The 139266-nt window shown below is 43.4% G+C and overlaps 1 protein-coding gene and 1 long non-coding RNA gene across 5 annotated transcripts; both read left to right on the forward strand.

The window, feature by feature from the left end:
• The first annotated feature begins 42510 nt into the window (after positions 1 to 42510).
• Positions 42511 to 116269, forward strand: Ddhd1 (DDHD domain containing 1). 4 transcript variants are annotated; one of them, XM_059273761.1, is made up of 14 exons: positions 42511 to 43438; positions 77854 to 78027; positions 84808 to 84909; positions 86100 to 86228; positions 88211 to 88358; positions 90959 to 91065; positions 94105 to 94211; positions 98786 to 99048; positions 101718 to 101793; positions 106016 to 106165; positions 108203 to 108455; positions 109341 to 109532; positions 111793 to 111876; positions 115942 to 116269. In XM_059273761.1, exons 1-14 carry the CDS (start codon positions 42649 to 42651, stop codon positions 116118 to 116120), a joined length of 2754 nt encoding a protein of 917 aa, XP_059129744.1. In that variant the 5' UTR covers positions 42511 to 42648; the 3' UTR covers positions 116121 to 116269. The 4 variants fall into 4 exon arrangements, with proteins under 4 accessions (XP_059129744.1, XP_059129745.1, XP_059129746.1 ...); XM_059273762.1 differs by lacking the exon at positions 111793 to 111876; XM_059273763.1 differs by lacking the exon at positions 84808 to 84909 and having other exon boundaries at positions 42513 to 43438.
• A 535-nt stretch (positions 116270 to 116804) lies between these two features.
• On the forward strand, positions 116805 to 118357 carry LOC131920094 (uncharacterized). Its single transcript, XR_009381501.1, has 2 exons — positions 116805 to 117210; positions 117617 to 118357. It is a non-coding gene; the product is annotated as an uncharacterized LOC131920094 (long non-coding RNA).
• Positions 118358 to 139266: the final 20909 nt, after the last annotated feature.

The following is a 139266-nucleotide window of genomic DNA, read 5'->3' on the forward strand; positions in this document are numbered from 1 at the left end:
TATTCCCACCACTGTAGTGGCTAGCTGTTCTGTCTATGACCTTGAAGCACTGCCCCTAGAGATGCAGCAGGTAACTGCCCTAAGGACCTGTCCCTGGGGCATGGCTCAGGGCTACCCTTAAGACCTGAGACTCATGTAGGCCGGCTCTCTTCACTCCCTCATGGGACTTGGATGCTAGGACAGTCTCCAGGTGGAAGAACAGCCTTTTCCAGGACCCTGTGACAATTCCTCTGTTCTGTCTTGTGACAGCCACTTATAAAATAATCACTCAGAGGCTTACATTAATTACAAACTGTATGGCCTATGACTTCAGCTTCTGGCTAGCTAACTCTTTCATCTTAGATTAACCCATTCCTATTAATCTATATGTTGCCACATGGCCGTGGCATTACCAGTCTGCTGGCATCTTGTTGCTCCTTCAGCGGCGGCTGGCATCTATCTCGACTCTGCCCGTCTTCTCTCTGTATCTCTGCTTGGATTTCCCACCTGGCTGTAAGCTTTCTTGCCATAGGCCAAAGAACAGCTTTATTTGTTATCCAATGGTAGCCACACATGTTCACAACATACAGAAAAACGTTCCACAGCACACTACTCAACTCACAACCTAACCAGCCTCTGACATTCAAATATAGCTATAAAACAGTGGCTATATGGGCCCCCAGATTCCTCACCTCGGGATACTCAATAATAGAGAAATAAAGCAAGAGGGGAAAGAAGGATGAGAGAGAGACCCGGGCAGGAAACACAGTACATCCACCTGACAGGCATTGCTTTCACTGACCTCCAAAATCTGCTCGGCATTCTTCCTGAACAAGAGGTTCTAGCCTGAACTCTGGTTGAAATTGCTATGTTCCTGTATTGTGACAGACAGTTCACTCTCTTTAACCACCTCCAAGATTTCCTCCTAGCCCTCGCTTTATTGCTCTGAGACCTATCATGTGGGTCTCCATCCACACATCTCAACAATTTCCTAGGGATAGTACTTTGATAATACAGAGACTAGAAAAGCCCCAGGAACAACGTGACGCCCACTGCAGCGGTTCTCTGGACTCTCAGGGCCTTAGACCTTCTCACTGCTAGTGAAAGAAGCACCTGCCTTCACTAGAAGGAATAGGGTGACTTTGAAACGACTACGGTAATGTCATCCTGTTCTGGTTCGATTTTGTGTTTGCTTAGACAGTTCTCAGCCCCTCTACCACCTTCCCCACAACAGTCACGTCTGCTTTGGCAACACATGTGACATTTCCATGGCCCAGACATATTAACCAAAATAACTGGCAAGTTGTGTTGAAAATAATGACTATGCTCTGCCAGATGTGAACGTCTCAAGGTCACTCTGACCTTCACCTAACTCTGATATATCTTAGCAATTTTTGCTTTCAAATCTGTATTCCTGAATTTAGACACCAAGAGACTTTTCAAAGGCTCAAGCCCCTCTTGGTCTGGCCATCAATAAAAACGACTTGAAACTTTTTAAATTGTCTTAATCAGTGTGGTTGTCAGACACCATCTTGAGTGAGTCATTGCATTGGAGTCCCCAATGAGATCTCTATGCTCTGTGAGACCCAGCCTCATTCCTATCCTGCCAGGGAGAGGTTATAGGGGAGATGCCTCCCGACAAATGTTCCAGGGCCCAACTCCTCTCATTGAGTCCGGAAAGGTCTGGGGTGACTGTTGTGTTCCCAGCACCAAAACAGAGTCCTTCCAACACTCCTAGGAGATGGGTCTGTATGCTGAATTCAGTTACGGTTCTGGTTGTAGAGGGTGAGCCCCATGGGAGCCTTCTGGATAAGTGGGCTAGGCCCCAAAGGAAAGTCTCTTCTCCTTCTTCTTCTGGATAAAAGGGGTCAATAGTCAAATCCCTTTTCCTGGTTTAGGAAGAAAATTTCTGATGAGAACTTCTCCCCAGTCCTCCACACTAAGTTAGGATGCCGATAGTGGGGGACCCTGTGTCCTCTTCTTGGCTCTCATGAAAGATGTTTCCGTTTTGCTTGAACGAATGGCCCGCAATTATTCGTGTGTGAGTGGTTGAGTGTGTGTCAGGCAAGTTTGGTCCAGGGAGTTGTTTAATTGATTTCTTGCTTTTGCTGATGGTGTTTCTGTTTTGTTTGTCCCCCCAAAAGGGAGCTGACTCTTGACTGATGGATAGATTGAAATTCTGCTGGTTTTTCCGGATTCTGCCAGTAGGTGGCAACCTCTGCCGGTTTTAGCTGTTTGTATTTTTTGTTTGCAAAGAATGTCTCCTTTTCTCTCCAGAACGGGAAATACCTAGTCAAACCCATCTGGTCCTGGAGCCACACACCCCTGGCCCAGGGCTCCGCAGCGGGGAGTCGTTCCCGGCCTTTGACAAACCCCAGTCCAGGCCTGCTTCGCCTGGCAAGGACTGGGTAGGCTGTGCCAGCCATGGGCGCTGGCCCGGCCCCATCCTGGGTGCTGCAACTCCAGTTCGTGCTGGGAGGACAGAGGACCTGTGGAAGCTAGGGAGCTGGGGGCGGGGGGGGGGCCGCGGGGGTGCTCCTCTCAGATCTGAGAAGGTCCTGGACCAGGTGGCGGTGGCACAACCAGGTGCCCGAAGGCGGAGGCGGGCAGCTGGCGACTGTATCACCAACAGGGAGTCCAGGGCGGGTAGGCTGCCTGTGTCACCAGCCTCCAGCCACCCGTCCTGCTGCCTTTAGAGTTCAAGGTTCTCTACTAGGCTTCCGTCTACACTTGTCTTCCCCCATCCCCACCTCCCCTACCTCTTCCAGATTCATCCCCACCCCCAGCCCCACCCCACCCCCTCACCTCAGGCACCTCTATCCCGTCCTGCCCCATTCTATCCACCTCTGCGCTCTATCACCACCAGCTTTCGCTACCAGATGTCACTAAACCGTTCCACTTTTTGTTTCAGATCCTAGCCAGGGCCTGTAACATATCTGTCCACGAGTCTGGACATGGTGGCTGCTGCTTGGCCATCCCGTTTGCGTGTCACAGCTGCAACCGCTGTACAGGTAGGGGAAGCTCACCCCGGGGCCAGAACCTGACTTTCTCGGCTCCCCATGTTGTGGAAGCTCTCCTAAGAGGGACAAATAGTCTTCATCACTATTCTATTACTGTGAAGAGACACCATGACCAAGGCGACTCTTATAAAAGGAAGCATTTAACTGGGGACGCTTATAGTTTCAGAGGGTTAGTGTATGACCATCATGGGAGGAGCATGTGGCAAAGGCCAGCACAGAGCTGGAGCAGTAGCTGAATTCTACGTCCTAATCCACAGGCAGACGGGGGGGGGGGGGGGGGGGGGGGGGGGGGGGGGGGGGGGGGGGGGGGACGGGGGACTGGTAGAGACTGGTCCTAGTGCAGACTTTAAAATCTCAAAGCCCACTCTCAGTAACACACCTCCCCCAACAAGGCCACACCTCCTAACAACTGATGATTAAGCATTCAAATATCCGAGCCCTTGGGGGTCATTCTAATTCAAACAGTCACAGCTGGAGGATGTCAAATGCTTACATCACGGCTTCACTTCATCAACCCCATCTTTTGTTGCTGTACAGTCTCAACCCTGCAACATTAATGCCTGATGATAACCCTGAGGTGGCCCTCCATGACTGCGGGGACTTGCTGGACATATCTCAGGCCAGCTGGCCAGATCTCCAGGACACTCCCGTGCTTAAGGCCTGTTGATTGCTGAGAAAAAAGGAACGTGTTTAAAAAAAAAATGAAAATGAAAAGGGGACCCTGTCATTGAGATTACCAATTGGTCTCTGAATAAAATTAAAAAGAATTAAAAAGGAAAGGAAAGAACATGGCTGCTCCTAGGTATGGTGGGGGAGAAAGTTTATTGTAGATATGTGGAGGAACGTAGTCAAGAGACAGAGACAGGGGCATCTGGGAGAGTACAGAGTGGACATGAGCAGACTGAGCTGGACCATGTGGGGGGAGGGGAAGGGAGAGGCGAGAGAGGGGAACCAGGTGCAGCAGCCCAGGAGGACAAAGGTACCAGAGAGGGCAAGTAGCCAAAATTATGTAGGGAAGAGCCTCTGGAGGAAGGGCAGCCCCAGCCCTGGACTGGAGAGTTCAGGGTAAGGGGCCAGGCATACCAACCCTCTGTAACAGGTAGGGACTGGGGAATGCTGGGAGAACCTGGCGACCAGGTCCTCTTTGATATGTTAAGTAGGCACCTCAGTGGTTTGTCCCAGGCTTGACACTTCACAGTCTTCTAAAGTCTGTGGTCTCTCCAACAGGTCCAGACTGCAGTCCGTTCTAGGGTTTCAGATGCCCTTCCGGTTCCCTCCGCAGTGCCTTGTCACTCATTCTGACCCAGGGACCCAGGTACATCAAGAAGTTTCAGAAGAAAGGACTGATACCTGCCTGGAAGGGACCTCCCACTGTTACCCTGACTACTCCAGCTGCTGCAATCAAGGTTGCCTGGGTTCACCACGCCCTTGCCAAGCCTGTTCCAAATCAGGACCAGAAATGGACCATTTCACCTGGACCAGATCCACCCAGGCTAAGACTCTCTCACAACAGGACTCCTGTTTGATTACGCGTCCCCCTTTCTGTGTCTTATAATACTAGTCTCACAGTTACAATAACTCAAACTTATTTCGCTTCCACAGGAACTTGGCTTGCGTGTGTACCATCGGTCTCACTCAGAACATCTGTGTAACAATCCAGTTTTATGCATGACTGTTCACCTACTGCCCCCCAAGTGTATGCTTATTAAGGACCAGAGAGGACCTACCTCTTATTCCCCTTTGTGCTGCCTCACCAGCTCTACGGGAGAGCTGCCCCACTCCTCATTCCAATGAAGTAAATTGCCTTTTAAAGTTCATCAGATAAAGAATTGCCTCTATTTGGCTAATGATTCTCAGGACCTAGTATTTATTTACCCCTGACGAGCCAAGATCCAAGATTTGAAAATAACTATAGAAATGGAGAATGAAATGACTAAGGTAGTTCCAGCTTGTTCTGAATCCATTTTGTGTTTGCTTAGACCAGTGATTCTCAACCTGTGGGTCGTGCCGTCAACTAAGACCACCAGAAAACACAGATTTTTACATTACTCATAATTACAAATTTTGTCATTAGCAAAATTACAGTTATGAAGTAGCAACAAAAATGATTGTATGGTTGGGGGTCACCACAACATGAGGAACTATATTAAAGGGTCACAGCATTAGGAAGGTTGAGAACCACTGGCTTAGACAGTTCTCAGCCCCTCTACAGTCATGTCTGTTTTGGCAACACATTTGATTAAGACTTCCATGACCATGGACCAGATGTGTTAACCAAAATAATTGACAAGTTATGTGTGAGATAGCTACTATGCTCTGTCAGGAGTGAACATTTCAAAGTTATCCTGACCTTCATCTAACTGATGTATCTTTGTGGGGTTTGCATTTTTAAAATGTTGTATCCCTGAATTTAGGCTCCAGCCTGCTCTTGGTCTGGCCATCAATAAAAATTACTTAAAACATTTCATTGGCTTAATCAGAACGGTTGTCAGAAACTATCTCATGTTGATCATTACAGCTTTTATGTAAATAAATCAGAAAATGTCCAACAGAACAGAAAGGACTTGTTGGATTAGGCCACAATTACCAAATGCATGACCACTACAGTCAATGGATGGATGTCTTGGTTGTTGACAATCTTCCACTAGGGGTGCCTCTAATAGTTCTCATTAATATCTGGACTCCCTCTAATTTATTTATCCATCTTATATGATTTAGCATCTCTAATTGAGTCCAATCTATTCTTCTTCTCTAGAAATATCTAACAATATGGCTAACTGGACACAGCACCCACCAGCTCCTCCTTCTCCTTCATTCTCTGTCCAAGTGCACTCCTGATAAGAGCCACTAGTAAAGACTAAGGTAGCAGAGAATAGCGGACCTTTTGATGCATGTGGTGGTTTGAAGAAAATGACACCCGAAGGGAGTGGCACTGTTAGGAGGTGTGGCCTTGTTAGAGAAAGTGTGTCACTGTGGGGGCAGACTTTGAGGTCTCTTTTGCTCAAGCTTCCCTCAGTGTGGCAGTTAGTCGATTTCCTGTTGACTGAAAGAGGTAGCACTCTCAACTCCAGAACCACATCTACCTGCACACTGCCATGCTCCCCACCGTGATGATAATGGACTGAACCTCTGAAACTGTAAGCCACCCCAATTAAATGTTTCCTTTATAAGAGTTGCTGTGGTCACGGTGTCTCTTCACAGCAATAGACACCCTAACTAAGACAATGCATATGCACTTTTTTGGCTGTAAACATTACCAAAGAAGAGCTCTCCCTCCCTTTTCTTCATAAGGCAATAAGGCCCTGTTCCTTGAGCAGTTATCATAAGAGGTCATTGGGCAGGAAGACAGAGGAAATGACCAAGGTATGGTTATGTTCTCCCTTCCCTATTTTTTATTGAAAGAGACAAACTGTCTATCCTTCTCATTCAATCAGAATGAAAATGGACTATGGCCTCCTGTAGGTATTTCTGGATCTTTAAAATCATTGTCTTCACCACAGAGGCCACTTTAACAGTGAAGTCACCAACAAGCATGAAAGCATTGTGACCCTCTTAAATAGACTGGAAGAGCACCTGAATGAGTGATGGAAGGGGGCAGCACATCATCTTGTCTGCCTGTGCAGTGACTCCAATTGCCATGGCTCCTCGTGTGTCAGTGAGTGACCAAGAACAGGCTGTGTGTACTGAGTCGGGCCTTGCAAGTGAGTTCTATAATGTATTTGAAAGCAGTTCTGAAGACAGAAGAATTTTATTTCCTTAGTGAACTTCGTGATATGTGAATTGGAGGGTTGTATCTCAAAAAAAAAAAAAAAATCAAAGCTACTGGTTGTTGTTTTTTTTTTTAACTAAAAAAAGAGACTAATATTTCAGTGGACATTTCTGCACTTGATATATACTGTGGCTTTTTTTGTTTTTTGAGAACCATGCTTCCTGTGAAATAGAAAAATTCCTGTGTCCATTACCTTTCTATTGCTGTGATAAAACACCGTGAGCAAGGCAACGTGTAAAAGCTAATTTGGGGCTTATGGTTCCAGAGGGATAAGTGTCCATCACCAAAGGGCAGGAGGACTAGCAAGCACCAGACATGGAGGCAGGAACAGCTGAGAGCTCACATCTCAAACTGAAAGAGGGAGAGCGCTGGGGGAACTCAAAATGCCCTTAATCTTCAGAAACCTCAAAGCCCTCTCTAGTGACATCCATCAAGGTCACTCCTCCTAAGCCTCTCCAAACAGCCACCAAGTGGGGAAAAAGCATTCAAATACCAGAGACAATGAGGGACAATTGCTGCTCCCTGAAAGAAGAAAAGACTGGAGAGAAACAAAGGATATCCTCTGTTGCCCACATCCCCAGGAAGGAGCTGGGAGAAGGGAAGAGGTTGGGATGGAAGTCCTCTGCTGCCCACATCCCCAGGGAGGAGCTGGGAGAAGGGAAGGGGTTGGGATGGAGGTCCTCTGCTGCCCACATTCCCAGGGAGGAGCTGGGAGAAGGGAAGGGGTTGGGATGGAAGTCCTCTGCTACCCACATTCCCAGGGAGGAGCTGGGAGAAGGGAAGGGGTTGGGATGTAGGTCCCCTGCTACCCACATCCCCAGGGAGGAGCTGGGAGAAGGGAAGGGGTTGGGATGGAAGTCCTGTGCTGCCCACATCCCCAGGGAGGAGCTGGGAGAAGGGAAGGGGTTGGGATGGAGGTCCTCTGCTACCCACATTCCCAGGGAGGAGCTGGGAGAAGGGAAGGGGCTTCAGTTGTGTCCAAACCCTGGGAGAGAAAAGAGCTTCTTCTGCCTTGCCTGCAACAGAGTTTCTATTTCTAAAACCAGCAAAGAATCTACAGCTGTGAGATACGCTCCAGCCCTTGCTGTCAAGGCTGTAGGCTGTTCTCTCCACCAACGTGGGATTTCCTGGAGAAGTTTTTCTTCTTTGGGGTTCTAATTACACTCTTAAAGGGGAAACTCGGAAATGACTTCTCAGGCTCTTTTTTATCTATAACTTCTTTGAGATTTAATTACATCATCTCCCCCTTTCCCTTTCCTCTCTCCAACTTATCTGTGTAACCCTACCCCTTTCAAATGCATGGCCTTTTCTTTCTTTAAGTGTGTGTGTGTGTGTGTGTGTGTGTGTGTGTGTTTCTTTTTTTTTTTTTTTTTTTTTTTAAGATTATTTATTAAGTATACAGTGTTCTGTCTGCATGTATGACTGCAGGCCAGAAGAGGGCACCAGATCTCACTACAGATGGTTGTGAGCCACCATGTGGTTGCTGGGAATTGAACTCAGGACCTCTGGAAGAGCAGTCAGTGCTCTTAACCTCTGAGCCATCTCTCCAGCCCCCGTGTGTGTGTTTCTAAACATATAAATACAACCTGCTCGGTCAGTATTATGTTACTTGTATGAATATGTTTTCAGAACTGACCATTGGTACTAGATAACCACTTGGACTCTTTACAATGTTCCATACTCAAGTTCCTGCTGATGAGACAATAGATTTTTTTAAATTTTTTCTTAAAATCTTAAATTTATCTATACAAGTGTTTTGCTTCCACACATTTCTGTGCATTACGTGAGTTCCTGGTGCTCTTAGAGGCCAGAAGGGGGCATTTGCTCTCCTAGAACTGGGGTAACAGATGGTTGTAAGCTGATGTGGGTACTGGGAATTGAACCCAGATCCTCTGGAAAAGCAACCAGTGCTCTTAATTGCTGACCCATCTCTCTAAACCCAACACAATAGTTTTTGTTTGTTTGTTTTGTTTTGTTTACAGACTTTTCTGGGATCATTTAACAAAACAATAGATGGGTATAGTTAGATTTCCAATTGGAACTTGCATGAATATGAAGATGATTGTGAACCCTCAGCCTGATTCCTGACGGTAGGATGTCATCTTGATCTTTTTTTTTTTTTTTTCACCAGAATTTATACTCACCACCGATTTTGTTAAAGAAAATGTGAATATCAAGAGATGGAATTTCTCAGGGTTACACGAATCTCCAGGAAAGACAGACCTTTGTGAATGGTGACATCTGGGTTCGGGATCTGATCATTATCATTAACAAGCTATGAGGCCTGTGTAAAATGAGATCAGAAAAACCACACAGGTCCAAAGGCCTCTTGCAATGTATATTTTTCTCTTACTTAAAGTTTCTAAAATCACTTATACACTATTGATTATCTTCCTAAACTCCTTGTTCATGGCCATAAGAGAAGATAGACATCAAGGGGAGCTGTCTCAGACCAATGCATCCCAGATCAAGTTACAGTGTCCATCTAATGGTCTTGCAGTTCTCAGCTGAGCCAGCAAATACCTGTGAAGGTACATATTGATAATGAGGATAATTTTTAGTGGAGACCTTTGGGACATTTAATGTTTTAATAAGAAGAAGAAAATGAGTTTCATTACCTTCCCACAAACATTCATTTTCTCCACTGTCCAAGAGCCCAAGAGCCAAGGGAATATTCCTAGGTGAGCTGAGCCACTTACACACGGCAGAGAGAAGGGGATAACTCTGGTTTTTACTCTAGCCTGCAGCAGACACATGAGAGCTTGTCAAAATCGAGTTGCTAAGGGCATCTTGACTGATGTGGGGACAGAGTCAAGTGTTTCTGTATTTCTGACTAGCACCCACAGTACAGGAGCCGCACTCATGCAGTCAGGCCCTACTTAGAGAACCATGGAACTAGGGAATGTTGGGTTGACACTTAGAGCCAGGGTATATCATCTCTGAGTGCCGTCAGAGTGGAACAGGACCGTGTCAGAGACTGCAGGCAATGAGAGCACCTGTGTGTCTGCAGCAGTCTCTGCTTTTTGCAGCTCCAGCTTCCCTAGAGAGAGGTTGGGAGGTGTTCTTACAAACTCCCCAAGTCATGAGGTGGCTCCCATTGCATGATGTGTGAAGTACAAGAGAGCTTTCTCCTCCTGAAGCTCATTCGACTGCTGTGTGCCCCCGAGCAGGGCACTTCAACAAGCGGGTACTTTCAGCCCTTACATAATACATAGTGCACCATCTCCATCAAGAGCGACCCCCCACTGGGTTAATCTTAGAAGTGTGGTCTCCGGCACTCCTTGAGTACCTATGGCATATGGAACTGCCACAGTAGGGGCCACAGGAAGTGCAGCCATCTAAATGAACTGTGTAATTCACAGCAGAAGGTGGCATGTGGCGCTCTGAGGACATGAATTTAGTTCTCTGAGATCCAGACAGGATGATGTTTTCAAGAAGGAATCATGGAGAGTTTTGTGTTATGGGTTTTCTCCCCTCGAGGGCTTGCATTTTAATAGCTGGTAGTTAATACTTTTCATGGTGCTGTGAATCATTCACTTAGCATCAATGGTATGACGTTGTCTCTCTACAAATAAAAAGAGAGAGAACTGTGTAAGACAGAAGAAAGTACAGCACTAATGGAGTGGAAACCTGAAAGGGATAGATGCACGACTGTGTGCTCAAAGGAGTTCAGCAGAGCTCCCTCCTAACTTGGTCTCTCCTCCTCTTCCTCCTTGTGGTTGGCATTGAACTGTATAGAGATGTGTTGCTGATCCCCTGAGCCTTTTGTAATAGATGGAAGAATGTGTGTGTGACATTCAAACGGTGACACAACTTTGTATTTTGATATGTATTTATTTTCCTTAGTTAAGCAGTTTTCATCATTCTTAAAATTAAGGTGGAAGGAAAAGTATCTTAAAGCCTTAAAAGGAGATAGAGAAAAAGATCCCTATGTTTGGGGCCTAGAGAGAGAGCTCAGTGGTTAAGAGCACTTGCTGCTCTTCCAAAGGACCCAGGTTTGATTCCCAGCACCCAAGAGCACAGCTCACAACCCTATAACTCTAATTCCAGACGATCCAATACCCCCTTCTGGTCTCCCAGGGCACCAGCATACACATGGTGCACAGATATACACGCAGGCAAAACACTCATATACATCAATAAAATAAGCTTTAAAAGGTACCTATACTATATTATTATATTACAAAGAAAATTTTTAAAAGTTAAAAGTGGTCTCCATGAATTATAATAGTACAGCTTTAACTCAACTATCGTAAGTGTATTTCTTTCTAAAGTCATAATAGAACAAAGAAGATTACACTGTGATTTTTTTAATAAAGTAAATGATCATTCAATTTGCTTTAAATTCCAAACTCTAGGATACCACATCAATACACTCCTTAAAAATAATTAAACAATTGTTTGAGGCATTTACAATCATAACTCCTAACTCAGCTGTTGATCAGGCCTACATATCTACTCTGAGCTAAGCCTCTCACTCTCATACCCATCATCCAAAACAAAATGCACTTTAAGTATTTCTAAAGCCTAGGCTGACTCAATGGGATTGGGACTGCAGTAATGTTGGAAGAAAGTTGGAGGTCTGTGTAGTATCATGGAGAACACATTACATTTTGGTATTAACTAGCCACAAAACTCTGAAAAGTTCCCTTCAGATCCTTGGGTCAGAGTGTCTTCCTCCACAAACTGGAACTTCTGTGTTGCCCAACACTGCATGTCTTGACATTTAAACTCCTTTGCAAAGTTAAAAGGGTAAAAACTCAGTCCAACTGTAGCCTTTGGGAAATGACTAGATTAGATGAGGCCATCAGGGTAGGGCCCCACCACCATCACTACTGTGATTTCCTCAGAAAAGGTTAAAAGACAGAACACACATGTATACATGCACACACACACACACCACCACCACCACCACCACCACCACCACCACCACCACCACCACCACCACCTGTCTCTTGTCTCTGTGACACTTCTGCCACTTTGTACCAAGAAGGACATCATCACCCAGTCGGGCCCTCAACCCTGCAGGACTGTGAGCTGAACAGTCCACTTCAATATTAGGCTTCAGGAATTTCATTACAGCAACACGAAATGGGATATTGTAGACTTGATAATTAGTCTGGACTAGAGTAGGCATCAGGCTCCTAGGAAGCGTTTATTTATGAAAGTAGTCATAGGAGCCAATCCCACTTGCCCATGCTGCATTGCAGACTGCCCCATCAGAGGCCTGGCAGTGCATTTCTTCTCTTTTCTTTTTCTTAACCTTTCTTTATAACCCATCACTGTTTCCCCTCTTTCCTCTCCACCCAGTCCCCTCCCACCTCCCCTCTGCCTGCCACCCCCCAGCCACTCCTCTTCCATTTCTATTCAGAGGACGGCAGGCCTCCCATGGATATCAACCAAACATGGCATATCGTGTTGAAGGCTGGACGAGGCAACCCAGTATGAGGAAAAGGATCCCAAAAGCCGGCAAAGAGTCAGAGACATCTCTGTGCTCCCACTGTTAGGAGTCCCACAAGAAGACTAAGCTACACAGCTGTAACACATACAGAGTGCCTAGGTCAGTCCCAAGCAGGTTCCCTGGTTGTTGGTTCAGTCTCTGTGAGCCCCTGTGAGCCCAGGTTAGTTGATTCTGTGGGTGTTCTGGTGGTGTCCTTGACCCCTGTGGCTCCTACAATCCCTCATCCCTCTCTTCAGCAGGATTCCCCAAGCTCAGCCTAACGTTTGGCTGTGGGTCTCTGCATCTGTTTCCTTCAGTTGTTGGGTGAAGGCTCTGATGACCACTGGGCTAGGCACCAATCTATGAGTGTAGCAGAATATCATTAGGAATCATTTCATCGACTTTTTTTTTTTTTTTTTTTTTTTTTTTGCCAGTTGTGTTTGGTTTTAACCTAAGTCTCTGGGTTCTCCAGCCTCTGGACCCTGGCCCTCCAGGCAGTGTCAGGGTGGGCTCCCTCTCATGGCATAGGTCTCAAGCTGGACCAGTCATTGGTTGGCCACTCCCACAATTTCTATTCCACCTATACTCCAGCACATCTTGTAGGCAGGACAAATTGTAGGTTGAAGGTTACGTGGCTGGATTGGTGTCCCAATCCCTCCAGTGAAAGTCCTGTCTGGTTATGGGAGATGGTCAGTTAGGGCTCTATATCTCCCATTGCTAGGGTCTTAGCTAGGGTCACTCTCATAGATTCCTGGGAATTTCCATTGCTCTAGGTTTCTAGATCATCCTCAAGATGCCCCCTAGTTTCAGTTGTTTCTCCCTCCATCCTCCCCCAACATGATCCCTCCTGTTCCTGCTTCCCCCATCCCCTCATCCACCTTCTATGTTTATTCTGTTTCCCCTTCCCAGGGAGATTCATACACACACACACCCTTGAACCCTCCTTGTTACTTAGCCTCTGTGGGTCTGTGGATTGTAGCATGGTTCTCCTTTACAGCTAACAGCCACTTAGGAGTACGTACCATGTTTGTCTTTCTGGGTCTGGGTTATCTCACTCAGGATAATTTTTTTTTCTGGTTCCATCCATTTGCCTGCAAATTTCTTGATGTCATTGTTTTTAACAGCTGAGTAATACTCCATGGTAAATGTTCCACAATTTCTTCATCCGTTCTTTGGTTAAAGGATGTCTAGGTTGTTTCCAGTTTCTGGCTATTATGAATAAAGCTGCTATGCTCATAGTTGAGTAAGTGTTCTGTGGTATGGTGGAGCATCCTTTGGATATATGCCCAGGAGTGGTATAGCTGGGTCTGGAAGTAGATCGATTCCCAATTTTCTGAGAAACCACCATATTGATTTCCTAAATGGCTGTACAAGTTTGCATTCCCACCAGCAATGGAGGAGTGTCTCCTTGCTCCACATCCTCACCTGCATGAGCTGTCACTTGTGTTTTTGATCTTAGCCATTCTGACAAGTGTAAGATATACTCTCAGAGTCATTTTGATTTGTATTTCCCTGACAGCTAAAGATGTTGAAAATTTCTTAAGTGTTTCTCGGCCATTTGAGATTCCTTGATTGAGAATTTTCTATCTGTATCCCATTTTCTTAATTGGATTATTTGGTTTGTTGATGTCTGGTTTCTTGAGTTCTTTATATATTTTGAATATTAGCCCTCTGTCAGATGTGGTGTTGGTTATTGTTCAAATTTCTAAAGGTCTTATAATAAAAACCCAGAACCAGATATTGGTGTAAATGCTGAAAGATTAGAGAGACAAAGGAACAAGCCACCTCTTACCTCTAGGACTCCTCAGCCTGAAAAGCCTCAGCCAACAGGCGTCTAGCCAAATGAGCTTCCTCGGCTGAAAAGGCTTTAGTTCCTATCTCCTCATGCCTTATATACCTTTCTCCACCCACCCATATCATTTCCTGTCTCAACTTTCCTAGTGCTGGGATTAAAGGTGCATGACTCCCAAGTATTGGGATTAAAGGTGAGTGCCACCACTGCCTGGCTCTGTTTCTGTCCTAGACTGAGTCAATCCCAAGTAGTCTACGGTGCCTTTGAACTCATAGAGATCCAGGCAGATCTCTGCCTCATGAGTGCTAGGATTAAAGGTGTGTGCCACCACTGTCTGGCCTTTATGTTTAATCTAGTGGCTTGTTCTGTTCTCTGATCTTCAGGTAAATTTTATTAGAGTACACCGTATATCACCACAGTTTCTGAAGATCTTTTCCTGTTCTGAGGGTTACCATCTTGTCCTATTGATGGTGTCCTTTGCCTTACAGAAGTTTTCAGTTTCATGAAGTCTCATTTATTAATTGTTCATCTTAGTGCCTGTGCTATTGGTGTCCTGTTCAGGAAGCTGTCTCCTGTGCCAATGTGTTCTAGGATATTCCCCACCTTCTCTTCTATCAGGTTCAGTGTTTCTGGATTTATGTTGAGGTCTTTGATCCACTAGGATTGAGTTTTGTGCAGGGTGATAGATATGCATCTATTTGCATTCTTCTACGTGCCATCATCCAGTCAGACCAGCACCATTTGTTGAAGAGACGAGACTTCCTTTTTTTCACTGTATAATTTTGGTTTGTTTGTCAAAAATCAGGTATCCATAGATGTGTGGATTCATGTCTGGGTCTTTGATTTGGCAGGTGCATTTCTAACAACTTCTGCACATCACACCAGATGGTCTTCCAGATTTCTTTTCTCTTTACCACTTAAGATTCTCTGCACTAACAGCTTTATTCTTTCCCTAGTTCCTTGTACCACCAAGTAGAAGTACTTAAGCACTTAGATGGAAATATGGGTATTTATTGATCATGGATGACTATTTCTCACATTCTGGTTGAAATCTTAGAATTTCAAGCACCCGGGGTTGCCACAAACTTAGATCACCTCCAAAAGCTTTCAAAATGAAGCTTCATTCTATAGTCTTTTAAATCTTGCAAAATAGTAAAATGTCTTCTTACGAGAACAAGACATCCTTTCTAGCTCTGATAATCAACTTAATCATAATCAGTAGCACTTGTTGAGTGTACTTTTGTGTCTAGCAAAATAACAGAGGACACGCAGAACAATCGAGAACAAGCATTGCTGTTCATGACAGCGAAGCTCGGAGGGCAGGTGGATGACAGAGCCACATGGGCACAATTGTCACTTCTTTATTAAACCCCTCAGTGATGACAACGCTCCTAAGACAAGATCTAAAATCTCCATGCCTTTAGCACAGCACAGCCTGGCTCTCCATCCTCAGCTAACACTGTCCCCTCCCCACCTTCCTGCAGACTGCCTGTTGTTCTTCTTCACTCCCAGCCCTCCCACCCTCTTTCTGGAATGTGGCTGTTCCTAATCCTTCCTCTCACTCACGCCACCCATCCCTTCCTCCCCCTTGCCAACTCCCACATTTTGTGGGACTCCAGGGTGCTACATCACTTCACTGTGGAAGAATGCTTGCCTTGACCCTTAAAACTCAGACTGGCCTGGCAGTGGTGGCGCACACCTTTAATCCCAGCACTTGGGAGGCAGAGCCAGGCAGATCTCTGAGTTCGAGGCCAGCCTGGGCTACAGAGTGAGTTCTAGAGAAACCCTGTCTTGAAAAACAAAACAAAACAAACAAACAAAAACCCTTTGCGCATCTTCTTTGCGCTGATCAGAGCACTCTTCACAGCCCCCATCAATTATTTATTTGGTTGCTTAATGTCCTTCCTCTCCATCCAGGAATGAGATGGGATCTGTCTGGCTCACTCCTCAGTGGAGCTACCAAATCATTCCACATCTTCAAGCATATTATTTAACCTCTCCAAGCTGCAAGTTTCTAATTAATAAGCACACACCTTTAATCTCCGAATTTAGGAGGCAGAAGCCCAGAGACAAGGTTAATCTAAGTTAAGAAAAGCTGGCAAGAAACAAGCCAAGCTAAGGCCAGGCATTTATAAGTAATAACAAGCTTCTGTGTGTGATTTATTTGGGAGTTGGGTGGCAGGCCCCCCAAATGAGCAAAGACAAACAAAAATGAACACTGAAGATATGTATCCAAATTCTTATATTTCTTTGTAACTTTGAACATATTATCTCTTTGTACCTTAATGTCCTCACCTGTAAAATGGGAGCAATCATACCTACCAAGGTAGTAATTTATAGTCCATTCAAACTTAGAACAATTTCTTGATTATAGTGAGTTCTGTAAAGAGTGTGAAGACCACTATTTATTCTGGAACTGAATCTACCCTTATTACTCAAATGTCCTCAGAAGATAATGTCACGAGTTTATGATATATTTAACTAGTTAAATACATTTAAAATTCGTTTACATTTATTATTTATTTCTGTATGTATGAATGCATGGGCCCACACATGTAGAGATCAGAGGACAACTTGCATGAGTTCTTTCTTTCCTGTCATTCTGTGAGTCCTCCAGGGTAGAACTGAGGCAGTCAGGCCTGGCAGCCGCATCTTTCCCCTTTGAGCCATCTCAACGGCTCAATAGATACATATTTTTAAATTCATCTACTCGATGGAATTAAAACCTAGCCACCTAACATCAGTCACTCGAGTTTTAGTTTTCTAATTTAACTGACTCATAAATACAAATAGCTAGTAACCATTGTGCTCTCCCACCATTCTATGAGAGTTGATATGAAGAAGTGGCGATGAATTAATTTCAGAATATCAATGTAGCTAGAGTTTTTCTCTCCGAGTTCCGCCAAGCCCTGGCAGTCCTGTAGCCCACTTATAAAATAAACATACAGACACATATTATTTAAACTGCTTGGCCATTAGCTCAGACCTACTATTGTCTAGCTCTTACTCTTATACTAAGTCCATTTCTTTTAATCTATATGTTGCCACGTGTTCCGTGGCTTTACCTGCTGCCTCTACATGATGCTCCCTGGACGGCAGGCTGTTATCTCCTCCTCTGCCTTCCTGTTCTCTCAATTCTCCTCTCTGCTAGTCCTGCCTATACTTCCTGCCTGGCTACTGGCCAATCAGTGTTTTATTTATCAATCAATCATCCACAGCATATCAACAACTCTCCAACCCCTTTATCTATATAATGTTCCTTCTACCAACATTCCACCAATGTTTCATGAGGGCATTTGCATAAGGGTCTGCAAGTCTCTGCAAACTTGTCCATATTTCTAGTCTTTGTCAATGAATAATTAATTATTTGTTTATTTTCCTTCACTTAGTGTCATACATTGGTGAATTTATAATAAAGATTATTTGATGATGATCATGTACAGATTGCAGTGATTCTAATATTCTTTGTCATCAATTGAGACCTAACCGAGCAAGCCATTCATACATGACTGACTAAAAGATGATGGAAGATATTACATGAAACCGAACATCATTCTGGTCACTAATGATATGAAAACTCTTATTCTGAAGTGATTTGGACTTTAAGGAAATGGGAACTCAGGAAGTAAGGAGGTGAAGATCCATCTCAGCAATAACACCAGGAAGTTTTACAAATCCCACAGAGATGATCTTAAGTGTCCAGAACACTGTTTCAGAACCCCCATCCATGTATGCTGCAGTATTGCACATTAAAACTGTGGTCAATTCTGAGCCTGACCCCACTGAAGCAGTAGGTAATGCCTACTGCACAAACAATAAAGCCTTTTGTTTCAAACAGATGCATGAAGGAATTTTTGTATCTTTAAACTGACTGAGCTCATCCAGTACGATCCTGCAAGCCAGCTCTGAGTGTTCAGCTCCTGGGAGTGAGCAGAGGAAGGATGCCAAGGCTGCAGTCCCTTGTCTGACTCTTGATCAGCCTTGCCTGACAGCGCCACTTGAAGACATTAGACAGAGAGATAAGAAGATGCCTGGCTGCTGGAAATGACAAGTGACAGTTTCAATCAGCACTCACCTCTACTTGGCCAAAATGATGCTAATCTAAAAACAGGTTCTGTAGGAGATGTTGACAATCACAATCCTGAACTGTTCGACTGTTCAAATCGAGATAGGCAACTGTTTTTTACTTAACATCACCAGGAAAGCAGCAGCCAATTAGAGTTCGCTAGAATTTGATCTCTTCCAATGACGAATATTCATTATCTGTGTGTGTGTGTGTGTGTGTGTGTGCATTCATGTGTGTCTGTACAGGCATGGACAGGCCTATGGACAACTTCTAATTTTATTCCTTGGAAGCCACACTGTAGCTAGAGTTTTTCTGGTCCTGCCTGGCCCACAGTCAGGACAAATCTCTCTAACCTGCCAGTCCCGCAGTGGTTCAGACCCAACCAAGTAAACACACAGAGACTTATATTGCTTACAAACTGTATGGTCATGGCAGGCTTCTTGTTATCTACTTCTTCTATCTTAAATTAACCCATTTCTATTAATCTATACTTTGCCATGTGGCTCGTGGCTTACCTGGTACCTTACATCTTCCTTGTCCTGGCGGCGGCTGGCAGTGTCTCCCTCTGCCTTCCTGTTCTCTCAGTTCTCCTCTCTCTTAGTCCCGCCTATACTTCCTGCCCGGCTACTGGCCAATCAGTGTTTTATTTATCAATCAATCATCCACAACACCACATACATTTTTAAGTTTTTATTTTATTTTATTTTATTTTATATGTATAGGTGTTTTGTTTACATTTATGTCTGTGCACCACCCGTCCATAGAGTCCAGAAGAAGGTATCATATCCCCTGGATCTGGAATTACAGACTGTCATGAGCCATGGGCTGGGGATCGAGTCTGGGATCCTTGGAAGAGCAGCAAGTACTCTTAACCACTTAGCCAGCTCCCCCAATGTTTTTTAAAGAAAGAATTTCCTTGTGATCTGGGGTTACTGTCTAGGGTAGGCCTCCTGTCCAGCTCCTCAGGGATCCACCTCCTCAGGCCTGGGATTACAAACATGTGCCACCACATCTGGCATTTTTTAAAAATGAGATCTCGGAGTCCAATTCAGACCTGCATGCTCACACAGCAAGCGCTTTACAAACAGAGCTGTGTCCCCAACCCACAGATGCATTACCTTTAACCATAATACTAACCTCCTACGGTAATCTCCGTTCTATAGAGAAAGAAACCAACACTGGAAAGGCCTTGGCTATCTGTGCAAGAACACACAGCCTATCCATCCACCCGGCAGCCAGGATTCCAGCTCAGGTCCAGCTGGCTCTCCAGCATAGGCACTGGCAGCTGGTGGTCAGTGTGCCAGTCTGTCCCTTCCTGCCTCTCGCTGCAAGACAGAGGGTGTTTGTGAGGCAAATCTTTCTAATTAAACTTAATTACGGGTATTACCCAAAAAGGCCCACCCTATCAGAATTTTTAAGTTCTTTGACTGGTTTGTCATTTTCTGCCATTCTTCCAAAACCCTGGCCCTGTGTGCATCTATTTCAGAGCATCCGTTTTCCTCTTGTCTGAAACTGGCCCATCTCCACGTTCATTTCCCCTCAGAAGAATCTCTCCCACGAGCTTTGACAGCCACCAGCCGACAGTCCCTCTGGCTAATAACAACTGTCTGATCCTGAAGGTGTGTTCCATCAGTCTACCACCAAAACTGGAGAAATGGATTCTTTCCTTTAGCTAGCCATCAGTGACAGGAGGACTACAGGCACATTTAAAAGAAGTTTTTGTACAGTTACATTTAGTGACCAAAATAATAGGATTGGTATCTTTTGTCAAATATTAAAATATAGCTTTAGCATTTTTGTTGGATTCTCTTGACCGCCATCACCCTCGTTAATCCTAACCACGGTTCTACAGCTGCATAATCCAAGAGGAATTCTAAAGCTTGGTACTCACATCTAAATATCTAGCTGAGACCAAAAACACCAAGAATCTATAAGATTAGTGTCAAAGTCCAGGCTTACCAAGTTCTCCAACCTGTGATACAAATATAATGAGACTCTCTAAAGCCTAGTGTGGAAACACTGACTGAGGTCTTATATGTAGGCCAGGCAGGACAGTGGGAACTGAGATAATCTCACAGTCCAAGAACCTGCCTGCTGGGGCTGGAGAGACGGTGCAGTGGCTAAGAGCTTATCCTGCTCTTGCTGGGGTTCAGTTCCCAGCACACCCATATCAAGTAGTTCACAACTGCCTCTAACTCAAGTTCCAAGGGACCTGACACCCTCTGGCCTCCTTGAGCACATATACATGTGTGTGCAGCTTCACACACATACATACAAATATAAATAGTAATTAAATCTTTAAAAGTGAAAGAAAAAGAAATTGCTCACCTGTATGAGAAGGAGTTTGCAAGAACGACACAGAAACCTCTTTCTTCATATCTCCAGGAACTTCTAACCATTCTGGCTTTGGCTCTCTCTCTCTCTCTCTCTCTCTCTCTCTCTCTCTCTCTCTCTCTCTCTCTCTCTCTCTCTCTCTGTGTGTGTGTGTGTGTGTGTCTGTCTGTCTCTCTCTGTGTGTGTATTTGTGTGTGTATGTGTGTGTGTGCTTATGTGTGTGTCTCTCTGTCTCTGTCTCTCTGTGTGTGTGTGTGTGTATGTGTGTGTGTCTGTGTGTCTGTGTGTCTGTGTGCCTTTTGTCTGTCTTACATCTGCCACATACCTAAAACTCACCAAGTAAGCTAGGCTGGCTGGCCAGCCAGTGAGCCCCTGGGATCTGCCTGTCTGCCTCCCCTATGGTGGGATTACAAGCATGGACCAACACACTGGGTTTTGTTTTGTTTTGTTTTTGTTTTTTCTTTATGGGTTCTGAAGCTCCAACTTAGGTCCTGATGCAAGCAAGAACACTTTACCAATGAGCCCCATCTCTCCAGCATCTTTCAGCCCGTGGTGCATCCCAAGCGCACACATGAACTGGAAATGTCCTTTTCCATTCCTCAGTTTCAATCCTAGCCACAGGAAACCCTCAGTCCCTTCTTAGTTCTGTCTGAACACTCAGGTGTACCGACGGAAGTGTCCTTCTCAATGGGATCTTACTACTTAGCTTCTGGTGGCCTTGTGGAGCCCACCGTACATCCCAACCTGATTTCTAACCTCAGGGCTGCCTCCTCTTGAAAATTATTCTTCTCTTAACTGATTTGATCAACACTTTAAGAAAACGAAAGCATGCCTATGTGATGGTCACTCCAATAGAAAGATAAAAATCTCTCCACTCCAGTTATCATAAATTCCATCCATAGTGACCCATTCCTGGTCATTTTAAATGCAGACTTCTCAATAGTGTTTTTTTAATATCTTATAAGACAGTAAAATCTATCATGATTGGATTTATCTGAATTTCTTCCCCATGACAAAAGAGAACAAGATAATGAAGTATTGCTGAAGGAAAAATAAAAGAAAAAGAGAGACAAGAAGGGAATACAGAAGCCTAAGACAGCATTACTGTTTCCTGATTTTGATATTAACTTGCACAGCATCAAACTTTTGGAAACAATATCCTACCATAACTACATCTTCAGAATGGCAGAGCCAAAGTTGGTTAGTTTGTTTGTCTTATGCCCAAATAGGGGACTCGATGGTTCACTAATATTGGTATTAGGGGACCGTATTTTTGAGACATTACTCCAGGGTTTCTCCCCGTTTCCTCTCGTCCCCCCTTCATTAGTCATAATCTGATCGTTCCTAGTACCACTTGGCCCTGCTCTAAGCCTTCCAGCCAGGGCACTCTCTCTTCACTGTCCAAGGGTAAAGCTTAGGGAACCCACTAGGTGCTTTAGTCAGTCTATGTCACCACCCTGCTGCCCCCAGCTCAGCCGGGTGCAGGAGAAGCAGAAACAGCTCCAGGGTGCTTCCCATTGCTTAGAAGGCCCAAGTTTACCTCACAGAGTTTTCCCTGCGCTTCTGCGGCACCCAGACAAGACTCCAAATCTGCCTGAGTTGGGGCTAGCAGACTTGGAGAGACTCTGAAATTAGAACAGCAAGATCACCCACAGCAAGTCAGATGGGGTGCTGATCATCATGTCAGGTGCTCCAGGATGGAGAGATGATGATGGTGTAAACAGATGCTCCCAAATTCTCACCTCCATCCTGATCCCTCCACACAGGACCCTGAGGTGAATTTTTAACCAATGACCATGGCCACTGGAGGAGGAGGCATGTTTTCCTCGTATAACTGAATGTATCACTTAAAATATATACCCACTACATTGATTAACAAAACGCATTGCAAGTTCACCAGATAGAAACATACTTTTAAGAAACAAGAAGTCAGGGCGCGAGGCATGCATAGCAGCCAAGTGCGGGCGCCTCACACAGTCAGCCGGGTGGAGCTTGTGCTTGGGTGGCTGTGTAAGAATCATGCCCCGGGGACTCCACAGCCTGAGCAGAGCCACCCACCCCCAGTTCCAGAGGCGTTGCCCAACGTATGCTAATTAGCTGGGATTTTATTCCAGTGAGCCAGAACTACAATACATTTCTTTCAGACGCAAATTCTGAAAATTCCTTGGCAGGAACACTGCAGTCTGAACATTGTAAGAGAGAAAAAAAAAAGGGCTCGGGACTGGAAAGGGGTTCAGTCAGATAATAGGAAACACTAACGAGAACAGTGGGAAAATTAGAGAAACACCAAGCAGAAAGCTGATACATGAACTCGTGCAGACAGGTTTTCCGCGACAGCCACCCACTCTCTGCCTCCTCCAGGACCTTTCCCTGATAGTTCAAGGGCCCTCCTCCAGTGATCTACATAACTGGCTGGTGTTAAGAGCAGCGTGCAGGACGCCCCCGTTTTGCAAAAAACGCCAAAAAGCTTCCATGGTCATGGATGTTGAAATCGGGAATGGGAAAAACAACCATTAAAAAGTCAGAGTTAAAATGACATTAGCTCGATTTCCTCAGATTACAGATGAGAAAAATCACTCTGTAAGCCAGTTAGTGGCAACGTCACTAAAAAGCTCCGTCTAGAAATCAGGCTTCTCGACTTCCTCCCTCCTGCTTATTCCGCGTCAGTTCTTGGCGTGCTGTTGCTAGCTACACATTTTGAAGCACATACTTTCCCAGGTCGCCTTCCTCGATACCAACGTTCTTCCTTCCCCTTTCGGTAAAAACGAAAGTCACTGCGAAGGACAGGGCACTCAGTGAGGCTCAAAGAAACTCTCCACAGCAAGAAAGACTAAATTACTGCCACCCAAATACCTGTTGCCTGTACCCGGTACCCTGCTCTACACTTGCATACAAAAGCAAGAAGAGGTGTCCGGTTTTAAACTGGGACAAACGGCAGCGGAGGCGCCTATTTAACATATTAAAGCGGACTTGGCTGCCAGCTTCTCCCAGCATCCCTCAGTCCCTAGCTGTTACCGGGTCCTCCTGCCTGGCATTCCCTGTCCCTTACCCTGAACTTCTCCAGTCCAGGGGCTGGGCTGCCCTTCCCCCAGCGGCCCGCCCTTTCCTGTATAATCCAGCCATTTCGGTTACCTGGTCTCCTTGGTCTGCTCTTCAGGCCTCCTGGCTGCTGCACCTGGTTCCCCTTTCTCCCCTCTCCCTTCTCCTCCTCCCTCTCCTCACAAGGCCTGGCTCAGGGTCATGTCCATTCTCCCAGATGTCCCTGCCCCTGACTTCACTCTTCCTTTTATCGACAGTGAACTTTCTCCTCCACCACACCTAGGAACAGTCATGTCCTTTCCTTTTTATTTCTTCTTCTTCTTTTTTCTTTAATTCACATGTGTTTAATTATTACTTTTAAGTAACTAACTTGTCACTGGAGGGCAGCTGACAGCATGGACTGACCGTGAACCTTAGCTGGGGAAAGGGGTCCTCGTCACTGTGTCCTGAGTGACCGGTAGGAGCATGGGTGAAACACAGACACAGAAGAAATGTGTGCAGGGAAAATGGAATTTTGCTTAAGTCCTTGGCAATTAAACAGAATTATTGTCTAGTAATTTCTTTGAAAGAAGGAAACATTATTGTTCACTTAGGGAAAGGCATCTTCTGGGAAAGATGCTGTATTTGTAAGTTGATAGATCAGAAAACGCTTTGTCCTTGGAGTAAAGCCAAACTCCAAACTTAAGAAAGCCTCATTTTTTTTCCGACAAGAAGAAAAACAAAGCACACACACATACACACACACACACACAACCCCACATTTTTAAAAAGTGATGTGGCCATTCTAAAGAGGCTGGTAAAATTATTCCTTATTTCATGGGCAATGAAAAGGGAGAAATATCACTACTTCTTGATGCTGATGTCTTTGAGTATTTGTGTGCGAAGGTGAATTTCTTTTTTTTTTTTTTTAACTTTTATTCTTCTTTATGTCTATGTGTTTGTCTCTGTGTGAGTGCCCACAGAGGCTGGAAGAAGACATAGGATTCCTGGGAGCTGGAGTGACAGGAGCTTGTGAGGCATCTGACCTGAGTGATGGGACCCGAACTGGGGTCCTCTGAAAGAGCAGCAAGTGCTCTTGGCCACTGGGCCACCTCTCCAGATGAGCTCCTTTAAGAAGGCATTTCTATTCAGTGTAAAACCTGAGTGATTGATGCTCTTGTGTGACACCATCTTCTATACAGTAGCAGGAGACATTGGCATCTCTTGGCAGGCAGTAAGCTCTAGTAACAGGCAGGACAATGGATGGAAGGGGTCATTAACAGCACATCTACACTGGCCATTTCTGGAAAGTTTCTTCACCTTCATGATTACGCTCAGCAATGTCATCTGCTTTAATCCATTCTGTATCCTACTAACTGATTTTCCTTTAAAAACAAAGATAAAGGCTAGGGAGATGGCGAGGTGGTAAAGGGTAGCTGACTGGAATTCAGTTCCCCAGAACCCATCTAAAACATGAGGGGATCGTAAGAATTGGCCTGCCTTTAATTCCAGCCTCAGAGGTGGAGATAATGGGTCCCCCACAGCAGGTTGTCTAGGGAGACTAGATACATCTTGGAGTTTGGGGGTTGGTTGAGAGACCCTGCCTCACTGAATCAGATAAATAGAAGACAATTCCAGCAGTCAGTCACTGTCATCCACGTGCGTGCCCATCCACACATGTGCAAACACACCCACACACACAACGGAAAAAGAAAAAATGGGCAATTGTTGAGTTAATGTTACTTTTCTTCTAAAAAACATTTCTATGTCTTCATATTCTATGAGTAAATTATCTTCTCTTGAATATGGCATTCCAGGTTCTCTGTAATTGAGTTGACTGTGGCATTCCAGGTTCTCTGTGATTCAGTTGACAATGGCATTCCTGGTTGCCTGTGATTAAACTGAATATGGGATGTCAGGTTCTCTGTGACTGAGCAAATTTTGTTTCATTAATTTTGTTATTGGCTAAAGTACCAAATGAACTTTTCTGATCCACTCTTTCAATAATTTTCTAGCTTTCATTTCCTCTCTTGCTAATTTTCTGCTCCTAACTTTTGTCTAGTTTTCTAAGGAAAATTATTACTTGCTGAGGTTTGTAACCTTGTAACAGCCATTTTAAGGGTTTGTTGGTAACATTATTTTATGAGAGATTTTAGGAAGTCAAAAGTACGCAGTGAAAGTTTTTCCACACAGCTCAGCTCAAGACTCTCTTGAGGAACTAGAGAGATGTCTCGTGGACACAGGCACTTGCCGCAGACCTGATGACCTTAGTTCAACCCTTAGAACCCATGCGGTAAAAGGGGAGAACTGGCTCCCTAAAATTGTCCTCTGACGTCCAAATGCGTGCTGCGATATGTATGTGCGCACATGCAGCACAAACACACACACAGCACAAACACACACACACATGCACACACACACACACATACACACACACACAATAAACAAGTGAATAAATGTAAAAATCATTTTTAAAGAGGAATTCAGGGAAGGACTGAGTCAGAGGGTAAAGCACTTGCCACAAAAGCCTGAGTGTGATTGCCAGAGGCCCCAGAAATCAACTCCTGGAGGTCATCCTCTGACCTTCACACTCGCCTACCTGCCCTTTATCCATCCCCCCTCTCAGTAATTATAAAGTTTGAAAAACTCTTCAAAAACTCTCGCTTTCTGTCTTTTCTATCTCCTCTCTGATTCACACGAACCTACCCAGCATTTTCTGTTTCGGGGGCAGTCCGTCCACCCCTCTGTGTCCACAAGAAGTTTGTTCTAGAACTTCTCAAGGATACCCAAATCCATGGATGCTCAAGGCCCTTATATGAAATGGCAAAGCATAGATGACCCTCCATATCTGTGGATTCAACCAACCTTGGATCCAAATAATTGGAAAAACAAAATCGTGTCTGTGCTGAACATGTATAGTCTTTTCCCATCATTATTATCTAAATATTACAGCTATCAGTGTTGTGTTTACATTATAATAGGAATAACAGGGAGCTATGGTTAAGCTATATGCAAATACTATACCCTATTATATTGGGGTCTTGAGTTTTGTAATGCAAAGTGGGGAAACCTTGGAACCAATCCTCCATATATACTAAGGGATGTCTTTGCTTATAGCCTAGATCCATCAATATGTATTAATTTACCACTGGATTATTCACAGTACTCACAGTGCTCAATACAATATAAATTTATGTAAATTGTTGCTGCACCATGCTGTTTAATGAATAGGGAACAAGGAAAATAGTCTTTACTTAGTAGCAAGCCATTGTTTTTTTCATTTACTGTTAATGGTTGGTTGGATGCAAACCTCACAGACATCGAGAGCTGACTGGGGCATTATACATGGACACTGACTAGTCAATCGTGGTCAGGCATTTCGTGCCTTTTTAAACCTGATGACAGGTGTCAGCTGTGCTGATGTGATCATATATTGGGGAGGATTGGGAAAGGACTTTGGGCCAGAAAAGCCATTGAGTGTTCAGTGCTTGAAGAGCTATTCTCTGTGTACTCGGAAGACAAGACTACGAAGAAAAATGCAAGCCGAGCGGTAGCAACGCACACCTTTAATCCCAGCACTTGGGAGGCAGAGGCAGGAGGATCTCTGTGAGTTTGAGGCCAGCCTGGTCTACAGAGTGAGTTCCAGGACAGCCAAGGCTACCCAGAGAAACCCTGTCTAGAAAAAAAAAAATGCCAAAAGGAGGGAGGCCTGGTTTGTGAAGTTCCAGGGGGAGGTTTGAGAGTGACTCGGGGACTCTTGGGGCCCATTGCATATTTTGAGTTAAGAATCTGGGGTTTATGGTTCTGGTTAGCTGGGGCTGAAGAGTTGGCTGTGATTTGAGATACAAGAACTACCAAAGTGAAACCTTTGTTTTGCTGGGAGAATGCTGGTTAGTTGGAACTGAGAAATTAGCTGTGATTAAGAAGAGACCAGCATTGTTGAGGTAAAATCTTCTGGGAAGTGTTTCCTGAGAGCACAGAGAAGCTGTGTTCCAGAAGCCACCAAAATTATACCTCATGCTGACAGCTGAACTTGGTAGTGTAAGAGTCACCCAGAGGGTACCGGTTTTGAAGACATGACGGGATCATGGAGAGCAGCTGAGGCTTGGCACTGTGAAGAGAGACCAGGAGAGGCTATTGGTGAAAGTGCAGCCCATTAATAAGAGAGCCCAGGATTTTGGAAATGCTAGTACCGTGGGATGATCACCAAGAACAGCAGCAGCTATGGAATGGAGCCAGCCTGAACTTAGGAAACAAGCTGTGTGTGCTGCAGAGGGTGGAGCTGGAGAAGTGACCCAAGCCCCTTGGAGAAGCCTAGAACATTGTGAGTGAACCCTAGACATTGGACACTGAGTTAGTTACACTTTGGGAGCTTGGCTTTGCTCTGTTCAGATTGTGATTGTGCCCTGGCTCCTCCCTCTTGAAGCTAGGAAACATTTAATTTTTTTATTTTATTTTACAGGAGCCCACAGTTGAAACAATTTGAACTTTTAAAGAGATTTTGGATTTTTAAAGAGATTGAATTTTAAAGCATTGGAATTTGTAAAGACAGTGGGACTTTTTGTAAAATGTTTTATATTGTGATGTTTATATTAATGTGCGATCTTCAGGATGAACAAGAAGGGAAAAGTTGTAGCTGAACAGTGTTGTGTTTGTGTGCCAAGTCAACAAGGGGTCAGTTGTGCTGGCTACTTTCAAGTCAACTTGAAACAAGCTAATGTAAGTCCCATAAACCCTTTCTTCCCCAAGCTGCTTTTGGTCATGGTGTTTCATCACAGCAACTGTGACCCTGACTGGGACATTCTATTCGTATACTTATCCTTCCTAAGAATTATAATGAGTTCTATAATTTCATCTCTGACTTAGACTAAGTTGTCAAATAAAAAAAGAAACCCAAGAAATTTTGATTTACCTTATTAACATTCCAAAGAATCTCTTAGGTCCCCTAAGGAATATTCCTAAGCACACTGAAGAGTGTGCCGAAGTTTAGCTCAAAGAACCCCATGGACCGGGATACCCGCACTAAGACACTGCACAGTAGTAAATAGGGGAGAGTGCAGAGTTGCAATTTCCCATGACCAGAAATTCATGTCTGGGGACTCTCCAAAAAGCAGAAACCAAAAAGAGTTTGTGAGCAGCTCTAGAAAAGGGGATATGGGCATTTGCAGGCCCTTTCTGAGTGGAGAGGTCGGGTTCCTTCCCCTGACCTCCGTGTGAATTGGCCAAGAGTTCTAAGAAGAAGGTTATGCAACTGAGGAATCACAAGGCTGGAGTGGAACGCAAACAAAACAAGCTCCTTCAGATGCTGAGGACCGCGGGATCTATTTTGTAGATCTTACAAAGGAAAATCAAGGGTGAAAAGGGAAACGTTTTGCAATATAGGAAAGTCTTCCTTTGCATTATGTGCCTGCTACCAACTATGGCAGGTGACAGTCACAGGAGTCACCACCAAAGCTTTCGTGTACGCTATCTCATTTTGCAAAATTAAATAATATCCACCTCTACAGAAAAAGGCAAGCATTGTTATTCCGGTGCACTGGATGATGAATCCAAGTTCGCAGGTTGTATAGCCACTCTCTGAAGGACTCAAGAACTGAACTCAGGTCCATCTGCAAGGCACATGTGATTTCTATGACATCTGTTGATAATTTTATTTAAATATGCATGTTTCCTGTGTTGGCATGGTCATACAAGAAGACTTCAAGAAAAGAAACCTTTAGAGCAGACAGGTTTAAGTCGTATTTTAAAATCTAATTGTTTTCTATTCAGTTTTACTTATTTTAAAAGCTATATTAATGATACAAATACCATATAAGTGTATGTTTAAAATGAAATAATTGTTTATTCACAGTAGTTTTTAATGTGTTAGCAAAGAAATACAGCATTATCTGACAAAGAGAATTACTACTTACGTTTTCTTTGAAATTTCAGGTAACTGTTTTCATACTTTGTTTTGGATATTCTTATCTGTAATTTCTCAGAGTAATCACACATTTTCTGTCAAACACTGGGGAGGGAAGAGGGGTGGGAGAGAGATGGGAGAGAGACTCCTTCCTAAGCCACAGTGATATAGGCATTGGTACTAGACAATATTATTCAAAGTGGCCCATCTCTGTTTTGAAAGCATAACCAAAAGAAATAGAAAAACATATTGTAGTGAGAATATAGTAAAAATACAATGTAAATATTCAAATCATATGAAACCTGAAGTCTACCTTTACTTAACCCCCAATATCCAGAATAAGAATGTGGGTACTTTGAGAGATTATTCTTTCAGAATTTTACCCGGTGATCTACGATCTACATGTAAATGATCTACATCTATGAAAATGTAGTAGACAGGTAGTAGAAGCTTTCAGAGGTAATTGGGTCAGGGAGGCTCCACCCTCAGGAAGCAGCTGACTTAGTTTCCAGCTTACATTTAACCCAGAGTGAGAGAGTGAGCCAGGTCCCTCCTCTCGGCCTCTCCTAGACATGTGGTCCTTCCTGAAGCGCTTGCCTCCCTTTCTGTGATCTGAGGCGCCAGAAGCCAAGTAGATGCTGGTAGCATGCTGTTATACATCTCCCTTTTAGAAGTCTGAGTCAAAATAAACTTCTTTCGTTGTAAATCATTTGGTCTTCGATACTTTGTTATGCAAACAGAAAATGATGAAGATGGTTGAGTAGAGGTATGAGTGATCCAAGTCTATAATTCCTAAGCTGGGGAGAGTGACATTCCTAATCAAGGACTGTAAGCGCCTGATGATTAAGAATTAGTTTGAGGCATCAGACCGTGCCAAAAGCAAGCGAGTATGTGGTGGAGAGGTGGGAGAGAAAGACAAATGGAGCAGTTTGTGCTCTGAAGAGAGGCGGAACTGGGGACATCAGTGAGGAACAGCCTGATGGGAGAGGCTTGCACTGCCATGTGAGGTCATGGTCAGGGCTGTGCTACTGCCCAGGGCCATGTCTGGGTCCAAGGTCCTACTCCCAGGGTCTGTCTTGTTATGTCCATGGCCCATGTTACCACCGAAGGCTGTGATAATGTGCATGGTCTGTATTGCAGCCTGAAGCCATGTTAATGTCTAAGCTGAGCTGGCTCCATCCCTCACTGGCCACCACATGGTAGGGTCAGAGAGAGTGCAGGAGAGTTGGCCCTATCTGGCACCTCCTGGCCAGCGGGAGAGCTGGCTCCAATGGCATGGAGGCTGGAGAGCCAGATATGGAACAAGCATGACATGTAGGAGATGAGTTAACAAGCCATGAGCCATGTGGCAGCATGTAAATGAATAAAAATGGGTTAATTTAAGTTATAAAAGCTAGTTAGAAACAAGCCTAAGCTATTGGCCAAACTTTTATAATTAATAAGTCTCTGTGTGGTTATTTGGCTGGTTTGCAGGACAGAGAAAGATTTGCTACAATCTATGATCTGCTGAAGCTCCTGAGGGGGCTGGTCCTGTGGATCCTTAGCCACAGGTACTCCATGACAGAAGGCTATCCAAGAGGTGTCTCTATGAGGCTCCAGTATTGATGGTGCAGCAGAAGCCAGAGACCTTGAACTAGACCGAGAACATTCACAAATAACGCTGTTTGGGCAAAAGGGTATACTGCATGACACACTGCAAATTCCAATGCCACTATGACAAACGAATATGTGATGGAGGGGTAGGAAAGATGCAGGAGTAGAAAGGCACATGCACAGACGTCTGCAGCTGATAGAGGAGCAGGTTGTTGCCCAGAGGATCAGACAGATTTTTTTATTTTTGTTTTGGGTTTTTTGTTTTGTTTTGTTTTTGTTGTTTGGTTTTTTTTCTAAATTTTATTTTTTGTTTTCTTTCAGGGGGAGGTTACAAGGGTGGATGGTGGACATGGAAGAACTGGGAAATGAATGGGATTGGGGTGCATGATATGAAATTCACAAAGATTCAATAAAAAAATTAAAAAGAAAAGAATTAGTTTAAATCTGAAATTCTAACGCTAAAACATGAAGATGGTGTGTGTTTCAAACGTAGGGCCACTATTTCCCATTTCCTATATTTAAAATACAGGTTGTTGAACCTTTAAACTTTTAAAGAACTTGGCATTCCTACCCTCTCTTACAATTTCTTCTATAACTTCTCTACTTGTGTCTATATAGTACTGTTCAGAAACCAATAGGAGAAATACAGGTTTGTGAGCATAGACTATTTTGGTAGGGAAACCTTAAGATTTTAAATGTTGATCCCTAGCGACCATTGGAGCCATATGGCCCCCATGCACCCATTGGGAAGAGGTAAGACCCTGATCTCCCTACTAGAGAGGCCAGTTCTCCAGCCCCCTAGGCCCCAGGGGCCCATTCCGTACACACACACACACACACACACACACACACATAGACACACACCACCACCAGCCATTGCAGCCCTAGAGACAGGGCAGCAACCTGTTCCCTGGCTCCCTCGCCAACCATCCCCTGTGGCACCAGCGACCACCAGAGCCATACGGGAAGAACACCGATTGGGAAGAGTGACCACTGGAGCCATACAGGAAGAACACCGATTAGGAAGAGTGACCACAGGAGCTTTACGCCCCTCTTGAACATCCTTCACCAATTGGGAAGAAGAGTGACCACTGGAGCCACAGGCCCTACCTTCACCGATCAGAAGAAGAGTGACCCAGGGCTCCTTCTGTACGCATTAAAGGAAGAAATGGGTAGATGGCAGTGTAAGAACACATTCAACATCATGAAGAACAACACGGCATCACCAGAACTTAGTGATCCTACAACAGCAAGACCTGAACATCCCAACACAGATGACCCAGAAGAAAATGATCTTCAAAACAACTTCATGAAGATGATAGAGGCCCTACAAGAGGAAATGAAAAATTCCCTTAAAGAAATTGAGGAAGAGAGAAACAAAAAATTGGAGGGAATCAGTAAATCCCTTAAAGAAAGCCAAGAAACCCAAGAAAAAAAAATCAAATAAGTGAAGAAAGCAGTTCAAGACTTGAAAATTGAAATAGAAGCTATAAAGAAAACACTAATTGAGGGAATTCAGGAAAAGGAAATCTGAATAAACAAACAGGAGCTACAGATGCAAGCATACCCAAAAGAATACAAGGGTTGGAAGGGAGAATCTCAGACATTGAGGATATGATAGAGGAAACAGATTCATCAATCAAAGAAAATGTGAAATCCAGCAAATATTTTAACACAAAACATCCAGAAAATCTGGGACACTATGAAAAGACCAAACCTAAGAATAATGGGGATAGAAGGAGAATAATTTCATTTCAATGACACAGAAAATATATTCAACAAAATCATAGAAGAAAACTTTCCCAACCTAAAGAAAGACATGTATATGAAGGTACAAGAAGCATACAGAACACCAAATGGATTGGACTACAAAAAAAAGTCCCCTTGCCACATAATAGTCAAAACACTAAACATACAGAGTAAAGAAAGAATATTAAGAGCATCAAAGGAAAAAGGTCAAGTAATATATAAAGGCAGATCCATCAGAATAACACCTGACTTCTCAATAGAAACTCTGAAAGCCAGAAGGTCCTTGACAGGGGTTCTGCAGATACTAAGAGACCACGGATGACAGCCCAGACTACTATACCCAGAAAACCTTTCAATCACCACAGAGTGAACAAAATACATAAAATACATTCCACTAAAATAAGGAACAAGATAAGGATGTTCACTCTCTCCTATTGTTCACATACCTATTCAACATAGTACTCAAAGTTCTAGCTAGAGCAATAAGACAACAAAAGGAGATCAAGGGGATACAAATTGGAAAGGAAGAAGTCAAACTTTCACTATTTGCAGATAGTATACATAAGTGACCCCAAAAATTCTGCCAGAGAACTCCTACAGCTGATAAACACCTTTAGTAATGTGGCAGGATACAAGATTAGCTCAAAAAAATCAGTAGTCCTCCTATATATGAATGATAAATGGGCTGAGAAAGAAATTAGAGAAACATCACCCTTTACAATAGCCACATATAATATAAAATATCTTGGGGTAACTCTAACCAAACAAGTGAAAGACCTATATGACAACAATTTTAAGTCTTTGAAGAAAGAAATTGAAGAAGATATCAGAAAATGGAAAAATCTCCCATGCTCTTGGATAAGTAGGATCAACACAGTAGAAATGGTAATCTTACCAAAAGCAATCTACAGATTCAATGCAATCCCCATCAAAATCTCAATGCAATTCTTCACAGACCTTGAAAGAACAATATTCAACTTCATATGAAAAAACAAAAAACTCAGTATAGCTAAAACAATCCTTTATAATAAAGGAACTTCCAGAGGCATCACCATCCTGACTTCAAGCTCTACTATAGAACTACAGTAATAAAAGCAGCTTGGTATTGCCCTAAAAACAGACACATTGATCAATGAAATCAAATTGAAGACCCTGACATTAATCCATACAGCTACGAACACCTGATTTTTGACAAAGAAGCCAAAATTATACAATGGAAAAAAGAAAGCATCTTCAACAAATGGTGCTGGAATAACTGGATGCTAACATGTAGAAGATTGCAAATAGACCCTTATGTGTCACCGTGCACAAAACTTAAGTCCAAGTGGATCAAAGACCTCAACATAAATCCAGATACACTGAACCTGATGGAAGAGAAAGTGGGAAGTAGTCTTGAACATATTGGCACCAGAGATCACTTCCTAAATATAACACCAGTAACACAGACACTGAGAGCAACAATCAATAAATGGGACCTCCTGAAATTGAGAAGCTTCTATAAGGCGAAGAACACTGTCAATAAGACAAAACGACAGCCTACAGAATGGGAAAAGATTTTTACCAACCCCATATCTGACAGAGGGCTGATCTCCAAAATATATAAAGAACTCAAGAAGCTAGACATCAAAATATCAAATAATCAATTAAAAACTGGGCTACAGATCTAAACAGAATTCTCAACAGAAGAATCTCAAATGGCTGAAAGACATTTAAGGAATTACTCAACATCTTTAGTCATCAGGGAAATGCAAATCAAAACAGATCTGAGATACCATCTTACACCTGTCAGAATGGCTATGATCAAAAACACTGATGACAGCTTATGTTGGAGAGGAAGTGGAAAAAGGAGAACACTCCTCCACTGTTGGTGGGAATGCAAACTTGTACAGCCACTTTGGAAATCAGTATGGCGCTTTCTCAGAAAATTGGGGATCAATCTACCTCAAGACCCAGCTATACCACTCTTGGGCATATACCCAAAAGATGCTCAACCACGCCATAAGGACATAGGCTCAACTATGTTCATAGCAGCATTATTCATAATAGCCAGAACCTGGAAAGGGCCTAGATGCACCTCAGCCGAAGAACGGATAAAGAAAATGTGGTGCATATACACAGTGGAGTATTACTCAGCAGTAAAAACAATGTCATCATGGAATTTGTAGGCAAATGGATAGAACTAGAAAAAATCCTCCTGGTGAGGTAATGTTATGCCCAGATCGTGGGGACCCCCAAAAGACCACAACAGAGACTGAATCCTGTATGTAAAAGCAAACAGCCTTTATTTTCAAGCTTGGAGCTTGGGCTCTCTGTCCAATGCAGCAGCGACAGCAGAGAGAGCCCAGAGCACAGGCAGGGGGGAGTTCTTATCATAGCAGAGGTTGGGGTGAGGGGATTTCCAGGGTTCAGGACCCTGATTGGCTGACATTTGTATGGGGTATTGTAGATGAACAGTCTTATTAAATAAGAAACACAGAGCCAATTGCAGCGTTCAAAGCTCAAGAGGTTAGAGCAATAGCTGAGAGCTGAGCTTACCCTTCACTGCCGATGCTGTCCTTCCTCTCAGCAAGAGTGCTACTTCCTGTGTGTCTGTCTTTTTATAGACGTTCTGTTCTGCCTTCTCATTGGTTCTAAACCCAACCACATGACCGCCTCGTCACTGCCCATCTATACAGACCTCCAGGTCTTCTATGGTTGGTATGGAGATTAAAGGCATGTGTCTCCATGCTGGCTGTATCCTTGAACACACAGAGATCTGCCTAGCTCTGCCTCCCAAGTGCTGGGAATAAAGACATGCACCACCACTGCCCAGCTTCTGCTATGGCTTGCTATGAGCTCTGACCCCCAGGCAACTTGATTTATTAACATACAAATAAAATCACATTTCAGTACAAATAAAATATCACCACAGGGTATATTTGAAATGTCAGGTATTTCCCCTTAGATGCAGGCCCCACTGGGTGGGGTCAGCTTATGGCTTTTCCTGGGTTCAGGTGGTGCCTGCTAGAAGCTGTGTCTGGGCCTCTAAGCCTGTCATGTCAGCTGTGTGGTCAAGATGTTTCAACCTCCACCCCAACAGTAACCCAGACCCAGAAAGACAAACACAGTATATACTCACTCATAAGTGAATATTAGACACAAAGCAAAGGATAACCAGGCTACAGTCCACAATCCCAGAGAAGCTAGGTAAAGAGGAGAACCCTAAGAGAGACCTGCATGGATTGCCCAGGGAAGGGGAAAAGGTTAAGATCTCCTAGATAAACTGGAAGGTGAGAACATGAGAGTTCAAGAGGGCCGAGTTGGGGGAGGGATGGAGAAGAAGAGCAATGAAAGAGATATCTTGATAGAGTGAACCATTAAGAGGTTAGGAAGAAATCTGGAACTAGGGAAATCCCCAGGAACTCTTAAGGATGTCCCCAGCTAAGACTCATGGCAATAGTGGAAAGGGTGCTTGAACTAGCCTTTCTCTGCACTTGGATTGGTGTCTACCCTAATTGTCACCACAGAACCTACACCCGGTGACTGATGGAAGCAGATGCAGAGACCCACAGTGAAGCACTTGGCCAAGATCCTGGAGTTCAGTTGAAGAGAGAGAGGAGGGAATATAGGAGCAAGAAGGGCCAGGACCATGATGGGAAAAACCAGAGAGACAGCTGACCCAAAGTATTGGGAGCTCATGGACTCTGGATTGACACTGGGGAGCCTGCATGGGACCACACTAGGCCCTCTGAATATGGGTGACAGTTTCGTGGCTTGATGTGTTTGTGGGTCCACTGGCAATGAGACCAGGACTTATCCCAGGTACACAAAGTGGCTTTTTAGAGCCCATTCCCTATGATGTAATGCCTTACTCAGCTGTGATGCAGGGCGGAGGGGCTTGTTCCTGCCCCAACTTGATATGTCAGCCTGTGTTGACTACCCAGGGGAGGCCTTACCCTCTATGAGGAGGGAATGGGGGTGGGATGCCGGGAAGGTGGGGAGGAGTAAGAGAAGGGCACTCAGGAGAGTATGTAAAATGAAAAAAAAAAATAAAAAAATAAAGATTTTAAATGTTGCCATACAGATAAACTTACTTCCTCAAGTAGTAGTTGTAAAAACAGGAACTGTGTCCTGCCATATAAAAAAAATCTCAGCAAATAACTCAGGGTGTCCCTGCTAGACATCCCATCAGAGCATAGGACTCGTGGTTTATTGAAAAATCAGAATAAAATACATAGGTACAATCTCTCTCAGCACAATATGATAATTGTCAATGGTTTTTGACATGAACCACATACTATATACTTTATTAATCATTTACCTCTGGGGTGAGACAGAAAGAAGAAAAAAAAACCCAAAGCACAGAAGTTATGAAGTAGCACAGCTAAGCCTCACAGCAAACCACAGCTGTGGTCGAAATCATGTTTTAATACTGAAATCTCCCTTTTCTGTATTAAAAAAAAAAGTCAAGGAGTATTTTGTGGGCGTCCCATTATATATATATATATATATATATATATATATATATATATATATATATATATATAGAGAGAGAGAGAGAGAGAGAGAGAGAGATAATATTGTATTGATTTTTTATTTCTATAATTAAACTACATTTACTTCAATAGAATCAGCCTTTATTTGCAGAAAGAACACTTCTGTTTTACGGGGTTTGAAGTATTTTTGTGGGGTTTATAGTTTTGTGGCTAGCCCTTTAACAAATTTGTAAGCAAATGCATTTCAGAATCCTACACTTATTTCAGTTGTATATATTTAAAAAAATAAAAACAACATATTTAATACTGCTAGACAAATACTTGTTGAATGACTAGATGGAAGAATGAAAGACTTTATTCATTATGTATTTCCAGGTCACTTCAGCTGCAGTTTGGTTTCCTCTATTGATCTGTCTTTAGAGAGAATGGCTCTGTGTAGTCATACCACCGTCCCCACCTTACAGTCACATTCCTCTTAGGAATTAAAAAGTTGTCACTGTATTTTGTTTGTTTAACTTGAGCATTTTTAAAGATTATTTTACTTTGGGCTGGAGAAATGGCTCAGCAGTTAAGAGCACTGACTGCTCTTCCAGGAGATCCAGGTTCGATTTCCAGCACTCACTTGGCAGCTCACAACGGGCTGTAACTCCAAGATCTGACACCCTCACACAGACATTCATGCAGACAAAACACCAATGCACATAAAAAAATAATTTTTTAAAAGATTCTTTTATTGGCCGGGCGGTGGTGGCGCACGCCTTTAATCCCAGCACTCGGGAGGGAGGCAGAGCCAGGCGGATCTCTGTGAGTTCGAGGCCAGCCTGGACTACCAAGTGAGTTCCAGGAAAGGTGCAAAGCTACACAGAGAAACCCTGTCTCGAAAAAAAAAAAACAAACAAACAAAAAAAAAGATTCTTTTATTTTTATGTATGTGTGTTTCTGTGTGCATGTGCACACAAAAGGCAGAGGAAGGAATCACATTCCCTGGAGTTGGAGTTACAGGTGGGTGTGAGCCACCCAGTGGGGATGCTGGGAATCAAACTCCAGTCCTCTGAAAGAGCAGTAAGTGCTCCTAATGGATGGGCCATCTCTCCAGTCCTACCTCTATGTTTTTTTGGGAGATACCCAATGTTATGACATTTCATACAGTTCCTCATTTTGTTGTGAACCCCAACCATAAAATTATTTTTGTTGCTACTTCAGAACTGTAATTATGCTACTGTTATGAATTGTAATGTAAATATTTGATATGCAGGCTGTCTGATATGTGACCCTTGTGAAAGGGTCACTCGACCCCCAAAGGGGTCACAACCCATAGGTTGAAAACCACTGCTGTAGAGCCTAGCAGAGGGCCTGGAACTTGGGGGACACATGGTGTGTCTGTGACTATTCTCTAAGTCTAGAATGTGGTTGAATTTAGTCAGGGTCCTAAAACACACCCTTACTTTAAGAAATGAAAAAATGCCAGTTTTAAAGAGTAAAGTTCAAATGTAGATAGCGTAGTAAGCAGGAGATATCGCAGATCGCTTGGGTTTCATTCTAAACATGCTCCATCACACGTTTGGATGAAGCCATTTCAGTGTGAGTGTAGGGTACTAGCTCAAAATAACTTACATGGCATCAGCCTAGCCTTGTATTTTCTACAGGTGAAAGCAGATTCAAGTGAAAAGAAGAAGCAAGAGTGACAAGAAATGGAGCCATGTAACTTCTGAGAAGCAGGAAGAGGAAGGTGGTCTTTCTTGCCAGATAACCCTTGCCAGGTGCATTATGGGAAAGAAGGCAATAGGATGAACTGATGCACCGTGCTGTTTTTCTTTTGAAGTATAAAAAAAGCTAATTTTCCTCCCCCGTACTGAGGCTCCCCTGGGCTTGGTTCTAAAAACCACCTGGCTCTTACAGTAGCGCAGGCCCACAAATGCCAGATGTTTGAATCAGTCATGCCTAATTTCCTTATGGAAAAGAGGCTTGGTTGGGTAATTATTAAAATGCAATAGGATGTGTTGCATAATGCCTTGGCAGGTCAGAGAGTGCCACACGTCCATTAGCCTAGTAATGATGTGCAGGGCTGAGGAGCTACTTGACTCCTCTTCTTGCTGGTGAGGAATGGAAGGCATGCCAGACCCCTTATCCACCTGAGAGGAACATATAACCTGAAAAAAAAAAAAAATGTTCTAGGGAGCAAAAAGATTCTAGCAGGAAGTCTTAGCTAGGAATGACCTTTTAAAGCAGAAAAGAAGGCTGAGAAGAGGTGCTTCCAAACCTTTGCCTTGCTATGGCTAGGGGATAAAAAGGAAAGGAACACGCGCAGACACATGCAATTTGCTGTCTTCAAATGTCTTTTGCTCACTGTCAGCCTCTCACCTAGGGCAAGCTGTTCTAGTCCATGGGAAGCAGTGAGCTCAATTCCCACAAATATGGACTGACATCTCTCAATGCACCCTGAAGTCAGGAGAGAGTCTACAATCCCTTTTTCTTTTTCTTTTTTTTTTTTTAAAGATTTATTTATTTATTATGTATACAGTGTTCTGTCTGCATATACACCTGCAGGCCAGAAGAGGGCACGAGATTTCATTACGGATGGTTGTGAGCCACCATGTGGTTGCTGGGAATTGAACTCAGGACCTCTGGAAGAACAGCCAGTGCTCTTAACCGCTGAGCCATCTACCCAGCCCCTACAATCCCTTTTTCTTGCTACCTGGATGGCAATGAGAAATCAACACCTACTTCAGGAAAGATTATGCAACCTAGCTGTGTAGCCTAAATCAGCACACAAACAATAAAAACATTCGCTCAGTACAAGGCAAAGAGTCCTTTAAAAAAAAAAAAAAAAAAAAAAAACAGATGAGAGCAGGCAGATGTGGTGGCCTGTAATCCTAGCAGAGGCAGGCAGATCTCTGAGTTTGAGGCCAGCCTGGTCCATAAAGCAAGTTCCAGGACAGCCAGGGCTACGCAGAAAAAACCACCATTTCAAAAAACAAAAAGCAAAACAATCAAAAAGAAACAGCAGACAATGACATTTATTGATGGAAATGATGTCATCCTTAAGAGATAAAACTGCTAAAAATAAATAAGTAAATAAATCTGACCATTAACATGTAAATATTTGAGCTACATCCTGTCAAGAAACAGGAAGGTATTTTAAATGTCATAATGTCTACTACTTTTAATTACACTTTAATATAATGTCTGTGTTTATTTATCAAGGTTCTCCCACTAAGCAATAGGTTTTTTGGTGGGGTTTTTTTTTTTTTTTTGGTTTTTTGAGACAGGGTTTCTCTGCATAGCCCTGGCTGTCCTGGAACTCATTCTGTAGACCAGGCTGGCCTCAAACTCACAGAGATCCACCTGCCTCTGCCTCCCCAATGCTGTGATCGAAGGTGTGCACCACCACCGCCCAGCAAGCTCTAGGTTCTTGGTTCTTTTTTGCATCAGAAGCTAACACAGAGGTGCCTGTACATCGATAATTATCAGAGCAGTGTGGAACTAATGCCTCCATTAATAGCAAACAACTCAGAGTTCATACCCAATTTCTTATTCTGCATACTACCAATAGAAACATTGGAAGAGAATTTGGGATACAGGTACTCTGACAATATGGATGCTTTGTTATTGGGGCTATAATGTACAAACGGACAGACTGTTCACAGCGCAAGATTATCCAGCCAAATGTGCAAGTTACAGTAGAAAATTCAGCCCATGTTCCTCACCATGAGCCACAGTATCACTCCACATGTGCCCATAGAAAACAGGGCCTTCTTACAGATCCCTACAGAAGCACTGTGCGCAGTAGAGATGAGCCTGAGTTCAAGAATGATTTTGAATTCTCTCTGACAGTTACATCCTAAGAGCAAGACAACATGCCCTGCTGACCAGATTCCACAAGGTCAATGTAACAGTGGAGATGGTCTATTCGTGAGCTAAGAACAAGGTTGGAGATTGTTTTCCAGGGATTGTCGACAGAAGATGGGCTTAAAAAATAAATACTTCTCAATTAAAAGAATTGTCTGAGGTGATAGAGTGCCTCAGCTATAAAACAAGATTCCTACGAGGTTACAGCTGACCCTGACCAACCTCATCCTTCAGCCACAGTCCAGAGAATGTCTGCTGGAAACAGCTTATCTCCCAAGATAGCAGCTGTCTTGCCTGAAACTGACAATTCCAAGAAAGGCAGATTACAGACCCACACAAAGTCCGCTATGGCTGCAAGAACTTCCTCATTCCCAAGCCTCCTACCTGCCTCTGTAAAGGGCCCCAGCTAGCCTTTCCCCTTTCAAGACACCCCTTCCCTCAGGAGAGTGTCTGTCCTTCCCTGTAAGTGTTCAGTCTGTTGAGGTCAGATTCTGGTCTCTTTCTGCCTTCTGTCTCTTTAAGCTGTCTCAGAAATTTAACAGAAGGGAGCCTCAGTATTTCCCTGATCCCAGGAAGTAAGTTACAGAATCAGCGGCACACAATAAACAAATAAAAACAAAACCAACCCTGTGAACGCTTAAAGATCCTAGAATCACTACTAGGCGTTACTAGAGACCATCCGGCCCAATGATATCCTGATTATACCAACAAGCAAGCCAAACAGAACAAGATTAAGTGACTTGCTTGAGGGTGGCAAAGCTGAACCTAGAATCTTGATATTTTTTTCTTTCAATCTAATAATCTATCACACCTGGCTGGCATTGCCATCGGTATAACTGAGGACCGTCAAATATGAACCGATGTGGGGAAAGCCTGAGACATAGGGACTTGGTTTCTATCCAAGGCCTTACTGCAATACGGAAAGAACAGAAAATGTAAGTACAAGAGCGTAAGCAATCCTAAGAGCTGGCACAGGGGGAGGCTGGGACCCTTTTTTGCTAAGTGGGAGTAGTGTTGCCCAGGTGAGCAGCAGGCATAGGGTGGGGGTGCCTTCTTATGTCTGGGCTGAAGGTTGGGGAAGGGCCAGGTCAGCTGGCCCAGCAGGTCCAGCGGAAGCTGCAAGCGGGCCTAAAGCCTGGAACGTGAGCGAGCAACTTCCAGGGCCCCTCTGGGCATAGAGCTGAATCAGCCTCTGGGCTCATGACCCGAATGTGTAAAGATGAGTGGGAGAGAGCCTCATTCCAGCTGGCATCTGGGGGCGTGGGAGCGAGAGGGAGAAGCCACGGCGGGCGCCGAGAGCCGTGACGGGGGAAGCTGCACTGAAGTCGAGGATGGCAGCGACCCCATCCGACCCCCCGGCTCGGGGCGGTGATACTCGATACCGCCGCCGCCGAGCGCGCGCTAAACCAGCAGCCTCGGGCCTTCCGGGGTGGCGCGCGCGGCTGGGGGAGGCGGGGCCTCGCCCGGGCCCCGCCCACGCAAGGGCTGCGTAACAATGGGGGCGGTCCTCGGAACGGCGCTGCGGCGGCCCGGGGGCCTGCGGGGAGGCGGAGTCCCCTCGGCCGCAGCTGCTGGCCAGCTAGCTCGGGATTTGAAAGATTATAAAGTCCGGGCGGAGAGGGCGGCGGCATCGGATGCGCGTGTGGCGGAAGCGCCGGCGGCATGAACTACCCGGGCCGCGGCGCCCCGCGGAGCCCCGAGCGTAACGGCCGCGGCGGCGGCGCCTGGGAGCTGGGCTCGGACGCGGCGGGCACGTTCGGCGGCGGCGGCTGCTGCTTCGAGCACCAGCCGGGAGACGGCGTGCCGCTGGCGTTGCTGCGCGCCGAGCCGCTGCACCTGGCGCCGGGCACCGACGACCTGAGCCACCTTGCCCTGGACCCGTGCCTCAGCGACGAGACCTACGACTTCAGCTCGGCCGAGTCGGGGTCGTCGCTGCGCTACTACAGCGAGGGCGAGAGCGCGGGCGGCGGCAGCTCGTCTTCGCCTCCGCCGCCGCTGGTCGCCCCGAACTCGGGGGGCGGTGGGGCGGCGGGAGGGGGCCCCGGGGACAGGAAGCGCGCCCGGGCCGGCAGCGCCGCTGCCCGGCACCGCTACGAGGTGGTGACGGAGCTGGGCCCCGAGGAGGTACGCTGGTTCTACAAGGAGGACAAGAAGACCTGGAAACCCTTCATCGGCTACGACTCCCTGCGCATCGAGCTCGCCTTCCGGACCCTGCTGCAGACCACGGGCTCCCGTACCGGGGTGGAGGGCCGCGATGGAGACCCGGCATGCGGCCAGGCCTCCAGCTCCGGGGAGGAAGACGACGAGGACCGCGCCTGCGGCTTCTGCCCGCGGGCAGCGGGGCCCGAGCCCGAGATGGAGGAGCTAGTGACCATCGAGCCGGTGTGCGTGCGCGGCGGCCTCTACGAGGTGGACGTCACTCAAGGAGAGTGCTACCCGGTGTACTGGAACCGTAAGTGGCTGGCTAGGGGCGGGCCGGGTACGGCGCGCGCGGGACCGGGTTAGGGTCTTGGTTGCCCCCGCGATGCCTGCTTACCGCTGGTCGGGTCAGGATGCAGATTGTGCGGGGTGCGTCGGCAGGTGAAGGGTAAAAGAGCAGATGGCAGCGCCCAAGCTGCCGGGAGGGGGGGTTGGGGGTGGTCAGGAGAGGAGGATTCCGCCGGGGATGGCGCCTCCTGGGTGAGCCGAGTGCTGCTGCCATCCCCTGGAGGGGATCCAGGAGCGGATCCCCAATCCGGTAGCTTTAATTTCTTGACCCTACTAGTGTCCACCTGGATATCTGATTTGGTCTCATGTCTCCTGAAGCGCTCGTGATTTAAACAACATGTCCTGGAGTGAGTGGGGAGGTTTGAGAGTGTCTGCTTGAGAATCAACAGTTTAGTTTAGAGACCCGAGAAGAGAAAAGCCCCGGCGGGAGAGGAGACCTCGGTGTGTTATTCCCTTGGTTGTATTGGCAGAAGAGGAAAGAACTGCAGGAAACGGCTCTGGGAAGTGGGTCCATGCCCTCTGTGTGGAATGCTTGTGTATCTCTTGGGTCCTCTCTATATACTTTTGCTTCTTAACCTGGAACTATCTGCCTTAGCATGCAGCATATATTAATATGATATGTAATTAATATAATCACATATATGTGATATATAATAATAACAGAAGCTGTTGGCCATCAATAATTTGTAACATACAGTATTAACTTTATGGGGTCCAGTGCCTTAACTCAGATGCCCTTCCCGATCTTTTGGCCCTCCATACATCTTACTTTATTCTGACATGTTAATAATGTGTATTGATGGCTTAGCTTCCTTTCAATGTAGTTAGTGACTTCTGGGCAGAGTCCACCACCTTTATCTTTGTGTTCATAAAACCTAGCGCAATAGGTATTCAATGACTTGGTATTGGCATTGAATTGCACCAGTGATTTGATAATGTCAAAGCATGCATACATTAAGTGCAAGTTACCAACATGGCAAATTCAACAACATGCCAAATCAGGTAAAATTAGCATAGCAGAAATTTCTTGCTACTCTTGATGACAATAAAGGCATTTGTTACTTTTTTTTTAAGATGAGACTCATGTGGACTCTGTTATGTCACCTCTTGATTATAAGCTCACTGAGGACAAGGAGCCCTTTCATTCCTTCATTGATTTGCATATTTACTTAGTGATTGAATCTGCAAGCACAGTGCTCCTGTGCACATTATTAGGAAAATCCATATCCATCAGAGGCCCTCTCTGTGTGTCTTTCTGTCTCTCTGTTTCTCTCTCTCTCTCTCTCTCTCTCTCTCTCTCTCTCTCTCTCTCTCTCTCTCTCTCTAATGATCCAGACATCACCGTAGGTCTTTTCTGCAGACAGAACCTAGTGGACTTAGAAAGAAGGATGAGAATGCAGAGCATCCTCCAAGGGAACTGGGAACTAGAAGCTCAGCCTCACCCTTAGCTTAGACTTCGAGTGCATGGATTATGCTTACACGTTTTTGTTTTTGTTTTTGTTTTTGTTTTTGTTTTTGAGACAGGGTTTCTCAGTGTAGTTTTGATTCCTGTCCTGGAGCTGGCTCTGTAGACCAGGCTGGCCTCGAACTCAGAGATCTGCCTGGCTCTGCCTCCCGAGTGCTGGGATTAAAGGCATGGGCCACCGCCACCCGGCTATGCTTACACGTTTTAATGCCGTATTATTCACAAAGTAATTTTGACAGTAGTCATTGCACTGTGACAGCAAACTGATATTGACTTTCCGCCTATGAGGAAGTAGCCCCAGTGCAATTAATGAACTGACCAAGGTCACTCAGCTAGAAAGTGATGCAGTGAGCATCTCTTTAGTCAGTGAGGGAACACGACGCCATATCTGAAAAGTTTCAGGATGTAAAACTGAGTCCAGAGGTTGGCTTTAGTCAGGCAGAGGAAGCAGGGGTGTTAGGGAAAGGGGTTCCTCTCAGTTGGGGCCAGCGTATCCAAGGAAACACAGGTGTGAAACTGCAGAGCAGTTGAAGAATTGAAGGGTGCATCTCTGGAGTTCAGACATCCAGTATGGGTTTGGATTTGACCCCTGCAGAGGTGAGGTGTGTGAGGGCTGCTGATGTGTGGTGCCGAGTTTGGACTTCATCCTCTGAGTCACAGTGAACCAAAGATGCTGTATTAGTTGGGTGTGATTAGTGCCGGTTGGAGAAGAGAAAACAACATCGTATGTTATATAAGTCATGTTATAAACCTGAAGGTCATGTGGACTTAGGCCTCTCCTGTTTTCTTTCCTAAAGCAATTATTATTTGGCCAATTATGACTGATAAATTACTAGTTAATTAGTATAGAAAAAACTTTAATTTTAGTATTTTCTGATCAGCTCTTTACAGTGCTCAACCCTGTGGTGTTCATCTTATAATATAGAGTGAAAGCACAAAAGCAGTCTTTCTGGTGCCCTGATAAGTGTCCATGTCTCACATGGTGACATGTCTCCCCTGTAACTGGTGTCCTGAGTGTCTGTGTACTATATACATTTTCACACCTTTGGGGGAGAGTTCATGCCCAGTTTAGTGGTCTCCTCCTTTCCTCAAATAATGGAGCTTAACAATAATGTCCAGCTCTTTCCCATTGTGTGTTCCCTTCTTTACCCTTTGGGAAGCTGAGTGATGGTAATGAGAGGTTTTTAAAAGAAAGCATTCAACAAGGACCTCCTTAGTGTGGTGGTAATGTCTATCTGTTGGCCATTTAGGTTTTTGTGGCCTAATTTAACCCACTTTTTCTTGGCATTAGGGAGAATGAGCTAGCTCTGTCCAATAAAAGAAAGGTATTAATGTACCCTTCCTTCTGAACTTCATTCACAGACAATATTGGAATCACTTGAGCATCTGACAATTAGACAGGGAACAGCATTTGTCTTCTACAGATAGGAAGTGCGTTTAGATGGGGGGGTGGACTTGCTGTAGGACATTTATTTCGGTTTATCATCTACTTCGATATTCTTATGGCTGCGTGTGGACATTGTAGATAAAAGCTGATCATTGCTGAGTAAAGGCTAGGTGAACTCCCATGTCTCCACTGTTCCTTCTAAGCTCCTTGTTTTGAGAATTACTATCTGTGGCATGTTAGAATGTGCTTGGGCACACAGGACAAGGTAGGTAACTGTTAACTGTACATGGATCTCAAAAAGCTGTGTACCCAACAAAGATTAATAATGTGACCACCGCAAAATTGTGTGCTCCAAGTGTGTTGTTGGCCTTGTCCTCATCAGAGGTGACAAAATATTTGTAAAGAATCTTGGCAAGAAAGTGGCCCAAGAATTTAGTCACACACTGATGGGAAGACATCTGGAACTAGAGATGTTTCACGAGCTTAAAATAGCGTCGCTGCTATTTCATGGCTTTGGTGTGTGCAGTATACACTGAAAGTGTATAATTTTTATTCACTGAGCAAATTACTTAATTGGCCACATTTTTTTCTGTGAATGTGTAGTTTCCAAAAGCAGCCACTAGCCGCAGGTCCCCCGTCCCCTTCTGGCTCTAGTCACATGGTTAGAGTTTTCAGCCGTTGACACTGTCAGGTACTTTAGAAATTAGTTTGTTATCTTTGTGGATGGTAAAATGAAAGGGGCATTACATTGCTGACAAAACAGGATTGTAAAAAAATTGGAGATTTTCCTTCAAATATGTATTTATTAATATAGCATAAATGTAACCTATTCAGGTGTGAACAGTAGTTCTTTATGTGCACAGTAGGAATCATGAGAGACCGTAACAGAGTCCAGGGGGGGTTTAGGCACTTTTTCTTGATCAGCTTATGTCTCCAAAACAGGATTGTAAGGGCTTTAGAGACCACTTACAATAGTCATACTAATCATTAATATTAATATGCCTCTCTGAGGAAGTGCTGAGGAGCTTTCCCAGATCGCCCTTCCCCAGCAGCTGAGGTTAGAAAGCAGCCCTGGACACCATTTGCAGACCTGTCCCAGGTGGAGTCTGCTTTAGGTGCTTTGTAAGTCACTGAAGCGGCACAGGATGCCATTGGCCGCCACATGTGATAGAAGGCAGAACCTGGCACTCCCGATCACACCCCATCCAAGACTTCTGTTCATCTTTGCTGTTAGTTAAAAAATCTTGTCATATCATTTATTGGATTCACCTTGTTTCTGTATGGCTTGAATGTAATCGTGCACATTATACAAGTGCGTTATATAAATGTTCAGGACCGATCTCTCTCCTCTGCCAAGCCCCTCCTCTTTCTTCATATACCGTTTTATTATAAAAGACCCTTTGTGCTCCTTCCTCTCCCAGAATTTATTTCCTGGATCTTTTATTTCCCCATCAATGCCTGTGTTTTGTTTGGTTGAGGCCTTTTATGTCTGGAACCCTCCAGCTGATCCTTTTTTGTAGAGAACAAGAAAAGACTGGCTGTGCTGGCCAAGGCATCCTCAGAAAGTGACAGACACTAAGGGGAGGGCAGGGGGAAGCATGAGGAGGGAGTGAAGACTTCACAGGAATCCTGAGGTGGAGATGCTGGCAGAGAGGGGGCAAGTCGTGCTAAAAGCCTGGAAATTGGGGAATCGGATCTAAGACCTTTATCTTTCCATGAGCAGGATAGAGCTTGAACATGTCATCAAGGAAAAGCAACATCAGTGATAAAAGCTTCAGAGTCAGACAGTCCTGGCTTTGTCATGGTACATTCCTAAAAGGTAGAAAAAAAAAAAAAAAAAAAAAAAAGGAGGGGCGGAGTGTACTTACTGTATGTAATCTACATTTCTACTTTAAAAATATTTTCATTAGACTTACTCATTTTATGTGTGAGTGTTCTGCCTGCATATATGTCTCTGAATCATGCCCTGCTTTGCTGTGGGATGGTCTGTATGTCAAGTGTGTTGCTGATTGGTCAGTAAATAAATCACTGATTGGCCATTGGCTAGGCAGGAAGTGTAGGCGGGACAAGGAAAAGAATTCTGGGAAGTGGAAGGCTGAGGGAGAGACACTGCCAGCCGCCATCAGGACAAGGAAGATGTAAAGTACTGGTAAGCCACAAGCCATGTGGCAAGGTGTAGATTAATGGAAATGGATTAATTTAAGATATAAGAACAGTTAGCAAGAAGCCTGCCACGGCCATACAGTTTGTAACCAATATAAGTCTCTGTGTTTACTTGGTCGGGTCTGAGAAGCTGTGGGTCTGGCGGGTGAGAGAGATTTGTCCTGAGGTGGGCCAGGCAGGAAAACTCTAGCTACACTGCTTAGTGCCCATAAAAGTCAGAAGGGGCATCAGATCCCCTAGAACTGGAGTTACAGATGGTTGTAAACGCTGTGTAGGTGCTGGGAATCAAACCCGGCCTTCTGGAAGAACAGCCAGTGCTCTTAACCCCTGAGCGTTGCTCCAGCCCCCCTACTTCTTTTTTTTTTTTTTTTTTTTTTTTGAGACAGGGTTTCTCTGTGTAGCTTTGCGCCTTTTCCTGGTTCTCGCTCTGTAGACCAGGCTGGCCTCGAACTCACAAAGATCCGCCTGCCTCTGCCTCCCGAGTGCTGGGATTAAAGGCGTGCGCCACCACCGCCCGGCCATCCCCCCTACTTCTGCTCTTTTAGTTCTGCATCTTTAAAGGGAAATTGCACCCACAGGAAAAAAGTTGTATCACTGATAAATGAATGGTTTGTTGAGACAAAGAACATATATAGATATTTCTGGTATGGCAACATTAGGAGACAAGTGAAATTGCAGAGAGTAAAAAGCTGGTATTGACTATGTCAGAGAGCTATGAACAAACAAGCGATATGATGGCAACAGCAGATTCCTCTTTTATGTACTACTTTCCATTTCTGCCAGATTGCCAAGAAGAATAAACTACATATTCCTTGTTTATCCTAAAGTCTTAAGCTACATCGAGGTATCTTTATCGTTGTTATTCTTGTGTGTTCAGACTGACTCTGTTAAGTGAGCACAGGGGCCAGGCCAGCCTTTGGAAATTACATTGTTATTGTCACTTCTTTATCCCATAACCAGAGAGCCCTGAAAATTCTGGAGAACTATAAATTGCATCTCAGTGGTAGATGGCATTTCTGAATACTTGTAAGCGAAGTTTTTATGTGCTTGGTGCAATTCTTACTCCTGTGTGAGTAGAAATCTGCATTACTACTTCTCCATTTGGCGATTTCATGGACCGTTCTTTTAAACATTGGTACACTCACCCTGGACACATTCCACAGGACAGAGAACTAGGAGAACGCAGCCAAAGCCTGAGGTTTCTGAAGCCTGTGCCGGGGACTGTGCTGCTCAGTGACTTCCGTGGCGCACTGACAGCAGAACTGAGACAGGTCTCAGCCTCAGGACGGGAGTAGTTAGAGGAGTCCCAGCACCGTGTTCCACTTACTACAAGTGGCCAACTTCCACTTCACATTTTATTGACAGAATCCACTATTCTCATAGACTTGCTTTTGGTTTGGCTCAGGGTTGGCCTGGTTTGCCCCCATACTTCTTCAGTAAATAAAACCTGCGTGTGTGTGTGTGTGTGTGTGTGTGTGTGTGTGTGTGTGTGTGTCTGTGTGTGTCTGTGTCTGTGTGATGTGTCTGTGTGTGTGTGTGTGTGTGTGTGTGTGTGTGTGTGTGATTTAAAAAGGGTTTGCAGGAACTGGAGAGATAGCACTCAATCCTCTCAGACAGTAAAGTGCTTCCTGCACAACTATGAAGGCCTGAGTTTGATCCCCAGCATTGATGTAACAAGCTAAGTGTGGTGGCACTTGCTTAGAATCCTGGCACTGGGAAGGCTGACACTAGGATCACTAGGGCTTTCTAGCCAGATAATCTAACCTAACTGGAAAACCTGAGAACCTAATGAGAGACTTTGTCTCAGAAAACAAGGTAGATGACCTCTAAGGAACACCAAAGGTTGACCTCTTAGCCTACCCATGTTAGTTATCTTCCTGAATTGCTCAACACCTAATTTTTTTACATAATAATTTTATTTATTCTTTGAGAATTTCAAATTTGTATACAATGTGTTTTGGTCGTATTTATCTCCTTTACCCTCCAGTGCCTTCCAGATACCCTCAACGTGTCCTTCTCTCAACCTCATGCCCTTTTTATTTTTGTTATCCACTAAATCCAGTTAGTGCCTCCCATAAGCCCATGGGTGTAGGGCCTTCCACTGGCTCCTGGTCAACCTGCTAGGGCCACACTCCCAAAAGAACAACCACTTGCTTCCCTAGCAGCCGTCTATTATCTCTCCTTCCTTTTGGAGACAGGATGTCTCACTTGTCCAGGACTTCCCAGCTAGACTGGCTACACAGTAAGTCCCAGAGATCCTCCTGTCTCTACCTCCCCAGTGCTGGGGTCACAGGCTTATGCTACTGTGTCTCACTTTGTATGTAGGTACCGGGATCTGAAGTCAGATCCTTGTGTTAGCGCCCAGGCAAGCATTTTACTAATGAAGCCATCTCCTGTCCCCCGAAACCTACATTTTAATATCCAGTATATTTAACCTTCCTCTAAGTTCATTTATGATTTGGAAAACAAAGCCTTTGCTTTGACTCAGAAGACAGTCCTTGGAAAGAGACTACTTCAGAGTAAACCAGTGTTGGGTTCCACTCACTAAAGACAGTAAGTGTGACTGCTCAAGCATATGTAGTAGCACCTACTAGACCCCTGGACAGTTGGCTGGCCACTGCTGAAGTGAGCCTTTGTATACTTAGCCCTAAGTAAGACAAATGTGGTGTCCCTAAATTAATGAACAGTGGCTGAAGAGATGGCTCAGCAGTTACTGCTTTTGCAAAGGACCCAGGTTCAATTCCTAGCATGCACATGACAGCTCATAACCATCTATAACTCCATTTCCAGGGAATCTGATGGCCGCTTTTGGTTTCTGTGGGTACCAGGCATGCACATGGTACATGTACATACAGACAGATACATTTTACTATTTAAGATTAGTACAAGTCACTTGTTTTGCTCTTTGCCCTTCACTAGGGAAAAAATTGAGACATGTTTTGCTATTGTTGTTTGATGTTACTGGGAATTAAACCCAGAGCCTCATACATGCCAGGCCAGCCTCATTACCAGGCTTTAGAGTATCTTTTTGGATATAGTCACAGGTGTGTGTGTGTATTCATTCATTCATGTGTATACACATATGTGTTCATACATGTGGAGGCTAGAGGACGTCTAGTATCATTCCTCAAGCACTGTCTCTTGTTTTTTTTTGAGACAGGATCTCTCACTAGGACACGGAGCTGAGCTGGCTGTCCAGGTGAGCCCCAGAAATCTGCCTGACTCCACACAAGACACACGAAAACTTAAGTAAATGAAGTAGTCGACTACATTGTGTAGTCTTTGGTGTGTAACCCTGCCTTGTGTATAGTGAAAGCCCAGCGTTGTAAAGCAGGAGAGACTTGTTTGGAATTCTGCTCACCTGACAGGAGTCTGTCTTAAAGAAAGACCGCCAGCCCGTCCAGGAAGATGATGGGTCCACACACCGGTAGACCTAGCTTAAAGCATTGGTTTTCAAATCACCTTTCACCGCACTTCAGCTCTTCAGTTTCCTCTCTGCTGTGTCTACCTCAGTGCTGACTGGCTTTGCTGGAGAAGCAGCGTTGTGTAGCCCTTAAAGTCAGGACTGAAGAGCCCCTGGCGCCAGCTCTGCCGTTGCTTGTCTGTGTGACTGGACACGGTAACCTGGCATACCTACGCCTTTGTTTCCCCATAGAGTGTGGCCAGTGGTTTCCACCTCTTAGCACTGCAGTGGATGAGTGAAAATCCCATCCTCCTGCCGTTCTCGCCCTCTAAATTTGTGCACTGCTTGACGTTCTTGGCTCTCTTAATTTAGAGTCTTTCCTGAGGTGACGTCTCCTTGGCCTGTTGTTTTGATAATCACCCCTCAAGTAGGCAGAGTCCTAGACAGAGTCCCGGGTATTGTTGCCCAAACCTGAGAGAAGCTGTGGTTTTCACTTGGTCTCTCAGACCCCTGAAAAGTGTGAGCTGTCTTGAATCTCCCCTGCTTGGACCTCAGAGGAGTGCCTCAGTGGTTCTCTTGCTGCCTGCCTGCATGTGTCAGGGGTGGGAAGGGAGTTCTTTGCCATAGAAACACTCCAAAACCTTGAGCCTCTGCCTTGGAGAGACTGACTCCACCCCCAGAGCTCATACAGGTCATCTCTACCCCCTTCTGGGATTTTGATAGAATCGAAAACTTTAAAAAGTCTGCCCACTTTTCATTTGAGGTGGAGCCAGTAGTGCTCTTGTTTTCTGCCACGTTGGCAAAGAAAAATGGCTCACAACAGTCCCTCAAACGGTGGAGATTCAGCCTGGAAACTTCTCAGGAGTCCTGTAGTTGACCTCTAGCCAAGCCAGCAGGTACTGACAGCGGGTTCTGGCATCTAGTAGGCATCTAACTTGAAATAACCTTGAATCTACCCTTAATAAAGGGGTTTGGGAGAACCTCCTCTTTACAGCATTGGCAGTAAAAGCTGGGCAAGCTCAGAGAGCAGGTCTTCATTGTCAGATTTCTTTACTTAAATAAATCCTTTAGTCACATGACTTTGAACAAGTTATGACCTGTGGCCTAGTTTCTTCTTTGTAAATGGAGATCATTCCTGTGTCAAAAGATTCAATTGAAGTATATGTAGAGTTCTTTCATGACTGAGTAAGTGTTAATTGCTATAACTAAGCCAAGCTCGTGTAACTTCTTTTGACCTGGAAGCCTTGTCTCTTGGAAATTGAAAGTGATGGGATAGGCCTGTTTTCTTTGGGAGAAAGAGATGTGGAAAGCTATAGCTCTACCAAAGCCACTTTGGCTTAAACTTGACCACATTCACCGATTTGTGGACGTGTACTATAAATATATTTCCATACACCCGCCTTAAACTTGTTTTCATCACCAGAAAGTTGGAGGAATCCCACTGAAGTCACACATCAAGGCCTTTCTATAACCAGGTGAGATGAGGACAGCGGAAGGCTTGAGTCTGCAGTGCGCATGTCGGGTTCTGTCTCCAGAATGGCATCTGGTGTTAGGCTAGTAGTTGGCAGTTATCATTAACGTTCATCAGTCAGCCATCTCTTGTCCTCCCGTTGATGGCTTTCAGCAATTTGATCATATTGTACCTTGGTGTGGTTTTCTTCATAGTCCATTTGCACAGGATTTGTTGAGATTCTGGTGCCTGGGTTTGTAGTGTTAATCTAATTAGTAAGACATTTGGTTTTGGGGAGTTTTTTTCTCCATATTTATTTGATTACAATTATTCTCTTTTACAGTTTGGCTTGGAATCTAGTATATTCGATGTGTCACCACAACTCTGCATTTTGATTTACTTCACACGCTCTATGATTTTTCCTTTCAGCACTTTTCTGTGTATTTCATTCTAGATAGTTCCTATGATTACTTTCTATTGTCAGCTTCCTATTTTGAACATGAAGAATTTCACTGGTCTTCTCTAATCTCTAATCAGCTATCCATTTATTTCATTTTAGATGTTTTTCATGTGCGATGTATTTCTCACTTCTATAAGTTGTTAGGTATTTTCTATACCTTGTTTCCTTCTTCATTGTGTTCATATTTTCCTCTACTTCATGCATCAAGGATATGGGATGGTTGTTTTAAAATCTTGGGTTTTTTTTTTTTTTTAACTATTTTTACATCTGTGTTGTGTGGGGGTATGGGGGGCTGTCTGCTGGTTTTCTCCTCCTGGTGGGGTTGTCTTTGAGCTTAGAGTATCCAGTTGGTGTTCTTAGGACTCTATAGGACTCTAGAATTCTGTAGGACCCTAGGATTCTCTAGGACTCTAGGATTCTCTAGGACTCTATAGAATTCTGTAGGATTCTGTAAGACTCTGTAGGATTCTCTAGGACTCTGTAGGATTCTCTAGGACTCTAGGATTCTCTAGGACTCTATAGAATTCTCTAGGACTCTGTAGGATTCTGTAGGACTCTGTAGGATTTTGTAGGACCCTAGAATTCTGTAGGACTCTAGGATTCTATAGAATTCTATAGGACTCTGTAGGATTCTGTAGGACTCTAGGATTCTATAGAATTCTGTAGGACTCTGTAGGACTCTGTAGGACCCTGTGGGACTCTGTAGGACTCTGTAGGACTCTGTAGGACCCTGTAGGACCCTATTAGACTCTGTAGGACTCTGTAGGACCCTGTAGGACTTGGTAGGACTCTGTAGGACTCTGGGACTCTGTAGGACCCTGTAGGACCCTGTAGGACTCTGTAGGACCCTGTAGGACCCTGTAGGACTCCGTAACATTCTGTAGGACTATGTAGGACTCTGTGGGATTCTCTAGGACTCCGTTAGGACTCAGTAGTACCTCTCAGCTTTGCTCCAACACACAGTAACTGTCAGGCTGACATTCTAGGGCTTTCCTTCAACCATTTCTAGGGTCAGAGCAGTTTGCAATACAAGAGTAATTTATCCCTGTTACTGAGGCAGTGCCTGTAGGGCATTTGTCAAGATCCCTTGGATTTGGGGCTGGAGAGGTGGCTCAGCAGTTAAGAACACTTAGCACACACTTAGCTCCTTACATCTCTGGGCCCATCTATAGCTCCTCCTGTTAATTTCTCTCCTGCCAGCACTGCACTCCAACCACAACAGACTCCTACTGATCCTAGAGTGTGAGGTCTAGTCCCAGGGCCTTTGCACTTATGATTCCCTCCAACCCATTTCATTGTTCCTGGGTCATCATGTCTTATGATACACATTTTTCATGCCTAAGATGTCTGCAAGGCTCACACTCTGACCTACATCTTGGCTGTGAAGCTCACCCTCACAAGCATCAAAGCAAGGCTGGAGAGGTAGTGGTTAAGAGCACCAGCTGCTCTTCCAGAGGACCTGGATTCAATTCCTAGCACCCACATGGCAGCTCATACCCACCTCTAGCTCCAGTTCCAAGGGATCTGATGCCCTTGTCTGGCCTCAGCACTGAAGACACAAGTGGTGCACAAACTAAGTGTAGGCAAAACACCGTACACTAAAATTAAAAAAATCAAAACCTTTTTAAACGATTCAGGTCTTTATAGCCTGGCTTTTTGGAACATAAGCCACCCACAAGCCTGTATGAGCTGTGGGAATTGTCACACCTACTCAGTTTCTAGGGCTCTTTTCTCCCACGTGTGCATAAATCAGAACTTAGCCAGACTTTCCAAGGCCTCTTGTATCGCTAGCACTGCTCTTCTCTGTGGCCCACTACGCCCCGGTGTTCTACCCTCAGATTCTGACCGCAACTCAGCAGAATTACTAGGGTCTTTTGGGGTTGTCTTCCCCACATCACAACCTGGGAAGTCCCCCGGCACCAGCAGTGCACGGTGGTAGCACTTGTCCCACGGATTGCTGACTTCTCAGTCTGTTCTCCATTATTGTTGGGAGCCGAGGTCTGCTCTTCCAGACTAACACACTGTTCTGTCCTTCCTGTTTAGTTTTTAAATTTAATTTTACTTTTTGGGTTTTTTTGAGTCAGGCTTTCTTTGTGTAGCCCTGGCTTTCCTGGCACTTGCTCTCTAGAGCAGGCTGGCCTTAAACTCAGAGATCCGCCTGCCTCTGCCTTCTAAGTGCGGGGATTAAAGGTGTGTTGTGTGGTACAATGCCTAACTCTCTGTTTAGAGTTTTGTTACATTTAATTATCATTTTGTGTATGTGCACAAAATGTGTTTGTGTAGGGGTGTGCATATGGAGTTCAGAGGACAATTTGAGGAAGCCAATTCTCTGCTTCTACCATGTAGGTCCCAGGGATTGAACTCAGGTCATCAGAACTGGTGGCAGGAACCCTTACCTATGGACCATCTTACAGGCACCTGCTCTGTCCATTTTTTTAATTCTTCTTCCTATATTTCTGCATGTATGAGACAAGATGGAGTACTCTCAAATACTTTGTGTCTTTCTGGGGGGGGGCAGGAGGTGTAATTAGAATGAGCAACAGTACCCCTTTAAGTGGGGGACAGATCAAGGGTCTGCCACATTGAGATGCCTCGCTAGCCATTTTTTAGGGGCTGTAGGGTAAAAATGCCTGCTAACTTTTTATATCAAAACTCTGCTGCTAGCCCTTTATTCCTGATATAATACCCATGGGCTAATTTAATCAGTTGCTGCATTTAATTTCTTGTGCCCTCCAGTGGACTAAGTGTTTATAGCACTCTGAGACTTCATAGTCTGGAATCCTGTCTTCCAAGGTGATGGTATTGGGACATGCAGGTCCTCACCAGACACTGAGTCTGCCTGGTCGAAGTCTTCACCTTCCACTTCCCAGTCTCCAGAACTGATGAAATTGCCATGTGTGAGCTGCCCAGTTTATAGTATTCCACTGTAGCACTCTAGATGACTGAGACAGCTGCTTCATGACCTCCTCCTCTGTCTGTTTCTTACAACTCCATTGTAACAAAGGCAGGAAGGACCTGCCTTATATTGGTATCACCAAGAAATAACTTAGAATGCTAGATTAACTCGCCAGTCCCAGTATGATGGATGACACGATCTCATCTTCAAGTCTTAGCAGACTTTGGGCTCCCCAGGCTGCCTTCTACACTTGTCCTGGCAGGAGGTACTCATTTGGAATTTTGAGATGATAGAAAAATGGGGTTTTAATGATGCCAGATGGCTGAAGATTCCAGGAAGATAGAGTCAGACGTAACTGCTCCTATGGCTTGAGAGACTTCAGATAGCTTCTGAGTCAAAGCGGTGTGGTAATGTAGAGTGGGGTCTGAGTGGAGCGGTGACATGGTCCGTTGCCACTCTGCTGGAAGGCAGTGTCTGATTTCAGTCTTGCCCAGTATCTTGAGTGTCCGGCTTTTTGTGCGCTTCTCAGCGTTCTGGACCTGCCGCCATAAGAACCCCCTTTGCTTCTTCTTCCCTCTGCTCCTCCTCTTTTAAAAAAGACTAGCTTTTCTTTTGATTTCCTTTCAGTTCACAGCTCAGGTTCAGATTCATTTGCCCCTCGGTTAGTTTGGCTGTGGCATTTGTTACCATCCTCCTAAGTACGGTTCATCCTTTGCACTGAGGCGTTTTCTTTCCATGGTTTCTAAAAACTTGAATTACTGTGATTCAATGCTTATTTATTCTGTTGTCTGTGGTCTCCAGATAAAAGGAGACCCCTCTCTGACAAGTGACTCTATAGAGAAATATGTGGTTGGCTTGAGTCTTAAAGGTCCTCACGCCAGGAATGAATGAAAAACCTGGAGTCAGGAGGATGGTTGCACTTTGAGAGATTGTGTGGCGTGAAGCAATCGGAGTGGAGTAGAGAAGGGTCAGAGACATAGATCCGGACTAGACTGGGGTGAGCTTTGTCACGCTGAATTTTTAAATTTTATCTTGTGAAAATGAAACATTTGGCAGGTGTAAAATGGAGAAGCTGAAATTTGCATTTTAGATTGCCACTTTGGCAGCAGTGTGAAAGAAAGTGTAAAGCGGGGAAGGGCGCTCAGAATGAGGGAGCGCTGCTAGGGAGTTAGTGTAGTGCTCTGAGACAGCCGCCCGCCCGAGAGGGGGCCCTGAACGGTTGGGACGGGTGAGGAGGCGAGAGAACGAATGAATGAATGTGCCATGCTGTGTTCCTCACGTGGCAGAGGATGTGTGGGGCAGCCTAGGCTCTCTGCTCTTTCCACCTGATCCAGCCCGGCCCCAGCCTGTGGTGGCAGAGGAAAGAGCCCGCTTCAGCTGGACCGAAATACCCATGGCAGTTGAGGGCATAAGTCTAGAGTTCAGGACAAGAGCATGCTGGGATTCAGGGTGCAAAGAGTCTCTGTAAACCAGTAGCCTCTAAAATGGAGTGTGTCAACACTGATTTTGGGGGTGTTACAATTGAAATATTTGGATTTTATTTAACTTCTAGTTCATCCTTCCAATTTTTATACTCTATAATTAATAAAGCATTTTTGTAATACTAGTATACATGTGTAATTTGTAAATATATATGTATGAGAATATGTTAAAAATATCTTTTTTTTTAATCTTTGATGAGTGACCAAATGTGGAAATGTGTGGTTTATTTTATTTTATTTTGTTGTTGTTGTTGTTTTTCGAGACAGGGTTTCTCTGTGTAGCTTTGTGCCTTTCCTGGAACTCGCTTTGTAGACCAGGCTGGCCTCAAACTCACGAGATCCGCCTGCCTCTGCCTCCCAAGTGCTGGGATTAAAGGCGTGTGCCACCACCACCCGGCAGAAATGTCTGGTTTAAACTGGTTGTGAGCCAGTGGTTACTTTTGAGCATTTTCTTGCATGCCCTATAACCTGGAGCTCTTCATTAAAGACATATATCGGTTGATGCTATCTCAGAGATTGTTGTTTAGTGAGGGTTCTGAAAAGCCTGTCTTTTAGTTCCAACATAAGTGACTTCTGATACTTTGGACAGGTTTGGAAACCACTGGTTAAAATAACAGAAAACATGTTGAATAGAAAGAGAGCGCCTGTTCAAATGATACTTTTCTCATTCTAAAAAGTCCAGGTATGGTAGTGCATATTCATTTTTGTTTTAGTCAGCATTGTGGCTGGATATACAATGGCTGTGTTGTAAATAGAGCAGATGTTGTCAGTATAGAATTGTTGATCTCCGCTATTTTAAAATTCACACTAAGAGCTCAGGCGACTGAATGTTTTTACTCCATCATTTAACACAATTTCTTTCTTCTACATCTATGTACATTATACCAACTTATTTTTATGTTAGCCAAGTGCTTGAATATAGAATTTTCCTTAAGCATATAAAATTCTGCATACATAAATCTACCAAAACAATGAACTTGGGAGGCTTAGTATATAGTGAGTTATGATATAAAGTCTATCCTCCAGATTTGAGGGGAAGAGATGCTAAGAACATCTAACATCTGTCATCTACTAATTAAAATGTACGGAACTATGAGTGCAATATGAATGCCGGAAGAGATCATGTGGTAGAACTTTAGGGGATTATTATGGGTTGGATTGTGACCCCATACAACTCTACCCTCCAATCCTTAAGAGTGTGAGTGCAAGTGATACTGGTGACGTTGGAATCAAGCTGATAGGTAAACCCCAGTCTGCCCCAGTCAGCTGCAACTGGGTGAGAGGAGGAAATTTAGACACATACGAAGGAAGGACTGTATGGACAATGCGACAGTGAGCACCCACAAGCCAAGCAGAGAGGCCCGTGAGTGCCTGAGGCTCCATGGGATCTCAAGATGCCAACCCCTGTATTTGGGACACCGAGACTCCAGTTATGACAAAACACATTTCTACTGATGTGTGTCTCTAGACCTGTTGTATTTGTTAAAGCGGCTCTGGCAAACTGGTTGATAGTGAGGCCATTAGCCTGGGAGTGGCACTGCTGAAGAACAGACAGGTGGGCTTTCAAACCCTAAAGGAACCAGAGCAGTTGGTGTTCAGTGTATAACTACAGCTAGTATTTTCTACCTCCGTGAAACTTGTAAGTTTGCCTAAGCGTGGCTAGTGGTAGGTAGTATTGGCGTTCATTTAAGCATAGCTTAGCGTTCTCAGTGTAATGGTAACTTTCCAGTATGACCCACGGTATATTTGGAGGTCTGTTGGTTTTGTAAGATCGGTTGTGGCACCGCAGTGAAGCTGAGCTGACTGTTAGAACAGTCATTTGATTGTGCTCATCCTACATTCCTCCAAATCACAGATTCTAGTGAATGAACTGGCTTCCAGGAATCCTGATGTGTGACAACTTTGGATACTCAGTCCCTAATTTACTCTCTTTCATTCCATTTACTAGTTGAATATTTGTTAACTTTATATCTTATCATTCACCTAAATTGTTTATTATTTTAATTATATATCACAAACTTATAAAAAAAACCAGCATAACCAACAATATCCTCTTTACTTAGTTTAAACATTAAAATCACAGATAAATCAAAATCTCCTCTGTGACCTCTCCAGCCACTGTTTTCATTCTAGACACAGCCACCCTAGTCTGTATTCCTTCGCATTATTTAGGTTACTAATCCCTGTTGGCACTTTGGGCTTATTGTAGTTTTGTCTGTAAAGGACTATTGTATTTGTATCCTTCTGCAATTTGGTTTTTAGTTCAGAGATAAGTTGCTGATCCATGGAATCTGCCTATTTCCATTGTATGAATATGCCCCTTGACTTTCCTCTTTGGCATTTAAGTTGTTCATGGTTTGGGGGTGCTGTGAACATTGCTGCAGCACACATCTTTCTATGCACCCCTTGTGGGCCTGTGCCAGAAGTGGAGCTGTTGCAAATCTGTCTAATAGGTTTTCTGTACACTATAATAGTTTCTCCGCCGACACAGTAAGCCAGATCAAGCCAAACTGAAAAAGTAAAAGAACAGGTTTATTTGAGCAAAGCAACTCTCCGGTGAGATCTCCAGTCCCAGAGATTGAGGCAGGAGAAGTCACACTCCTGAACTGAAGCAGGGAGCTCATATTGCCTGTAGGTGAAAGGTGGTGACATGTCCGCCACAAGCTGGGTTTTTGCCCAAGTATGGTCAAAAGCTGGAGTGCTTAGCACTTGGGCAGCTGGCCCCTTCAGGGGAGGAGCTAAGAATGCGGAACTGGGCTTTTTGGTGCCTTCCCTTTGTTCAGAGTCTCTGAGAGGGCATGGTTTGGAGAGAGAGACAGGAATGGGGCTTTCCTGATCAAGCAGGAGTGAGCTGAAGTTTCCAACTGAACACTGTCCATCTCTGATGATTACTAGTGAATCTGAGCAGAGCATACTTTATGTTACAGGCTTAACTATGTAAGTTTCCTCTTCTGTAGAAAGTCTTGCTATAGAAGTCTAGTGAAAAGCCAGAAATTCTTCACTAGTTTTAACAGAAAGAATAACACAAATATCTACTAATAGAGGAACTAGTAAAGCAAAGGTAACTATAAAGAGCACAGAGGTAGAAGGTACAGGTAGCAGCCACTTAACCATGGGATTGAGAAAGAGACCATTCCTGGGAAGGTAAAGATTCAGAAGTAGTTGAAACTGGCAGAGGCCACTGAAGCTATCCCTTTAAGGAATGCTGGAAGTTGACCCCCTGCTGGTGGAGGTGACCTGAACTTGGACATCACTGTAAGCCTCCCCAGGCTGTGCTGAATAAGTCACACAAAATGGCCTGGGGATACAGTGCCTGGGGAAGCTTCCTTAACAAAGGTGACACCTTGTCAGCACTGTGGACTGTTGAAAATGGAAGGGTGCAGCCCTCGAGCTGAGCAGTGAGCACACTGGAGGCCAGAGAACCTCCTCCCCCTTATCTCCATGACATCGTTTGCATAGGTAGACCCATTTTTATTCAGTCTGTTGTATATGCATGTATATGTGGTGTGTGTGTGTGTGTGTGTGTGTGTGTGTGTGTGTGTGTGTGAAATGTGTGTGTGTAGCACATTTGTGTCATGGCACATGAGGAAATTGGAGGACAGCTTTCAGGACTCAGTTCTCTCCTCTCTGTGGGCTCTGAGGATCAAACTCCAGTTGTCAGCTTTCACAGCAAGTGTCTTATTCACTGAGCCCTCTCACCAGCCCCACCTCCTGCCTATATTTTTTAATTGACTTCTATTTTCTATTTATAGAATGTACTCTTAAAAACATAAACAGACAGAATGGTCAGACAAATTCGAAGTACCTTCCTCCTGATCCTAAATTATTTTTTACTTGTTTTTTAATACAGCAGGGGTTACCTTTAAATTTTTGCATATTTTTCTGTCAGGTAATGCTAGTTTATCTTTATATTCAAGTACCTTCAGGATTCCCAGTGCCACAAACAGCACACAGACAATTGCGTTGCACAAGTCCAGCACACTTAATGATAGCTGTGAAGAACCTGCCACTGTCCTGTGATAGCAAGGAGTGTGTATGCTCTACACACTGCATTAATATAAAAGGTAGATGCCGTGGAGACTGTTACAAGTAAAGCTAGAAACCAGAGCTGTTAGATTTTGGTAAGCAGGCTGGCAGCTAAATACATCAGTAGACAGCAGGTGAAATGTCCTGGCTATCGTGGGTATTGAGAACGTGTGAAAAGCGTAATTGCCATAGTGGATGGCTGCATCTTTGGGAAGGACGTCACCTGAGCAAAGACAAATTGACCAATGTAACTTCTTCTGCTTGTCTCAAAGAGATACAGACGGCTGGTGAACAAAGCTTAGAGAGGTGACTTAGACGATGGCTAACACATCAATTCTACCTCCTCTACAGCACTGGTGTGGACCACAACTGGCTTCTTTTCATAACAAATAAAAGCATTAGCTAGAAAATGTCAAATTATATGAAGCACGTTCTGTTTACTAAGGAAGTTAAATACTTGAGAAAATTTCCCGACCTTTATAATTAGACAGTTGTCTTTTATGACACCGTAATTAGCCAGAATACTACATTTCAATAACCAATACATTGTTGTATTTTACTGATTTTAATGGGAGATGCCAACCAATGTTGTTATGTCTGAATAACTCAAACTTTATATTTCTGTAAAATGAATTTGACGTAAGTGCAGACGTTGAAGTGACAGATTCTTTGTTTGACTGAGCTTAATTAACTTGTTCTGGTAACAGGTTCAGTTACTTTATACCAACTTACCCCTCTTGTCTTACTGATGCTTAACAGCTTGCAGTGACCTGCCCAGGAAAGTCGGATTCTGCACTGCTCAGGTTCCTAAAGAATCACAGCATTGAGAGCCCAGTGCCTATGCTGTGGCCACAAGGGAGAATTGTCACCATTACCTACCCAGTCCTGCATATTGTTAGGAAAATAAAGATGTTCATGGGATATAATTTCTGCCATAGTGGAGAAATATGTATCTGGTATCTGGAGTCTAAATTGTAACATAGGATTCCCTTTTCTCCTTGTTACTTTTAGAGAGAGAGGAGAGACAGAGAGAGAGAGAGAGAGAGAGAGAGAGAGAGAGAGAGAGAGAGAGAGAGAGAGAGGAGAGAGGAGAGAGGAGAGAGAGAAAGGAGAGAGAGAGTGTGTGTGTGTGTGTGTGTGTGTGTGTGGTCAGTCAGTCATAGCATGCATGTGGATGGTAGAGGACAACCTGTCCTGTTAGGGTCGAATTTAGTCCTCAGACTTAGCACCTCTACCCACTGATCCACCTCGCTAGCCAAAATACATTTGTTTTTAATAAAACATTATAAAAGATGATTTTGTGGAATGGCACATTAATTAATATGTGTGTAATGACTGAAGGAGGCATCTGTGGGAACGGTCTGGCCATCTTTTAAAGCAGTGAATCTATGAAAGATAAAGTCAGAGTCCCTAGATGTACATTTACAGTAAGCGTTCAGATAAAAGACCGTTTTCCACCTTGTTTTTCTGTCCTCCAGGTCTTTTATAGTTCCTTCCTCTGTGTCTTTTTTCCCTTCTAATTCTTGCTGGTTTCTTCTTCTCTTGGATAGCAATAATCCACCATTCCTGTTCCCCCTTGTGCAGTGATGTCTTCCCTCTCTGTAGTCAGACTTGCCCTGGAAGTTTCTATGAAATGGCTCATAACCTGGTGTGGTGCGGCGCTCAGGGGTAGAGGGCAGCTGATCTGAGTTCAAGGCCATCCAGAGCTACACAGGGAGGTTTGTCTCCAGACTTCTAGGTGTGCATCAGGCCTCAGAAAGCTGTAAGAGCATGATGCTAACCAGACTAGGTCTCTCAGATCTTCTTTGCTTGTCTCACACATACACAGTATGATGGGATATAAACTGTCCTCAGAAATACACCTGTAAGAATCCTAAAGTTGTTTTCCTCTGACTTGTGGTTAATGTAGCTCTGTGTGTGTGTGTGCGTGTGCGTGTGCGTGTGCGTGTGTGACATTTATCGGGGAAGGGGACACCAGTCCTTGGCCGCGGCCTTCCTCATGGTTACCAGCATGTTGCTCAGCTCCTCCTGCTTCCTCTTGGTGTAGATGTGCATGTCCACCCTCTTCTTGATGAACTGGAGCATGTGCTTGTCTTTGGACACCTTGAGCAGCTCCATATGGCTCTGCTCATAGGGCACGAAGCCACACTCATCCCGAAGGAACTTATTGTGTTTGGTGAGGTGTACATGGTGCTGGCAGAGTGCATCTGCTTGCTGACATTCTCTGTCACCTTGTGGCCCTTGTTGAGGCCATAGGGTGACGCAGGGCCATGGCTGCTGTTCTCCAATGGCAACTACAAGAGGCTAATGTAACTTTTTATACATAAATGTTTTTCTTTTCTAACACATTTTTTTATTTATTCTCCTCTCATATATTACATCCCTACTACAGTTTCCCCTCCCTCCACTCCTCTCAACAATCTACGCTCCCCCACCTCCCTTCTCCCCCAGATCCACTGCACCTCTGTTTCCCTTCAGAAAAGAACAGGCCTTCCAGGGATATCAACCGAACTCGGAGTAACAAGTTACAATAAGACTAACCACAAACCCTCATATTAAGACTGGATGAGGCAATCCAGTAGGAAGAAAAGGGTCCTAAAAGCAGATGAAAGAGTCATAGATACCCCTATTCTCATTGTTGGGAGTCCTACAAAAAACCCAAGCTAAATAACCACAAAATATATGCAGAGGACTTAGCAAAGACTCATGCAGGCTCCATGACTGTTACTTCAATCTCTGTGAGCCCCTATTAGCCCTGCTTATTAGTTAATTCTGTGGGCCGAATCCTCATGATGTTCTTGACCCCTCTGGCTCCTACAATCCTTCCTATCCATCTTCCATGGGCTTCTCCAAGTTCCATTCCGCCAAATGTTTGGCTGTGGGTTGCTTCATCTGCTCCCATAAAGAGGCTAGGTGAAGCCTCTCTGATGATGATTGGGCTAGGCACCAATCTATGAGTATAGTAAAATATCATTTCATTGACTCAACTCTCCAATAAAAAGATACAAACTATGGTGGTTTGAAAGAAAATGCCCCCCAAAGGGAGTGGCACTATTAGGAGGTGTGGCTTTATTGGAGTAGGTGTAGTGTTGTTGGAGAAAGTGGGTCACTGTGGAGGCGGACTTTGAAGTCTCATATATGCTCAAGCTACATCCAGTGTCTCAGACCACTTCCTGTGAGTTAAGATGTAGGACACTCCACCACTTCTCCAGCACCATGTCTGTCTGCACACCACCATGTTGTACCATGAAAACGGACTAAACCTCTGAAAATGGAAGCCACCCCAGTTAAATGTTTCTTCTTTATAAGAATTGCTGTGATCATCTCTTCACAGCAATAGAAACCCTAACTAAGAAATTGGTACCAGGGACTGCGGTATTATTGTGACAGACCTGACCATGCTTTTGTTTGAAGGACTATGGACCTTAGGAAAGTGAGTTAGAAAAGCAGTTGAATGCTTTAAGTGCTGCTTAGTGGGCCGTCCTAGTAGGAACATGGAAGACGTAGTGCTGAGTGGGATTTGAACTGTGGATGCCTGGATCAAGAGCTCCCAGATGAGAATATTAATATGCAGCCTAGAGATTGTTCCTGTGATTTTGGTGAAGAAAGTGGCTGCTTTTTGCCCTTGTCCAAAGAGTCTGCCTGCGGCTAAAGTGGAGAGGTTTGGATTAATTCCATTGACAGGGGAAATCTCAAAACAGCCTAGTATAGACTTGGTCATGTGGTTATTAGTGGTAACTCTAAACATGATTTAAGAAAAGGAGCAAGCCAGCTCTCCTCCATGGCCTCTGCATTAGCTCATGCCTCCAGGTTCTAGCCCTGCTTAAGTTCCTGTTCTGACTTCCTCCAATGATAGACTATGATCTGGAAGTGTAAGCCAAATAATCACTTTTCTCCCAACTTGCTTTTTGGTCATCATGTTTCAGCACAGCAATAGAAACCCTAACTAAGACACAGATTAACAGAATGGATGTGAAAACAAATTCATCCTTCTGCTGCATACAAGAAACACACCACACACCTCAATGTCAGAGATAGACATCGTCTTGGAGTGAAAAGTTGGAAAAAGATTTTCCAATCAAATGGACCCAAGAAGCAAGCTGATGTAGCCATTCTAGTATCTAACAAAACATACTCAAACCAAAACTAATCAAAAGAGAGGGGACCCATTAACGTAAAAATCCACCCAAGGTGACATTTCAATTCTTAACATCTGTGCCTCAAATGTGAGGGCACTCGCGAAGAAAAAAGTTTAAAACACACACTGATCCCCTACATTGATAGTGGCAGACTTCAGTAGTACCCTACTCTCGCCAATAGAGGTCATCCAGACAACGAAACAGAAGTACTGGAGCTAATGGATCTTATGAATCAAATGGACCTAACAGATACCTACAGAACATTTCACCCAAACACAAAAGAATACACCTTTTCTATCACATTCTATCATATTCTACTAGGTTTCTATCAGATTTCCACACCCACACATGAGAGTCACTCATGCATTTACATAAATAGAATATTTATAGCAGAAAACGGACCTTGAAATGGTTTTCCAATCAAGAAGAACCCACACCCTTTTATTTGTTACATGGTCAGGACTTCTCTCTAAACCAGTGGATTTCTAGCTGTGGATTGTCAGTGACCCCTTTTGGGGTCGAATGATCCTTTCACAGGGGTCACCTAAGACCATCAGAAATATTAGATATTTATATTACAATTCATAACAGTAACAAAATTACAGTTATATAGCAGCAACAAAAATAATTTTATGGTTGGGGGTCACCACAACACGAGGAAGTATATTAAAGGGTCGCAGCATTAGGAAGGTTGAGAACCACTTCCTATGATTTGGGCAAATGTTGCATTTCAGATAATGACTTAGTTGTTTTCTGATGGGCAGGTCGCAATTATAAGTCTTAGTCTTAAAGTTTAAAGTGACTTCCCATGGGTATTGTTGCAAACAGAGAAGCAGTATTAATCTAGTTAGATACATGCTTTAACCTCCACTAACCTTCTGTTCCTTGGTCTCCTGTTATAAGTCCATCGTGTGGCAGATGTGTCCAGGATTGCCATGGTAACTACAAAGTAGGGGGACATTTTCAAACAGCACCCACAGGATGTGTGTCTGTCCACCTCAGATGCTGCAGCACCTAGTTTGGAAAGCCACACTAGTAGTGGTTTAAGCACATGGGTGTGTGGCTTTGTGAAGTCAGTGATATGGCGGTTACCTTGTGATCAGGATCTTTTACAGGAAACCACAAACAAGTGCCGTGAAACATGTCCCATAGTGAGTGTGTGCAAATCAGGTCTCAGACTCAGCAGCAAGCACCTCTGCCCACTGCATCATCTAGCCATCCTATGTATTTATCCAGTTCTTTGTTGATAGGCCGTGGATGTTTTGTTTGCTTTTTATTTGTTAATCACCATGCAGAGTACCCGATTTCCCTGTAGCATTCTCGTCTGTACTTAGTCTGGGTTGGTCATTCCCTACTTCACTCAGTCCTCTCCATCTCCTCAGTCCCCTCAGCCCCCTGGATGAGCTTACACTCCTGGTATTTTGCGTTCCACTTTCATACTTCATGTGTTTTACTGTCTTCCCACCACCTCCCTCTAAACCTTTACCCCTGTGTTCATGGGCCCCTTTCTAGATTCCTGCTCTCCAACCATGCTCACTCCACATAATTTAGTTAGGATCCCCGTGTGAAAGAACATGTCGTATTTGCCTTTCTTAGCCTGGTTTACCTTACTTGATATATTTTCCAGTTCCATCCATTTTCCTGTCAATTTCATAATTTTGTTTTCCTTTAGAGCTGGATAAAATTGTGTCATGTGTATGTACCACATTTTCATTATCCATTTATCTGCTGATGGACAGCTAGGCTGATTAAATTTCCTTGCTATTATGACTAGAGCACCAATAAACATGACCATGCAATTATCTCTGTGATAGGACATAAAGTCCTTTTGAAATATGCCAAGAGTGGTATAGCCGGATCATATGGCAGGCACTTTATCTTTATTTAGTTTTTGAAAACCTCTGTAATGGCTGAACCAGTTTACACTCCCACCATGGTAAGAGTTCCTTTCCCTCTGTCCTCTCCAGTGTGAGTTTGTTTTCTTGGTAGTATAGGTGTTTTGTTATGCATTCCTTTCTATTATAACAGTACCAGAGTAAATATCTTGGCTGTGTCTCTGGACAGTGTAGCACATTCCTGTAAATACATGCTAGAAGTACAGTTCTATGAAGATTACTAACATTTTAGTCTGAGAAATATCTGAGCCAGATATGGTAGTACACACCTATATGTAAATCCCAGCACTTGGGAGGGGAGGAAGGGGAATCAGGAGTTCAAGGCCACCTATCTTCAGCTAGATAACAAGTTTGAGGGCATCCTGGCAGACTACTGTCTTTAGAAGAAAAAAAAAAGAGTTCTTAGTGTCTGTACTGTTGACATGTTGAGCCCAATACTTCTTTGTTGGTGGGAGTGGGAAGGAAGGAGCTGGGTTGTATACAATTTTTAGAAGCATCTTTGGCTCCACCCACTAAATTCCAGTTAGCAGAACAATCGCGGAAGCAAGTCTTTAACAAATAGACTTTCGAGGACACAACCGTCCCAAGCTTCAGCAGTCCTGGAGATATAGTCCTCACTGGGTAACCCACAGCATGTAATTAGAGAGTAATTATCCAATGTGTCTACATTATTTAGAATCATCTTAGTGGTAGAAATAAGTAGGCCAAGAATGTGGCTATGGCTGTCTAATGTTTGATAATCCCTGACAAGTACTTTACCCATTAAATAACCCTGTTTATGGCTGGTTAGTGGCTCATCTTGTGAAAATGCCTGACACTAAGTTCAGTCCCTGATCTCCACATGGTGGGAGGGGAGAAGAGGCTCTGACCTTCACCTGTGGGGAGGGAGGGAGGGATGGTAATAAAGCCTCATGGTTTGAACCAAAGAAACAACAAAGAAGTACAAACTATATTGTGATATCATCTGTAATTTTTTTAATCTTGTAATTGCATTAATGTACAGAAAATTTAGCAGTGTACATTTAACCCAGTTTGGTGGCAAGTTCTTTGGCCTTTGCCTTTTCCAGCTTGGCAATGCAAGCCACAGATTTAGGACCCAAGATGTTGCCTCCCCATTGGTGGCAGATCTCATTGTAGCTGTCATTGTAATTGGACTAACAGCGTCCACCAGCTTAGCCAGAGCACCCTTGTCTTCCAGGTTAACCCCTGTGAAGACAACAGTGATGCACGTCTTCCTGTGGACCAGCCGCCCCAGCTTGGCCTTTCCCTTGATGATGCATGTCTTAGTTTAGGTCTACTATTGCTATAAAGAGACACTGTGACCACAGCAACTTTTTTTTTTTTTTTTTTTCTTTTTCCGGGGCTGAGGACCGAACCCAGGGCCTTGCGCTTGCTAGGCAAGCGCTCTACCTCCGAGCTAAATCCCCAACTCCTACACAGCAACTCTTATAAAGAAAAACATTTAATGGAGGTGACTTGCTTACAGTTCAGAGGTCCAATCCGTTATCATCATGGTGGGACATGGCAGCGTGTAGGCAGACGTGGTGCTGGAGAATTCTACATCTTGATCCAAAGGCAAGCGGAAGTGAACTAAGACACTGGCAGTATCCTGAGCATAGGAAACCTCAAAGTTCACCCCCACCGTGACACACTTCAACAAGCCATACCTCCTAATAGTGCCACTCCCTATGAGATTATGGGGGCCAGTGACAGTCAACCTACCACAGTGCAGTAGGGAACCCCCATCTTTCGACACAAGGCCAGCCTTCTTGTTTTCCACTGAGGTAGTGACTGTATTAACCCTGCTTGAAGGACAGGTGGTCTCTTAGTTGGGACGTCCCTTTGCCAGCAGCTTTCTTAGCACAGGCCAGCAGCCTTTGCTGCTTCTCCTGCTTTGTCCCTGACCTGCACTTGTGGGCAATCTTAAGCAGCTGGGTAGCTGTTTCCGGTCCAGGGCCGGAGGAAACTGGTTAATGGCAGGAGGTACTTTGAGCTGCTTATAGAGGATGGTCCTTTGCCGCTGCAGCCGCTGTATGGGGGCCACTGAAGCGTGTGAAGTCTCCTTGGGCTGACGTCCTGCCCAATGCCGAAGTCCTTAGGCCTTTTCTCCAGTAGAGGATGCACCCACCACCTTTTTTTGTTCTCCTGTTTCTTCACAATGGCAGCTCGGGGCCACCTTCTTCCCCTTGGCCTTCTTTCCTTTGGGCATCTTGCTTGGCTGGAGGAAAGAGAAAGCCATCATTCATATATGTATGAATGGCTGAACTAATGGCTGAACTAATCTGTAGTCCTGTAGTTTGGGTGCCTTTCCCTTAGTGAGGAGTGAAGGCTTATACCTGAGTGTAGGAGGGAACCTTCTGGAACCCTCCCTTAGTCTGGGTATTAACACTTGTAAATTGCTGTGCATGTGGTGGTGTATTTTTCTGGATGTATGTTACTCTTCAGTGAGGCACTGGGCCTCTAAAACCCTCCCGTTCTTATCCTTAGAAAGTAGGCGGACAGGTGTGTGTTTGTTTTCTGAATCAGAGAATGAGTGTCAGAAACTGGTGTGATCATGGCACTGCGGCACACCCAGCCAATCAGGCAGGCACACTCAGACCTGGGAGAAACCCAGGCAGCCACCGGGGCGTGCTGCCGCTCCCCCGCGACGTTTAACACGTGCGGTGAAGTAGTGCTTCCTGGGAGTTCCTCTTGCACACAACTGAGATGCAGGCGACATAGCGCTTGTGTCCAAGATCCCAGAGAAACCAGGACGGCTAAAGCAGCTGGCTATACACAAAATAAGCCAGGTGTGTGGGCACAGCCCCGTAATCCCAGCACTTAAACCAGGTGGAGGCGGGACTGTCAGAAGCTCAGGGCATTCTCAGCTTCTCAGCTATATAATGAGTTTGAGACCAGCCTAGTGTCCTGGAAGTTCCTGTCTCAAAAAGCCCCCACCCAAAAAAATCATTTAAAAATAAATAAAAATCATCAGAACAAAAGCAAAGTATATATGAATGTCATAAAGAAACTGTTTACTTTATGTGAATAGTTTTTAATCTTTTTTTTTTTTTCATCTCTATTTTTTTTTTTTTTTTCCGAGACAGGGTTTCTCTGTGTAGCCCTGGCTGTCCTGGAATGCACTCTGTAAATCAGGCTGGTCTCAACTCACAGATGCCTGGCTTCTAAATATTAATTTAAAAGAATATAGTCAAGATAAACACTGACAGGTGTGTATAGCATTAATCCAGTAGAGTCCTAGAGAAGGGAAGGGCTCATGAAGAGGTAAAGCTAGACGTTAACTAGATGAAACAGGTAAGAACATCATATGTGCATATGTAACATCCAAGACAAACATACATAGATTATACTCAGATACAACTCCCCACACACACACCACAGGTGGAAGTGCCCTGATGATACAGAAAGTATAGCGACCCTCGATGCTCTCGTCTGCATCCCAACACCTACCCTGGTGCCTGCTTTATGTAGATACTCAGAAGTTGCATGCGTACATACATGAAGTATACATGAAGTATATGAAGAGGAGGTCAAAGGGAGGGTGATTAGGAATTTACCTGAGAAACAGTACAGAGCCATAAGAGGATCTGAGTACTGAAATAAACATTTTTGGCGACTATAAAAGGTAGATTGGCTTTCTGAGGAGAAAGGAGTAGCTGGAGGAGTCCGTGTGTGCACACATATGTGTACTTACGCAAGTGCATGCTGACAGCTGAGCGTTAGGAGCGACGGTGACTGTTAACAGACTTGACACTAGTGACCCCAGGTTTCGGTGAGGACTTCTGGAGCTAAACAAGCCAGAGCCAAGGCATCCTGGTGAGTCAGGTGGGTTTTTGTTGTTAGGGTCATTGGTGGTGGCTGAGTGGGTGTACCCATGTGCACACATCCAGAGTCTGGAGAGGCTCTGTCGCTCGCCATCTTCTTCCTTTGCGATGGATAGCTGACCAGCAAGCTCCCAGAGTATGCCTGTCTCCTCCCCCGGTAGTGGAGTTTCCTGCACCTGCCACCACACCTGGCTTTTATATGGGTCTTACCATAGCAAACGGCTTATTCATGGAGCCTTCTCCTCAGCCCAGTTTGAGCGTGACTTTTGAGATACAGTAAACATAGTGTTGAGCTGTAGTTGTAGAAAGCATTCAGGAAGCAGCATCTTGGGTGACCCACCCCAAGCTGGTGGTTGGTGTTCCATTCACTGCTGAGCAACACAGGTGGAAGGGCAGATTTGTATGCTGTTGTGTGCTGTTTGTTTTCCCCGGAAGTCGGTGTGGTGGGTGGTTATTTCATGACTTGGTACAACTCAAGAACCTGTGTTTGGGGGACAGAGGGCTAAGCAGGTGTCTTTCCTCCTGGAAAGCTCCACTGTATGGTTGGAAAAGCTCAGGTGAACATAGTAGACAGACTTCTGCGGGGATCATGGTTCTCACATTACCGGCTCTGTGCCTTGGGACAGGCGATGGGTTTTCTGTAAGACTCTGCAGCTGTACTTTGGAAGCAGGAGAAACAATTAAGATTACAGTTGAGATAAACTGCTTGATCTGGAAGGTGGTGACAGCTCTCCAAACCTAAATTGCCAGGAAAAGCCACACACACACAGCTCACACCTTCAGCAAGACAGACAGTGAATCTTTAATTATTTTTATATAAAGAAAGCAAATTACAGCAGTTACTATCACTGTTTCAACCTGGGAGCGCAGAGTGGGCACATGAGGCCTAAGACTAAAAAAGGAGTGGGGAAGAGTTTAACAAAAAGCACAGACAGACCTACCCACAGATCCCTGTGTGGATGGGGGAAACTTCAAAAGGCCCCACCTCTAAATGGAGAGCCGCAGGCAATTACTGGCAGCTGAGAGGGTTGAATTCGTCTTCGGCCAGACCCCTGATAGATTATCTAGTTTCAAGCAGTCAGCCCTAAACATCTGTACATATGAGTAATGCTAAATGAACTCAGCAAATTGTGAGTGCATGGGTGAGTGAGTGTGAGCATCCGTGTGTGTGTGTGTGTGTGTGTGTGTGTGTGTGTGTGTGTGTGTGTAACAATGACAAACAGGTCATGAATTTGAGAGGGGTTGAACAGGGAGAGGATATGGTTAAAATGAAAATACAGTACTCATGGATGAAAATGCCAGGCAATAATATAAGTAAAAATAAGTTTGACTACTTAAAGCATCAAAGAAAATTATCCATACAGAGAAATGTCCCAACACCAACTGCTGAATACCAGTACAGGCCTGGGATTAGTAAAGAAGGAAGAGGAGGAGGAGGAGGAAGCTGAGGGTGAGGGTGGGGTGGACCAGTGCGAAAGGAGAAGGGCAAAGAAAGAGCCACTTGGGGCAGACATTCCAAAACTGAGATCAAACAGAAACAGGAAGTGCAGCAGGATTGTACTGAACTTGGGAAGAAGTCTGTGCTGGTTGGTATTTGTCAACTTGACCGACCCTACACATATCAGGGAGGAGCGGACTTTAACTGGGAAATGCCATCGTCTGTTTAGCCTGTAGACAAATCTCTAAGGCATTCTCTTTATTAATGATTGATGTGGTTAGGCCCAGCCCACTGTGGGCAGTGCCACCACTGAGTAGGTGCCCTGGGTTGTTTAAGAAAGCAAGCTGAGCAAGCCATGGAGAGCAAGGCAGTATGTGTTACTCCATGGTTCTGTTTCGGTTCCTGCCCAGAGTTCCTTCACGGTGAACTGTAAGCTGTAAGAAGAGATAAACCCTTTCTTCCCCAAGTTGCTTCTGATCATGTTTATCACGACATAGAAACCCAAGACAAAGTTGAAGGAAAGGCAATACATTAACTACAAGATGTCCACCGGAGAATAAATTCAAAATCTAAAAGGGCCATTGATGAACAGGCAAATAACCGGGAGCAGGGAAGTGGCTGCAGGAGCAAGGATGGGGGACTTAGAAAGTAACCAGTGCAACGCAGGATGGAACACTGACATGCGCACCGGGGTCTCCCAAGACCATAGAGCAGCCACCACGGAAGACCCAGAACAGCTCTGAGTCACCTTGATGACATTAGACTTCAAAGGTCAGTTGTTTCTTTCTGGACCTGTAAGGGGAAAAAGGTCACATTACTAATAAGGTTAGAACCGTGTCCAAGGAAGGCTGCGATCCAGGAGCACTTTTAGGACTTGAGCTGGCTAACCTGCCCTTCTAGTATCAGGTGAACAGATTGGACATAGAGGGATTTAGAAGATACATACCACAAACAATTATTTTTTAATGTAGATCCAAGAAAAAAAAAAAAACAGTGTTGGAAACATAAATATAATTGTATGTCCAAACAAAGAGAAAATAGTAGTAACCTATTGCGTGTATAGTAAGTAGGAGTCATAAATACCATTTAAAAGAGACTGACCAAATAGTAAAAAATTTAAGCAAAAAAAGATTTACAATAACACACACACACACACACACACACACACACACACACAAATAACTTCTCGAATGAGAAACACACTTTCCTAGTCTTCCTAATACAGAGGGCAGAAATGCTACACAGAGGAAGTTTGAAAAAGAAAGGATAATTATAAAAGAACAAAGAGTTGAGTTCAGATATATTAATCATATCAGTAAACATTGTCTTATTCAAAAGAACCCTTCACATGGCTTTTTTTGCAAAACCCAGTTCTTTACTATATGTAAGGCACATGTAGAGCACAGTGATGCAAAAGGGCTGTGCAGCTACCGCGCCTAATGGAGAGAAGAGACCCAGCTTCAGCCTCAATAGCAAAAGTAAAATCCAAGCCTCCCACCCTCCCCAGTAAACATAATGGTATGCATACACACAGCGTGAAAGCCATAGCTTGGGAAGCTCTGTTTTCAGTGTGTCTCCTAACACAACAAGTATGGCAGTGCACAGTTTCTGTAGAGCATTAGAAGAAGACATACAGGAGCCGGGGTGCTGGGATTCTAACACTCCAAGTTCAAGACCTGCCTGGGCCAGCCAGGGCTACACAGGAAGACTTTATTTCAAAATACACAAGACGAAGAACAAACTTTTAAACACATCATAGTACAAGTCTGGTAGAAACACATAGATAATCTGACATATTTCTTGCCCAAGCCCAGAATCAGCTGTTTTGTTTCGTTTCTTGAACTTGGGAGAACTGATACTTTGAGGTCAGCCCAGCTCAGTGTTAGGGTTACTCACATGCACTTGAGTGATTTGTGTCTTTTTTTTTTTTTTTTTTTTTTTTTTTAAGAGAAAAGGCATCAGTAGTTCATGTTGATATTCCTAATTGAAATTTAGAATTACAGAAGTTTTTTGGTTTTTTGTTTTGTTTTGTTTTGTTGTTGTTGTTTTTATGTCTGTATCCCTTTTGTGCCAAAGCACTAAGTTCCAATTTTCAGGTCCAAAGGAAACTCCAATTCCCCAAACTCCAAACAGCAGTCCAGATATCTAGAAATGAAGTCAGCCTGGACTATGGAAAGCTTTCTGGTGGTTAAATAAAGCCAGCATTCCTCAGGAACTTGTGAAGCCAGTTCTCACCTGCCAGAAGGAGCCATTTCCCTTACCTCTGGCAGCAGGGACATTTGGCTCTCCAGTTAACATATACCTGTGGCCCTATCAGCATATCAAGATCCAATTAGCATAGCTGTGATGCCTATCAGTGTACCTAGGTCAGTGGCAGCCTCCGGGCTCCCTCAGTCTCTACTCACTAGTGTGTGTTATACATTTCAAAGCTCCCAAACCAGTCTCCTGCCGCCCCTTCATCCTCCTTATAACCCAGCTATTCTCACGGGTCTCAGCCCTTGCTATGCTCTCACTCTGCTTTCTCCAGCCTCTATCCCCTGCTGTTCTCCCCGTCCTGCAGATAGCCCTGACTGTCCACTTCTTTCTCTCTCTTGTTCTGGGCTGTTTTTTCTCATGGATAGTTTCCCTCTTTTATGCACTGTAAGACCTAACCATACCATAGTGTTCATGCCATCAGTTTATACACTAATGATATTGACAAAACTAATACATTCACCAGAGCCTACAGGTTCAAATTAGCTGCGTTGTTATGACTAAAAATGGGACTGTTGGAAAGTTTAAGGTGTATTTTTGTTTTGCTTGTAGATTATTTCCGTGTGTGTGTGTGTGTGTGTGTGTGTGTGTGTGTGTGTATGTATGTGTGTGTGTGTGTTTCATTTTGCTTCTGCTTTTAGGGTAATGTTAGTTTAATTCTGGTTGATTTCTTTTGTTGTTGTTGTTTTTGAGGGGGCAGTTATTATTTGCTTTGTTTTTGTTTTTTGTTTTTTGTTTTTTTTGGTAGTACTGAGAGTTGAACATGGTGTGTTTTCTGCAAGTACTTTGCTACTATAGTACTTGTAGCCCTGTGTTTGCTTTTTTTGTAAGCATTTTTAGGATTCAAGATGACTACTAGTGAGGTTTATTTAAAATAAACAAAGGTCTTAGGCTTCTGGTAACAGTATTTATTTAAAAAAATGTTATTCAATAAATTTTTTTTCTAAATGGATGAGAAATTTACTATAATTGCCTTATTTTTCCTTGTGTTCTACCTGGAAATACATGTATTCCAACATGGCCTAAAAAGCTCAGCCTTGCATGTACAGTTTCTAAACACTGCATCTGGGATATCACCTTAATATAAGGCTGTCTTGGTTGGCGTTTGTATTGCTGTGAAGAGACACATGACCACTGCAACTCTTTTTTTTGGGGGGGGGGTTCGAGACAGGGTTTTCCTGTGTAGTTTTGGTGCCTGTCCTGGATTTCGCTCTGTAGACCAGGCTGGCCTCGAACTCACAGAGATCTGCCTGGCTCTGCCTCCCAAGTGCTAAGATTAAAGGTGTGTGCCACCACCGCCTGGCATCACTGCAGCTCTTGTAAACATTTAATTGGGGGTGCCTTACAGTTTCAGAGGTTCAGTCCATTATCATCATGGTGGGGAGCATGGCGGTGTGCAGACAAATATGGTGCTGGCTACCTCTTGATATGCAAGCAACAGGAAGTCAACTGAGACACTGGGGGGTATCCTCAGCATAGGAAACCTCAGAGCCCACTCCCACAGTGACACACTTCCTCCAACAAGGCCATACCCACTTCAGTAAAGCCACACTCACATCTCCCAATAGTGCTACTCCCTAGGAGATTATGGGGGCCAATAGCATTATGACTACCACAAAGGCTTTTGAACTATCAACAAAGTCTTACAGTAAAGCCTTTAACCTCCAATTTTGTTATTTAGGGCCTCAAATATATAGATAGTTGCTCATCTATCTTCTGAATGGTAAAGCAACTTAGGTGTAGTGTATAGTATAATTTAGTCTCGATGTCTGTAAAATACTCTAGCCAGGGGTGGTGCTAGCCAGGGGTGGTGTCTCACACTTGCCAACCTGGCACTCAGGAGGCAGAGGTCAGAGAGAAGCTGCAAGCATGAAGCCAGCCTGGTCTACCCCGTGAGTTCAAGGCTAGCCAAGGCTCCAGCGTGAGACCGTGGCTGAAATGAAGAGGAAAATTACACCCTGACTTGAAATCTGGATTTATTTCTACCTTAAATGACTATATTGGGTCATTACAGTCTGTTTGGAGAATCTCAATAGTAGAATGTAAAACTGTAGCTAAGTCTGCTTTTGAGATGCTGACCTTGTGATGTCTCTTTTTCAGAAGCTGATAAAATACCAGTGATGCGTGGACAGTGGTTTATCGATGGGACTTGGCAGCCTCTAGAAGAGGAAGAAAGTAATTTAATCGAGCAAGAACATCTCAGTTGTTTCAGAGGTCAGCAGATGCAAGAAAACTTTGATATTGAAGTGTCAAAACCCATAGATGGAAAAGATGGTAAGATGACCACTTAATACATTTAATACGTTCTGTAAAAGTAAGCAATCAATGATTCGTAGAGTAGTTGGTAAGTTTGGTAACAGTAACTCAGGAGGGGTTAGAATTTATTAAATTAGACGTTATTTGAAGTGCTAGGGGTCAGGCCTTATGCATACTAGGCAAGTGTTCTACCCCTAAACTATGTCCCCTAGCTCTAAAATTTGGTTTTTTAAATACTCTACTATTCTAGCATTTAAAGTTACTATGAATTTCTGGATTATTTTACTTAGTACGTAGGTTTTATTGCATGGTATTAACAAATATATAATATTGGTACAAATTGTTTATATTATACTCCAAGTTAGTCATTTAGGGTAATTTGAGTTATCACTGAAAATAGAACTTATTTTAAAAAATCCTTGCTGTTATATTAAAAGAGCACTTTTATTAGTATTTCAATATTGATTCTTTTCATGAGTTTTAAAAGTCAGCATTACTTTTGTGTGTCTTTTAACTCTCTTTGGAAGATAAATACCAGTTTTTAATTTAAAGCATTATTCTTCTTAGAGTTCCTTACTCAGCAAGTAAATATGTTTCAGCAGTTAGAATGTTATATAATAGCCAAGGTTGCCATGTTTTCAGTATGTGTCTGAATCTTGAATAAACCTCAAAGTATGTGGTAAAGTTAAAAATCCTTCTATTATTCCATTTAATGCAGGCAGTGGGATCAACTATTCTGGTGAGTACAATGTCCAGGTAGCTTAGACTATATAGATACTTAGAGTGTCTCTTCCTCTCTGCTTGCCTTTGTTTGGGAGGCTTTGGCAAGCCCTGCTGAACCCAGATGAAGTACCACTTGGGTCATCCTTTTCCTTTCCTCATAAAACCTCTCTAAAGGCAAGAAGCCCAGTATTGATCAGGTAATTCACAGAATGTAGTTCTTCACTGTCTTCAGACCTTGATCCAGTTTCTTCTCTTGTGGTCCATTGCTTTCCTCTCTGCTTCTGTTCTTAACTGTCTATCATGTCACTGAACACACATAAGCACATACATTGGTCACAAGAAAAGAAGCTGTAACACTCAACTACCTTAGCTCCTGTGTCTACTCAGTTAAGTCTGGTTAACTGATAAATTTTCAGTGAAATCTATCGTTATGTGATGCTTTACAATCGGCAGATGCCATACTCTGAGTTTTAAATGCATTACCTCATTTTATTAATTTGTAGACTCAAGTATATCCTTATTTTGCTGTAGATTTAGGCTAAAGGTTTTACCCGTCAGTGTAGACAAAGTGGTTCTCTGTAAGAGCTGTGGCTGCCAATGCCTGCAGCTAAGATTTTAATAACTAGAGAAATAGTATTGCTCTCTTGTGCAGCAGGAATTGAAAATGTATCTGCGATTTGAAGTTAAGGAATGAAATCTCTTACCACTATGACCAGAATCACCACAAACCTATTCAGTGAATGACAGAAACTTCAGCCTAAAACATTGTTATTAGAGAAAGTGCAGTTTGGGAACTGTTTTCTTCCTTAAGTTTTCTGTCTTAAAAATAGCAATTCATATAACAAACATAGTTTTTGTCACCCCAGTTCCTTACTGTTAGTGCTTGAAAGCCCTGGGGCTTGGAGGAAGGGCGGGGAATATGCAAACTAGGAGGAAGTTGTCCCCTTCCTCATCCTATTCTTCCCCTTTTGTGGAGTTATCATCTGTCATCCCTGCATCTCACTGGTTTAGAATCATATGCACAATAAAATTAATTTTCATGTCAACTCTATATTCTGCTCCCTTTCTAAATATTAAATGTAACAAATACTTCAGTCTTCTGCAAAGTACCCAAACTTAGTATTCGTAAGAACACAGTTTATGCTGGACAATGGTGGCGCATACCTTTACTCCCAGTACTTGGGAGACAGAGGCAGTTAGATCTCTGTGAGTTCAAGTCCAGCCTGGTCTACAGTGTGAGTTCCAGGACTGCTGGGTCTACACAGAGAAACCCTGTTTGTGGGGTTAAAAAAAAAAACACAGTTTATTTGTAAGAGTAGGTTTTTCTCTGTGTGTGTTGGAGGGGGATAAATCTCAAGTAGTGTAACAATATTGTTTGGTATCTTTAAGGATCCACATGAAATTCTAATTAGAAATAACATGTTCATCTGGGCATGGTGGTACACACCTTTAATAGCAAGTTCCAGGATAATCAGGGCTGTATCAAAAGGGAGAGAAAGAGAGTGGAAAGAAAAAAGAAATAATGTATTACATTGTCATAATTTAAAATGATTCCTTGACACTCATTAGAAGAAACTTTTATTTATATATGTGTTTTATTTATTTATTATTTAGTCTTTTAAGACAGGGTCCCTCTGTGTAGCCCTTGTAGACTATACTGGCCTTGAACTCACAGAGATCCACCTGCCTCTGCATCGGGTAATGGGTTTAAAGGTATGTGCCACCACTGCCTCACAAATTTTTATTGTTGTTGTTGATGGTTTTTTTTTTTTTTTTTTTTTTTTTTTTTTTTTTTTTTTTGTGGAAACGGTGTCATGTAGTCCCAGTTGGCCTTGACTGGTATGTGGTTGAGTGTGACCTCTTAACCTCTAACCACCCAAGTGCTAAGATTACAAGCATATACCACCACTCCGGTTTGTGATGAGAATGTTAGTTGCATTGTGATATATAGATAAAGATTTATCATATTGTTAGTTCAATAATTTTCAGTCCTTTTGTCTATTATTTGGTATTATGATAAATATATACTCAGAGGTTAAGGTGTGACACTTAACTTTGAAGATCATGGGAAATTTGGTAGTGTGTTTTACAGTGATATTATAGAAACAACATTTACCCTCCAAAAAGCCACCATTTAGGGGAAAATAACTCAAACTTAAAACATTTAACAAAAAAATATATACTCCTGATTATTTCATCTTTCTTTCTAAACTTCTGAAATTTTCTATTTCACTCTTTTTGGTGTGAAAAATACCCTTTTCAACTAAATATTTTCATGTGGTGATAAAGCTTTGGCTCTTCCTTTGGAAAGATTGTCAGTGCCTCCCGGTTCTGCTAGGCAGTTTTTTAGGAGAAATACAAAGGCATCCACCCACGGAGTTTTCAGGGTATCTTAGAGAAGAAAGAGCCAGCAGGACAGTGAGCAGATTGAGTGCAAAGTGGCACAGTGGACAGTGGACCCAGACAGTTTGGAAGAAAGTGCCATGGAGTTATTAACAGGCTGTCTGAAGAGTCTCGTCCAATAAATACAAATGTTTAAAAACACTAGAGCAGGAACTCTTCCAGTATTTTATGGAATCCCAAAGAAACGAAGTTCTTGCCTTCGGGAGCATTAAAATAAGATATAACTTCCCACTTTTTTGACCATGTCCGTTTAGTGTAAGTGTTGCTACAGATGGTTTGGATATGTTTAAGTTTTTACCTCCTTTAGATTTTCATACTAATCTGAAGATAAACATTGAACTAAATTGATGGAAGTCTGGTATAACTATCCAAATAAAGATAACCTGCTTTGTGACTTAGATCCTTGAAACTTAATTCTCTGAGAACTAAAATGAAAATACTCTCCTACCTCATCTAATAGCCAGGGGGGATAAATTATCTGTATGTGTGTGGCTGAGTGTATTTATGTGTACCACCTGTGTGCCCAACGGGGTCAGAAAAGGCTGCCATGTGGGTGCTGGGAACCGAACTCAGGTCCTCTGCGAGAGCAGTAAGCACTCTCAACCACTGGGCCTTCTCTCCAACCCCAAGGCTAGGAAATTTTTATCTAACACAGTAACTAATCTGAGCCCATCCATTTACTTAAGATGACTAATATAAATAAAATTGTGCCTTCAAATTAGTAATTCTTGCCAGGTAATGGTGGCACCCACCTTTAATCCCAGCATTCAGGAGGCAGGAACAGGTGGATCTCTGAGTTTGAGGACAGCCTGGTCTGCAGAGCAAATTCCCGGGTTATCAGGGAAACTACTGAGACAGGCTACCCTGTCTCGAAAAACAAAACAAAATTTGTAAACACATTTAGTGCTCAATTGTTGTTTCGTTCCCTTACAGTTTATCCAAGCATATACAGTAGTTTTTAAAAGCTGACCTAAATGTATTAATATTGTGCATCACTCTGGCCACAAACTGCACAACCTCGATTCTGTGGTAAAAGAAACATGAGACAAACGAGCTGAGGGCTCGTCTACCACATCACAAATAGATGTTCCTGCAGTGTTCAGACTTCCTCACCTGCTGTTCTCGATGGGGTCCTAAAACAGAAAACCCAAGAGTTTGGGGATAGCCTGGTCTACATAGTCTGTGCCAGGCCAGCCAGGGCTACAGAGTGAGACCCTATCTCAAAAGAGAGAGAGAGAGATGAAGTGGAGGTGTTCTGGCCCCTGAACCAGCTTTCTCTGTCTTTGTGACTGAAGATTCCTGTCTTCTAGTTTGGGGTTGTGACTTTATGATTTAATTTTTTTTTTATCAGTTGTTCAAATTAATTTACCTGAGGTCCAAGAAAGAGTGCTAGAGTTTGGTTGTATTTAGCAAGTTTGAGATGCACAAGGCCACCTGCTTTCCCTGAGAGAAAGAATTTTCCAGATCAATGCTAGGCATCATGGGACATATCTGGACTCTGACTGCTTGGAAGGAAACAGCAAGGGATCCTTTGAGGCAGCCTGGGCAAGCCGCTGTCTAAAAGAAGAGTACTGGTTTTCCAGACAACTGGCTTTCATAAAGAAAAAGTAGTTGTGTATCTCCCTTGTAGAAATTGTTATTCTATTCTTTTTTTTTTTTTTTTATAAACTTACTGTATTCAGAGTTACATGGTGAAGAAAGTTTCTTGGAGAGATTAATTAGTAAGGAAATGATTCTAAATAATTTAACATTTCAGTCTTTTTTCATTACCGAACAAGACTTTAATATGTAAATGTCTTATTTAATGCTCTCAACTTACACCCTCCCACCTTCAGTTGTACTGGGAATATATGAATACTTCTGTAATAGTACATAGGAGCTACTAAACTTTATATGTATTTTAACAAAAGGAAATAGAACTGCCTAGAACCTAAGCCTCCTTTACCTGTGAGTGATCTCCAGTTTGTAAAGGGTTTCTTCTGTGAAAAGTAATACCTGTAATTCTGTGTTTGGGCTTCAAAGAATTAAGCTCTGTAGCAAATGATTTTCAAATGAAAATAAGATGTAAAGGTAAAGAACCATAACCATTTAATTTTATAAAAATGTTTTAAATAAGTACAATTTTCTGTTGGGAGCAAAAAGCTTTGTAGTGATGTTTGTTTATCTTTGTAGAGTTAAGCTGTTGTTTTTAAAAGGCAAGAATTCATCATTGTGTCTGCCCAGCTTTCTGAAAGTGCTTACAAAATTTTATAATGTCAGGTGGCCTATATGTGTCCTGAGAGCTCTTTTGGGTAAATGTGGGATTTGGTTCAGATTCGTTCTACCACTGGACCTACAAAATCTAGTCTTTGTTTCTTTATGTAGTAAATTACAAGTTTGTATTGGTCTGACCCCTTAGCTGTACTAGCAGCTTTTCCTAGTTTATTTAGTTTAACGCCTTTGCTGGCCTAAGTATACCTCTGTTCCTGACTGACCAGAAGGCACACGAAAGAACATGGGCAGGAAGAAGTTCTTTCCTGTGTCAGAGGCGTTCTATAGTTCTGCTGTCATCCAGCTTTTAGCCCTAGTTTATAGTCCTAAAGCCATCTAATTGAATGTAGGTGTAGTAATTTAATGTGTAGGTGTAGTTGTTAATGCTTTGTAAGAATTTCCCAAAAACCCTTATTGCATAAATATTTGCATATACTTCGATTGTATATACAACAGAAATTAAAGATTTTTTTTTTTCATTTGAGCAGCATTTAACCTTTGAATGTCAAATTCATGTAGAAGGGAGTGAGGGTGAAAATTGAATGTATTTAAACATACATTTTAGCTAAATCATAAAAATTTGATAATTACCTGACGTAGTAAACTGATTTTTAAAATTTAGTTTCAAGTATACTAAATAATTACTTAAATATAAGGAATGTTATCAGCGATCTATAACTAGCAGATTCGACAAGGAACATGTTGGCTTTAAGGTTATCTACTGATTCATCAAATCTCCAGTCTGCCTGGCTTTTCTGTGCTGTCTGCTTAATGCCTGCAAGATAGCATAGTGTATGTTTTTCTGAGATTATTTCTGTTATGTTATCATTAATCTTTCCAAAAGGGATAGTTGAAAGTTGAGCCTCCAATATGATTTTCTTAGAAAATTTTTCACTTTTAAGTCTTTTAACAACTTTCACATTTGAGATAGGAAGCCTTGCTTTTAAAGAATCTTAAAGCCATCATACCTTAGTATGGAGAGCATTCAGTGGACTGTATACTGTGGTATCTCAGGGGAGCTGAATTAGCTATTTAAAATATGGTTGTATTCTCAAATTGTGTATCACCTCTTGGCTATGTCATCACAAATAAAGACAGAGTTTATAAATCTCTTAGCATTCAAAAATGCCATGCACTTCTTGTAGCTATGCAAAGGAATTAAATAATGATCATGTAATTGTCTGTCACTGATAAATTTAGATATTATTTGCCTTTGTTCCTTTCAATACAAGTAGAGCATATATTTGACAGACATTAAACTAATTTTTGTTTTACCAGTTTTTAGCTAGAAATTATATTTTAAAAAGCATTTAGAGTAATGTTTGTCAAATGTAGTTTTTAAAAGTTAAGACTAAAAGGGAAAGGCTAAATAGAAAATCTCACTTAAATGTGCTTTGAAGCTCAGTGTTTTTGCTTTCTTAGTTGTCTACCACCTCCCTCCCTTCACCCTCCCTTCTCTGTTCAAATGGAGAGGATATAAGGAGAGTACAGATGCCACAGGTCTTAAGCGAAAGCGTTCCCAAGGTACAGTAACCGTAGTTTCTCTGTGTAGCTCACACCAGCTGTAGTTCAGTTGTGCTTAAAGCTTAGAAGTACTAGTTTTTTCTTAAAATGTCTCTGTTGCGCTGTTTGGCTTAGTTTTACATTATTATGCGTATATATAAAAACTGTATTCCATTAAGGTGTTTGAATATTAGGATGTTCCACTTTAAGACAATATATAAATGATTTGCAGAGGAACAAACTTTGGCTAGATTTATACTTTTCTCTAAATATTTGATCATATAGTTTCAGTCTTTTAAACATACAGAGCTCAGAACTATATTAACAATAATTTGTTTTGTAAATGGTTATTAGGCCCTTGCAAAAGTTATTAAACCCTTTTAATTTATGAAAAGCTTTTAAATTAAAAGTCTGAGCCTGCGGTTGCATTGTGTGGAACTAAAGCTGTTAGTGTGTGTTGTGTTAATTGAATCTTAGTCCTGTGAGAGATACATTCACACAACACACACACGCACATATGTACAAGTCATTAACATATCCTGAGAGGTAAGTAAAATATAATTGGTTTTCATCAAACTAAGTTACTTGTTAATTTAAGAACTAGATTTTCTTGTAGTGTGCCATGTCTTCTCAGGCAGAACACACTACTTCAGCATGTCTTACAGTCTTGACCAGGACTATACCGTCTTACATAGAATGTATTCTTAATTCTTAAAACAACTCATCTTTAGGTAAAACAGGTGTACCCTGCCAATCACAGTTTTTAGCAAATCAGTTTCTTTTTTGTTTCGCATTGAGTGAAATTTTTACATATCCTAATATTTTTAATAAAATCAACAGGGGGGTAGAACTTAAGTTTCTATGTCAGAGCTATTGAAAACTTTTAAATAGGTATGTACCCCTCAGAAACAGGAGCCATACCCCTGGGGATGCAACTCCTTCGTAATCAAAAGCCATTTCACCCACATCCAAGAGGTCAATATCATTCAGTCATGCCGGTCACTCTGCTGTTCCTCCCAGCATTGCTGATCTTTTAAAAAGGTCTATGTATTGCTTATGTGACAGATGGTTTTAATGAAATTTTCTCTACTGAACTAAAGCACATGGTATCTGAGTTAGGTAATAGTGATTCAGAAACCTGAGTGTTAGGATTTTCTACACAAAGAAAATCTGTCTTGGAGAACTTGAAATTCCTCTCTTTTGTACAACAGCTGTTCATAGTTTCAAACTGAGTCGGAATCATGTGGATTGGCACAGCATGGATGAGGTGTATCTCTACAGTGATGCCACGACGTCCAAGATCGCAAGGACTGTAACCCAGAAACTGGGGTTTTCTAAAGGTATTGTTACACGTCACTGCACATTCTCAAAAGTATGCCATTCATATTCTGTTTTTAATGTATTTTTAAGTAGAAGTTAAATTCAGTGACAAGAACCCTGTTGAGCAAAACTTACTAACTCATAACTATGTGAAAGCAGTCTACCTCGAGACAGTGAAACCTGAACATGGCACTTGGTACATGGCATAAAGGAAGGGGAGGCTGGAAGTGTCTTCAGGGACAGTGGGTTTGGGGACTGGAATTGTTGGGACAGAAGCCACATTGTCACAGATTCATTTTCGGTGGAGGAGGGAATAGTGGTTGTGGGAAAGACAACACAACTCTTCGTAGAACTTTGCTAAAGGAATTGCTTCTTGGCCTTTTACAGATTAAAGTAGTTTTATTTATTCATCTATCTATCTATCTATTTATTTATTTTATTTATTCTAGGGATTTTGGGGGCGGGGATTGGGGGAGAGTTTTGAGACAGGGTTTCTCTGTGTAATAGCCTTGGCTGTCCTGGAACTCACTCTGTAGATTGAGGCTGGCCACAGCCTGCCTCTGCCTCCCGAGTGCTGAGATTAAAGATGTGCACCACCACTGCCCTGTGAAGTAGTCTGACTAAAGAAAAAGGAAGGGTTGGGTAGATGGCTCCATAGAGAAAAAGCGCTTGTCACTCAAGTGTGATGCCCTGAGTTCAAAGCCTCAGAAGCCACATAAAAGCTAGATGCATAGTGTGCATCCGCAGTCCTCGCACTGCTACAGCAAGGCAGAGCTGAGACGGATTCCGGGAAGCTCAGCGCCAGCTACCCTAGCATCATGCAGCAGAGAGCAAGAGGCTGCTTTGTGGAAAGTAAGCACCGAACACCTGAGGCTGTCCTCTGACCTCGCACATGCTTCCCATATATCCTCCCTCCCTCTCTCTCTCTCTCTCTCTCTCTCTCTCTCACACACACACACACACACACACACACACACACACACACACAGATAATTTTTTTAAAACGAGTGTTTAGGGAAGAGAGTATCCTCAATAAGTTTGAAAATTCATTTTTAAATCTAATAAAATGTTATTATGTCATTTTAATTTATTTGTTATAAATGTAGCTGAATATTTTTTTTTTTTTTTTTTTTTTTTTTTTTTTTTTGGGTTTCTCGAGACAGGGTTTCTCTGTGTAGCTTTGCGCCTCTCCTGGAACTCACTTGGTAGCCCAGGCTGGCCTCGAACTCACAGAGATTCGCCTGGCTCTGCCTCCCGAGTGCTGGGATTAAAGGCGTGCGCCACCACCGCCCGGCCGTAGCTGAATGTTTTATATGTTTATAGTTGTATTCATTTTGTGAAGTACCTTTTTACATCTTCAGCTCAAAACATTAATTGAATGTGTGTGCTTTTTGACTAGCAAGCTCTCTTTGACTTTTTTTTTTTGAGACAGGGTCTCACTGTATATCCCTGGCTATTCTGGAACTCACTGTGTAGTCCAGGCTGGCCTTATACTCACAGAGATCAACCTGCCTCTACCTCCCAAGTGCTAGGATTAAAGGCATGTGCCACCATACCTGGTGTATTTTTTAATATAGGTTTTTTTTTATTATTCTATATTCTGTTTATCCTTTTATTTTCCTAATGGTTTCTGGCTTTTCTGTTGTATTCACTTCATTTTATGTCTGTCAATCAATAGATATTATCTTACAAACTTCATTTTCTCTTTTTTTTTTTTTTGTTTTTTTGTTTTTTCGAGACAGGGTTTCTCTGTGTAGCTTTGCGCCTTTCCTGGAACTCACTTGGTAGCCCAGGCTGGCCTCAAACTCACAGAGATCCGCCTGGCTCTGCCTCCCGAGTGCTGGGATTAAAGGCGTGCGCCACCACCGCCCGGCCATTTTCTCTTTTTATACCCAGTGAAATATTTTCTTAGATTCTTATCATTACTACTTTTTCTTTCTTTAAACATATTTTACAATACAACTTCCCAAGTACTAAACTTAGGGCCCTAATTTCCCTACAGCCTCCAGCAGTGGGACCAGACTTCACAGAGGCTATGTAGAAGAAGCCACGCTGGAAGACAAGCCCTCGCAGACTTCACATATCGTGTTTGTTGTGCATGGCATTGGACAGAAGATGGACCAAGGAAGAATTATAAAAAACACAGCCATGTGAGTTCTCTGCAGACAGAGTCCCAGCTTCTGCCTAAGGCAAAGCAGATCCACAGAGGTTCAACTCCATGTTTTCCTGGTGCCAACTCTTCTAATACCATTGATGTTTCTGGAGAAACCAAGAGTGACTGTATGTTGATGACATGTGACTTTTACCTCCATTGTGATTTTAAAAAGAATAGCCTTAATTAACATATTAATTTAGGGTTGAGAGCAGGAAAAGAGCTGGTTTTAAGTTTGTTGGTTGCTCTCTGAGCTTCAGAAATTGAGAATCTCCAAAGTTGTCCAACGCTGAGAAGATTAAGAATTGTTTAAACTGACAGTTTTCAATATAATCTGCCCACTAATTGCTCCCAGAGGAAACAACTCCAGATTGTACACAGAAGTCTGGATACTTAACACACAGGCAGTTTGTTCCTCTCCTTAATTGACAGGCACTCAGCTTTACTCTAAACCGTCTTTAGGAGCTTATTGGGATGTGTGTGGGGCCTTGTGTGTTTCAGAAGTTAAGTGCTGTGTTAGAGGGGTGTTGGTTAAAGTTTCCGCCTTAGACCTGGCTCTTTGCCAGTGGTCCCGACAAAGCAGAACTGATGAGGCACAGGCTCCTAACATAGTGAGAACAAACAGTTACTGTGGAAAGCACACTGACCGCTCCGGAGGCTGCCAGTCAAATTCGTCATCCGTGAAGTAAGTGTTGTTTGACTCTAGGAAGTAGATCCTCGGTAGCCTGCATGTGCAGGTGTGGAGCTTGCTACACTCTAAGATCATCATGCCCACAGAGGCTTAAAGTAAAATCGCGTGCAGCTCAAGTTGTGGTGCTGCTGGAGACTGGAGGCTCCCTTAGTTTTCTCAATCCCTTCTTTTCTCTTGTAGGCATCTCGTAGCTCTAATTCTGGCTTTGGTTTATGATGATCCATATATGACTTGACATGATAATTATGTCCTGATGCATCCTTTGCTTAGATATCAAGGACCATGAGAATTGGTTTGCTGGCATATCCTCCGTGAGATCATTAGTAAAACAGAAGTTTAATTTCTTCAGGTACAAGTAAGGCAAAACCTAACACAAAAAGGCTGAAAAAAAGCCTGTGGAGTCTTTCCAAACTCACTGACCTCTGCTCAGCCCCCCATTTCATACCACCTTACAGGAGCTGTGCAATAGAAGACCGTGTTATTGTTATTCACAATAACATCACATGGATGCAATTAGTAAACAGACTATAGGAAACTCCATAAGGGGGTGGGGGGCTGTAAATTAACAACAGCTGTGACCTATCTACCATCTGCAGTGAATGAACAATATTTGGAACATAAACAAACATAAAATGTTTTAATGTTACTGTGAAATAGTTCTTATAGTCAGTTGGGGAAATGAGGCTGCTGAACTACATATTTGCTAAAATTAAAAATTACTTGATTGTAATACGTTAATACTGAATACATGTTATTTTAGAAAATTACGATATTTGGAGATAAGATGGCTAGGGATGAAGCTCAGTGGTAGAACATTTACCTTACATATGCAAGGTATAGCTCAGTGGTAAAGCAATTGCCTCAAGTATTTGAAACCCTGAGTTCAATGTTTGTATGAAGAAATAAAAAGGTGTGGTATTTGGGATTTGCTTTAAACCATGAAGGGAAGGTGTACCTATTGAAGGGACAGCATGAGAGAATTTTTCACAGTGAACCTCTGAGTATCTTCATTATGTTGTGCTGATCAAAATCCTATCTGTAGTAGAATTCATGTAATTGGCAAAAAGAAAGCTGTAAGTTCATTGATACCTTAATTTTCAAAGTAAAAAAAATAAATAAAATTTGCATTATAAAGAGTTAAAGGGGGCAGAAAGATTGCAAGAGCCAGAGGACCAAGAAGTCTTCTGCAAGATAGTGTCTTCTAGCTATGACTGGGAAGCTACGACCATTAGACCTCAACAGTATGGCTGCCTGAACAAGACCTGAATAGTGGCACCACCAGTAGACATGCCAGCGTGGATGAGGAAACTCATGGTGGACCATTACTAGATGAAGAGCTACAGGCAATTAACTATTTCAGAGAGAGAAAAAAATTAGTAACCCCAGGATGAGCCCCCTCATTGGTTATCCGGTATCATGTGGTCAGACCTGAAATTATATATGTAAGCAAGACTGAACAGACTCAGCAGGTTGTATTTATATATTTATTCATTTGTGTGTATGTGTGTAACAATATAGTTCGAAGAAAAGAGACCATGAATTGAGGGAGTAGGAGAGGCGAGTACAGGGATATGAGAGGAGCTGGAGGGAAGGGGGGGGGAGGAAATGATGCAGTTATGTATTAATTAAAAATACAGTTGTTTAAAGGAGATGAAATGAGATGTGTGGAGATGAGCGAAAGCACGGATGTGTTCATTATGCTCTTACATCCCTGAAGAGCTGTGTCATTTAGAATGTAATGTAAGTGGGAGCGTCTGAAGTCCCGAGTGACAAGACAGGAAAGTAACTGAGGCAAAGCTGTGCTAGTGTAACCAGCGTAGTGTCAACCAAGGGACGCAGCTGGACAGAGCTGCCAGGAGATCCGGGAAGTCATTCTCAAGTGTGTCTTACGTTTATTTCTTTTTTAGGATGAGAGAGGCAGCAAGAAAAATAGAAGAGAGGCATTTTTCCAACCATGCAACACACGTTGAGTTTCTGCCTGTTGAATGGCGGTCAAAGCTTACTCTTGATGGAGGTATCGTTTGTTTTGAAATGGAATGATTTTAGCCAAAGACAAGCCTTTACTAGAGTAAATATACAGTTTTAGAAATATTTTTATTAAGAACAAAATCTTGGACATGTTTGATGGCATAATATGCCTTTAATCCCAACACTTATGGGTGGGAAGGATAAAGGCAGGTCGGTCTCTGTGAGTTCAAGCCTAGCCTGGTTGATATAGCAAGTTCCAGACCAGCTGAACACACATGGACAGACACACGACAGGAACAAAATCTTTTAGTTGTCTTAGAGTATATTCATTTTTTGTTCCAGATTATTCAAGAACATATTTGAGGGAAAAAAGCTGATTTTAAAATTAACAAGATTGACTTGTGTCTTTGGACTGTCATGTAGACTTCACAAATAGCATGTTTGTGTGTGTGTGTGTGTCCTTTGTGCATTGGAGGTAGAGGAAGGAGATCTGGGTCTGTGTGACAGTGACCGCCACCTTCATTACAGTGGTACACTGCCCCGGGTGCAGCCACAGAGTCTTCCGGGTCTGTGTTACTATCTCATAGTTAGCAATGTCAGCTAGAACATTGTACTCCAAAATTGTATGAGCATCAAAAATTGTAATGAACTTTTTAAGAAATAAGTATGTCTTAGTTAGGGTTTCTATTGCTGTGAAGAGACACCATGACCACAGCAACTCTTATATTATAAAGGAAAAACATTTAAGTGGGGTGGCTTACAGTTTCAGAGTTTTAATCCATTATCATCATGGTGGGACATGGCTGCATGCAGGCAGACATGGTGCTGGAGAAGTGGCAGAGTGTCCTACATCTTGACTTGCAGGCAACAGGAAGTGGTCTCCAACACTGGGCGGTATCTTGAGCATGTATGAGACCTCAAAGCCCAACCCCCGCCCCCAGTGACACAAGTCTCCAACAAGGCCACACTTCCTAATAGTGCCACTCTCTTTGGGGACCATTGTCTTCCAAACCACTACAAAGTAGCTAAATGCTAGTGACCAAAGGGAGATGTCTCAGCAGTAATGGTACATGTGTGAAGTTCCATGTACTAACACTGTAGGCTTTTCTGACTCACCCAGGTAAACTTCAGGAATGTACATTTACTAACCCCCTGAGCCTGTCATTCTGGCTAAGTTTACATTGTCATGATACTTGTTTACTTTTGAAACAGTCTCACCTTTGTAGCCCAGATGGCCTTGAAACTCACAATCTTCCTGCCTTAGCCTCCTGAGCCTTGGAGTCCTGGGCATCACCTACTGATGGTAGTTTTGAAGGTATTAAGATAACTGAAAGAAGCCGACCAGAAAGAGACTGTACTTCATGCTTCCATTCATATAACTGGACAAAGCAAAAGTACAGTCACAAAGAGCAAGCCAGTGACTGCCAGAACTTAAGGAAAGGGAGGAGGCTAAACGTTGAAGTCAGGACAGTTCTGTGTCCTGGTCACAACTGTCATTACATAACACTGTGCAAGTATTAACATTCACACTCAGCTTGACTCTGTATAAATTTCAAAGTAAAAGCATGCTATAGCAAGTATCAGTGTACTCATGGGTAGTGAAAGGATAAAAGGAAACCAATGATGTCCGTGGACTTACTGTCTTTGCAGCACAATAAGACATGAGAAAGGAATGATAGGAATAAATGTAAAGCACCAGTTCTGATTTACAGGTCCCATGCTGTCTGCTCAGAACGCACAAAACTATACAGAAAAGTCATTAGAACTGATCGGCTTATCAAGGTCATGACATAGAGGATTTATGTGTAAAAATAGTTGTTTTTCTGTAGACCAACAACAAACAGAAATAACATCAAAAAATGCAAGGCCCCAAGAAATAACTTAAATATACAACTATAAAAAATGTGTAACTTTAAATAACTGAAATATGTATATTTAGATTTTAAAGTATAAGAACTATTAAAATATAGGAAAACGTGAATACAAAGATGATTCTCTCAGATTAAGTGGTTGAATATTCTAGAGATGCTAACTCCCAAATTGATCTGTAGATTTTCACAGAACTTGATGAGCTGACTGTAAAATGATTGTAGAACAGAGGCCCAGACTAGCCAAGAACAGAGTCGAAGTCATGTCCTCCTAAGTTGCTGGCTCGATTTCACTTCCATAGTTGAAACACTTGAATGTTGGGACAAAGCTGGGCAGATAGACCAGTATGGCACGTGCCACACCATCTGTGCTAATGTGGAACCTGATCCATGGCAGAGCAGTATTGCAGCCCAGTGGTGGAAGGATTGTGCTTTGAATGTGCTTAGAAACTGGTTATGTGGGGGAAATGGTTAAAGTGGTGTCTGCTTTATACCAGTAGGACCAAAGGCTTACCACGAAGGCCAACACTTTAGAAAATATTTGGGAGAATCGTTCAGGGTAGAGAGAGAATCCTACTCTTTATCATGGTGCCTTTCAGTCTTTACTACATTGTACTAAATTACAGAATACTTGTGAATAAATAATCTGAGCCAATGTAGTGACTTGTCCTTGAGTGAAGTCATCAGGCTCCTGCCCTCCTGTGCTTTCACAGGACAGTGTCATTCTCTGTGCCTCTGTAAGCAATACAGATGCCTCTCTGCATCTCCAGTCGTTTTAGTAGGTAAGACTTTTTTCACAGTTACACCAGCTTTGTCCTGTGTACTGACACGCATCACTAATACGTTTGCCTTTGTGTTCATTTATGCTTTGACAGTGCATGCCCATAGAGTCATTGGTTCACAGAGGTAGATAAATACGAAGCATAGAAAAGTCTTATTTAGTGTTGGTTTGTTGTTAGCAGTGCCCGGGCATACCAAGTGGGCATAGTCAGGGCCAAGGTAAACAGCCAAAAAAATTGACAATGGCCTTCATCCTTCAACATTCCTTTTCTTTTTCTTGTCTTTTACTTTTTGGTTTTTGTTTTGTTTTTTAGATATTTTGCAAGAAGGAAAGGTCCCCACTAATGTTTAAAATTTAAATATTAAGTTACTTTAGGAAATGTAATTTTTCCCTGGAGCCCTCTCTAAGTTTGAGTTGGTTGTTTGTTTTCTTGTAGACACTGTTGATTCCATTACTCCTGACAAGGTGCGCGGCTTGAGGGACATGCTGAACAGTAGTGCTATGGACATAATGTACTATACCAGCCCGCTTTATAGGGACGAGGTGAGTATCATGAGCATCTTGTCGTGGTGGGTGTGCTTTATAGTGACATCCGCTTTTTAATAGTGAATTTGATCAGCTTCAGACCAGAGAGGCCTCGTAAGAACAACCACTTGGTGCTCCCTAAAAATATAGAGGAAGGCCAGACATGGTAGCACACACCTTAACCTTAGCACTCCAGAAGCAGAGCTACAAAGTGAGACCTATCTCAAAACAAGGAGAAAGGTACATGGTGGTTCACACCTGCAATCCCAGTACTTAGGAGACTAAGGCAGAAAGATTGCCATGAGTTCAAGACCAGTGTGAACTACAGAGTGAAGCCCTATCTCAAAAAAAAAAAAATAATAATAAAAATAACACTGTTCTATAATGTATAGAGACTGGGAATGAAGGTATCATTCTGAACACATAGTTTATAAAATGTGCTTATATATATGTATGTATATATACATGTATATGCAAGTGACCGTGTTTACATGCATAAATACATTTCCCAGCCATGTATACTAAAATAGCCAAAAAAACAAGGATCCCCTCATCACACTGAGCACCCCTCACACCCAGATGTTTGCAGTGCCTTGTTCCCATAGAGAAAATTACAATACCTCGTGAATATAGCTCGTTCTGAGGCCAAAACAATTTGTGACAGAAACTAAAGAAATGTTCAAAAGAATAACGGCAGGTCACAAGGGTAGGAGCTGGAGAACCGTTCTGGTTGGCTGAATCTGAAACTGTGTGGGAACCAGAGTGGTTCACCGTTACTACAGGAGTTATTAGTACTTTAAAGTGGGATATAATAGTGACTGCAATAAAGGATTGTAAACCATTTTTTTAAAATCTTTCATTTATATTATAATTTGAAAAATTAAGTGGGAAGCAGATAGGTCCCTTGCTTTTAGGAGAACGATAAAGCTGACAGGCGTTGGAAAGTCATTTTATAGCTGTCATGGCAGTATTGGGTATGAGGAGACTGGACATGAATCATCAGTGACTATTAAATTGAGGGCAATGTTTTGGTTAGGAGCAGGCTAATTGTCTGCATCCCCGCAGTCTCCTCACTGGTCCATAAAAGAGAAACCATAATTACACACAGGAGAAATCAGGCAGCATCTATCCTGGGTTTTCCCAAGGGATGGGTGGACATTGTGAGCCTTTGGATGTGATACCCAGTGGAGGATGCAGCATCCCTTGTGTGGCATCATAATATTGAGGAAATACCTGAGAAACACAAACAGGGAATGGAACTGGTGCTGTATTCCTTTAAATTGTCAATGTCATAAAAGACAGTAATTATAGGAAACATTCCTGATCACAGGAGGGGAAGAGATCTAGTAAATACTCTATCCCATTTTCTGCTGTCCTGTACTAGATGAGGAAGCTGCAGGAATGGATGACAGAGCTGAGTTGTGCTGGTAGATTAGATAAAATATATCCAAATAGTGCCATGTGGCCGAATAATTTTACCAGAAATATTCTAATATTAGAGAATGTACAATGAAGTATTAAGGGATAAAAGATGACAGCATGTATACTATATCCCTCAAGTAATTACCAAAACTTTGGGAAGGTGTGCATTTGCATATTTACAGAAGAGAATACCACAAATGTGATAAATGCTAACAAGAGGAGAATCTAACTAAAAGATAATGTATGGGCTTTTTAAATTATGTGTTGTGAGGAGGGGATGTGCATGTGACTGCAAATGCCTATGGAGTCCAGACCAGGGCATCGGCTCCCTTGGAGCTAGAGTTAACAGTTAGTGTGAGCCACCCTACATGGGTTCAGTTGAGAACTGAACTCGGGTCTCTGTAAGAGCAGTGTGCTTTCATAATCCCTGAGCCGGCTCCAGCCCAGACATTTGATTTTTTTTTTATTAATTTTACTTGGTAACATTTTGTATTTTCAACTAAAAAGTTCAAGAAACAAAATATTTAAGGGGAAAAACAGTTTTCTAAGTCCATCCCCTAGAGGTTGTGATTCAGTTGGTCTGAAATAGAGCTTCTGTTTATATTTTAAATTAACAGTTCTCCTAGGAGATACCATCAGGGAATTCTGGGTAGTGCTTTTTAAAGCATTATGAAGGACAAAAGGTGTACAGAGGAAGAGGTGGGCAGAGGTGTTCTTGTTTGCTTGCTTGTTTACAGAAGGACAGTCTGTAAATTAAAATCCCTCATACTGGGACCGGAGATGTGGCTCAGCAGTTAAGAGCACTTGTTGCTCTTACATTGGATCCTGGTTGGGTTCCCAGCACCACCCATATGGTGGTTCACAGTCATCTGACTCCAGCTGTAGAAATCCTAGCCCCCTCTTCTGACATCCTCCCGGCATGTGTGGTGCACAGACATGTATGCAGATAAGTCATTCATCAAAAATAATCAGAAAAATTATAACCCCCTCATATTACTCTTTAACATAGAATGTAAAATAATCAGTGACTAGGAGGAGTGTTTTTGTTTACTGTGGTGAAGACCTTTGTAGTAGCAAAGTTGCCTCAAAAGAATGGACACTCCCTTCAACATGGAAACAAGAGACAGGGTGGCTGCTAAGCCACAACCAGCCAGAGGTACCACAGAAGGCGCTCTCATCTCCACAGCAGTTAAGTTGATCTATTGACTCCAAGACTGAGCTTCTTAAGGGAAACACCCTAAGTTTGTTAATGGTCACAGAGGAGCCAGGGTTAGAGGGACAAGGCCGTGTGTCAGCTAGTCCTTCTCAATTCCCACTTTCTGAGGATTGTGTTTTTTTAAAAAAAAAAAACATGAAAATTGGGTCCTTTTTGCCAGTGTACTGAAGTACTTCTGTGTTTACCTAGTATAAACCTTAGAATCAAGACCTTTATAAGTAAATAATAATACAGAGCTGGGTCAGTGTCTCACTGCCCAAGCATACACAACGTCCTGGATTCAATCCCAGGCAAAACACACCCGTGCTCTTTCTCTGAAACTGCTGCATGGATTGGAAGGAAGGAAGGTTTTTAATCTTACGGATTGTTGATATTGTAAGAGCTCCCTCCAAAGAATTACAGCTCCCTTAATGAACAGCACACAGAGTGACATCGCATTGCACACTCCTTAGTCCTGGAGTTTCACCTACAGCCCAGGTCTTAAGGCTTTTATATTCATTTGTTCTTGAACTGGTAGTTCCTAAAATAGAGCTCTCAGGCCAGCAGCACCAGCATTTTCCAGGAACTTGTTACAAATGCAAATTCCCAGGCTCTCCAGAGCCTCTGAGTCAAGAACTCGGAGCCAGAGCCCAGTCTGTCCAAGTGATTCTGATACATGTGAGAATTGGAGACTCTTCCTCTCTCTGTCTCATTGCCAGAATATATTGCATCAGACATATTCCATAGTTTCAGTAGCTCAGATTAGCCTCAGTGTTTTATTGAATGCTTAGATGTCAACAGAGGATGCCAGGGCTTTGTGCATGTCATCACTGAGCCTCCCAATCAGAGAGTTCAAGAGTGAATGCCGGTGTATGCCATCAGGTGAAGAGTGTTCAGTAGCAGCTGATAGAGTTTGGTTGTCTCTTGATATAACATGATTTTAAAATAGAAGCTGTAAAAAAAAAAAAGTCTGTCAGAACAATGGCTGGCTTGTTAAGAATGAGATGGGGCTGGAGAGATGGCTCAGTGGCTAAGAGGACTGGCTGCTCTTCCAGAGGACCCTGGTTCAATTCCCAGCACCCACATGGCAGCTCATAGCTGCCTGTAACTCCAGTTCCAGAGGATTCAACACCCTCACACAGATATACATGCAGACAAAACACAAATGCACATGAAATAATAAAAATAATAAATTTTTGAAAAAGAAGTAATGAGATAAAATGAATAAAAACTGAAAATTCATAACCAAATAGAAGAAACAGTAAGAAGAGAGGACTGGGCTAAACTTCAGATCAGGATCCAAGACACGTTGGAAAGAGAAGCCGCCTTCTTGTGGATTTGGGGGAGGGATTATTCAGTAGCTTCACAAAGACGACGTACTGAGCTGCTTCACATCAGTGCTTTTATTAGTTAATCTCAATCACAGAAGTCATCTTTTATTTTTCTCTGTCACCAACATGATGAGATTTGAACTGTCAAGGTCTCTTGGTGATTCTTCCATACAGTAGCCTCTTACTACATTCTCTTAACTACATAATATATAGTTAATATATCTATTATAAATTTGTATTCTTTTTGTACTATGACTAAAACCCACACACTGTGAAAATTTAGAATTGACAAAATAGTGAGTTGCAATGAAGTAGGAGTTTCCAGGGGTCTTTGAAAATTTCGTTAGACTCTCAAAGGAAGTATATTTCTATCTATAGAACAGCTGGCTAGTGTAATTGACTGAAAACCTACAAAAGGATCCTCATGGGTAACATCTGCCTATGGTGTACTCTGTGCCAATGGTAGGGTGTGTAGCATATAGACATACCTCCATTTCTGTATCTTTTTAATGCACCTGAGTAAATTTAATAACCTGTTTATATTTCATCAGTCTTGTTTGTTTTTCTTCATAATACATTTAGAAATAAAGTTTATAGCACTCATTAAAAAATCTAATATGATTATATTTTCTTATTTCAAACAGCTAGTTAAAGGCCTTCAGCAAGAGCTGAATCGATTATATTCCCTTTTCTGTTCTCGGAATCCAGACTTTGAAGAAAAAGGGGGTAAAGTCTCAATAGTGTCCCATTCCTTGGGGTGTGTAATTACTTATGACATCATGATGGGCTGGAATCCAGTTCGGCTGTACGAGCAGCTGCTCCAGAAGGAGGAAGAGCTGCCTGATGAACGCTGGATGAGCTATGAAGAGCGACATCTTCTTGATGAACTCTATATAACAAAACGACGGTAAACAACCTCAAGTTTTGGAAGAGTTGGAAATGTCCTTACGGAATTGCTAGTGTTCTTAAAAGAAAGCCTTTGGTCTGGAGAGGTGGCTCCATGGTTAAGAACACAGGCTGCTCTTTCAGAGGACCAGAGTTCAGTTCCTAGCATGGACATCAGGCTGCTCACCATTCCTTGAACTCCATTTCCAGGAAATACATGCCCTTTTTTGTGCTCACACATACGCACACAGCAAACACCAGTGTAGTTATAATTAAAATTTTAAGTAAAAAAGAAAAAGCTTTATGCTTTGTTCAAGGTAAAGATTACTAGATAACATACCTAACCTAGCTTTCAGTTAGTCATTTTCACACTTTGATTACATGCATTTTTCCACAGAAGAGTTTCTTTGCTCATAGTTTGTTCAGGGTTTGCAGTACGTAATCATTTGTTTTGCTGGTGTATAGAGGTCGGTCTGCATCTTTATTACTATTATTCTGAAAATAGTATTAAAACTTTGTTATTCTTGGCAAATTATTTTACATGTTATTTTTACTAACAATTATATAGTATATAATTATAAACAGATTTAATGATTATATGACCATCTGGGACCTTTGCTACATCATTATCTTAATTTATATTTGCACTCTCCATCTTCTTTATCCTCTTACTGGTACAAGTTTATAATGAAAAACACTGATTCTGATAGTTTAGCATTTTATAAAGACAGCGGAGTCAATTGACAAAAATTTTTACTCAGAGAGTATTGGCTTTGTTTTACTTTTAGAGTAGTTGTCTCAGGACTTAACTTATTAGGTGCCGTAGACATAAATATTACAATAGCAAAATCATTATTAGTCTCAGAAGAAAATGGCATTTAGCCAGGTGTGGTGACCCACACCTTTAATCCCAGCACTCAAGAAGCAGAGGCAAGCCGGGCGGTGGTGGCGCACGCCTTTAATCCCAGCACTCGGGAGGCAGAGCCAGGTGGATCTCTGTGAGTTCGAGGCCAGCCTGGGCTACCAAGTGAGTTCCAGGAAAAGGCGCAAAGCTACACAGAGAAACCCTGTCTCGAAAAACCAAAAAAAAAAAAAAAAAAAAGAAGCAGAGGCAAGTGGATCTCTGAGTTTGAAGCTAGCCTGGTCTACAGAGCAAGTTCCAGGACATCCAGGGCTACACAGGGAAACCTTGTCTACACAAACACAAGAGGAAATGAGATGACAGCCCTCAGAATGGCGTTTTCAGATGTGCAGATCGAGTGAGACTTTTCAGTGGACCTGAATTTGATCCCCAGTGCCTTTATCAGACAGCACAACCACCCTCTCTGTGCAGGCACACGTCCATATCCATTCACACCACCACCTTCTCTGTGCAGACACATGTTCATATCCATTCACACCATCACCCTCTCTGTGCAGGCACACGTCCATATCCATTCACACCACCACCCTCTCTGTGCAGGCACATGTCCATATCCATTCACACCACCACCCTCTCTGTGCAGGCACATGTCCATATCCATTCACACCACCACCCTCTCTGTGCAGGCACACGTCCATATCCATTCACACCACCACCCTCTCTGTGCAGGCACATGTCCATATCCATTCACACGATCACCTTCTCTGTGCAGGCATGGTGTCATATCCATTCACATGACCACCTTCTCTCTGCAGGCATGGCGTCATATCCATTCACACCACCACCTTCTCTGTGCAGACACACATCCATATCCATTCACACCACCACCTTCTCTGTGCAGACACATGTCCATATCCATTCACACCACCACCCTCTCTGTGCAGGCACACGTCCATATCCATTCACGCGACCACCTTCTCTGTGCAGGCACGCGTCCATATCCATTCACACCACCACCTTCTCTGTGCAGGCACGTGTCCACATCCATTTACACCACCACCTTCTCTGTGCAGGCACGTATCCATATCCATTCACACATACACACACGTGATTAAAGATGAAATCTAAAAACATTTAAAAAATTTTTTTAAATGTACTCATGGTGGCACAGGCCTGTAATCCCAGCACTTGGGGAGTAGAATCAGGAGGATCAGGAGTTCAAAGTCAGCCCAAGCTACATGAGATTGTCTCAGAATAAGTAAGGAAATGCATATACATGTAATTAAGTCTGTCTTAGAAAGTGAGTTGTAGCTTTCTTGAGAAATGTATTAGCTGTGAGCACAACTGAAGAATGTAATAAAACACGTGACTCAGATGTCCTTAGCAGAGAAGGGTTGAACGTGGTTCCTCTTGTGGTGGGCAAATAATGGCTGTTTTAGAAATTAAAGTAGGTGAGGGCAATGCAATGAAAGACCTATAAAAATCATTACTAAATATAGAAAAGGGAAAAACATTGTTTTAAAAAAGATTGGACAAGAGAGTATAAAGTATAATTTAAAGCAACATAGGTAGATAGGGTAGGTAGGTAGAGAGAGAGAGAGAGATTGGTTGGTAGGTAGGTAGGTAGATAATTATGTATATACAGGTATCATAAGAAGTCCCTGTGCAGGCCTTACGCAGTACAGCAGGAACATTAATTAAACATTGTCACAGATGGGGATTAGTGCAAGGGCCGTCATTTGCTTCCTGACATAGTAAGCCTCTAATACAATGATGATTTGTAGTGAAACTATAAATGTATGTATGTGTGATCTCATACTGCCTCCTAGGCTGAGGGAAATAGAAGAACGTCTGCATGGATTGAAGGCGTCATCCGTAACACAAACACCTGCCTTAAAATTTAAGGTAAGGGAAGGGACCAGCTTCTCCTTGTCTCGGTACTTTTTGAACTCTGGAGTGCGGAGTCCTGGCACAAATGGAAGTTTAGCCGTGAGTGGTTATGTGCTGTGTGCCTGGACGCTCTGCTTCGAAGAGCAGCGTGGGCAAGGTGGTTCTCCAGCCCCAGACTGTAGTGGTGTGCAGAGCAGTCATGCACTGGCGAGGGGTGGCTGGCTTTCCGAGGATGAACACTTGTTCTTTACCTCAGTTTACATTTGGCCAAGTCAGAAGAGAAGAGGAAAGGGAGGAAAGGAAAAGTTGAGGCAGGTGTGTGAAATGTTGACTGTTTAGAACTAACAAAATGTGTCAGCAACAAGAAGGAAATAAAAGGAAATGGGCTGGCCTGAATTCAGGGAAGAAAGCTGGGCGCTTCCGTGTATGAAGTCTCCACAAAAGCCCAAGGCAAAGCTCCCAGGGTCAGTTTGACTGGAGTTGTCAGGACTTGGCAAGGGGCTGTGAGAGAAGGGGAACTGCCATCTGCTTGAGAGGGGCAGAGTGAAACTGGTTTTTAGACTAGTAAAACAGCGCTCTAGGAACACATAAGGCGTTAGAGACGTCGGCACCGACAGCACTGGGAAATGTTCTCCCCTGCAGTGCTGAGCCTCTAACATGACCTCTGCGTGCACAGTGCACCACATGGCTGCCCCTGGTGTTTCCCTTCTCACTCAGGAGCTTAGTGTGCAGCTTAAAGTGGGGGGTGACTCTATGGCTTACACAGTTCCTCTTTAACTGGTATTTATTTTTGTGAGCATGGGTGAATGCCTATATGAATATGTGAAAACCACATGTGTGCCTGGTGCCTGCAGAGGCCATAAGAGGGTGCCAGATCCCTGTAACTGGGCTCCCCCACACTGTGTTTCTTTGAACTTATACCATACGTTTAAAAACTACATTGTTGAGCAGGGCTCATAACTCAGTGGCAAAGAGCTTGGCCCACGCGCACAAGGCACTAGGTTCAGTCGCTAGCACTGTGCGGGCGGGGGATGGGAGGTGGAGGCATGGTCAAATGGTAAAGTTGAAACATGCATTTAAAGAATATGTTCTCTGGAGTTACCAATCTAGAATTTGAATACCAGCACTATTATATGTAATTAATGCTAATGTATAAATGTATCTGGTAGATAAAGAAAACTGGTTTTTACTAGAGAATTGGATAGGACACATTAAGTCTATTATGATCTTAGATTCAGTACCACGTGACTAGAACCTGCGCATATAATTGGGTTTCTTCTGACGCAAGTCATGCATAGGTTAATAAAGGCTCCTCATTGTTATTTGGAGGGAAACATAGAAGTTGAGAATTAAGAAGGCCATCTGAGAACAGGGTCAGAAGAAAACAAGTTTTTCCTGTGGATAACCAGCAGCTGGATTGACCTTGAGGATGCTGGCGTCTGTCCTGTTGCAGTTGACCACTGAGCTTCAAAACCAGGAAGAGAGCAGTGACAGTTGTCAGCTTGCAGTGTGGACAGTGAAGCTTTGATTTGGTCGTGACTTTTGTCCTATCTAGATAGTAATGTTAGCCAAGTCATGTGTCATTTCTGAACTCAGCTCTTGACTTGTCTCTAGATGAGGAAGCTAAACTAAGTATCTAAAGTTCCTTTTTGTCTTCGAAATTCTTTGATGGGGCTGGTGCGATGGCTCAGCAGGGAAGGGAGCTTGTCGTGCAAGTCTGGTGACATGAGTTCAATCCCTGCAACCCACAAAAGGCAGAAGGAGAGAATCAGCTTTACAGAATTGTCTCTGACCACCACATATGTGCCACAGTACACACATGCCCCCACATATACATCATACATGTACACACATGATATTTTAATGTTTTTTGATCATTTGACAGTCATAACAGACTGAGAGAACAGTACTTCCGCGTATGTCAGACTGTAGTCATCATAAACAAAACAACACAGAAGAAACGACTTAACAGATGTTTCTGGAGTGACTAGGCAATGCAGAAAGCATTGTGCATAGAATGTCATACCTCTCTCTTGTCACCTATTTTTTGTATATTGGGGGGCTGGTGCAAGTGTGTGGGGGCAGCTGGTGCATGCACTTGAATATGCAGGTGTGTGTGTAGGGGTGGGCCAGTGCATGCACTTGAATACACAGGTGGGGGTGTGTGCTGGGACATGCACTTGAATACACAGGTGGGGGTGTGTGCTGGGACATGCACTTGAATATGCAGGTGGGGGGGGGTGTGCTGGGGCATGCACTTGAATATACAGGTGTTTGTCCTGCATACACAGAGGTCGAGTACAATCTCGAATGTTTTCCTCTATCACTCTGCCTTACTGCCTTGGGATAGAATCTCAAACTGAACTAGAAGCTTTCCATTTTGACTAGTTTGCAGGGTTTCAGAACCTTCACAATCCTGGGGTGACAAGCATGCATAACCACACCCAGTTTCTTCATGTGAACGTGAGGGATTCGAACTTAGGTCGTCAAGCTAGAGAGTAAATGCTCTCTTGAGCCACACACACCCCCAAACCCTTGTTTTTGCTTTTTGAGACAGAACCTCTGATATCAAGTAACCCAGGCTAATTACCCTGTAGCCCAGGCTGGCCTCAGACTCCCAGTCCTGCTTCAGTCTCATGAGTACTGGGATTACAGACATGAGTCACATGTGTGGCTTTATTTTCTCTTTCAGACCTCCTCTTCCCACTTTGTATAAGAACTAGTTCATACCAGCTGTGCCTTGTTACTTACAGCTTTTCCTTGGACTGGGCAGCTTGGTGGCATGTGTGAGGACTCTAGGCTCAGAAACACAAAGGCCCTATTTCAGAATATTCATTCAAAATAAATATTCGTGCATATTTTTTCACTCTGAAAATAAAAGTCATTCTGTGATCTTTTTGGAAAGAGTTACAGGTGTATAAAATTGGAGGTCAAGACCCTGTCACAATATTGTTAGGGTGACAGATGATGGCTATTATGAACAGAATCTCACTTACGTGAACCATTTATTCTGGTTCTTTCTTTCACTCTCCCTTCTAGAGTTCCCTCTTCCTCCTGCTGACTAAATGTAGTCAGTGTTCTAAGCACATCCTAGGCAAGCTGTCCATGTTCTAAGCACATCCTAGGCAAGCTCGTTGACTTTCTTAGCCTCACATGCTCTGACTACAATGATGGTGGTGTGGATATAGATGTGAATGGCAGAAGATACAATTCTGTATCCCCTGCTCTGACTTTTCACCCACATATTGCAGAGGTCTCAAACTTAACTGTGAACAAACATAAGATCTGGGGACAGTTTCCTCTGACAATGAAATTATATTGTTGTCTCTGGCCCATTCTTTATCGTCTCCGATCAAGCTTGTGACCCCACTCTGTCCTTGAATGTTCCCATTATGAATGACAGCTGGGCCTACCCAACTTGAGATTATCTCTTGCCTCATTTCTTTCAAGAGATTTTTTTTCCCCAGAAATCAATAGTATCTCAATTTTCTGGTGTATCCATACACATTACTACTAGCTTATGCTTCCCAGAGTATGGATTAAGTGCTGTTCTTCACTGCCTAAGATATAAATTAATCCCATCTTCCTTAGAGATCTGACAAGAAGACTCATGCACATGCGCACGTAGTTTTTCAGTCTTACCTGTGTCTTTTCTCAAAAATGCTCCAGTACCTTCCTCTCTCTGCTTTAGTCCATATGAGTATCAGTCTCGTCTGTCATTCTCCTAGCCCTGAAACCCCAGTCTCAACCGTAGAAACCCTTACTCTCTTGTACTGGTCACGGCTCACCCACCCTCTGTAAAGCCCTCAGAGTTGGAGGCTCCATTCTCGTATGACATTCCTTCCACTGTGCCTCCCACACGCCACTGTCAGCTCGGGAACAGTGGCTCTCCCATGCTGGTCCCGACCATCACAGCATCTCGTCTAGCAGTGTGGTCACGTGTCCTAGCTCAGTACGCCCTGACTAGTGAATGCTAGACACAATGACTGCTTCTCCTCACCTCCCTCCTTTTCTCAGTTTCAACTTGTCAGATTTTAAAATACTGAAAACCCTCCTGGAAGTAAATTGTTACAAAATCATTAATGACTAGTATGTAATTAACAAGTAATGTAGACAAAGCTGATACTTAGAGGGAATTTTATTGTTTGTATTTTATTATGTAACGTGTTATCCCCAGATTCTGTTAAAAATAACACTTCATCATTTTTTAAATTTAGGATGGCTCTTTTCATTTTAGGTTGAGAATTTCTTCTGTATGGGATCCCCACTAGCAGTTTTTTTGGCATTGCGTGGCATCCGGCCAGGAAATACTGGAAGTCAAGACCACATTTTACCTAGAGAGATTTGTAATCGCTTACTAAATATTTTTCATCCTACAGACCCAGTGGTGAGTTTTATTGTGAGCTTCCTAGATCTGAACTGTTGCTCTGTGAGAAACCTTGTAAGGGGCCATGAACTAACAAGAGAATTCATTTTCTAACTCATTGGAAAAGTTATGTTTTTAACACCGTGTGTTGGTTCATTCAGAGTTGATGAAATAAAATATTAGAGAGGATCTTCTCTTGTAACACCTTACCAGGAACTGGAGAGATAGCTCAGTTGTTAAGAGCACTTGCTGCTCTTGCACAGGACCTGGGTTTGGTTCCCAGACCCACCCACATCAGGTGACTCACTACCTTCTGTAAATCCAACTTCAGGGGAGCCCTCTTCTGGCCTCCATGGGCACTGCACACCCTTGGTGCACATACACATAAATCAATCTTTTTAAAAAAGTTATAAAAATAATGCCCCTGGACAGCAGTACAAGAGACAAGCATCTATTAATTTCAAATCCTAGCCAGTAATAATGCCAATGGCCTAGGAACAGAAATCTTAAGTCCTGATTAAAAGGCTGGCAAGAGAACTCAGGTAGAGGTGCTTGTCGCCATGCCTGACAGCCTGAGAGTACTCCCTGGAACCACGTGATGGAAGAGAAAAGCACCTCCCACAGTTGTCCTGTATGTCTTGGTGTACAGACACAGAAATAAATCAGGAAATACAGAAACCCTGCTTTATGTGCCGTTTACTAAAATGTCCTGTGTAATTGAGATGAACCTAACAGATCCTCTTGAAAACATGAAAGGTAAAGCCATGCATTTAATTGAGTCAAAGTATAAAATACTCATTTTTTTCAATTTTCTACTATATTTGCTTTTTTAAATGTTTTTAAATGTAAACAGTCTAAGATCTTACATCTAGTCGTAAATAGTGAGAGCCAAGAAGAGGTTTTTAGACAAGACAAATACTTTAGGCTGGAGTGTAGCTCAGTTTACTTAGTTTACTGGAGGAACCTGGTCTGATTCTCCCCCACACAGTGGAGTCTTCTTACATCTTGTTAGGGATAATGGTCAGTATAATGCACACACAGTAAAACTATTTTAAATAATTATCTGAAATTGGCTTTTATTATACTTGTGTGAAGTCTTTTGAAAGGTCATTAGCTACTACCAAACAAACACTGACTGACAGACTCTGTGAATTTTAGAAAGTCCTGTGTGTTTAAGCTATCAACTGCCATGTTAAGAGAAAGCTCCAACTGAAACGGAAGAGTGAAAGTAATCTTTTTCCAGGAGGACAGCCTCAGTCTGTCAGAGGCTCAGATCCAGAGTACAGAGCCGCAGTCCCTCAGAGACCAGCATGTCTGTATGTTCAGGTGTCTTTCTGCACACGTGAATTCTGTCGTCTTTTTACATCTCAAATTTGGCTTTTATGTATTGGGTTCTGGGATTTGAACCCATGCTTCCCATGTCCTAAGCATGCATCTTGCCACCAAGTTGCACTGCTTTTCTTTAATGCTTCGTGTGGACCTTTGCTAGGCCAAGGTCCTCCTATAAGACGACTCTGAGATTCTGTGACCTAATGGCAAACCGTGACGGTGAGACTGTGCTGAGGGCCTCTGACGCTGCACCTACAACTGATGACTGGCTCGTTGCTGTAGGCAGCAGCCTTTCGTTGGCCTTCAAGTTAGGCTCTTATTGGAGTCATGTGTTTGAAATCAGGTGTAATAAACGATCTAAATATTAGAGATCGACCTTATTTGCTACGTTTTGGGCTATCATCGACCACTTCAGCTTTGTGAGTCTGACATAAATCTTGTTAGACTATATCAGAATGTGGTAAAATTTAGTCTTTTTCGCTGAAAATGAATTAATAGACACCATTAATCAAAACTAACTCCAGTTTTTTTTTTATAATCTCATCATTAAGAATATGTAATTAGACAGGCACATATATTAACAGTGAAAAATATAGAAGCATAGTTAAGCCATTTTTAAAATTCCTGCTCTAAGATTCACTTACTCAGCCGAGCTTTGGGAATAAACATTTTACTAAAATCCAGCCATGTGTATTAACATTGTATTTCTATGCATTTTTAACTATCTAGGCCTACAGATTAGAGCCATTGATTCTGAAACACTACAGCAACATCTCGCCGGTCCAGATCCACTGGTACAACACTTCAAATCCTCTACCTTATGAGCATATGAAGCCAAACTTTCTCAACCCAGCAAAAGAACCTACCTCAGTTTCGGAGAGTGAAAGCATGGCAAATATCCCGAGCCCCGTGACCTCCCCAGTCTTATCGCGGCGCCACTATGGAGAGTCCATAACTAACATTGGCAAAGCCAGCATACTGGGTAATCGCTCTCATTTCTAACTGTGAATGGAAGCACTTGAGTTGGGGGGAGTTGGAAATAGGCTGATAGAAAACTTCAGCTGTCCGTCTCCTGGAATTAGCTTCCCTGCTGACTGAGCAGAAGCTCTGACGTCCTACACTTACAATGGAGAAGAACAAGAAGCAGCATTCTGTCACTCACTGTAGTCTTGGCCCCGTGACTTGCGGAGGGACCTAAGAAATGCTCCACTCACTCTTCTGCATTCTGGGAGAACCTCCCCATCAGGACTCTGGCGTCTTCTGAAAGTCAAGTCCTTTAGTGCTTTTGCTTCCTAGGGCAACGACTGTCTCATCTCTCTTTGAGTAACTCCTGGTGCCAGCACAGAAATTGGGTATTTCAGTGGCATTCCACTGAGTTTGGCCTTTATTTCTGGCTTAGTGTCCTTGATCCAAATGCCACAAGAGGGCACTGTAAGTAGGCCTTACCTGCCAGACTTGCTTGGGTGTGACTTCCTGCCCAGAGGTTATGGAAGGCTTTTTATAGCATAAATTTATTAGTAAGAAGTATGTCTACTAATAGCAGGTATATGCCCCGTGTCAACAGCATGAGTTTTTGTTAGACATTTTAATTTTGCCAAGTACTTCCATAATAATGAACATTTGAATACAATACCATCTTGGTTGTATATTCATGTATCTGTATCCCTAGAATTTATACAACTTTATTCTTTTAAACATCGTTCTTACTTAGAAACCTACATAGAAATTGGAATTTTTTTAGGTCCCCACCCTGGAAGAAAATGAGTGGGCTTGGCCCGTCTGCCAGTTGGCTGTAATTATGGGTGGCGCTCTTGAGTGTGCTGTGAGATGAGTCAGCAGAGTGACCACCCTATTTTGTGACTTACAGGGGCTGCTAGCATTGGAAAGGGGCTTGGAGGAATGTTGTTCTCGAGATTTGGACGTTCTTCGACATCACAGCCATCTGAGACATCTAAAGACACAGTGGAAGACGAGAAGAAGCCTGTTTCTTCACCCTCAACCACCACCGTGGCAACCCAGACCCTGCCGCACAGCAGCTCGGGCTTCCTGGACTCTGCATGTCAGTTCCTACAGTTCTCCTTGAGCTTACTTACCTCTGTAGCTTCTAGAGGGACGGGAGGCCGGGAATACTGGAGGTCCCCGCTCAGGTCTGTAGAGAGAAGTTACCAGATCATTTTAGCCAGGGCTCTGTAGCACAAGGGTCTAAATTATCAAGCACAAGACAGTCTGTGGGGTGAGCGCCTCTAGCTTTTACAAAGTACATTTTTAGTACAATCACCAAGGTTTAAATTTCACATTATCACTGATAGACGTGTCCTGTGTCTGGCCTTAAGAGTTCTGAAACACTGCTCTGTCCTGCAGCCAAGCACACACACATCCAGCTCTGTGAGACCTCCAAAACTGAGGAATTTTATTGTGTCCCACTGGGTGTCTTCTATTCCTGCCCAGTTACCTAGTGTACAGTAGGGATTTCTATGAGGGTACATGTCGCTGTAAATGGAACTTTATCTTTTTCCAGTGGACTTCAAATTTTTTTAATCTTACATAGCTGTGAATCACTAGTCCATCAGTGAACATTACTTTGAAGTGTCCAGTAATAGCACTAAGACCTTGGGTATTCCCGTTGGTGATATGGACAGCAAGTTCTGAGGCAGCTGCTCCCTTTCTGAAGCTAGCAGGAGGGCTTGGCCTGCTCCAGTCATGTGACGGCCTCATTACAGTTCCTGGTAGCATTGTGTTCCTGCTGTGTCTGCCACCCTGAGTTTTGAAGGGACCAGCAACCAGAACAAGTCAAGGTGGCCTCCCAGAGGCTGCATGGTTCCTCCACACTCAACCTCCTCCGGAGTGGATGAGCAGTAGGGCTGAGCATTTCTAACTGGGCCAACAGCATTTTTCTTCCTTTTGAGTGCTAAAATTTATATTTGTGAGTCATGGGGACCATGTGTAAACAGTTCTTTTTAGACTTTGGTATCTGTATAAAACTCATTTTCCTCTGAATTCTTACGCTATGATCCAGTCATTTGTACCTAGAAACATGACTGTGAGTGTATAAACTTTAGTGACATGCAGTTCTGCATAATCTTGCGGCTGCACAGCAGAGACACTGATGAACAATAGGGCCCATCCTGGGGCCAGACTCCCACGATGACAGTGGAGACCCTCAGAAAAAGGAGTGAACACATACTGAGTCCGAGCAAAGAAAATGTTTTCATTTTGGTTCTTACTACCGCACGTGTCTCAAATGGTAGTAGAGAAGCAGTCCTTCCTACTGTTGAGCAGTCCATAGGTGCTCAGCTGGACAGCCTCGTCCCACATATTCCCTGAGACCTAGGCCCTAGTGTGTGCTCTGCATGCAGCCTACAGTCTGCGGAGCTGCACCCCAGCCATGGTGTGTCTTGCTTGCATGTAAATGCTTTACCAGTCTTCATGTTAAACTCCACCCTTAGGCTCGACTGTCAGAGATAATCATGAGTCTCTAGAGTCATCTCTGAGTAGAGAAGGACTGTTAAACTCAGACCTGTGACAATACGATTCTGTCTTAAGTCCCTCAGGATCTGTCTCAGTAAGTCTTTGACTTGCCTCAGTCTATCACTCTGTGTTACCCTGACTTTTATGCTGTAATTGCTGTCTTGCAATCCTGAAACTTCTCTTCTTCCTTCAATCTTTCTGGAATTTGGCTGTGGTGATTAGGTGACTGAGCTTCCTCCCTCCCTCGCTCCTCCTCACACTGATTGCCTCAGCTCCTCAGGATAACCTCTCTTCTGACGCCACTGTCTCTGAGTCTCGTTATCTGAGGGTAAGGAGGACACAGACTGAACTCCTGACCAAGTGTTCTCTTGGAAGAGTAAGTGTTGTCTCTCGGCCTGCGTTGTCTTCATCGAGGTGACACATCTCATGTGGCTCGCCGTCATTTCTTCCGAAAAGACCAGCTTGTTGTAGAGCATTTTATGCTTTCATTTCTCGTGCCCCTGTGTTTGTAACATGTTGTGAAAGGAAAGGATCTGTTTCCTTCAGGGGTTTTTTGTTTGTTTTGTTTTTGTTTTTGTTTTGTTGCCCTCTAGGTAGCTTGAATTAGTGCTAAGTTTGAGGAGTCTCGAGCTCTCAACAGATTCTGACACTACACTTGAGAACTGAATCGTGCTTACATTTTCCATGAAGGAGCTCTTCACAGAAACCTAGGGGCGTGCTTCTTTGTGTGTGTGCTAGGCTTACTCAGCTTATTTGGAAGGTTGCACTAACGTTTTGGCCATTGCAACAGTGAAGGCCGTTTTGAACCCTCAGCCTTGACTTTACAGCATCTTGTTTGTTTTTTTTCACAGATTTCAGACTTCAAGAATCGTTCTTTTATCTCCCACAACTTCTTTTCCCGGAAAATGTAATGCAGAGTAAAGATGCTAGCCTCGGTATGGTATATGTCAGGGGTGGTGCTCGGCACACTGTGAGAATGGTCTACTTAGAGAGGCTCAGTGAGAACTGGGCTAGCCTCTGGAAGAGCAGCCTCAATGCTACCACTGCAGACTATATGTGTATTTTCTCATCTTCAATGGTAGAGTTCATGACCACTTCAGATGCTAAAAAATACAGCACCCCTACAAAAGAGGGGCTTTAGGGGCAGGAGAAAGGCATTAGGCCCCTGTCTGTCTTCCTCATTGTCCTCGAGACCTCGGACATTTCGCTCTTCTTTCCTGTCTCTACTTAGATGTAAGGTTTCCTGTACAAAGAACTGCATCTCTCCTGCTTGTTCTGACGTCTGACGTTAGCGTTGGGTTGTGGGTCTGCCACAGCTAACAATCATTCCAACACAAACACAGAACATTCTCCACCTGGGTGGATCCGTTTATAAACAGATACTGATGCAGAGGTGTTCTCAGCCTTCCTGTCCAGCACACTCCGAATCTATCACTGAGGACTTATCTAACAACTTAAAATTCCTTTACTGACTGATTTCTCATTCTTTCTTCTAGAGTTTCCCTCTCTTTCCTGTTTTTCTTACTAATAGTGAATTTTATCTTTGATGTTAAAAACGTGTTCAGGATTTTCTTTGGTTATTTTAGCCACCTTTAATTTTTCGTACATCTTTTTCAATTATCAAAAACCATACTACTTGGTATATTTCCCAAACAGTGTTTGAGTATAACAAGCTGGGTCCTTTTTTTTTTGCCTCCAGAGCAGGAGTTTATATTGACCTAACTCAGTAAATTGCCTTCAAGAAGTTACTTTACATAAGAATTCCAGTTATATAGACAAACATTTCCTAAAAAAAATAACATAATTGGGCTGGAGAAATAGCTCAGTCAGGAAAATCCTTGTAAGAGAACCTGAGTTCAAGCCTCAGAACCCACTCTTTACAAGCTGGGCACGGTGATACGTGCTTTTACTGCAGTTCTAAGGGTGCGGAGATGGCTGAATCCCTGGGCCCCTCTCCTGCCAGCCTGGCCTCGTTAACACGCTCCGAGCCAATGAGAGGTACTGTGTGAAGAACCACACAGAAAAGGACAGCACTTGAGTGACTCCCAATGCTGTCATTCAGCCTGGGTGCACACATGCGCCTGTTTTCAGCCACAGATGTGCTCTGTTTCTCTCCACCTGCCCAGGAACAAGGTCTGTCTGTCTGTCTGTCTGTTTTTTAACAGAGTTTGCATTTAGGTATTTGAAGCATAGAAAAAGAAGATCCCAGACAGCTAGAGGAACTAGGAGCATCCATCACCTGTATTGTCCTAACAAGTCTTGGTATGATCATACCGAGACAGCGGTCCATCTGCGTCTGAACCTATCTGGCCAAGAGCATATTGTCCAGCAGTACAAAGTGGTACTGCCGTGTGGAATCTCTCTCCCTGGGAGAGGCTGTGAGCCACCTAACAGGAAGAGAGGAGAGGGAGCACAAACCCTCTTCATTTCCACCCTGATCTTCCCACAAAGCCAGCAAGATGTGCAGTAACTGCACTGAGGACACAAAGGAAGTTGTGAGGCCAGAACAGGTCGGTGGGGAAGCTGGCTACCTAATTTGCATTTTGATGCCTCTAACCCAAGCCCAGTGATAGTGGGAAAGCACAGACGAAGCCAGTGTAGGTAACAAATAACCGATGTCCCCAAAAGTGACAAGAATGACAAGGGCCCATAATAAAATAGAGTAACCACTTTATGAAAGCAGTGTTTTAGGACAGTGGTAGCATGGCAGTGGTGGCGCATTCCTTTAATCTTGGGAGGCAGAAGCAGGTAGGTCTCTGTGAGTTTGAGGCCAGCCTGGTCTACAAAGCATGTTCCAGGACAGCCAGAGCTACACAGAGAAACCCTGTCTCAAAAAAAAAAAAAAAAAAAATCAGGACCTTAAAACCAGAGTGGAGCCAAATAATCCCAGTAGCAGGAAAACTGTGCCTTTGATTTGAACGTGTAATGAAGAGTTTTGGACTAAAAAGGATCGTGCAGCAGCGTTTGAGGTGGAACCCTCCCAGATCACACACTTACCTCTTCTCTTTCTCTGTAACCTACTTCATCTTGACTCCACGTATCACGTTGGAGAATTCAGTTTTCTCATTTCCTATTCTGGTCTGGTGTGAGTGAGTGCCTACAAATCTCATGTGAAGGCCCATGGAGTACAAAAATACAGGATTAGGGCATTCTTACCTAAATCCACATGGATTTCAGCAATTTCTTATATTGTGGATTAGTTTTATTTTAATTAAGTGAAAAATTTAGAGTAAAAGAACTTTGTGAAAGTTCTATGTCAGTGTTTTATACAAGTATTTTATAGGCTAGAAGGCATTTCACTTATAAGTATAAATCTTCTCTGAGCGGATACATAGATAAATATATAAATCAGAAAAGTATAACTGAAAGGTAACTACTATATGTTTATATATTGTCAACCGCTGTTACCACAAAACAAGTCCTGTTTAAGATTAGCATTAGCAGCTGGGGGGGGGGGCACACCTTTAATCCTAGCACTCAGGAGGCCGAGTTCTGAGTTTGAGGCCAGTCTGGTCTACAGAACGAGTTCTAGGACAGCCAGGGCTACACAGAGAGACCCTGCCTTGAAAAAAATCAACAACAGCAACAACAAAAAAATAGCATTATCAAACATTTATTTAAAATTATTTTCTAGAGTGGTAAGATTTCTTATGTGTAACTGCCACATTCCCAATATAAAGCAAAACCTAGTTTTTTTTTCTCCAGCCTTCTTTGTTTTTGTTACTTTTTACTTTTGACATCCTTTGGCACTAAACAGAGATGTTAATAAGTATTTGGTAGTGACCTGGGTGTTTTTGTTTGTAAGACAGATCACTCAAAGTATTGTTTGGCTCATGAACAGTTTTAAAAGAGACCCTGAATATACTAATGCCTTTTTTTTTTTTTTTGTCCGAGACAGTGTTTCTCTGTGTAGCTTTGGTGCCTATCCTGGATCTCACTCAGTAGACCAGGCTGGCCTCTCACAGAGATCCTCCTGGCTCTGCCTCCCGAGTGCTGGGATTAAAGGCGTGCGCCACTGCCACCGCCGCCGCCACCACCACCACCACCACCACCACCCAGCATAATGCCGTTTTTTTTAAAGTATGTATTGTGTGTATATGCAAGTAAATGATGTGTATACATGAGTCAGAGGACACCTTGTGGAGTTGCTTCTCTCGGTCACATTTTTCATGGATTCCAGGAAGCAAACCTAGGTTGCCAGGCTTATGCCATTCCTCCAGCACTCGCGATATCATTTTCCCAGTGTGTTATCTCCGAGGGTCTATTACATTAGCCCGTTAAGATTTGACAAGAGCCTTGATCTGTGCATTTCTCTCCACTATTGCGAGGAATGTTGGTGGGTTTTGGAAAGGCTTAATTGGATGCATGGAATTGTTTGAGGGCAGGAAATTATAGGTAAAGCCCTTCCTCCTACAGGATATTCCCGCAGTTTAATTTATCCCACCACATAATGCGTTCTTTTGAGTGCTTGAATGTCGAATGTTGCAGACACAGGCTAGACCCCGCTAAATAGATGCAGTATGATATATGTATGGCGGCTGTCTCTAAGGAATTCAGCCTAGTGGGGAAGAACACTGTTGTAAGATGATGATAATAATAATAATTAATTTAAATTTTTTTTTTAAATGGTTGTTGTGGAACATTTCCCCACAGAACACGTCCCCAATGAGGAGGCGTCAGGTGACCTCCCCACTTCCCCGGGGATGCAGGAAATTCTTCAAAGAAGGGAGATAAGAAATAGTCTTCTAATGCCAGAAATATGCCATGATAGCAAGTGAATTTTTGTTGTTGTTTCCTTTCCTTATTATTCTTTGCTGACTGGAGCAGTGGAACAGAGCCCACTGGTAGAACCCTAACAGCTTCGGCTTTTTTACTGCCCCATAAATTTAGAGTGAGGAGGGTAACAACTTAAAGCTCGTTTCCATTCGCTAGCTTTTCCCCCAGCTGTCAGCAGCCTGCCCAAACACACCATAATCTTCATTGAACTCTTGTCTTTTCAGTGGAACTGGAGCACAGGATTGACTTTGAACTCAGAGAAGGCCTGGTGGAAAGCCGCTATTGGTCAGCCGTCACGTCGCACACTGCCTACTGGTCATCCTTGGACGTCGCTCTGTTCCTTTTAACATTCATGTACAAACACGAGCATGATGATGCGAAGCCCAGCCTAGATCCAATCTGAACTCTGGAAGGATACAAATGGCCCAAAACTTGGTTTTCTGTTAAAATGTGTCAAGATATGGAGATATCAAGGTTCCAGTTTTGTTTAGGGCAAGAAATACTTTAATTTAAAAGCACCTTATTTTATTTTTAAAAGAGAACAAAAACACATTTTCAGTTCTAAAGAAGTTCTTTACTGTTTCTATAATTTGGATTATGAGTCTAGCCAAGCCCCTGCAGAGAATCACCCGGCATGGAAGTGTAAAGGGTTGAGGAGAGCTGTGTGAAGGCAGCCTTCACAGTCTAGTTCTCCAGGAGTCTAATATAATGTATTAATCTAAAGCTGTCATAACTCTGAGGTGGTCAGAGTCCAGTACATTCTGTGAAGACCACAGGTGGCATCATGGTTTTTGATTCTGTGAAGGCTTCCGTGTCCACAGTTCCTTTGAAAGAAGAATATAACAAATTAAAAAAGTTCTAAATTTAACTTGTTTAAAAAAAAACTAATGCTAGAAAGCAATATTTGAACTACTGTACTTATAATTTATTATCTCTAGTTAGTTCAGTGTATGAAACATTACATTTTTAATGTTTCTTTTGAGCCACATTCATTTTGTATCATGTTGAGGCCCCTTTTTCTCAAAATCCAGATGACCAGATGATGCTGTGGCATACTTTCAGGTTTTGGGGGGGTTTTTTGTTTTCGTTTTTGTTTTGTTTTTCATTAAAAACATGGTTTCACACAGCACTAGTTCAATTTTTTTTTAATTTATTTTTTTATGATGTCACATGTACCTCAGAGAAAGCTGAAAGTTGTCAACACAGGGACTCCACATTGGGTTATGCATTGGCTGTGTTGGGAAATTAGGACACACCTTTGGGCTAGAGAATGTGAGGACTTGAAATATATAAACAGCTGTGTGCCAAACAGCTAACACATGTGAAGGGTGGAATGCCACCAACATGTAATATTTAAAGCTCTAAGGAAACATGGAGACTTGGGCCCAGTCCACAGACACTGAAGCACTGGAGGGTTTTCTGGGCTGTAATTATTTCCACAGTGCTTTTCATCTGAAGTGTGCATTCTGCGACCTGTGTAGAAGCTTCCTGAGGTAAGTGAACACATGCTACCATGTCACATGTTTATATACTGAGGCACCAATATTTGAAGTGCCTTGCATTAGATTACACAGCAAATCAAGAGCGTTTGCATTGAAGCCAGACCATACCCTTTTCTGTGCTACCTAATGACTTCGCTCCCATGTGACCCTGAGTAGTCTGCAGTTAGTAAGCTGGAGAATGACTGTGAAGCCCAGCGTTACCTCCAGATACATTCTGGACTCTGACAGAAGAGGGGTTCACTTAAGGCAGCAGGAGCTGTCCTTGCCATGGCCAACACTGGCTTCTGGGTGGCTCTCACTAGGTTCCACGCAAGGTGCTCTTTCTCATGGAAGGGATTTTGTAGCTGCTGGGAGCAGAGCCAGTCAGCCCACATCTGCCCTGCTCTTTTCTCTGCAGGGTGGCAGAGCCCATGGCTTTGTGGGTGTTACTCCTGCTCCTCAGTACTGTCGGTTCCTCGCTGTCCTTGAATCTGCTCGACATTCAGCACTTCCTTCTAGAATTCCAAGGCTGCGTGACCAAGTGCGTGGCTCACAAAAACCCTTGCTGCAAAGGCTTTTGATGAATCTTAGCAGAGTTGAGGCATCTTTCGAGTTTGGAGATTCCTATAAAGGCAGGTCATTTTTGTAGCCTATTTATTTAGCAGGTCTCATTTAATTCTCAGGAAAATTAAGCTCATATCGTATAGCTTTCGTTAAAGGTAGTTGAGTATGTGTTGGATATCAACTGAAAAGTTGGCTTTCGTAAGCAAAGGAGTATGTCTGCTTGCTTTTCCTCACACCGCAAAGCAGTTGAATTTCACTGTTTGAGTTTATGTCAACTCTTGGAAAGAACAGCATTCACAGCACCCTTTCAATGAAAAGTCGATGTTCTGTACCTCTGGACAGCTGTTTCCAGCTCATAATTTCATCAGTGCCAATGGAGAGTTTGGTTTTATAACTCTTGTCTCTCCATCTCTGCATGTAATCATTGGATATGCTGTATATACTAAAGTAATATACAGAGTATGTGTAATTCTGACTTGATTTAGAAGCTAAGTCAGTTGCCAAGTAACAGTTTGCAATTTTACTCCAGCAAGTACTAAATTGGCCCCCAAAAGTCCTGATTTTGATACTAATTAAAATTCTATTCTCTAACCTGTGTTCATATTGAGTCTTGAGTATTGATCATACCAACTTTAACCCAGTTAGGTTGGATAAGGAGAATGTTTGGAGTTCAATCTTATTTTTCCTTTAAAATTGGCCTTTCTAAGGCTTTTTATTCATAACTTTATTTTTAGCAGTAATTGCACTTTTCTTACAATCCAATCTTAACTACATTTTAGGACATAATTACAAAATAATGCTGACTCTCCAAGATAATGCTGACTCTCCAAGCCTTGAAAATCTTAGGCTTTTCTCTATCAGAAAGTAAGCTTTTGGGTTGGAAAGATGGCTCAGTGGTTAAGAGCATTGGCTGCTCTTCCAGAGGACCTTAGTCCAACACTTACATGGCAGCTCACAGCTGTATGTAACTCCAGTTCCAGGGGATACAACACCATCACAGACATATATGCAGGTAAAACACCAATGTATATAAAATTAAAAGTAAATAATTTTTTTCAAATTAAAAAAAAAATTAGCTTTTGTGCTTGTTTCAAAGACCTCGGACCCAGAAATTCTCATCGGTCTTTCTCTGTGCTGTGTCCTCATTGGCAAAACCACCCTTCTCTGTGAAGCATTTAACACCATAGCCAGATGAGGCCCAGGAGTGTGCATCTGTAATCCTAACACGTGAGAAGCTGAGGCAGGAGGATTGCTATGAGTTTGAGGTCACCCTGGGCTAAAGGTAGGTTAAAGTGGGGCCGGGTAGAGTTGTAACTCAGCTAGTAGAGTGTTTGCCAAGCATGCATGAAGTATTGGGTTTAATCCCTGTCAACACCCAAACCCAGAGCACACCTGTAATGCCAGCACTTGGGAGGTAGAGGCAAGAAAGATCCGGTTGTCCTCTGCTGCATAGTGAGTTTGAAGCAAGCCTGGGCTGCTATACACAAACCAGTGACGTGGGAAAGAAATCATGAGCCAGTGAGATAGCTCAGGGGCTAAAAACACTGGCTGCCAAACCCAACGGCTTGAGTTCAGTTCCCAGAACCCACGTGGCAGAAGGACAGATCTGGCTCCCATAGATTGCCCTCTGTCCTCCGTGCACTAATGTAGTATGTGCATGCCCTCACACATGCATTCATTCACACAGTAAATATTTAAGGTCTGTGCCATGTCAGCAGCTGCGACACTCGTTACAGCAGTGACACCTGAACCCCATGAGGTGGCGTCAGACCAAACGGGTTTGTCCGGCACACCTGTTGAAGATAAGTAGTTGGCCCTCCTCATCATCAGTTACTATTTATTTCCTTGTGAATTAGACATTTCAAAATTTGAGAAACTGATTAAAAGATCTTTAAAATGTTTTGAGTTTTTGAATCTTCAACTATTTATGGAAACAGGCCAAAGAATGATGTTAGTAATAGTCAAGGCAGAGCTAAAAACAATAATGTACCATAGTGTCTGGAAAAAAGAAACTACCAAACAGTGTGGAAGAGTTGTGGTCTGTTGATTCTCGTTTCGGATCTTGTGTCCCTACTCGGTTGCCATCCTGAACCCTGGCTTCTGCCAGGAACTGGTGGCACTCAGACTGAATTTGAACCATGAAACTCACATTGCTCTTGACCCCTATGGTGCTAGCACCTGCTAGATAAGCACAACCCCTGAGAAACCCCTAGTATTGTGTGATGGTGACCTGAGAGTGTACATCCTGTCTTGGTCGTCGGTGAATATTTTCAAAGAACCCTCAAATTTCACAGTCTGTGTAGAGTTTGTGAAATTTCTTTGGATTTGTTTTATGTCTACAAGCATTGTGCTTGAGTGTGCAAAACCTCCACCTGTGTGCCTGGTGCCAGCAGAGATCAGAAAAGGGTGCTGAATCCCCTGGAACTGGAGTTACAGATGGTTGTGAGCCACTATGTGGTTACTGGGACCCAAAACCTCTACAAGAGCAGCCTGTGCTCTTAACCACTTCGCCATCGCTCCGGCCCCGCCCCCCACCAGATTGTATAGATTTTAGAGTCATCTGTTTCAACCCTGTGAGTTTCATGAAAAGTAGAGGCTGCAGGCTTGGCAGGCCACAGAGTGCAGTGACTGGGAGAAGCAGTCGGTTCTCCAAGGAAAGATTAATAGAGTGCTAAAGCCAGAGCAGTTAGAAAGATGTGTTTTCCAAAGCATGGGCTGCGAATGTTAATATGTCATGCCAGAAAATAAGTGGGAAGTAGCAAAAGTTTCAAAAGTTTCTTCAGGCCAGGATGGTGGCACATGCCCTTTGTCGAAGCTCTAGGAAAGCAGGGACAGGTGGATTTCTGTGAGTTCAAAGCCAACCCGTCTCCATAGAGAGTTCAGGCCAGCCAGAGGGGAAATCTTTCATAGGAGGATGTAGGGAGCCTGCTGTGTTGAGTGCATTTCACACCTGCCAGGTGCTGCGGGGAGGGGGTGGGGGAGGGGTGCAAACTTAGCTACATGACTTGTTCTCCAGCTGGGGAAATCCTGATCACAGGTAATTCCCTCATCCTGCGGTTTCGCCCTCGTCTGGAACCTTCATCTTACAAGGCAATGCTTCCACCGTGCTCGGGTTATGTGTTTAACAAGGAACAGAACCTCCTGTCCTGTTTTCTACCAGTCTGCCTGTTTTAAAAAGCTAATAGGAAATTCTGGGGGTAGAAAGTGGCTTCATTTTTGTGGGGTGCACACCCCTTTTAGGTATTGCTTACGACAAGATATTAGCTGAACCATCCATAACTTGTATCTGGAGTTAATCCATCCCTTTTCCTTCAGGTCTCGTGAGAGAGTCCGAACATATCTGAAGAGACTGCCTTGTATGTCTGAGACTCCTAATACCCAGGGGCAGGGGACACAAAAACCCAGGAAGACATTCATTAGTTTTCCTTTCTGTTGACACATGCAGATGTGATAAGGAAGGAAGCAAATGCAACAGGATTGGCATTTGCCCCTTTGTTCTTCCCGTCTCGTTTACTTTGACAGCATCCAATAAAAGTTAACTCATGCACCTTAAGCACTGTATTTTTGGAGACCAAGAGGAGCATTTTTGCTGACGGTGCATGTGCTCCCCAAAATAGTCTCTTGTAGATTGCTAGCATGAACTCTTCCTCTGCTTTTGTTTGAACGAGGGTGGGTCCTGCCTAGCATTGTCTTTCACCCTGTGGCTTTTCATTTATATGTACCGGAGTGCAGCTTACTTCCTCCCCACCCTAAAGTTCTCAGGATATGTTGGGAGATAGCCCTTAGGAAGATTACTGATGCCTGACCAGAATTCGGTCGGGGTAAGATAAAAAACAGATGTGGTCCTCAGCCCAGGGAAGACTGGTCTCAGGGTCATCTGTGGGCACCAACCACTACAGATTATCAGGGGTTGTGAATAGTGTGTTAGAGAGTTTACACTGAGCCTGAGCATCTCCTAGTTTACTTGGAATATATAATGTAAGGTACATGCTTTGCAAACAGCTGTATTTAGGAAGTAATGGGGAGAAAAGTGTGTTGATGCTCAGTACTGATGGGTTCTCAGTTGTTCCCATCCTCACTTGGTGGATCCATGGCACTATAGAAGATGACCAAGCATTGGTACATCACCTTTAGTGCTGTCTCCTGGAGGACATGGACTGTGTAACGGCATCGCTCATAACGCCCCTTGATGATGGCCACACCCTCTGCCTCGTGGCCTCTAAAAACAGTAACTGATCCCACAAAACTTCATGAAAGAAGTTAACCCTGTTCTGGTCCTCAGCCTGCCACAGTAAGCCCGCTCTGTGGTAGAGTCTGAGGAAGGCTTCCTTTCCCTTGTTCTGCATTGTGACTAGACAAGGCAGGCAAGTTTTCTGACTCTTCAGTTTTGTTGAAGCATCCATGGTTCCTATTTATATTTATCTCTTCAGTAATCAACTTGGATGGCATTAAACCATTTATGTCAATGTCCAGTTCTGCCTTTTCTCAACCAGAATTTAGTTGATACGTTTATGAAAATTGAAGGAGAGTGGAATCTGCTTATAAGCTATGGTTACTACATCCTATTCTACTAGATACGGTGGCCGCCATGTTCCTCGACATCAGATGAAAAAGTCTACAGATGACACATTCTGTTCTTACAGAGTGCAGTGCAGTCACAGCTTCAAAGATAATAGTCCTCCAGTTTGAGGCGAACCCAAAAACCTGTGCAGACTGGAACCGACTGCTGCCTGCCGTGTGCTTCCTCACTTGCCATGGTTGGTGCCATGGTGACTAAAATGTGCTGTTTAAGTGTAGCTTGTTTTCAGTCTGAATTTTAATACTGAATAAAAGTAGCACATGTTTTGGATTTGGAACGTAATATGGGCAAGGGGAGAGAGAGTAAGCATGACCCAGGAGAGTAGCCGAGAGGCAACATCGTCACATAGGTCTGACCACAGCATCCCTTCACCTGAATGAGCATTGATCACTTAGAGCTACAACAGGCCAGCCTAACCACTGTCTCACCCTCCACTAACTGTCCTCACTGACCTGTTCCTGTCCTAGCAAACCAACCATTCCCATCGTTACAGTGGCTACTGTTTCTGTCTACCAGGCGTCCTGCTTCTACCTCCTTGTGGTCCCTTTCCCCACTGTGTGACACTCTGCGCTAGTCCTGCTCACTCAGTTCTGTCAGGAACCAAGAAAGTCTGCCAGGGTGGTAGCACATGCCTGTAATTCCAGGACTGGAGAAGCTAGGGCAGGAAAGAACAGCCTGAGTTCTGAGTCAGTGTGGACAACACAAGGAGCTTCCATATCCCACCCCCCAGTTCAAATTGTGTCCAAGTGCGAGCCCCATGTAAACCAAGGCCACTGTGCCATGGCCTAAGGAAGAATTCATGACTCAGGACACACTTCATTTCCTACCCCATGAGCCATTCTGATGAGCCAAGAGATAAGCACATGACCCAAAGTAGAGGGCGGGGGTTTTTGTGGAATTGTATTTGCCAGCCTCAAAATGCAGATAACCTACTAGAGCTACTAGGCATAATCCAATGGCATCTGGTATCCTTGTATGACAGGTCATGTCAATCTTCCATGGAAAAGTGAAGCCTGCATGGTCAAGCTCATGGGAGAGCCAAAGCCATTTTTATTTCTTTTGAGAACTCTGTTCAGATCCATAGCCCATTTTTCAATTGGGACATTTGTATTCTTGGCTCTTTGTTTTTTGAATTCTTTGTGAGTTCTGAATATTAGTTGCACAGATGCACAGCTGGCAAAGATTCCCTTTCTGTGGGCTTCCTCTTTACTCCATTGATTATTTTGCTGTGCAAAAGCTCTTTTTTTTTTTTTATTGGAGACCTATTCATAAAACTTTTCCAACTGTTGTTAAGTGAAACTGTCTCTTTGATATCGAAGAGTTAAAATTAACATTATCTCACGGAAAATAACCCCCACATCCCTACTGGAAATTGTCGCTGGGGATATGTCTCTTGAAGCCTTTGTCTTCTGGCTGAGTGGGTGAAGCGAAACCCTGCTTTTGAAGCCACACTGACACAGTGTTCAGAAATTGCATTGGCTTGGCTTGCCTTGGCTTTGGTTCTAAGTACATGGCTCCTCCCCCGGCGCCTGTGATTCTGTCAGTGTGTACAGCATCTTAACAGTATTACCTAGGAGTTAACGGCTCAGGGAAGAGGTGTCTATGCCACCTCAGCCTAAGCACTCTGTGTTCAGTATGAAATTTTTTCCAGAACTTAGATCCTACAATGGTTCAATTCTCTAACATGCATTTTCTACATATAATGTTTTGTGTGTGTGTGTGTGTGTGTGTGTTACTAATACATCCAGTTTCTCAGTTATGCAGAAGTCTCTAAAGATTATAAATTTTAAATTAGAAATTGTCAAGAGGAACCTTGGCAGGCTTGATAACTCTGTGAGTAAAGGGTCTTGCTGCCAACCTGACTACCTGAGTTCTGTTGCCCAGAACCCATATGAAGGAGAGAACTGACTCCTGTAAGTTGTCCTCTGACCTCCGTGCTTGAGCTATAGCATGTCACATGTGTGTGAACATATGTACACACACTTTGAAAATGTGGAGGAAAAAGGAACCAAAATTCCTTTTATTTAAATCATGTTCTCTGAGAAGCTCAATACACTTAGATTTCAATTTATCTGAGCCTTGCTGAGTTTGCAACGTGGTATATAAGAAGACAGAAGACAGCCCCCAAGACTCAAAGGCACAATCATGTTTACAAAAAGTATCCCCGTTGTGCTGGTTGGTTTTTGACAACTTGACACAAGCTAAAGTCACTGAGAAGAGAGAACCTCGATTGAGAAAATGCCTCCATCTGATTGGCCTTGTTTGTTTGTTTTGGTTTTTGTTCTTGATTAATGATTGGTGTGGAAGGGAAGGCCTAGCCCAGAGTGGGCAGTGCCACCCCTGGGAAGGTGGCCCTTGGAGGCATTAGAAGGATAGCTAAACTTGAGCCTGAGAGCAGCAGTAAGCAGTGTTCCTCCATGGCCTCTACTTGAGTTCCTGCCTTGAGTCCCTGCCCAATTCCCTTGATGATAGATTATAATCTGTAAGATGAAACAAACCCTTTCTTACCAAGACGCTTTTGTTCATGGTGTTTATCATAGCAGTGAACTTAAGACACCTTTATAACTTGGTTGAGAGAGGTTCTGTCAATAATATAAGGAAAATCATGACATCTATGCAGATGCTCTCTGGACACCACCTGCCTTCTGCCTACCCTGTTTTAATAGTTTCTTTTTGCTGATGGTCTTGCCTCAGCTGTCGCTAACTTCTTATGTTTGGGTGTTTAGTAATTAGAGGCTATAGTGTCTCCATCATGATGAGAATAAAGGGAATTCGAGAAGCAGCACCATCCCACCGTCTCTCTCTTCAGCAAGCCAGGGAGACCATCAGACTGAACAGCCACCTCATTCACAGCTCATCGTTATCCTTTTACTGGCTACATTGTGCAGCCTTGTCTTTGCCTCCATGATTAAACATTCCATATGCCTTCAATTTACTTAGAACTTGCTCCTGAGTTTTTGCTTTTGGCCTTTGTCCTACTTTTTGGTTGCACTAAACAAGGGAAGCATTCATCACTCTACACTGTCCAGATTCTTGTATAGCATTCAAGTTTAGAACACAGGGCCTTTTGTTGCAGAAAAAAAAAAATGAGCTAAAGAATGTTCTTAAGCATGTGATAGCAGAAGACATGTTACCTGGGAATGTCTACCACACTGCTACACATTTATAAGTTTCAATTGGCTCTCCAGTGCACATGTCCCTGAGAAAGTGTTGCTGAAGCAAGAAGATGAATACAATAATTGTTTTGAAATTGTCATCCAAAAATACCCTCATTTGTGTGTCAACACATACTTGAGTCCTAAATAGTTCAGTAACTCAGGCAGGCTCTCAGCTCCTACCAGTAACTGAACTGGGTCATGGTGGAAGGTGCCCAGGTTATCAAGCTTTGGCTGACCTTTATGGAGTGGCCATTTGCCAGAGAAGATAGCTTTTCAGTCCATTAGATTATTAAAGATAAGAATCCTCCAGCTGGAACTCGTGTGTCCAGGTATGCAACTGGATGTTGCCCCAGATCTTCGTGTTCTCTAATCAACCAACAAGCTCTTCTTCCTCCGTGTACGCTCTTGCCAAGGCCTCCTAGGCACCAACCCACTAGAGAACTTAGACCTGCCACACGTCTGAAGAGTATCATCCAAAAACCTTTGGAGACACAAATACCAGAGAAAGCAGCGTCACATTCAAGAAGTCACTAACCCAAGTACTGTGGTCAGTACATTTCCAGGCATGACCAAACCCCCTGCAAAACCAAAAAGAACATCTGGGAGGAGAGTCAAAACCTTGGGTGTTACTGTGCAACATTCAAGCCAGCTGACAAGAACTCCGGAGTATGGGCTGGACCCATAGTGGTGACTACAGAGCGTCACATACGAGATTCACTGCAGATTGCTCGTGTGTGGCCAGCTTTTTCAGCAGGAAGTTTTAACCCTTGGCAGATTTTTTTCATTTGCATAAAATCTATCTTTTTTGAGTTTTGGTTGGTTTGGTTTGGTTTTTCGAGACAAGGTTTCTCTGTGTAGCTTTGGGCCTTTCCTGGATCTCACTCTGTAGACCAGGCTGGCCTCGAACTCACAAAGATCTGCCTGCCTCTGCCTCCCGAGTGCTGGGATTAAAGGCGTGCGCCACCATACCACCCGGCTAAAATCTTATCTTTGAAGTATTACCAAATAGGCAAAAGACTGCACTAGGATTTTCTGTGATGTTTTCATTGGAGTGTTAGCTTGATCTGCCATGATTAGTTCCTAAAAGATACTGAATAATAAGGAAGGCCTTATAATCACAAAGAAGATGTGACTCCAAAGATACAAAGAAAAAACAAAGCTTTTGTTGATAAGTCTTAGACAGTAGTTATCTCCCTAAATTATTAGTGGGATGCTATCCCAATAAAAATATATCGATTGGTTTGAACCCAAACTGTTCTTCGAATCATAGTTTTATGAAGGTAAACAAGAGGCTGGAGAGACCACTCAGCAGTTAAGAACGCTGATTGTACTGCCAGGGGACCCGGGTTCAATTCCCAGCACCCACATGGTGGCTCACAACCATCTGTAACTCCAGTCCCGGAGAATCCAATGCCCTCGTTTGGCCTCTAGAGGTACCAGGCACTCATGTGGTGCACAGGCATGCATGTAGGCAAAATTACCATACAAAAAAAGAAAACTCAGGAAACCAGAGTGTCTGCTTTCTAACCCAGAAATTCTACTTCTGTAAAGTTCAAATATTTTAAAATCCTTCAAATATTCTCCTCCATGCAAAGTGACCTGTGTATAAGTAAAATTCTTGGTGCCCACAATTTAAACCAATGTAAATATCTTAACTAGGATTAAGTGGCCAGCCGATAGTGGCGCACATCTTTAATCCCAGCACTCAGGAGTCAGAGGCAGGCGGTTCTCCGAGTTCGGGGCCAGCCTGGTCTACAGAACAAGTTCCAGGACAGCCAAGGCTACACAGAGAAACCCTGTCTCAAAAAACAAAACAAAGATTAGGTGATGGTACTTCATTAAGTCAGATAATTATAATGTGCCACTTAAAAGGTGAAAACGGCAGTCCTGTCCGTACACAGCGGAACAATTACTAAGCCATGTGTTTATATGGAAAACCGAAATATACAAGAACATGTACAGATCTCATAAAGTTTTTAGAGTATGTGCCATTTGTTGGAAAGAGGGAGATAGTAAAAGAAAATACCCCAGAATGATTAAAAGTGAAATTAATTCCACAAATCGTGAGGTGATGGCTGGAAATAAGCGCCAGCCAGGATGCTCTGAGGAAGAACTACAAAGGCTCAACTTAATCCCTTTAGAGAATTTCAAAGGAGAAGATAATCCAGCTGGCATCTGGGCTGTACCTTCCTGTACTCAAGGCACCCCACATATCAGACAACCTTATCAATACCTTCAAGCAGACAACCTGCTGAAGCCCAAAGTGGGCATGGGGGTGGAATTATCCTCTCTAACAGGGAACTCCCAGAGGTTTAAACTAACTCAGTCTGCAAGTCTTCATCAATGAAAGGTTTTGTCGTTTTTCTTTTGTTAGTGGGGATGGCATGATGTTGCTCCAGCTCCAGCTCCTAGACTCCAGCAGCCCTCTTCCCTCCCAAGCATCTCAAACACCAAAGCATTTGTACCGCACTTAGTTTAATCAAGCTTCTAAAACCCTGCAATTTGCCTCCACCAAAGAACTTAGAACTTGCTCATTAAAATCTTCCAAGGCTTTTGTCTAGCTCGTTTATGAATTGGTTTGTTTACCTCTCCATCTCTTGGTCTTTGTTATTTTTGTTGGAATATAAAGTGAAAGGGATACTTCTTATTCTAATCATTCTGTTGTTGGTCAATCCTTGGTTTTTACTGAACAGCCTTTTTTTGGGGGGGTACTAAAAGTCAGGCATAGATTATAGTGTTCCCTATAAAGGTAACATAATGGGAAGCTAGCCCAGTCCTCTGTACCAAGAAGAGACCTTGGGACACTGGAAGCAAGGTGAGTAGGTATCAACAGATCTTACTGTGATAGGCTGTTTCCTTAGTGCCCCCATGTTCCTAGCAGTTCCCACGATGTACCCACCCCCCTTTAGGGTAGAGAGTGACAGAGAAAGACACTGAACATCAGCCTCTGGCCTTGATACACAGAAATCCTCTGGCAACTTAAGTGTTAAAAAAAATTAAAGCAGTTCTACATATACATACAGCTGTGGAACAGTCACTAAGCTATATGGTTAAATGAAAACCCAGATGCAATAAAGAAGACACTAATGTCAACCTCTGGCTCACCCACATACCCAAGTGCACACATATGATGGTGTCTGAACTGCACATCCGATTCTAAATTTCTACTTCTATTATGTAGTTAAAAATATTCCCATGGGCTGGGCATGGTGGCACACACCTTTAATCCCAGCACTTGGGAGGCAGAGGCAGGCGGATCTCTTTGAGTTCGAGGCCAGCCTGGGCTACAGAGTTCCAGGACAGGCTCCAAAGCTACACAGAGAAACCCTGTCTCAAAAAAACCAAAAGAAAAGGAAAAAAATTCCCATGGAGTTCAAGAGATGGCTCAGCGGTTAAGAGCACTGGCTGCCCTTCTAGAGGTCCTGAGTTCAATTCCCAGCAACCACATGGTGGCTCACAACCATCTGTAATTAGATCTGGCGCCCTCTTCTGGCCTGCAGGCATACATGCAGACAGAACACTGTATACAAAATAGATCTTTTAAAAAAAAAAATATTCCCATCAATAAAATTTGTATGCCTTTTCTCTTGTTAATGTGATAACAAATTATTTATTCACATTGTAACTGCCTTTAAACCTAAGATAGCGCATGGGATTTTTTTCCTCCCTGACATATTTCCCCTTGTTAAATTTCAGTATTTATTACAGGCTGCTTTCATCATGAACTTTTGGTATGGTCTGTCACTTAAGAGCTGATGGAATTTCCTAGTCAGAATATCTGTGGCCAGGTTGTGAGTCCTCAGCTTGGGGTGTACAGGATGTTAGGGATGTACAAACTTCCACCTCTTGTAATTGCTGTCCTCTTCTAAGAACACTGGCAATTAATGTTTCCTAGAAACTCATCCATTTTGTGAATGTTTAAAGATATTTTACTCAGAGATAAGCAAAGCAGCTTTTCGAAATCCTTCAGTCTGGCATGGTGGTGCATGCATATAATCCACACTACTTGTGAGGCCAAGGCTGGAGGAGTAGGGGGTTATCAGCTTAGGCAGCGTAGTAAGAGCCTGTTGAGAAAGAAAGGGCGGGGAGGTTGGTCTCCATTTCCCAGCTGTGGTTACTCCATTGCCATGTCCTGTTCTTACTGTGTTTGCTTTATCCTTTAAAAACTTCCAGGAGGATCCAGTGAGATGGTTCATCAGGAGAAAGCACTTGCCATGGAAGCCTAACACCCGTATTCAATCTCCAGAACACAGGGAAGAAGGAGAGAGCCAAATCCTGCACGCTCTCCTGTGGTGCACACGTACACACACACACACACACACACACACACACACACACACACACACACACACGGTTCTACTTACAACAATGACTTAAACTTTTTAAATTGTTTGGGCATGGTGGTACATGCCTTTACTTCCGGCACTTGGGAAGCAGAGGTAGATGGATCTCTGGGTTTGAGGCCAACCTGATCTACAGAGCAAATTTCAGGACAGCCAGAGCTACACAGAGAAACTCTGTCTCAAACAAGCAAAGGAATTTTTTTAAATAAGCAAATAAATTTAAAACCATTATGTAGAGGCTGGGACTGTATCTCACTGGTAGACCACTTGCCTAAGATGCTTGAGGCCTTGGGTTAGAGGTCTAGCACCAAAGTACTTAATAGTCTCAAATACCCACCTCCTAGGTTCACATAGAAGATTCAAGAATGTGAGACATGCACTCTGTCTCTGAGCTGCACCCTCAACCTCTTCTATAATTTTTAATACCTACTTTATATTCATGCATCTCTTCCTTTTACTTTATGAGGTATAATAAAAACAATTCATTTGTAACAAAGCATTTGAAAATAAATAAATTGAAGTGATAGGCCATGTTTATCATGTGCTGTACAAAGAGTTTTTACGTATGTGTGGTATGTGGGTGTGGGTCTGTGTTGGCATACATGTGAATATGGAGGTCCAAAGTTGACACTGGATGTCTTTCTTGATCATTCTCCACTTTATTTATTGAGGCAGAGTGGCTTGTGGAACCCACGGCTTCCCAGTTGCAGCTAAGCAGTTTTCTGTGGGGATCCTCAACCCTTCCAAGTGCCGACATTACAGTGCCTGCCTGGCTTTTCTGTGGTTCTGAGGATCTGCACACCAGTTCTCAGGTTTATGCAAGAAGTGCTTTATACACTGAGCCATCTTCCCAGCCTACAGAATCTTTTTAAAGATAGAATAGTTCATTGTAGTGAGGAAAGGTGGGGTGAATCCTAATTCTGACTCTCTTGTGTATAATTATCAATTTAACTATCTGTATTCTTTAATTTGGGAATTGTTGATAATTTAGCTTTCCTAAGCAACAAACCTATCTAACAGGATTTTTGTTTATTCCCTTTTTGTTGACTTCAATTCCTTTTTAAATAGTTTTTTATTTTTATTTTATTAGTAAATTATTTTTATTTGATTTTTTATGCATTGGTGTTTTTCCTGCCTGTATGTCTGTGTGAGGGTGTCAGCTGCCTTGGCACTGGAGTACAGACAGTTGTGAGCTGCCATGTGGGTGCTGGGAATTGAACCCGGGTCCTCTGGAAGAGCAGCCAGTGCTCTTAACTGCTGAGCCATTGCTCCAGCCCTGGTTTTCTTTCATTCTTAGTTTGTATTCAGTAGTCCAAGTTGTCATATAAAGATGTCATATCTTCTCTTTCTCCCAGAACTGTGTTCAATGCATTGATTTGTATGAATATGCAGCCGCACTCCTCGTTTGCAGGAGGCCTTGATGCTGCAAAGCAGGTAGTTGCTTTCTTTGTTGGATCAATTCCATTGCCCTCCTAGATGGTGGAGGGAGGGGGAAAAGCCGGAGTAAGTCCAGCCACTTCACCCATCCTCGCCACTACCTCCACAGCCCACAGCTCCTCTAGCCTCGGACTGCAGAGATATGGGTTAATGACTTAACCCAGTTCCCTCTCCACAACAGCAAAAACAAGGAACAAAAGCTAATCCGGTTAATATGCACACTCAGTAGTCAGATCCTCACTGCCATGTTACTGGTTCAGCCCTCATCAGCTTGAATGATGCTCTTGTTTGAGTCCAAATCCTGCCAGGACTCAACCCCCAGATTGGATTTCCCAGGCAGCGCCTTGGTTCTTGACACACTGCCAAGGAGCATTAAAGGTCAGAGGTTTCCCTTTCCCTACAACATCCCCCAATTCTTGATGCTGGTGGACCCTGGGAGTTGTAGCAAAAGGGTTTAATTACCTTCAGAGAATTTGATTTCTTACAAATGTAAAATACCCTTCATTTCCATGGTCATATTCCCTGTAGAAGATAGGACAAAGAATCATAGGTGGCGTATATGTATACTGTCCAAAAGACATGCTGTCGTCTGTGATGGGTAGAACACTCTTGGAATGTTAGAAAACAAGCAGGCATCTAAAAAAGTAAAATAAACTGGAATAGGACAAAGCAAACGGAAGAAAAAGAGCCAAATAAAAAATACAATAAACACAGAGACACACGTGTTCCCACATACAGAATTTATACATAAAGGACCTGTAAGGTTAAAAAAAACAAAAACAAAAAAACCTCGGTTTGGTGGCACATGCCTTTGGTCCCAGGACTCAGCAGGGCAGAGGCAGGCAGATCTCTGAGTTTGAACATGGACAGCATAGTCTACAGAGCTAGTTCCAGGACAGCCAGAGCTACACAGAGAAACCCTGTCTCGAAAAACCAAAAGGAAAGATAAAAAGCCCTGCCAAAACATTATAAGACAAGTGTACCAAATGTCCCAGGCTTTTTCTTTTGGGCCACCAGCCAGCTCCCAAATCCTGACACAGAGACTTATTATTAGTTTTGAGAGCTCGGCCTAGCTTAGGCTCATTCCTGGCTAGCTCTTTTAACTTAACCTGTTTCTCTTCATCTGTCTTTTGCCTTGGTGTTTATTACCTTTCTTACTTCTGTAGATCTTACTCTTACTGCTTCTCACATCTAGCTGGCTAGAGTTGCCTGGCTTCTGGCCCTGGATGTCTCCCTCATTCTCCTCCTGTTTCTCTCTTCTCTCCAGCCTAGACTTCTCCCATTTATTCTCTCTGCCCGCCAGCCCCACTTATCTTTCTCCTGCCCAGCTATTGACTGTTCAGCTTTTTATTAGACCAATCAGGTCCCTTAGGCAGGCAAGGGGAAATAAATGCAACACATCGTTACATAATTAAACACACATCCTTACATTGTTAAACAAATGCAGCATAAACAAAAGTAACATGCCTTTACACAGTTAAGTAATATTCCACAGCACAAACAAATGTAACACACACCTTTACACAGTTAAAATAATATTCCACAACAGACAAAGATGCCATTGAGTTCATTTTGTGTTGGACATCTACTGCTGGGCATGGGACCTGCCTGGCCTTAAGAGTGATTTATATCCCCAGTGAGACTCCACTGGAGAAAACTAAGCAGGCAGCTGTCGGTTGGAAAGAGCTTCTGGGTTAGGGATGGAGGGATGGGGCTCATGTCCACTTCTCTCAGCACTGGAACCCCATCTGGTACAGACCTGTGCAGGTCCTGTGAGTTCATATGTGCGTTGGTCATACTGAGGTTAGAAGGCCCTGTTTCCATGACATCCTCCATCCCTTCCTGCTCCTTGCCCTCTCTCTGCCTCTTCCATGGGGTTCCCCGATCCCTTAAGGGACAGATTGGATGGACATGTCCCATTTGGAACTGAACGTTCCAAGGTCTCTCCGTCTCTGCCTGTGGGTCTCTGTGTGTGTTCCCGCCTACTGCAGAGGAGGCTTCCCTGATGGTGGCTGAGCAAGACTGATCTGTGAGTACAGCAGGATGTCATCACAAGTAATTGTGTTACTAGGTTCCTTTAGCAGAGCAGTTGTGTTTGATTTTCCCAGGGCCCATGGCCTATTGAGTCTCAGGTTTGGGGCCACTTAAGCAGTGTCAAGCAGGGGTGTAGGGGTGGTTGTCTGTGCTTCACCCCTGAAGCACCGGCCCTAGAAGACAGCAGGTAACTACTAGGTACCTGCCCCGCCTGGGGCGTGGCCGAGAGGGAGACCCCTTATGACCAGAGATGCATACTGCTCGCTCTCTTGGCTACCTCGTGATCCTGGATGCTGGATTGCAGAGCAGGTCAGAGTTCTCCAGGGAACTGTGTTGGGCTACGCCTCACCTCTCCTGGATCCTGTAACCGATCCCTTTGCTGGCTGTAAGTGGCCCCAAAATTAACCTCTTTTGACTATCAGATAATCTACATAGAACTGCCTCTTTAATTGCCGCTTTACATGGGTTCTATCTCATGGAGTGGGCTTTAACTCCAATTAGATAGTGGTTGGCTAGTTCCACGAGACTCTGTACCACTACTGCGCCAGTGAACCTTGCAGGTCGGTCACCATTGTCGATCACAGGGTTTGTAGCCTGGTTGGGTGCTTACCTTCCCAGCCCTATGAACACTCGCCCATAGCGGTGAAGGCTCTAGGCTGACACCAGCTTGGCTTCTCTATGTTCAATGAGTTGTGTAGCAACTCAACTTTCTTGACAGATTTTTTTTTCATAGCATCCCTTTGCCATCTAGCCAGTTCTGTGTAACCCATACTGTTAGTTGATATGTAATAAGCAGATTTATATAGCCTTTACCCTCTGGACAGATACATCATTTACTTCACAAGAATCCCTTCTGCAGCAGCCAGCACATCCTCCTCTTGGTGGCACCACACATCTAGGTGTTTTCCTGGAATCTCCTGTTAACCAGAGAGCCGGCAACCAAGAGTTCGGAAGGCCGCTCAGTCAGCCCTTGCCTCCAGATAGAAGTGAGTTGTCCGTTGCTTAAAGATGCACCGCACTGAGCCTTCCACTTCATCCGCTTCCTCTGGGACGTGTGGTCTGGATCATGTGCTCCCTATTACTGTTGGTTTTAATGTCAACTTGCCACAAATTAGAATCACCTGCATAGGGAGCCTCACCTGGAGAACTGGCTGGTAAAGACCCACCCCATGAGTGAGCAGCATCTTCCAGTAACAGCCCAGATGAAGGGGCATGGCCAGAGAAGGCGTGCTTGTCTGTAGCTCCCTCGGCCTCCCTCTTGCTGAGGATTTGATTCCTTTGCTGGTTGAGGAACCAGCAATTCTGGGTTTCCATCACGGACCAAGGACCAGCGGCTCCCCAGGAACCTTCCAGGTTTTGGACACCAGATTGAGACAGCCTTGTAGACTGAACAACCACAGGGTTGTCATCCTCTCCAATGAGAGAGAGCGACTATGAGACTACCCTGACTACTGAGGCACCCAGCCTTGGGGACCAAGTAACTATGGGGTTCTCAGCCTCTCAGATGTGACTCAGCTGTTGTAGCTATTTTAAAGTAAGCTGACTTAATAAAGTCTTGAAGGGACCTGGAGAGACGGCTCCCAGGTTAAGAGCACTGGCTGATCTTCCAAAGGACCCAGGTTTGATTTCCAGAAACTGTGTGGTGGCTCATAGCCATCCGTAACTCCGGTTCCAAGGGGTCTGACCCTCTCTTCCCTCATCCTCAGGTATCAGGTACATACATGGTGCACAGGCATCCACACAGGCCAAACACCCATACACATAAAAAATATAGGCAAAAAATTTAAAAAATAAATAAATTCATGAGATGTGTGTGGTTCTGTCCCTTTAAAGATCCCCAAGTCACTCCCAGTCATCTCAGGCCATTTGTACTGTGTGTTCCTACGGATCCTACACACAAGTTCAGTTCACACTCTGGACATGGGAACAACCGAGTCCTTCAGTCGCTTCTTCCCTAAAATCCTTTCTATGTCTAGAATTTTCTATCCCACTTGCCCTGAGGCTCAAGGATAGTATAAGGTATGACATTTCAATGAGTGTCTTCAAAGTTTTTGCAAGGCAAAAATAAAATGAGTTCCTTGGTCAGACTCAATTCTTAAAGTCAAGAGGAAAGAGAAGCCTGAGTTGTTATCCTCTCCACCACTGCCGTGGCGTTAGTTGGGGATAATGGGAATGGATTTACCCACTTTCAGCTGCTGTAACAGAATATCTGAGCTGGGATGATATATAAAGAAAACAAGTTTATCTAATTCATCATTTTGAAGGTTCAAGAGCATGGTTCCAAGACATGTCCAGCTCTGGTGAGGATCCCCCAGGCTTGTTCACACAGTCGATAACATCATGGTGAGATTGAATACAAAAAGAAAAAAATGGAGCCAGAACGGGAGAGGCCCAGTCTGCACAGAACTGTCTTGGGAGAACTAACCAGGACTTCAAAGGAACTATTTGTCTCTTCTGGGGGTCATGTCCCTAATAACTTAATCACCTCCTGTTAGACTATTTTTTTGGTGGGGGGGGGGGGACACGGTTCTGAGATGGGGTTTCTGTGTGTAGCCCTGGCTTTCCTGGAACTTGCTCTGTAGCCCAGGCTGGCCTTGAACTCACAAAGATGCACCTGCCTCTGCCTCCTGAGTGCTGGGATTAAAGGAATCCATCATTAAAGTAGAGGGTGGGCAATGGCATTTTTTCTGATGCTGGTGTGCCTTCTCCACCATCCACTCAGAGATCGGCTCTCCGTCTACTCATATTGTCAGCCCCCCCCCTCCAGACATCCCCAGGCCTCTGATTGCCTATTCTGCCTTTCTAGTTTTCTCAAAGTAAGACATCACCTGCATCCTGAGCAAGAGGGACCTTCAGTCAAGCCCAAAGAGTCTAAGTGAGACGTAAACACCTCAGCAAACATTTGAAGGAGGCCCACCCTACTTCTGAAGCACATTGAGGACATGTTGGCTCCCTTTAAATGTGAATGCAAACAGAAATTATAAGTCAGGATCCAATGGAGTCAAAAAGAAAGTGAGCTGGGAGTGCACCTCAGTCATTAGAGTGCTGGTCTAGCATACGGGGGACCCTGGTTTGGCTCACCAGCACTTCACAGACAGAGTGGATTTAGTGGCATAGAAGTACAGGCCTGTAATCCCACCATGCAGTAGGCAGAGGCAGAGGGATCAGAAGCTCAAGGTCTTCCTTGGTTATCTAGTGAGTCTGAGGCCAACCTAGGTTCCGTGAAACTCTGTCTCAATAAGTGACTACAACTGCAGAAGTCAGTTAGTGTAAGCCGCTGTGTCATTGGGAGCCAAGGTAACAAGGTAGCTGGATTAGGGTCTGTGGGATGGCAAGGAATCACGACTGAACTTCTGGCTCTCAGATCTTGTGCAGATGGGCAGATTTGGTTTCCCTCTGAATCGATTCTGTCTCCTTTCTTTACTATCCTGCTTATGGTACTAGAGGATGGGGAAGTAAAAACAAGAGCATCCTACCCTCCACTCCACCTCATGATAGGGAAAGGTTTGCTCCTCCCCAAGGATGGGCACAGCTCTGCACTTAGCAGCAACCCAACCTCATATGCATGTGGGACACAGAAACCAAGAGGGATTAATATCTTTTAAGGTTACACCATCTTGGGCAGTTTTTAAATCAAGATTAGTCTCCATCAGGCAATAAAACATTTCAGAGCAGAGACATAAAACCCCCTTCTCATCACATGGTATGCTGACAGAGACATTACAGTTTTTCTGATGAAAGATGTGCAGGTAAGGATTCCGAAACTAGAAAGGCGGGGTGGGAGAGGAGGGCTGAGGATGCTGCTGAGGCGACAGAATCACCGAGAAGTCCTCTGAGTAACTATGCCTGTTCCAGATCCTTCAGCTGATGTACAAATGAGGGGTTCTGAGGTGAACTGAGATCAGCTGAGCCTTTCAGCTAATGAGGTATTGTCCCACGGAAGAGGAAGAACCATCTAGGGAGGGTCTTCTTATAACTTTCCGGTTTCCCTAGTGTCCTGGAGTATAACATCTGAGATATACAGACACCCGCAGAGGAGGCTCTGTAGACCGTAGTGTCAAATGACAGATTCAAGCTACTTTTAGGGTCTTGCTTTTGTGTCTGTCTGTAACTGCTCAATTTGCTAGGCAAAGGTTATTGATTCTCATTCTTTTTTCTTCTTGTGTTCAAAGAATTCTGTAGCTGCTTCTATAACAGTGCCAGAAGACTGACTCACCAAGCTGGGCACTATTTGGGAATTGTCTCTTTGTATCGGGAGATTTCCAATCAGGGCAGACATTTCACATTTTCTGTGTCCGGGGCTTTCACGGTGCAACATTAAGAAGTTATGTGAAGTACTCCACAGGGCATTAGGATGTCCCTGAAGGCAGGAACTAAATGTGAGCAATTCACCGTGGGACCAAAGATCTCTGCCCTCACTCCTTCATATACTGAATATGGCTTTCTAGATGGGGGAGCTAGATGTCCTGGCCATCTGTTTCTTTGGTCGAAGGTACCCTCTGTGGGAGCAAAGGGAATTTGCCTTATACTTTTGGAAGGTTCAGATTGAAATAAACTAAGTGGACGGTGGTGGCACATGCCTTTAATTCCAGCACTTGGGAGGCAGAGACAGGTGGATTGTTGTGAGTTTGAGGCCAGCCTGGGCTACAGTTAGAGTCCCAGGACAGCCAGGTCTACACAGAGAGACCCTGTCTCAGAAAACCAAAAGAAAAGAAAAGAAAGAAAGAAAAAGAAAGAAAGATAAGCTGACTGGAAAGATGCTCAAGGTTGAGTTCGGATTCCAGCGTCCATAGAAAAGCTAAGTGTGGTACCGTTCACGCCTGTAGCCCCAGCACTGAGTAGGGCAGAGATGGGAGGGCCCGTGGGGTTTGCTGCCTGCCAGCCCAGCCAAAACAATGTGAGCTCCAGGTTCAGAAAGAGAGCTTAATGCTTCAATGCATATGGCCTTGGGTTGGGCCTCAGTCCTTTCCCCAGACTTGGCCTGAGAATCTCAAACAAAACTTGTTCACAGAATGTCACAGTGGAGATCCTCTGCCTTCCTGTGTCTTCACCTGAGTTGGAAACCTACCAGGTGCCCTTCAGGAACCACCCAGTGATGAGATAGTAACCCACCAAAGCCGTACAGGGCTTTGTAAAGACAAGGAGCTCCAACTCTCTTCGGCAAGCCCCAAGCGTATGTGCTCAGGTGTGCCCCCCCTTCTGAGTGCCTCTCTTTCTCCTAACCTTCATGCTTAAGCCTATATTAAAATATCTTTAATAAAATCATCAACTCTCATTCATAAACTGGCTAATCTTCACGTTCTTTTCAGCATCAAAGCAATGAACCCTGACTTCACATCAGTCTAGATCCCCAAACTGTGGGAGAGGGTCACATGCTGCCGCATGTGGCAGTACAGAGCTGTGATTCTGTCACCCACCTCACAGCGGACAATCCTACCTCCCTCAACCCCGGGCAGGCCACTGTGGCTGGCCACCTGACAACAGCTGACACTTGCACCCCCTGGCAAGGGGACACCAGACAAAGTCTGCTCTCTGATCATGTAGCCAAGCTATAGGGCATAGAGCAGGATGGAGGGGGGATTTCATTTGATTTTGCTCTGTTGGGAGCCTAAGAGGACCGCCCTGCTGAGAACCATGAGTTTGCCAGTCTGTGAGCCAACTCCAGGGACAGAATGGCAAGACCTCCACCTCTGCCAGCTGAGTTGCTACTCGGTATAAAGGTTTTCTCCTGGCAATCTGTACTTCGAGGGGTTGGAGAGATGACTCAGCAGTTTAGAGCTAGTACTATCCCTGCAGAGGACCCATTTTGAGGCCACCACCATATTAAGTGCCTCAAAACCACCTGTAACTCCAGCTCCAGGGGATCTGACACCTGGATTCTGTGGCACTCACACTCATATATGCATGTGCACACACACATGCATGCATGCACTAAGCACATTTTAAAATAATT

The sequence above is a fragment of the Peromyscus eremicus genome, chromosome 9 (assembly GCF_949786415.1).
Source record: "Peromyscus eremicus chromosome 9, PerEre_H2_v1, whole genome shotgun sequence".
NCBI lineage: Eukaryota > Metazoa > Chordata > Mammalia > Rodentia > Cricetidae > Peromyscus > Peromyscus eremicus.

Excerpts from the sequence above, each read along its gene's own strand:
- Ddhd1 (XM_059273761.1), top strand. The coding sequence starts at position 42,649 with ATGAACTACCCGGGCCGCGGCGCCCCGCGGAGCCCCGAGCGTAACGGC. Across the intron at positions 88,359-90,958 it reads ATTATAAAAAACACAGCCAT|GATGAGAGAGGCAGCAAGAA; the intron begins GTGAGTTCTCTG and ends TTTCTTTTTTAG. Across the intron at positions 99,049-101,717 it reads CTCTATATAACAAAACGACG|GCTGAGGGAAATAGAAGAAC; the intron begins GTAAACAACCTC and ends ACTGCCTCCTAG.